This window comes from Papilio xuthus, unplaced genomic scaffold (assembly GCF_000836235.2).
Source record: "Papilio xuthus unplaced genomic scaffold, Pxut_1.1 DF829673.1, whole genome shotgun sequence".
NCBI classification, from domain to species: domain Eukaryota; kingdom Metazoa; phylum Arthropoda; class Insecta; order Lepidoptera; family Papilionidae; genus Papilio; species Papilio xuthus.
The window spans coordinates 1-121,610 of record NW_013528976.1 but is presented as its reverse complement, the minus strand read 5'-3'; the positions used below and the strand labels follow the sequence as shown (position 1 = coordinate 121,610).

Here is a 121,610-nt window from a genome sequence, read left to right as displayed (position 1 = left end):
GAATGTACGCTTGCACATATATTTCGATGTGACATCGTTGTGCACTTTGTAGTGAACAACTTAGACGGACGAGCATAGCAATGAATCTGTATCTCTGATAGTCAAATATTGTGATCTTATTTCGATATTCAATTGGTTAACTTTACATTCCGAACCGTTTTTAAAACATTCACGGCTGGGAACAACTGAAGGCCACGTTTTACAAATAACTATCATATGTAAACAGAGAAGACTGTTGCTATTTTTAGCAATCCATTACCTTCTATTTTAATTTTTTTATGTAAGGTAACACAATAATTTAAACAATACTTTCGTCTATCAATTACTGAAATGTTGTTTTTTTTTACACACTGGTTTTCTCTTTCCTTTTTTTTCCAGTTTATTTCCGTACTCACGGTTTTATCCTCGTCGCCAATGTATTTTGAATTCTGAATTTCTTTTGAATAGACTACTTCTGTTACCATTTTTCAAAATTTACTAAAAGTGTTCGTCGCGGATGACAGATATTAGGTAGATAAAACCAACATCAAATTTAAGTTTGCCATCATATATGCTAGTTTGGTCACGTGGCCTTACCGTTCGCCGCCGTTGGTACGTAAGGTCGGCGGTTCAAATTCCAAGCCACTATTTTTTTTTTATATTTAAACTTTTTAATTTTAATATCGAAGCACATGTAATTAAACTCTATCGCCGTAGTTATTAGATACTTTTTGATATTGCCTTGGACTAATGAGTTTGACCGTTAAAGTACTTTTCTATTTCAAACAAAAATGAAGGAGATAAAGCGATGCTATTGGCATGTAATTTGTTTATTACTCATGTTTGTTAAACTTGTACCTGTAAAAATAACACTTTTACTTTTACCTTTTACTGATACTGATTATATTTAAGAAACAAAGAAAAAAACTGAATGTCAATATCCAAACTACATCAAATTTTTGGTCGATTGCAATAAAAAAAATTGTCGAGCAAAATTTTGCATTAACAAATTTTTACTGGTTATGAAAAAATAACCCCGTGATTGATAAAATGATAAAAAAGTAGCCTGAGATTCGAACCGGTAAACTTACATATTACGGCAAACATACTAGAATACTGCGCCAAACTTGTATATATTGTGACAAGGCAAAATTTGATATTATTATAGTTATTACGTATGTGTCATATTCGGCGTGACAAACTTTTATATTTAAGCGTTATGACAGGAGAAGAAAAATATTGGGTTGCCCAGTAAGTTCGTGCCGCTTTATAAGGAAAATTGAAACCCTGTTCTCTTAAATTTTTGGAAACGTTTTTAAATTATATTGGTACGACTCTATACCTAAAACGTCTTTTATTTTTGGCTAAAATTTAAAAAAATAGTTTTTATCTCAACCAATGAAATGAAATTATTCACAATATAGAAATTTTTGTGACGTTTGATAATGGTGCAAATCCGAAAATGAATCCACTTCAGCTACAGTCTATTGTAAGCTTTATATCGAAAATCAGAACGAACTTTCCGGACAACCTATAATGTTAATACAAAGTGTCAAATGAATGTAACAGAAGTAGTTTATTCCAAATTGAATCACAGGTATAAAGAGATAGAGTTCAATTTTGTCAAATGTTACGATATTTTTGCACACCTTGATTGCTTCGTTACTTATGACGCTGTGGCTGCTACGATATTTATGGGCACCTTGCATGTACTCATATATTTGACGCTGTGTATGTACCGATGTATTTGAGCAGGGTGAATGTAATTATCAATTTGAACTTTTGTTGTACCGATATAATTGATTACTTTTGATGTACCTATATATTTGCATATCTTGTCTGTTACGATCTATATGACGCTGACTTTATGTAAAATTAAACAAAATAAAACAATGAAATATTTTAATATAACAAAATAATACTTAAAATTTCGTTTCAACAAATTTTTTAAGTGTAGGACTTCTGCCTACAATCAACATTTTTACTAAATAAGTTAATGGTCTATACAAAAATGTTGTTGCGGTACAAAAAAACACGAATATGTTGAATATAGTTTTGAGAATGCTGATTATTTGAGAATCTCGTTTGATATTTAGGAAATTAGTCTTACTTATAACAGTAGAAACACTTTTATTCTTCTTGAATTGTTGCACTTGTACGTTTTTGAAACATTTCGGTGGAGTATTATTATATGCATCCAAACAATACCATGATTTATATTTGTCCTTCAATTGATTCCTTTTGTTGATAATAGCATCTGTGCTCATGTCTATATAGTTTTTTATTTATTAATATATTAATTTAACTTTATTCCTCTTTTTATTTGTATACGAAAAATTTACTATCGTGTCTCATAATTGACAATGAGATTTGACATATTGCGTGACAGCTGACAGTGACATTTGTCTCTGGCTAGTTAATATTTTTAAAAACAATAAATACACCAAAAAGGCTATATACTCTTTGATTACAACTAAAGTTTGTTAAAAAGTAAAAAAAAACAACATTTTCTTTACAAAGGTTTTTAATACAAATGCAGCTTATTAAAATGCATAAACTTAAATATTTAAACTGTGCTGTTAGAAAATTATTTTTTTTTTCGTAAAAACAACGTAAATATATTTTTATGTTTTAATTATTGTTCTATTTGGTTTAAATAACATAACTTAAGAACTCCAATCGAATTTTACTGTTACTTACCTTACCTTTAATAGTTTTTATATCTTTTGATTAATATAGTTGCCGTATTTAAATCATATTTTCTTAAATATTTTTTTTTAACATAAGACTTAAAAATAAGAAAAAATGGAAGAATTTAAAAGTATTTTTTGTGACATTCACTAAATTAAAATTGTTTATAAATTGGGTTATTACTTATATTTTAAGTTTATAAAAAATCCCATATTGAGTTTAAAGTTTTAAAGCTAGCCGTAACATACAGGTTGTTCTTAAATTCAAATAAAATAAAATACATCTCTTAGTTAAATTATTATTATGTTTTGGTAATAATTTTTCAGATATATAAATAGATAGTGTTTACTACAAGTTTGACGTCTTTTTAGGAAACATTTAACTTTTACGACAAAAAAAAACCGAGGAAATTTACTCAAACAAAATAATCACATTTTTGCTCTGGATTACGCATAGATCTATACTTTTTTTTAATAAATCACAAATAAAAAAAAAGATAAGAAAGATTTTGTTCCATAAAAATCTTTACTACACTTCAAAATTAATACAAAAGATAACGAAGTCTTTGTCTTTTGAACCCATTTTATTAAATTCACAAAAAACAAGAATATTAGTTGCGTATTTTAGAATTCCCAGTGACCATAAGTCAAGCTAAATGATATCTCACTAGCGCCCCCATAACAAGGTCAAATGTCAAAAAATTACTTTCCAAATATGGCTGCTTAAGTTTACTTTATAAAAAGTTAAATATAGAGGCGTTTAAAATTGTCAGTTTCTTGTAACTTTAGTTAAGAACAGCCTTTTTATTGATATTTGGTTATTTATTTAAATTTTTAGGTTTAATATCTCATAGAATAGATGTTCGTTTCATGTTATTTTTAAGGTTATGTAGGTTTTTTTTTAATATTTTCTGTCAAAATAACTTACCGTATACAGGATGTTACATGTATAATATATATTTTTTTAATGTTTATATTTATTCAAACACAAGTGATGCGCTCGCGTATGACACGGAGGAGTCTTGATGGCTCATACATTGAGAAGATTGAGCGTATTTTAGAAATTTTAACGACATTTTTGATGAATTCGATTGACTTTGTAATTTTGATATGGCCTGTGAACAAAAAATATTATTAACTAGCTGTCGCCCGCGACTCCGTCCGCGTGGATATAAAAAAAATGCATGAATAAATAGTATCCTATGTCCGTCTCCATGCTCTAAGCTACCTCCTCAACAATTTTCAGACATATCGGTAAAGTCGTTCTTGAGTTATAAATAGTGTAACTAACACAACTTTCTTTTATATATATAGATATGAAAATATAAAGAATTGCAAGATATAAAAAAACATTACTTGAAGTAACACTCCAATGGGATGTCTACCACAAATCGTGTTCCCATACTTGTTGAGATAATCTGTGAAGGCGCGGGGATCCATCTTCTCTATTATGTTCATACCCTGTTGATATAGATTGAAGATATTTTAACGAAAACATCAAATAAATAGTTATATAAAGAAAAAAAACTTGAAAAGACCCGACTGACTCAGAGCCTCATCAAAGCAATCTATAACTTTATTTGCAACACTTTCTTATTTTACAATATACTCGAGAAAATCGAAAAAATCTCACACCCACAATATGTATTTTGTGCCAAAGTCATATAACGTAAAAACGTCGGATAAATGTACATATGTAACTCGAAAAAAATTAATACATGGCGAGATTCGAACCCAGGACCTGCAATTTACAAGTCAAATGCTTAACCTCAAAGCCACTTGAGTCAACTGGGCTATATATTGGTCTACCTAACTTACCCTTTGTCAGTCGGGTAAGAGACAGTAACCATATTTCACCTGTTTATCAAGCCATTCGATACTCTCGTAGATATGTCCCCTGGATGTATCTTTCCAGGTGTATCGGAAACGTGAGCCCCAATGACAGAAGTCAGATGATATCACAAACAAGTTCTGAGGATCCGCTAAATATGGGGCCAGGATTGACCCGTATCTAATGTATAGGAAAACAGTAAAAAAAATCTTAATCTTACTAATATTATAAATGCTGGTTTGAGATGTTAATTAGAAGGTATCTGTAAAACAGGTCATTGGATTTTGATTTTGCGTCCCGGAGGCCTATTTAGTCCTCTTTCCGTTCCCACCTTCTTCCTTATAAGGAAAGGATGGGAAGTGGAAGTGGACTTTCCGGATGAGAGCATCCATGCGAAGGGAAAATATTTTCTTTCTGTGCATCCTCTTCTTCGTCGATAAAGGTAGACAACGCATATGCAATTGCGTATGTCTATGAGCAAGTCGCTTCGCTATTTCAGCGATTGCAGGTGACCGCTCGCTCGTTTGCCACCTTATGATGTAAAAAAAAATGAAATTTGTCATAGATGTAGAACATAGTCTGGAAGAACACATAGACTACTTATTTTTTTTATTCCGCAGGTAGATTTTTAGCAAAACTTCAGACTACAATTGCCTATAATCTTACTAATATTATAAATAAGTTTAAATGAATAGTAGCTAAAATAATTAAATAGGTCTATATGCAATTTGACACTAAGATGTATCGTCTGGAATAACGCCTAGGGAAACTAGTCAGTTTATTTTATTATAAACGAAGTCGTATGCGATTGCTAGTATAGTAATACTCACTTGGCTTCTTTCTCTGGAGTTAAAGATCCAACTAAAATTGGTATAATAGTGAAACCGGTTTTATACCTTAAATATAAAAAAATACACTATTAGTTGTAATTAATAAACATACTGTGTAATAAGATTTTTTTTTTTACTTTTTTTACGATTAGATATTTTGTAACATCCTGTATCGTAGTGAACAGATTTTGACAAATGAGGTGTCATTCGATTCGTATTCTTACAGAGAGTGTCATAAAGGTATTTGTTAATATTATTTTGACGAATAGTTTACTTTTTGATAATAACTTACTCTTCCATAACCTTAGCGATGTAGGGTAGATGCATTTCTATAGAATGTTCATCTTCATCCGTCTGTACATCCATCCATTCAAACTGACGAGTTGCTTCCAGTTCCGAATATACTAAGTAAAAATTATTACCGATGTTACATGTTTTTTTTTTAGGAAAATTAGTTAATTTTTTACACTAACAGATGGCGCTGTTTTTAATTTTAATATGATTTTTTTTTAATTATACCAAGCAAGACATAAAACATGAAAATATAACATAAAATTAATACTAAAGTAGAATTTTTTATCATTCCTTTAATCTAGTATTAAAAACTTACAAAATAAAAAAAAAACGTTACAACTTACTAAGACAGATAGGGTAGGTGACATGAGTTCAAACTAGATTGCCTTGTGTCAAGATTATTTCTATACTAGTAAGTTAACAAAGTATCTTAATAACTTTACTATAACTTACTCTGTTTGTCTATTGTAAGATCGTAGAGGGGCGTCTGATATTTATCCAGAGAGGATAGAGCGCAGCCGCCCAACCTCACGTGATGCGAGGGGCCCAAAATGAAGATACGTTTACTGGAAATAAAAAAAAAACTGTATAAGCACACTGAGACTGTACTAATAATAAGTAGATTTCTTTTGTTCCAAGATTTCCTCGCAATCCATTTCTTCTTAGGCTTACCCTTACCGATGTATCCTGGATAAACGAGATACCTTTACAAGCTAGAGTCATTGTCAGGTCCCAACAAACAACCTCCATAAACAAGGAACTCTTTAGATAGAACCCTTAGGCTGTCGCTTAACCAGATACAATTATAAACTCCTTGTCTCGTGTGACTATTCTCTGTCAAGTGCCCATAAAGCAAGATACTGGTAAACCCTCTTCATTTTAAAAACAAAAAAGTTTGACCAAAAATGCACTTAAAATTAAAAAAAATAGTGATAATGAATATCAGTATTATAACTTACACTACAACCGGACTGACTTGTCTATACGCGTACGCTGCGCACGCGCCGCAGTAAGAGTAACCCGCGTGGCTGTAAGCATAAGTAAAATAATTTTTTACTCCAATAGATGGCGTTGTTCTAAATTAACATATTTTTCCTGTCAATAGATGGCGTTGTTACTAACTTTGAAAATTATTTACTTACGGTGCTATAATAGCTCTTGCTGGTCCATGTGTAAGATCAGCTTTGGACAACCAGAGGTCCAATTGCCTAGATAGCTCCGTACCTGAAAATGCTTTGATACTAAAAACTCGTGTAACATTTTTCTTAAAGCTAACTAGATAGAAATCTAGCAAATTTATTAAATTAAAATGTTGCAAATGCATTGCTTATATATCGGAGATGTACAGACAAATCTTACTAATATTATAAATGCAAGTTAGCTGTCGCCCGTGATACCCTTAGCGTGGATTTACAAAAGAACTTAATTAGTCTATGTGTTCTTCCAGACTATGTTCTACATCTATGACAAATTTAATTAAAATCCGTTGAGCCGAACTGGAGATATCTTATAACAAACATCTAAACATTTGCATTTATAATATTAGTAAGATTTATTTATTGTGTCCTGTTTTATCGTTAAAATATTTTTTTGGATTAACTTGTATCATCAAGTTAAGAGTTTTTTCTTGTTTAAATAGATGATAAAAACATGTCTGTTTGTAACGTCTTACATATAAAGGTAGATTATTTGGATATGTTTCTTATTTCTATTGAATATAACAAATAATTACACAGAAATTATTATCAAAGTAAGCAAAAGGTAAAATTTATAAAATAAATAAAATCAAACACATTTGTAAAGTTAACATTATATTTATCAAGAAAAAAAATCAAGAAATTATATTAAATTTACTTCAAATCAGCTACTGAAATTCTAGCCTAAAGAAAATCTAGTCATGTATGAATCTAGTCAGTACCTACACCATATATGTGAGTAAAGTCATGATTTTTAGTTTATTTTATAAAAGAGGGCAAACAAGCAATGGATAGCCTAAAATTATTTGATCCGACCCCCATGGAGATATGCGACACCAGAGGAACTGTAGATGTTTTTGAAGACCCCTAAGTCATAACTGCTTGGAAATGTTTTAAACTGGAATTTTAGTCTTGAAAACCTAAACTATTTAACAGTGGTAGGGCCCGCTTTAACATCTTTGTACGAATCGGTCCGGCTCGCCCGGTGAAATACCACGACCACACAGAAGACAGGCGTCAAGTGGAAGAAATTCCGCGTTTCGTCTGATGAGTGTGCGTCCCGGAGGCCTAATTTACTCCTCTTTCCCTTCCCACCCTTTTTCTTATAAGGAAAGGATGGGAAGTGGGAGTGGACTTTCCGGATGAGAGGATGCAAGGAAAGGGATGATAGTTTCTTTCTGTGCATCCTCTCCTCCGTTGATTAAAGGTAGGTAACGCATATGAAATTGCATATGTCTATGGGCAACGGTCACTTCGCTACTTCAGCGATTTCAGGTGGCCGCTCGCTCGTTTGCCACCTTATGATATAAAAAAAATATATATAAAAAACTTTAAATCCAATAATCGAATATCAATCATCACTATCTTCATTATCTAACAACTGGGCGATTCTTTCTGAAGCATCTTTTATCAAATTCTCGTTGAAATTAGGAAATTTTGTTTCAAACTGTAACCTCATACTTTCCAAATCAAATTTCTCTCGTTCCAAGTTATTCAAAGTACTTTGTGTCTTCTCATATTCTTTAAACTTATTTACATCTAAATTAGAATGTTTCTTTATCTCCGCTAATCCTTCAATTGCATCCGTAACAGCGTCCAATAATTGTTTATGTCCAGTTTCCTTGTCGTAACCGAAATCGACATTTTTCGTTTCCAATTTATCAAGTAATGTTTGTTCTGTACTCGCTAAGTTTTGTAATAATTCTTCGGCATTCGATTTCTGAGACATTTCATGGAACTGCGTGTAATCATTTGATTTTAAATCTGATAATCTGCAAAAATTAAATTAAATAAATCTGAATGTAAGACTATTCACATAAATTAGATACAAATTAATAATACTATTTGTTAATTAAAAAGCCAAAAAAATCCAACAGACTATACTAACATATATAAAAACGGCTAAACACTCACATATATTCATCCGGTAGCGGCACAGACTAGTTTCGAGCCCATCAAGGACCCTTCATCATGAGTGGGACTGGTATTATTTCGCGGACGCCGCCTGTTGCTCACTCACAGTGAAACTCCAAACTAGTTGGTGCCGCCAACAGGCGAATATATGTGAGTGTTTAGCCTAGTTTATGTCTCACGAAAGTTTGAATAATTAAATACCAACAGACTATACTGTTTTGAATTTGGATTCATATCTCACAAAACAAAATCAGGTTAGTTTAGCCTCAAGGATGTTCACAATAGGACTAACAAACATGAAAATAAATATATTCTTGAGTCAGGTAAAAGTAGCTAACATTTACAATACAGTCAAATCTGGATAAGCGAGAGTCCAAGAAAACACAATAATTTACCTTCCCACAGAGGTTACCAGGTAAATCTCACTTCTCGCTTATGGAGGTTCTCCACCGGAACTGGATAATGACTCACCTATATAGGTTTCTTGCTTACCAAGTCTCAACTGTATTTGCTTACAAAGTTAAGCTAATCAATTAAAGAACTTCACTGCTATGGTAATTATATTTTTCCACCGCAAGCAGAGAAAACTATATGTTTTAAGACAAGTGTCTCTGCAATTGATTTCTTTGGTTATAAATAATATACAAACCTTTGTTGTTCAACAATAAATGATATTTCCTTTAATCTTCTGCTTGTTTTATCTAATTGTTCCGTTGTTTTGTTAAATCGTTCAGCCAATTGACACATTTGAACATCCACTTCAGTTTCTTCTCGTTCAAATTTATCACGCACTAAACATTCTTCTAACATTGTACGCATGAATTTGCCGTAAGCTATTTGACGATATTGTTCTTCGAAATCTTGTAAATCATCAGCCTTGCAAATAGTAACATCAGCCGGGTTTAATTTGGTACATAACGTTGTGTTAAGTTTTGGTACAATTTTCTTTTTAGACGTAGTAATAGTTTTACGCACGGATGACGGTACTTGCGTTGTTTTAACAGGCTTTGATATAGGTAAAGCGAATGTTTTACGTTTATCCGACATTATTAAATTATTTCAACAAAATTATACGTATTTCGAATGTAGAAAATGTTAACAAAGATCCGTTGATTGACAACTGTTTGAAACGCTGTCATGGCGACGATCGTTTGCGTTCGGAAATCAATATTCTTTCACGATATTTGAAAATAACAAAAAAATATGAAAAAATACTTTCCGCATGATCATGAATTTTTAATTTAATGCTACAATAAGAGATAATACTTAATAAAGAGTAATTATTTAACTCAAAAAAAATAAAAATCACGCGCACTTTTGCTGTCAAGAACATCGTTTCCGAACGAACGTAACCTTTATATTTATAAAAAAAACGTAAGAAAAAAAATTAAAAACAATTTGATTTACAACAAATAATTATGAATTACACCTTTAGAACAACAAAATTCAATGTAATTGTTTGTAATTTACAAGCGAAATAAAAATAAACCCAACAAAGGGATCAAATATAAATACGTGAACAAAAATGTTTATCGTTTATATTACCAGGCACAGGTAGAATCAACAAACCGTATAAGTTTATTTTAATGCAATCGCATAAATTAAAATCACAGTTAGCAGGTATTTTACAAAAGACCTTTTAGAAAGGTCATTAACCTTTTAACATTGTCATCTTTATATGTAGACAAAGGTTTATAATTTTGAAAAGATTAATAAGCTATTAAAATTGCTTCGTATATCGAAGTTGCATTACTATTTAATAGGGAAATTATATATTTATTATAAAGGTAAAAAATAATGAAGTTGTAAATATACCATTCTCGGTGTACCAGCTACCAGCATGAGATGCATTGCGACACGACATTGTATTAAATCACTTATAGTTATTCAAGCTCCAATCAAATAGAAAAATAACATTCAAGAAATACTTTTAACAATAAAATACTTTTTAATGCAGCTTTGATTTGACGTTCACTTTTATGTATCAAAAACGCAACATATGTTAACACTTTACAGAGTATCCAATAACATCCAATCGAGCATTGTAAAAGGATAAAATAAAATTCTTTTCTCCGTTTTAAGTAACACCATACACTTTAATTAAGAATTTTAATCAGGAAATAGTTTTTTCAATAATTAATTCTTAAAGAACAATTTTAACTTTTCCAAAAACGATTATAATTTGTGTGTTTTTTAATTTTAATCTATGGTATGAAGTCACTTATTTGACATTCCTCGGATAATCTGTGAAACTTCTAAAAAAAAATATAAAAACAATTCAATTTTGTGCTGATTTGTAACATATTTAAGCATTCGATTTTTATTTAATTTGTTAAAGACGTATTAAGAGTATTGTGGTTTAAAGTATAAAATTATATTGTTAGCAATAGGGATTTTCAGATATTTATAATAAGTAATCTTACTGTGAATATTTTACAAAATTTCGTAATATTTGATTAAAATTGGTGGAAAATGTTGGTCTCATTATGTAAGTGTTAATTATTTTTAAATACCTATCATTTATTGCAGTATTATTGTCTAATATGTGACCTAGTTTTATTTCAACGTTTTTAATTCTTCATCATAAAGTTGCCCTTTTTTACGAAACCGGCACAACATGTACCGCTCTTCTATACCTATCGCGCGTCATTTGATTTCACTCTCTCCCATAATTTCTTCGTTCTTCTACCACCTTTGTAGCTATCAATTTTTTTCTATTAAAAATATCCAGCAAACTTAAACCGCAGAAACTTTTATACAATGACTATTATAAAATGTGATTATTCATTGTTATTCATCAAAATACACTTTATGTATTTTTATTATCTATTATATAGATAACAACATCAGTATCATATCCCATATCAGTAACCCAGAGGGGTAGGCAGAGTCTATAGACCTCCGTTTATTTTATAACTAACAGTCGCCAGCGACAACGTCGGCGCGGAATTGAAAAAAATCTTAATTCGCCTATGTATTTTCTAGACTATGTTCTATGCCAAATTTCAGAGAGATCCATGTAGCTGTTCTGGAGATACCTTCAAACAAACATACATCCAAATATTTGCATTTATAATATTAGTATGATAGTAATGTAAAGTAATTTTAAATATTGTAAAAGAAATTTTCAAATCGGTTCAGTACTTTTGGGGCCTATTCAATGCAAAGAATCAAAATAACCTTATCATATTGTATAGAAAAACAATTTTAATTCCAGGTCGGAGGAACTCAATAGTGATGCGTCTATCAGCCGCACTACACACGGAAACCGCACAGAAACCTAAAACTGCTATAGTTATGTTGAATATGGGTGGACCTCAAACTGTAGACGAGGTAAGTACTCGGGGGATGGTATGCAACATCATCAGCTCACTGTACATCCCCCGCTGAGGTACTCGGAGCCTGCCCTAAGTCAGGCGTAATGCATATTGAAGGAAAATACGCACTTTTAATAAGAAAAAGATCAATTTTGATAAGAAAAAGATTATTTTTGAAATTTAAGGTCAAAAATCTATTGCATTTGATATACTTTTATTTATATGAAACTAGCTGTCTCCAGCGCATCCATACGATATTTAAAAAAACTTAATTAGTAGCCTGTGTTCTATATGTATGTCAAATTTCATTAAAATCTGTTGAGCTGTTCTGGAGATACCTTCTAACATTCATCCAAACAGTTGCATTTATAATATAAAATAGTGATATTATTATTTCCGTACAACTTCTCACATGACCTAAACGGATGCTTGATGCTAAGGTTAAAACCTGTATATCTAGAAAGGTTATCTAAGTGTACTAACCTAATTTTTTTTAAAGATATCTTCTTTATATATATAATTCTTCTGTGTGTGTGTATGTCACTGAACTTCTCTCAAACGACTGGACCGATTTTGATGAAATTTTTTGTGTGTGTTCAAGGGGATCTGGGAATGGTTTAGTTTCACAATTTTGTCCGCTGGTCAATGTTTTTTTTAATTAATTTTTAATTTATTAGTAGTTGTTGATTTTGGAATGTTTTACATTGGATCCGACAGACGGCGCTACCATCGCAGTGTCAAATTGTCAGACAACGTCTGTCTGTCCGCTAGTCTTTATATATAATTCTTCTGTGCGTGTGTATGTCACTGAACTTCTCTCAAACGACTGGACCGATTTTGATAAAAATTTTTGTGTGTGTTCAAGGGGATCTGGGAATGGTTTAGATTCACAATTTTCATCAAATATTAACTTCATATTAATTTATTCAAATTAAAGACGTGTAGACAGGACGAACAGAACGTCTGTCGGGTCCGCTAGTTTTAGTATAAAAATCATAACATGTTATTCAAAAGACAATGTATGGAATTGAAAATAATAAAACATTGTAATAAAATCATACAAGGTCACTAAGGTCTTCTGGAATAAAAGAAAGTATCCTATAACATTCTCGTGTACGTCAGCTACCTTCCAGTCAAAGTCATGTCAAAATCTGTCCACATGTTTCCGAGATAACACTGAACATACATAGCCTTGCGGACAGATAAAGCATTTAAAAATTGGTTATTCATTTATCAGCAATACAAATACATAATGTGTATAAAATTTAAGACTCTAATTTTATTTGTATAGATTTGTATGTTAATTTCACAATTAGTTGTCGTACCCGGTTCCGTCTGCTCAAAATTTAAAACCCTTGTAGTGTAGATGTTCTACATCTGTGCCAAATATCATCAAGATCTGTTGAGCCGATCCGGAGATAAATTCTAACAAACATCCATCTAAACTTTTGATCTTATGTTATTAAAAATGTAAAAGTTTAAATGGATATCTCCGGAACGGCTGAATTAGATGAAATTTGGGATATATGTAGAACATAGTCTGGAAAAACATATATATTTTTTAACTCCGCCCGGACGTAGTCGCGGGCGACTGCTAGTATTTAATAACTGCTAGTACTGACAAATGACACAAATAAATTTCATAGTCAAATATACATACATGGTCAAATTTCGTTACATGAGAGAGAAGAAAGATATAAAACAATCTAAGAAAGAAAGAGAGGTATATATTTGTTGTTTTACTTTCAGGTGGGCGCTTATTTACATCGTATTATGACTGATCGTGATATGATCCAGTTACCCGTTCAGAGCAGATTAGGACCCTGGATAGCAAGTAGACGGACTGATGAAGTAAAGAAGAAATATATGGAAATTGGTGGAGGTTCACCTATATTGAAGTGGACTAATTTACAAGGTACATACTAACAGTGGGTTTCTGACTTCACAAACTCCATTTGATAGCGGTGAGAATATGTCTTATACAGATTTTTTGGTATTAGAAACCCATGGTAACTGAAATTGTAACGGCCAGTGTATTTAACAACTTTAAGTGAAATTAAAACCTCCGCAGCATAAGTTTCAGTCTGTTAAAATGAACACTAACTGTGGGTTTCTAATACCAAAAACTGTGTTCTTCTGACACCAAAAGCAGTTCTGGAGATACCTTTAAACATCTATCTAAGCTGACGCCCGCGTTTGAAAAAAGGCTTAATTAGTAGTATATGTGTTCTTCCAGACTATGATCTACATCTATGCCAAATTTCATCAAGATCCATGTAGACGTTCTGGAGATACCTCCATCCATCCACCCATCCAACTAAACCATATAATATTAGTAAGATAAGAAATAAGATGAAGAGCGTCAGTTGCTCAGGGGTCAAGCACTTGACTTGCAATCTGCGGGTCCTGTGTTCGAATCACGCCATATACCAATGAGTTTTTCGATTTCCGATTTACATATGTACATTTATACGACGTTCTTACGGTGAAGGAAAACATCGTGATGCTGCACATATCTGAGAAGAAATTCAAAGATATGTGTGAAGTCAACCAACCCGCACTTGGCCAGCGTAGTTGACTGTGGCCTAATCACCCTAACTTGAGCTCCTCGGTGGGGACGTATAGTGAGCTGATGATGATGAAGAAATAAGATTGATTTTAAAATAAATTATTCCAGGTAGCATGTTAACAAAAGCTCTAGACCAAATGCTTCCTGAATCAGCACCTCATAAACATTACGTCGCGTTTAGATATGTGCCACCCTTCACCGATGAGACATTTGAGCAATTGGAGAAGTAAGTTTTACAATTGGAGTACTAAACTTTACAGTTAGTTAATTTTTAAAAATGGAGATGTAAAATTCGAAATTGGAAAAGTATGTTTTACAATCGGAGATGTAAATTGTAAAATTAGAAAAATCATTTAACAGTTCTTGGAATATGCATTATTATAAGGGAGGGTTTTTTCCATCGATGGTGTTGTAAAATGATTAGTTTTTCATATACAAGAACTGAGTTTTTTGTTTTTTTTTTGGTTATTTACTAAAAAATCACTTTTATAGGGACGGTATTGAGAGGGCAGTGATATTTTCTCAATATCCTCAATACAGTTGTGCTACTACTGGCTCCAGTTTGAATGCTATTGCTGACTTTTATAGGAAAAGGTAAGTTTACTAATTAGTCCCCTCCCCTTCCCACATCTTTTGTTATAAGGTTAAGATGGATAAAGTAGATTTAGTATAGGACATATCCTCTTTCTAAGTATCTCCTCTGTCGATTTCTAACTTTTAAATTATATAATTTGGTTTTGTTACATCAATCTATATCAAATACTAGCTGTCGCCCGCGACTCCGTCCCCGTGGATATATAAAAAAACTTAATATATAGATAAGTTAAATAAAAAGCAACGCTTCAAGATATAAATTCGAAAAAAAAAATGAATAAATAGTATCCTATGTCCGTCTCCTGGCTCTAAGCTACCTCCTCAACAATTTTCAGGCATATCGGTACATCCGTTCTTGAGTTATAAATAGTGTAACTAACACCACTTTCTTTTATATATATAGATTTATCGATTAAAAACGTTTGTTGCTAATTTGTTAATATTTTACAATTTGTCTAGTAAGTTTATAAATTGTTGTATTCAGTCAAATGTCATACATCATCTCATTGTTCTTGTCCCAGGTTTCACACTTAATCATGTCACCCTTTCATTTCACCTCCTCCTAAGCCCTCCTCTACCTTATCCCCCTATTTATTACGTACTCTTATACCAAGAAAGGATAAATTTATTTCCAGACAAATACCACAAAATATAAAATTCAGTATGATTGAACGTTGGCCGACACATCCTTTATTAGCTAAAGTATTTACTGAAAGAATTAAAGAGAAATTAGAAAAATTCGATTCCAGTTTAAGGAATGATGTATTAATTATGTTTACAGCACATAGTTTACCTTTAAAAGTAAGTATATAAAAGAAAATTACGTCATTTATATAAAAAAAAAAAACTTTTGACAATATGACTACAATTGACTATTCAAAATAAAAATAAATAAAGATTTTGTCTTTACACAAATTGCATAATATTTATACATTACGCGGTATTTATAAACGTAGCCTATGTGTTCATCCAGACTATGTTCTATATCTATGACAAATTTTATCTAGATCTATGCAGTCGTTCTGTAAATACAATCTAACAAACATCCAAACATTCGCATTTATAATATTACTAGCTGTCCCCTGCGACTTCGTTGCGCGGTATTAAAAAAAATGTTAGTCTATGTGTTCATCCAGACTATGTTCTATATTTAGGACAAATTTCATCAAGATCCATGCAGCTGTTCTGGAGATATCTTCTAACATACATCCAAACTTTTTATAATAAAACTACGCTTTGTCATTAGTGGTCAAATATGGTCAAAGTTAGTCAATTATAGTCAATATTGGTAAACTATAGTAATTATTGACTACTGATTAAATATCATATTTAAATCCAAGGCGGTATCCCGTGGTGATACCTACCCTCACGAAGTGGCAGCAACTGTAGCTGCTACAATGAATGAGTTGAAACTACCCAATCCTCATCGTCTCGTGTGGCAATCGAAAGTTGGACCGTTGCCATGGTTACAGCCGTACACAGATGATGCTATCAAGGTAAGACTGGTGAGAGTAGTGACAGCATGTCGCAGCAGGTCTGCTCTGGCATAATACCACGACCACATGGAAGACAAGCCTCAAATTGAAGTCATTCCAATAGTCTGATGCAGGGGTGTCGGATATTTAAGTCCTCTTTCCCTTCACAATCTTTTCTTATAAGGTACGGATTGGAAGATTAAGTTTGACAGAGGAAAGGACGCATAGGAAGAGGAAATCTTTCTATCCTTCCCCTCTTCTGCTTAAAGAATGCAATGCATTTGTAAGGTTGTCAATGGGCTGTGGTCGCTTCGCTATTCCGGAGAATTAAACTTGTCGCTTGTTCGTTTGCCTCCTTATAATTGAAAAAAAACTTTCTTTTCCAACCCTTTTGAATCTTAGGAAATCAAGACATGGGAGGGGATGTTTTAGAAGTGGAAATTTCCTCTTACCGTGTGCCCTCTCAGTCTATTAACTTATAGCAGATGAGTCTGTGCTGCTTTAGAGAAATCATATGATTGTTTGTAACGTTCTATCTAAGGGTCTTGATAGACAGACGGACAACATAGTGACCCTTTAAGGGTTTTTATATAATATATAGGATGTCCCAAAAGGTTACGTACATAGGAAGGGGGATGATAGGGGTGGATTAACAAAGATTTTAAAGAAAATTAAAATTGCCCCAGAAGGTGTAAAATTTTTAAGTTTTTAAAAAACGCCATTTTTTTTAATACCCAGAGGAGAATTTTTCTGGTGACCCTTGTGACCACCCCTTTCATCCCCCTTCCTATGTACGTAACCTTTTGGGACACCCTGTATATAAGTAAAATTATTTTTCAGGCGTATTCTAAACAAGGAAGGAAGCATTTAATTTTAGTGCCAATTGCATTTGTCAATGAACATATAGAGACATTGCATGAATTGGATATTGAATATTGCGAGGAACTTGCTCATGAGGTGAGTTTGTATACAAGTTACTACTACTTTTACCACGACCACACAAAAGACAGGCGTCAAGTGGAAGTAATTCCGCGTTTCGTCTGATGAGTGTGCGTCCCGGAGGCCTAATTTAGTCCTCTTTCCCTTCGCACCCTTATTCTTATAAGGAAAGGATGGGAAGTAGAAATGGACATTCCGGATGAGAGGATGCATGGAAAGGGAAAATATTATCTTTCTGTGCATCCTCTCCTCCGTCGATTAAAAGTAGGCAACGCATATGCAATTGCGTATGTCTATGGGCAACGGTCACTTCGCTATTTCAGCGATATCAGATGGCCGCTCGCTCGTTTGCCACTTTTTATATAAAAAAAAAGTTGTCGCCCGCGAATCCCTACACGCGGAATTAAAAAACTTAGTAGCCTATATGTTCTTCCAGACTGTCCTACATCTGTGACAAATTTCAGCGAGATCCATGCAGCTGTTCTGAAGATCATTCTAACATACATCTAAACATTCGCATTTATAATATTAGTAAGATTTAGATTAATCTTAATTAATAATGCGAATGTTTAGATGTATGTTAGAATGATCTTCAGAACAGCTGCATGGATTTCGTAGAAATTTGTCACAGATGTAGAATAGTCTGGAAGAAAACAGCCTACTAAAATATTTTCATGCGAAACACACTTTCATAAGTCTATCTGGTAATAAAAGTATTTTCTTTCAGGCTGGTGTAATACAGATAGAAAGAGCATCAGCACCAAATGACCATCCAATATTCATTGCTGCTCTTGCGGATGTGGTCGCCAAGCATCTTACCAATGGTCCCAGGGTGTCGAAACAGTTCTTATCCAGGTATTTACTATGATTGACTATCATCAGGTCACTATACTCCACTGAGGGTCTCATCTACCCTAAGTGAGACTATGTGATAGTGAAGGCTGGTCCAGTGCAAGACTTCACACATTTGACTTTCTCAGATATGTGCAGCATCACGATGTTTTCCTTCACAGTAACAACATACGATAAATGTACATATGTAAAAATACATTGCTACATGACGGGATTTGACAGGACTTACAAGTCAACTGCTTAACCACTGAGCCACTGACGCTCTGGTGACTATGTTTGACTGTGATTGACTATGACTGACTATATAATTACTTATTGGGTTTGACTATGACTGAGTCATTGGTTAACTTTGACTACAATTGACCAAGTTTGACTATAATTTACTATTAATGACCATAAGTAATGATGAATCTTTATATCTTTATTTGACTGTAAAAATATCTTACTAATATAAATGCGAATGTTTAGATGTATGTTAGAAGATATCTCCAGAACAGCTGCATAGATCTTGATGAGATTTGACATATATGTAGAATATAGTCTGGAAGAACACATAGACTATTAAGTTTTTTTTTTATTTTGCGCTGACGACAGATAGTTGCAAAATGAATCCATAGACAAAATATAACTTTTTTTTATTTAGTGTCATGTGTCATAATTTCTCATTTCTATTGAATTCGATTATTTAATCAGATGTCAATAATTTATTTCAGATGCCCGCATTGTGTCAGTGAAAGATGTAAATCGTCTAAAGAATTCTTTAGGAAATTATGTTCGCAAAGTTCATTAAAAGATCAAACTTATGCTTGAAATTTTAATAAGAATCATATTCATTGTAAAAAAATAAATATATAAAAATTAAATATTTAAAAACTTTGGAATGTCACTTCTAGTAAACATTTTTATTTTTGGATATTTTGCAATGGATTTTTTTTTAACTGTAATTATTTTGTATAGGATTTTTAGTTGTAATTTAAAAAATAAGACTGGTCTTGTCTATGCTTTTTTTTTTGTTTGTGGCGGGTTTAAGCATTTAACTGTTTGCCTTTAAAACAGTATCTTCTATATTGGTTATTGTTTCTATAAAAAAATATACGAATAAAATGTTGTTGTTTTATTTAAATCTATATATAAAAGAAAGTGGTGTTAGTTACACTATTTATAACTGAAGAACGGCTTTACCGATATGACTGAAAATTGTTGAGGAGGTAGCTTAGAGCCAGGAGACGGACATAGGATACTATTTATTCCTTTTTTTTCGAATTTTATGCCTTGAAGAGCTGCTTTTTATTTAACTTAATAATATTATAAATGCGAATGTTTAGATGGATGTGATGTGGATAGATGGGTGTTTGAAGATATACCTAGAACGACTGAACGGATCTCGATTAAATTTGGCTTACGCATGGAACATAGTCTGGAAGAACACAAAGGCTATTAAGTTTTTTTATATATACAGCCCGAGTCGCGGGCGTCAGCTAGTAAGATATCTCGTGTAAATTTATTTAAACTTCGTATAATTGGTGACACTTTGGATGAATAACAATCGAATGACAGCTCACTTGTCAAAATCAGTTCACTCGTTTACAATACAGGTGTTACAAAACTCATGATCGAGCAAAAAGGTTTTAATGTTATATTTCGTTATCTATTCAAATAAATAAAATTGCAGTGTGTATGTTATATAGAGGAAAAAATGTATATTTCTTAATTTAATGTATTTGCGTTGCTTGTGATAAAGAGCAATTGTAAACATTTTTGTTTGTATGTCTGTTCGCAAGTTTGTGTATGTTCAGTGTTATCTCGGGAACGTGTGGACAGATTTTGACGGGATTTGGCAGGAAGGTAGCTGATGTACGCGGACGTGTTACTTTTTTAACTGCGCTTACGAAGTTGCGTTCTACTTCGTCAGTGAAGTGTTTTTAAGTTGGGTCTGTCCGTCCGAAAGTGTTTGTTCCGCGTTATTTCTGATGCGGTAGGCCCTATTGGGACAGGACTTTTGCTGCAGGTTAGTGGATGCATGACTGAGTAACATAGCCTTTTTTTGTGACTGAGTAGTCAATGTTTGACTTGACGAGGCATTTATAGCTTCACCGGGCTTGAGGTGGCCGAGCGCAGATGGCGCTTAGCCTAAATCTCGTTTAAGAGTAACAAGACTCGAGGGCTCAGGTGCCTCGGCTCGTGCTGTTACTTCGTTGTAGTTACCGGATTGGAAACATAGGCTTATGTTGTTTTTTTTACACCCTAAAGTTGCGAACAATGGCTAGTTATAAATACAATTTCACTTTCACAGGTCACGTATTTCCTTGCTCAACAGTCGGCCATTGACGACGCGTGCTAAATATAAAACTATAGGCTATTGACTATTATTTTATTACAAGGACATTTTAAGGTAAGTCTCCACTGTGGTAGCTATGTTTAAATCATCTCGGAACCGGGTTAAAGTTCATCCTACATACATCGAATATTCATCATCATCAGCTCACTATACGTCCCCACCGAGAGGCTCGGAGCCTTAACTAAGTTAGGGGTGACTAGGCCATAGTCAATCACGCTCGCCAAGTGCGGGTTGACTTCACACATATGTTTAAATTTCTTCTTTGATATGTGCAGCATCACGATGTTTTCCTTCACCGTAACAATATAGGATAAATGTACATATGTAAATCGAAAAAACACATTGGTACATGACAGGATTCGAACCCATGACCTGCAGATTGCAAGTCAAGTGCTTGACCACTGATCCACCGACGATCTATCACATCGAATAATACAATACCTTTTCAGTTGTTTTATAAAATGGAATAAATTTTACCCGCGTAAATTTTACATCTCTATAAATGGAGTGGCGACTACTTAGAAATGACAGCGTTTGGTTCGTTCCGATTTAAACGCGTCTGTCGATGTTACGTGACAGTTAAATCTTAACATTAGTTCGAATCGCCACCACTGTAACCAATACCATCAGCGCCAAAATGGCGAAAATCAAATAGGCACAAGATACTACGTCTTGTAGCCAGTCCATTTACAAATTTTAGCTATTTATCATTTTGCCTCTGGAACTCTGTAAAGGTATAATTTTTTTGTACACTCGACATTTTTCTCATAGTTAATATAAACTTTTTACTTTGTATAATAAATAGAATTTTTATTTCTTATTTAAAAATTACTTTTTACCATCCTTCATGTCAGTAGTCAGTTTGTTTCTCATAATTTAATTTTTAAATCTGTTTAGCATATTAGAAAATAGTCATTATTTATTTTGACACTTAAATTATTATATAAAACAGGCTTTTTAATGTTACAACTGAATTAGAAAACAAATATTTCTCAATTTATTTAAATAATTAATTATTCTTGGAATGCATTTGCACGTACTTAATTGTCATCTCTCCGCGATATTTTCCATCTCTTTCTAACAAATGGTAAGTAGCACAAGTTAGAAAGAGATAAATTTTTAATGGAAACAAAATGACCGTGAGTGCCTCAGCTGACGCAACCAGTGATGCCATATTGAAAAAAAATATCCGACTTTTAAGAAAGTCTATCAAAGTTAAATAATTTGTCATTAAAAATGAAAGTGATCAGAGTTTTTGTTTTTGTTGTATTTTCGTTTCCTTAAATGTAATTGATATCTCAATCAATTTAAAAAAGTGAGGAAAAATTGATAAGTAATTTATTGCGCTAGGAAGCCATCCTCTTTAAAAGTTTTAACATAAAATTAACAGTTTATAGTGCAAAGGTACACTACAAGTTAATAGGTCATTCTTTCTCAAAGTAAGGGGCAATGCTGATTCGCGGAGGATGTATAGAGGAAATAAGGTAAAATTTGCATAGAAGTCTACAAGAAAAAAGTTTAGTAACTCTTGATAAAAAGAAGACTTAATACGTAATATAACTTTCAGGCATGTGTACTGTTAAAAAAGGCATGGTGATTTATAAGGTAAATTCAGTATGTATTATGGCAACACGATTTGCTAACTTCAACACAATCGCTCGAAGTCTAAACAGCCAGTTTGATCTCGCTATGGCGTATGTTCGCATGTCTTTATGCGTTTATATAGTCACAAATTAAAATGTAAACAAATAATAATAGTTTATAAGTGAAATATCTCTTGTCAAAGACAAAATGTCGTATACCAGTGCTAGTTGTTTGTGGGTGTTTTTATTTGTTGTGTTGTTTATAAAGGAAATTAAATGCAATGCATTTGTGAATGAGTTATTATTAAGTGAACATCATCATGTACATTGTTCACACGAACATCCTAAAGAGGATCAAGTAAGTAAACCTTTTAATTTTTTTAATTTTACATTTTTAGGTTATGTTCAAAGCTAATATAGAATTTATCATAAAGTACGATGCACCAAGATAATTGTGTTTTATGCTTTCTAAACAGCAATGCAATCTAACTTTCAAGATTAAATAAATGAAAGCGAATTAATAAGATCAGTCTATTGTTTATGGTTGTCTAAACTAAACAATTACGTGTTGAGTAATTTTAGTAGGTAAATACAGATGACGTTACGTTCCAAAGAATAATAATAGAATTTATAATTTCACTAGAAATTTACTGGCCATTTATTGTAAATTGCAATAAAAAAAAAGAAATATACTTTTTATATGTAACCTACATATTTTTTTGCCTTTTTTAGTAAACAAAACTGTTTTTTTTTTAAAGAAATAAGAACGTATTTACATTATGAAATTATTATTATCTTAAAGTTTACTACTTATGCACCTTTGTAGGCATAGATTTAAGGAAAAAATAAAGCGTCCGGAGGTCCGTTCAGGTAAATTCCCTCAGTGTTATTTACGATACAAACTTGTATGTAAAGGTTTTATGTCTATGTATGGAGGTATTTTTATATTCGACAGTTTCACCCAAACATTCGCATTTATAATATTGGTAAGATACCTTCACTTTATTTCACTATTTTGACGAAACAACTAAAAGTGAAACATCTTAATAGTCGCCATATATGAAGTTTGATGTTCGATCGTCCATTAGTTTATTTAAGCCCTTACACAAGGTAAACCTTTCAAATAATCATCACGACACGGGTATCGCGTAAATTCCTCTCGCAATGAATTCTATTCAGTCAGTACCGGCATAACGAATTTGCTATTACACGAAACAGGTAGCGAGCGACTAACGTTGGCGATGACAGATAAGTCGACGACGCGTGTCAGTGAACAAAGCATGGCGTAAGTTGCTTAGCAACTAAAATTGGATTTTAGTCGACGACTTTGGATCAAAATGAAGGATATTTGAATAGTTTTGTTACGTCCCAATAGCGCCTATGATCTTGATAATTACGTACGCAACGTCCGATTTCAAGTGTGAAAGCGTGGTTGCGTAAATGCATCCATATATTCAATGGCCGATTGGTTTCTAAATAACTCACTTGTGTATAAAACAATTCGTATAAAATTTTTGTTTCAATTTCAAAGGAGATAAGTTTGAAAAGATAAAATGTGTATATTAGAGGAAGTTTGAAAGTAGCGCCAGTGATGGAGAAATTGAGGAGTAAAATATTAGCGTGGTTTGGACATGTTGTGCGGAGGGATGATGATATAAGCAAAAAAGTAATGAGATTGAATGTGGATGGCTACAAGAGTAGGGGAAGACCAAAAAAAAGTATGGAATGAGTGTGTGAAAGAGGATATGCGTAGGAAGGGGGTAGACTCTGATATGACGGTTGATAGAGATGTATGGAGGAGTACATATTGTGCCGATCCTCGATAGGGATAAGGGCAGGTTGATGATGAATTTCAAAGGAGATAAGTTAGTATTTTTAATACGATGACAAATAGTATAGTCTACCTTTTGAATATTTAAAGGGATCTTGATGAAATTTGATACATATGTAGAACATAGTTTGGAAGAACACAGAGGTTACTAATTTTTTTTTCTTCCGCGCTAACGTTCTCGACTGCAAGGCTATAAATCTATGGATAAAAACATATCGTCCTCTCTGTCATTCTCTTAAAGAAAATAGAGACAATATTATAACAATTATAACAGGAATGGAATCGTAACGAATACATTCGATTCATTTAATTGTGAATGCATAGTATATCCTTTAACGGTAATAATACGTTTTAAATTAAAAGAATTTTAAATATGCGTTGTTAATCCGTAAACGTCATTTTTACCGCGTTTACCACAGATGAAAAATCAATGACTCGTCATAGATTAGTCACACACTGTTTGTTATTAAAATCGTGTCACAGATTATAATATTTTTGTTTTTTATTCAGTACTAGCTGTCGCCCGCGGCTCAGTCCGCGTGGATATATAAAAAAAATAGTGTAGCCTATGTTCTATACGTATGCCAAATTTAATCGAGATCAGTTCAGCCGTTCTAGAGATATCTCCAAACACATCCATTCGCATTTATAATATTAGTAAGGTAAATCAAAAGCAGCACTTCAAGGTATAAATTCGAATAAAAAAAACGAATAAATAGTATCCTATGTCCGTCTCCTGGCTCTAAGCTACCTCCTTACCAATTTTCAGGCATATCGGTAAAGTCGTTCTTGAGTTATAAATAGTGTAACTAACACGACTTTCTTTTATATGAATAGATTTTTAATATTAATATTGGGTATGTATATCCCAGATTGTAATGTAAATCTGTCAAGACGTTCTGGAGTTATGTGGTAACCAGGACCGCGATCTGGGCATCTGTTTAGATGTTTGTTAGAACGACTGTATGGATCTCGCTGAAATTCGGCATAGATATAGAATATAGTCTAAAAGAACACATAGACTACTATTATAGTGTAGTTTCATTTATTTCTACCGGGCCAAGTAAGTCGGTCAGATTATATACGTTAACACGCGACTGTTAAGTCGAAATGAATCACTCGTTTACAATCTGCTACTTTTCCTAACAAGGTGCTATTAAGGCTGGTTTCCACTGTTCCATTGTTTTAATTTTTTTTATCTTTTTCCAAACTGTCATAATAATATATTTATTGATGTGTAGGAATATAGAGTCAAATTGTTGTAATGTGTAATGTACGGCTTAGCAGTGGAAATGCATATTAAGGCACTGCACAAGGCAACTTAAGTATTCGAAACCCGAACAGTATCGTCGCTAAGTAACTTACGCAATACATAAAGGTTCGTACACAGCGCGTGTCGCTGACATATCCATCTGTCGTCACCAGATAGTCGCTACATGTTTTTTTTTTAATTTTTTTTATAAGAGCTGGGGACAGACGAGCAGCGGCAACACCGTGGTGTGTTCATTGACGCCCATGGACATCTGCAATACCAAAGGAACCGCAGATGCGTTGCTGGCCTTTGAGATGGTGATACGCTCGCTACTTAAAGGACCCTAAGTCGTAGCAGTTTGTCAAGATTGTTTACAAAAAGTCTCTGAAACATTCAAGATGGCGGAGCACATTTATACAATTGCCATGTAGTCGCTATGCCAGTACTGACCGAATAGACTCGCGTCAGTTCAACGTTGTGTACGACGAGCCTTAAAGAGTATGATACACATCGGATGATCGCAGTCATCATCATCAGCTCACTATACGTCCCCACCGAGGGGATCGGAGCCTACCTTAAGTTTAGGGTGATTAGGCCATAGTCAACCACGCTGGCCAAGTGCGGGTTGACTTTACACATATCTTTGAATTTCTTCTCAGATATGTGCAGCATCACGATGTTTTCCTTCACCGTAAGAACGTCGGATAAATGTACATATGTAAATCGGAAATCGAAATATACATTGGTACATGGCGGGATTCGAACCCAGGACCTGTAGATTGCAAGTCAAGCGCTTGACCCCTGAGCCACCGACGTTCTCCACAGCGGCTGATCGCAGTATCACCGTGTAAACCAAACTTAAGACTGCCGTGTAGTTCGGAATACTATTATCTAATATTAAAAGCCTCTTCACACGCCTCTCTCTGTAAAATTCGCACAATCATCGTCACGTTAAAGTTATGTAACCTTAACTTTCATTATGTGAATTGCATACCAAAATATAGTATAATCGTTAATTTAATTTGGATGATGGTGGTGACTATGACTATCTACTTTATTTACTGTTGTTTTTTTTATATGATAAGGTGGTGGCAAACGAGCGAGCGGCCACCCGAAATCGCTGAAATAGCTAAGTGACCGTTGCCCATAGACATACGCAATCGCATATGTGTTGCCTACCTTTAATCGATGGAGGAGAGGATACACAGAAAGAAAATATCTTCCCTTTCCTTGCATCGTCTCATCCGGAAAGTCCACTTCCACTTTCCATCCTTTCCTTATAAAGATAAGGATGGCAAGGGAAAGAGGACTAAATTAGGCCTCCGGGACGCACACTCATCAGACGTAACGCGGAATTGCTTCCACTTCACGCCTGTATTCTGTGTGGTCGTGGTATTTCACTGAGCGAGCCGGGCCGATTCGTGCGGAGATGTTAAAGCGGGCTCTACCACTGTTAAAACTCGAGAACGGATTTATATTAACTTGGTCTTGTAATATTCGTGGAGGTCTAGGGAAGGTTTAAAGAGTGAGAAAAATTATAATAATTGCCGGGAAAATCATTTAGGATTTTTTTTTAATTCCGCGCAGACGGAGTTGCGGGCAACAGCTAGTTTTTAATGAAGTTATTTTATCCAAAAGTTGCTTTTGTAGACTTTTAAAGATAAATTATAATATGTAGGCTAAACATTTTAAAAACGATATACACTTTACGTGTCAACCAAACCGCACTTAGCCAGCGTGGTTGACTACGACCTAGTCACTCCTTTTTTTTTTCAGAGGGGAATGCTTTATGCATACTCCGCGCCCCGGGGGGGACGTGATAGTTATGTCGGATTCTCCTCCATAGCGGAGGCATACCCACTAAACCCCTCTGTTCCTCCAACGCATCGTGACGGGACCACGGGCACGCTTTCGCTCCGCGGCCCACGACCTAGTCACCCCTAACTTAGGGTAGGCTGAGCCTCTCAGTGGAGACTTATAATGAGCTGATGATGATTATAATGATATGACTTTGATTTGAATAATATTTATTTTGTAAAATATGATTATCTTTACCACGTCGCTTCATCTCAATTTTCACCAAAACAAATATAGCAATGGCCATGTTTGAAATTTGACGTCTGTTTACATAATTTAGGCATTCGATTGATACATTCAGTATTCACATGAGAACCTATGTAATACGGAAGTATATAATATAAAAACCATTATCTATCCATTAACGGTCAACAATTGCGTGATGTATACATAATGTCAATGTATTAGAAAACTTCTAACTACATGTTATGTAACGAAGTTCAACGCTAACATTATAAACTCAAAAATAAAACCTTACTAACTTACTAATTATATAAATTAGCTGTCGCCTGCGACTCCGTCCGCGTGGATATATAAAACTTAATTAGTGTAACCCATCCATCCATCTAAAGATTCGCATTTATAATATTAGTACGTAAAATAAAAAGGCATAAATTAAAAAAAAATGAATGAATAGTATCCTATGTTCGTTTCCTGGCTCTAAACTACCTCCTCACCAATTTTCAGGCATATCGGTAAAGCCGTTCTTGAGTTATAAATAGTGTAACTAACACCACTTTCTTTTATATATATATATATAAGATAAGAAGATAGATGAACTATACTCGGTCGAAGTCGGGGCGCGTTACTAGTTTATTCAAGTTCAAACTTTATCTATGTAGTCAGAAAACTCGACCCGAATGTTAATTTACTGCAATGATATCAAGGTTTGAATCCATTTGTTTAGGGTTGTCACAAAATAGTACAGTCAAAGAATTAAATTTAGTTCCCACTTAATTTTTTATATCGAACAGCATACCTGAGATATCTTAGTTCTTACTAATATAATAAATGCGAATGTTTAGATGGATGTTTATTAGAAGGTATCTCCAGAAGTTGCGTGGATCTGGTTGAAATTTGGCATAGATGTAGACCATAGTCTGGAAGAGCACGTAGGCTACTAATTAAGTTTTTATTTTAATTCCGCGTGAACGGAGTCTTTGGCGTTAGCTAGTTACTAATATTAAAAATGTTAATATTAAGATGAATGAATATTTGTTCAAAGGTATCTCCAGAATGGCTGCATGGATCTCGCTGAAATTTATATAGCTTGTAAAAACACATAGGCTACTTATTAAGTTTCTTTTAATTCCGCGCGGACGGAGTCAAGACAGTTAGTTAAGGTTATAATTTGGCACATACGTAAATGGGGCCATAAATTACGTGAGGTGTTTTTTTTTTATTTTCTGGCCCTCTCTCCCCCCCTTGTGAGATGTGAGATTTTTCAAAATGTTTATTTTCTTACGTAAAATACGATTAAAGGGACCAAAATAGTGTGTTTTTTTGTTTCAATCAGAAAAAAAATTGCTTGGTATTTGCCGAGACCCTCCCTCTCTCCAACGTAAGATTAGATGAGTTTTGATTCGCCCCACCCCCCTTAAACACCACATTACGTGAGGTAATTTATGGACGCCCTCAATGTTTTAAATATTATCTGACAGAAGTGCGATAGTAGCTCTTCTAACCGGGTCAGATTAGTATATTAACCTATAATTGTATTTTGACTTTGAGAAATGGGTAGGAAATTAACGTCCCTTAGTACGCGTCGTCAGCCCTAGTTTGGTAAAAGATTCAATGGCGCAGTAGATATTTAAATTTCAATTAATATTCTAAATATCTAGTCTATTGGTGTTTTATTACGTAATCTGTCATACGCCTGTAAGGCTGATTACAGACGACAACTTCGTCGACTCATACACGTGGATCACGCTTGCCCAAGGCATCAGTCAACAAGTGACAAACTGCCCTAAGAGTGTACATACGAACATTTCTCATTACTTGACATTTTATTTGGTGCATTCATTTGTTTTGGATATGTGGTAACTTTTACCTGAGCTTAGTCCGCGTGGAATTAAAAAAAAACTTAATAAGTAGCCTATGTGTTCTTCCAGACTATGTTCTAGAGATACCTTCTAACATACATCTAAACTATCGCGTTTATCTTACTTCATACTAATATTATAAATGCGAATGCTTGGATGGATTTGTGTTAGAAGCTATCTCCGGAACGGCACAACGGATCTTAACACGTTACCTACCAGAATGATTTTTCGAAAAACGATTTTTTTATTTTTATTTTGTCCAAAACCATTTGTATAGGGCCTTGCGGGTCACGCTGTATACAATTCGATTATAAAGCCACAGCGAGGTGTTGTATGGAAGTATGGCTTGTCGGACACATAGTACGACACGGCCTGGTTAAAACATTAGCTTGTCGGACATATAGTCCGACATGGCAGCTAACGTAATAATGAAATTTGACAGAGATGTAGAACACAGTCTGGAAGAACATAGACTACTAAGGTTTTTTTTTATTTTTGAACGGAGTTGCAGGGTAATTTTACTCTATGTATAGAGTTCAAGTTCAATAATATATTAGCTCATATCAAAATTACTCGAAACCCACACGAAATGTGGCATTTTTACTGGTCTTTATTAGTAATGAGATTCATGTCAGACAGGATACACCCATGCATTTCCTTTATGACACAATCCAGAAGCAATTATCTCCTCCAATGGTACCCACTCACTTAGGATTACCACACCATGTTTTACCATGTTTCTCTGAGACCATAATCTCTGTTTAAAACATATTTTCTTATATATTCGTAATATATTAGTAAGTTAAATAAAAAGCAGCTCTTCAAGGCATAAATTCGATAAAAAAAAAAATTAAAAAATGAATAAATAGTATGCCATGTCCGTCTCCTGACTCTAAGCTACCTCTTCGCCAATTTTCAGGCATATCGGTAAAGCCATTCTTGAGTTAAAAATAGTGTAACTAACACCACTTTCTTTTATATATATAGATGACGGCGATCCAATCTGGATGTTTAGATTTCTGTCCGATCAAACGCGCCATCAGACTCATTGTATGTAGTGTGCCCTTATTTAGTTGTATAAATCAAGGTCTATTACAATGAATTCTTTAATATTTTAACATTTTATCGAATCTATTATTCAGTAATGTTTTCTGTAGATCTTGTTAACTTTGCGTTGGACCTTCAAAGTTATTTAGGATGAATTAATGGATTATATTATTCATAAACTAGCTGAGCCCGCGACTTCGTTCGCGTGGTTGTCGGAAACACTATCGCGATTATATTTTGATTGCTTTTTCTTCGCTCCTATTGGTCGCAGCGTAAAATTATAAAATATATATAATAGCTTAAAACCTTTCTCTACAAATGAACTATGCAACATAAAAAGAAAGAAAATATTTTCCTTCCCATGCATCCTCTCTTCCGGAAAGCCCACTTCCACTTCCCATCCTTTCGTTATAAGAAAAAAGGTGGGAAGGGAAAGAGGACTAAATTAGGCCATCGTGACACACACTCATCAGACGAAACGCGGAATAGCTTCCTCTTCACGCCTGTCTTCTTTGTGGTCCTGGTATTTCACCGGGCGAGCGGGGCCAATTCGTGCGAGGATGTTAAAGCGGGCTCTTCCACTGTTAAAGCTGCACTTGAGACGTGTCTTCTGTGTGCTTGTGGTATTGCAGGTGAGGACAAACTCTACCACTGTAAAAAGTTGCTGCGATTGTCAATATGGTAGAGCAAACACAATTGTCACGAAGTCGCTATGTCTATGACAGAATAGACGACGCGCGTCGACGATTCAATGTTGTGTGTCGCGTGTAACGTGACTCTCGCGACGCAACCATACTTTAGTTAAGACGATTTACGTTAATTTGTATACGAAGAGCATTAGTATTAATTTTTTTTTATTTATAACCTGTTCTATTTATCAGATATCTATAAATTTACCTAAAAACAACCTCGTATCATTTTGACAAGGTTAATTTTACGTGTATACGGAAAAACACGTATTTATTTACAAGGTGACACGTGTTTTGTGTAATAAATATATTTAAATGTGTAAGTATAGCTAATTAATAACATATTTAATGTCGTCTAGAACATATAAATATGTCTGTTATGTATTCATCTAGAATATAAAATATCTTATTTCTTAGTAATATTATAAAATAGATGTCGATCGCGACTCCGTCCGCGTGGATATAATACTTAATTAGTGTAGCCCACCCATCTATCCACATCACATCCATCTAAACATTCGCATTTATATTAGTAAGTTAAATATAAAGCAGCTCTTCAAGGCATAAATTCAAGAAAATAATGAATAAATAGTATCCTATGCCCGTCTCCTGGCTCTAAGCTACCTCCTCAACAATTTTCAGGCATATCGGTAAAGCCGTTCTTGAATTATAAATAGTGTAACTAAGACGACTTTCTTTTATATATATAAGATAAAGCGAATGTTTGAATGTTTGTCAGAAGGTATCTCCAAAACGGCTCAACGAATCTTGATGAAATTTGTCATAGATGTAGAACATAATCTGGAAGAACATTAGACTATTTTTATAATGCCGCACGGATGGAGTCGCAGGTAAAAGCTAGTAATGTAAATAAAGTGATTTAAAGTAAAATTTATTATTTTAGTTACTACTTTTAGACATTTATTAATAACAATCCTTTGGCGCGAATGGCACGTTTTTATCAGAATGATTAGTGAGGGGACATAAACGACATTTTAGTAAGGGTAGTGTTGTGCCAGTACACCGGCAATGTATCGGATTTTCTTGCTAACTACTACTAAATTATATTAAAAGTGGTTGCAGTCTGTGTATCGTCCGCTGCAATACATTGATCTCACAGAACAAACACCTCAAGTAACAACTCATTACGACTACACTCTGATTAGTGTGTTGGGCCTAATTTTAGTCATTTTTCTCGTTGTCACACTATTCCTATAAGAAAGATGAAAAGAGGAGATGAATTTGGCTTAAGAGACGTAAACGGGTATATTCTTTCTGTGTTAGTCATTTGAGCTTTTTTATCGTAAAGTTCATCATCAACCTGCCCTTATACCTATCGACGGTCGCTACAGTATGTACTCCTCCATACATCTCTATCAGCTAAAATATCCGAGTCTACCCCCTTCTTACGCATATCCTCTTTCACATAGTCATTCCATACTTTTTTTTGGTCTAGTGCTACCTTTGTAGCACTACAGATTCAATCTCATTACTTTTTATATGTCCAAACCACGCTAATCTTTCACTCTTCAATTTCTCGATCACTGGCGCTACTTTCAAACTTCCTATAATATACACATTCTTAACTTTATCCTTTCTTGTCACACCACACATCTATCTTAGCATGTTTAAAACCAGTTTATATAATTAATGGATATACAATCATGTCGTAAGCTATGATAAGTATTTATACGTTAACATAGTAGTATTGCGTAGTCAAACAAGTTACATGTATGGGATAACAGCTTTTTATAAAACACAAGTGACTACCCAGATATGTTCTTTAGATGGCAAATGAGCGAGCGGCCACATGAAATCGCTGAAATAGCGAAGTGATTGCCCATAGACATACGCAAATGCATATGCGTTGCCTACCTTTAATCGACGGAGGAGTCGCACAGAGAGAATATTTTCCCTTTCCATGCATCCTCTCATCCGGAAAGTCCACTTCCATTTTCCATCCTTTCCTTATAAGAAAAAGGGTGGGAAGGGAAAGAGGACTATATTAGGCCTCCGGGACGCACACTCATCAGACTGTACGCGGAATTGTTTCCACTTGACGACTGTCTTCTTTGTGTGTCTTCTGTGTGCCAAAGATATTATTCCGGACTCTACCACTGTTAAAACATATCGTCATCCTTGTTATGTTTCAAACGGGTATTTAGGTCTCAGAAACTCACGGTTCGTGTCTAGTTATGTCATACGATAGCAAACTCACATACATGTCTAGTACTTTCACCTTTATAGTGTTTTTTGCTTGGGTTTGCGCAACATATGTCTTTGTTATCAAGTAATCAATTACATCTTACTAATATAAATGCGAATGTTTAGATGTATGTTTGATAGATATATAACAGTGGTAGAGCCCGCTTTAACATCTCGCGAATTGGCACGGATCGCCCGGTGAAATACCACGACCACACAGAAGTCAGGCCTGGCCTGGCCTGGCCAGGATGGGAAGTGGAAGTAGACTTTCCGGATGAGAGGATGCATGGAAAGGGAAAATATTTTCTTTCTGTGCATCCTCTCCTCCGTCGATTAAAGGTAGGCAACGTATATGCAATTCCGTATATCTATGGACTACGGTCACTTCGCTATTTCAACGATTTCAGGTGGCCGTTCGCTCGTTTGCCACCTTGTGATATAAACAAAAAAACTGATTTTAGTTTGCTTTGTATGACATAGCGCTGCGTCCATCCGCGCCTGCATGAAGACAAAGTAAATCCGTTTATTCCGTGCGTGCGTTGCTGGCCAATGTACGAGTACCTTAAGTTGCCTGTATTATTTGTACTCGTATGTAAATAAGGTAATTACACATTACATAGGAATTTATTCCGTGCGTTATTTACTTTTTTATTTATATATTTTTTTTTATAATAATTAAGCGCAGGTGTACACGTGAACAATGGATTGCAAAGCTATGCACTTAATAACTTAACCAAGGTTTTTGTTACGGTGTTATAAAGGTGTGTATACACCGGGGAAAATGTTAAAAGTAAAATAGATTTTAATATTACTAATGTTATAAATGCGAATGTTTGTATGAAGATATCTCCAGAACGGCTGAACAGATCTCGATAAAAATTGGCATACATATAGAACATAGTCTGGAAGAAAACATAGCCTGCTAATTAACTTTTTTATTAATCCGCGCGATCGGAGTCACAAACGACAGCTAGTGTTGAATAAATTGTCCGTGTCACAATGTTAGTTACCATACTGCTTTGAAACGGCTTAACAGATTTTTATGAAATATAATAATCATATACAATGAGATTGGAGAGACACATCGGCTACTATTTATTTTTGTAGTATGGACAGAGTTGCGGGCTACAGCTAGTATGATATAAAATTATACTCGACGTTAAAACTAAGTAATATACTGTCGAATTTAGATTAGCGAGTTTAAAGGAACGCGATGTTTTTGTGTGATCTGGTCAAAGTTGCAGGAGTATCCTGGATGCGGATACTACAGAACTGGTAATGGAAGTGATTTTTGGTGGAGGTGTTCAGTACAGAACAAGAAAATAAAAAAATGTTGGAAATGTTAGTTTAATTAGAAAAGAGGTAGATTATTAGTGCGACGATTGTGCGCGTGAGTGAATGGAACGAAAGAGTGAGTGCTTGAAGTTGAGTGAACGTCGCCCCCGCGCCGCTCGGCCAGGTGTCAAGTTTGGTGCAGACAGGAGGTATATGCTAAGTAGTGGGTTTACTTTGGCTGAACAAGTAAACAGAGTTAATAAATTACTTCTAGTCGAAATGATTTAATCCAGTGTGCGTTCACCTTTATCGTATCGTAAAGACCTTGATGGAAATTATGATATTTCGAGACTCTGTTACATTTCGCGCCTATTGTTCGATAGCTATGGATTTTCACAACGGCTTACTTCATTTGACCTTTAGTTTTGTCGCGATGTGAATATACATATTGTGGTGACAGTGTAGCAATATAAATGCGAATGTTTAGATGTATGATAGAAGATATCTCCAGAAGGGATGCATCGATCCTGATGAAATTTGACATAGATGTAGAACATCTGGAAGAAGACATAGGCTAATTAAGTCCCTTTTTAATTTCACACAGATGGAATAATATAGACTAGCTGCCGACTGTGACTCCGTCCGCACAGTATTAAACATAAACTTAGTAAGTAGCCTATGTGTTCTTCTAGACTATATTCTATATGTGTGCCAAATTTCAACGAGATCCAAGCAGCAGTTATGGAGATTTCTTCTAACAAACATACATTTAAACATACGCATTTATAATATTAGTAAGATGGCCGTCAGTTTGATGAATAATTGGAGAAAGTGAATGAAATATTAAATCAGTTCATTATCACTTTACTAATGCTAATATAACGTAAAACTATAACTATAACAGTTTGATTAAAAACGCCGCTATTTAACTATTCAAAGATGATCTACTTTTGGATGAACGTGAGATTTTCTTTTTAAAAAAAATCAAGAAGAAAGTATACTTGTATGCAAAATTTATAGCCGCTTGTGTTAGGTTAGCGTCTAATGGCCCACGTCGGACACACCGGACGCACAAAACGTATTTGCTTTTCCTTTCGATGCGGGTGTTCATACTAATATTATAAATGCGAATGTTTAGATGAATGGATGTTTGAAGGTGTGTCCAAAACGGCTTAACTTGACATGAAATTTGGCACAATTGTAGAACATGGTCTGGAAGAACACATAGGCTACTAATTACGTTTATACGCGGACGGAGTCTTAATCGACACCTAGTTTCTGTATATCCAATACAATATATGAATAGCATTTCATATATACATCTATATATATCAAAGAAAGTGTTAGTTACACTATTTATAACTCAAGAACGGCTTTACCGATATGCCTGAATATTGTTGAAGAGGTAGCTTAGAGCCAGGAGACGGACATAGGATACTATTTATTCTTTTTTTTTTCGAATTTATGCCTTGTAGAGCTGCTTTTTATTTAACTTACTAATATTATAAATGCGAATGTTTAGATGGATGTGATGTAGATGGATGGGTGGGCTACACTAATTAAGTTTTTTATATATCCACGCGGACGGAGTCGCGGGCGACAGCTAGTTTGAAGTTAAAATCCGTAACATCAAAGTAAACGCATGAAAGAACAAGAATGTCATTACATTTCGTAAGACGTTTGAAAAATGACAATATAAATGTGACAAGGGAGTTGACGTCATTATCCAACAGAGGGGTGACGGACCCTTTCTGGGAACCCCAGATCGATTCTCGACACCCCTAAAACTGAGGAATAATAACATCCAAACTTTACATCGGCTCGGAATTTAACACAAGACAGTAAAAGCTATCCATTGGCCCCTGTCGGACACAAGTCATGCACGGCCTGCAATTTTATTTTGCTTTGTATTTTTACACTAGTTGTGGCCTGCGACGCGATGTGAACCCAGACTATGTTCTACATCTATGATCAATTTCATCGAGATACATTTAGCCGTTCTGGATATACCTTATCAAACATCCAAACATTCGCATTTATAATATTTAACAGTGGTAGAGCCCGCTTTAACATCTTCGCACGAATTGTCCCAGCTCGCCCGGTGAAATACCACGACCACACAGAAGACAGGCGTGAAGTGGGAGCAATTCCGTGTTTTGTCTGATGAGTGTGCGTCCCGGAGGCCTAATTTAGTCCTCTTTCCTTTCCTACCCTTTTTCTCTAATAAGGAAAGGATGGGAAGTGGAAGTAGACATTCCGGATGAGAGGATGCATGGAAAGGGAATATATTTTCTTTCTGTGCATCCTCTCCTCCGTCGATTAAAGGTATACAACGCATTTGCAGTTGCGTATGTCTATGGGCAACGGTCACTTCGCTATTTCAGCGATTTCAGGTGACCGCTCGCTCGTTTGCCACATTCTGATATAAAAAAATATATATAAGTAAGATTTTAAATACTATTTATAACTTAATGAGTATGCTTGTTTTTTTTTTAAAAGACATGTTACTTCTTCACATGAGTGCTTAAGTTATTCAAAGTGTCAGTTGAAATTTAATACGGTTTGTGAATATGTATAAATAAACAATTAGTTACTTAGTTTCGGCCGTGGCCGTGACTTAAGTCAAGTTACGGTTAAGTTTTGTAAGTATTTTTTTTAATTTTTGTTATTTTATTATTTAAAAAAACGAGAGCGTCAGTGGCTCAGGGTTTTAAGTACTTGACTTGCAATCTGCAGGTCCTGGGTTCGAATCCCGCCATGTACCAATGTGTTTGTCGATTTACATATGTACATTTATCCGATATTCTTACGGTGAAGGAAAACATGGCCATGCTGCACAAATTCAAAGATATGTGTGAAATCTGCGCGGACGGAATCGCGGGCGATAGCTAGTAATATTATAAATGTGAATGTTTAGATGTATGTTTGTTAGATGGTATCTCCAGAACTGCTGCATAGATCTTGCTGAAATTTATCATAGATGTAGAACATAGTCTGGAAGAATACATAGCGTAGTAGTTTTTTTTATAATTCCGATTGAGCTAGTAATTAAAATAAACAAAAGGTCAAACATCTATTTAGTCAACAATCTTTAGATTGATTTAAAATTTAGATTAATCTGAATAATATCGGCTGTTTTATATTCGGTCGGCTATAACGAATGTCTTGTTATTTTTACCTTTTAGAAATACTAAAAGTGATTTCGAAATTTGGCAGAACTATTGAATTAGTTATTATAATTTGTTTTGGCAACGATGTAACCTTCGCGGTTGATTTAATGGGGATGCTGTGAAGTTTAATTAATTTTATTATTCACTAGCTGTCGCCCGCGACTCCGTTCCCGTGGATATATAAAAAACTTAATTATTGTAGCCTATGTGTTCTTTCAGATGTATACGTATGCCAAATTTAATCGAGATCCGTTCAGCCGTTCTAGATATCTTCAAACATCCATCCATCCATATCACATCTTATTTATTTGTATAAAAGAAAGTCGTGTTAGTTACACTGTTTATAACTCAAGAACGTCTTTACTGATATGCCTGAAAATTGTTGAGGAGGTAGCTTAGAGCCAGGAGACGGACATAGGATACTATTTATTCATTTTTTTCTTCAATCTATGCCTTGAAGAGATGCTTTTTATTTAACTTACTTTTATTATAAATGCGAATGTTTAGGTGTTTGAAGATATCTCTAGAACGGCTGAACGGATCTCGATTAAATTTGACATACGTATAGAACACACTCTGAAAGAACACATAGGCTACACTAATTAAGTTTTTATATATCCACGCGGACGGTATCGCGGGCGACATTAGTTATTAGTTCAAGTTCTTTGCGACAAAATGTCGATGACCGAATAAGCACAAAATACTACGCCTTATAGCCTGTCCATTGTATTCTATGTCATTCACATTAGATGCGAAACAATTTCGCAATACAGGGATCATTTCGTAAACCTGTTTTGAACCTTCACATTGAGAGAAACCTAAATATTAAATTAAACCTTATTAGCTTTGTGATAAGTATCATATTTGCTTGAAGTAACTCAGTACAGCACGATTACCGTGACTTTTGTATATTGCTGTCTCTGTTTTGTCAAACTGAGTGAAAGAGATGACGATATGTTTATACGCTTATGTTTGTTAGTTTGGAATATAATCTTAAATCCTTTGTGATAAGTGTCAAATTAGCTTGTATAAGAGTAATGCGTGCTTTTGTATATCTTTGTTATTATATTACTAGGTTTCTACCGCGACTCCGTCCGCGTGGAATTAAAAAAATAGTAAGTAGCTTAAGTGTTCGTCCAGACTATGTTTTACATGACAAATTTCATGGAAATCTGTTGAGCAGTTAAGGAGATACCTTCAAACAAACTACCACTTAAATTCTCGTATTTGTAATTAGAAATACTATGATTATCCAAGCATAACCGTGTAACAATAGTTAGTGCTAAAAACATAAACAATTCAATACTTTGCCCGCTACTTTAAGGTTAATGACATTCAAAATGTGCTTTAAGTTGCAAGTATACTTAAGTAATAAGTTTAAGGAACGATTCCACTAAAGGTCATTGACACTATAACTCTTAATTCGGCGAAATTTTTTGCAGAAAAAAAACTGTTTTTTTTTAGTAAAGTCATACTTAGGTAATTTTCTCTAAACTAGTATCTTCTTCTTGAGGTGCCTCTCCGACTAGCGAAGGTTGACGATCAGTTCTCCATATTTTCCTTTGTCTCTTGCGAGGCAAAAAAACTAATATAGTAGATTTTTTTAAATCATATTCGTAACACTGGACACCATCGAATTAAGGGTTAAAAGGCATTTCATCGCAATTTAATGTTTATATATCTTTTTACTTCTTACTAATATTATAAATGCGAATGTTTAGATGTATGTTAAAAGGTATCTGTAGAACGGTTACATAGATCTCACTGACATTTGACATACATATAGAACATAGTCTGGAAGAACATATAGACTACCTATGATTTAGAGAAGTGTACAGTTCCCTTGGGATATGTTTGATTAACATATTTGCTGAATAACTCCGCAACATTTCAACATATCTTATTGAAATCTGGCATACATATAGAACATAGTCTGAAAGAACACATCAGATACTTATCACTATTTCTTTTCTGCGCAGACGAAGTCACGGGCAACATCTAGTAGATGTTATAAAAGCGAATGTTTAGATGGATTGATTGATAGATGATTATCGTTGAAATTTGGCATAGATGTAGAACATAGTCTGGAAGAACACATAGACTACTTTAAGTTTTTACCGCGCGGATGGATTAGCTGGCGGCAGTTTATATATTATATGTTTATTTGACCATAACCTCACAATATATACCAGTGTAAACTTATTAATAAACATATACGGTTAGAAGATATGAATATTAATAGAAAGGTCGAGGTTGGAAGCAGGAAATTCCTGTATTGTGTAGGAAATAGATTTTATATTAACTTACTAGTATATCGTCGTAAATTATAACTAGAAACAAGTTATTTGTAGTCTATGTGTTCTTCCAGACTATGTTCTACATCTATGACAAATTTAAACGAGAGACGCAGCCGTTCTATAGATACCTTCTAACAAACATCCATCTAAACATTCGCATTTATAATATTAGTAAGAAGGTAAGAGATTCATCGAGATCAATGGAAGATCTGGAGATACTTTCTAACAAACAATCAAACATTCATCTTGGTAATATAATGGATAGATATTTGTTAGAAGGTATCTCCAGAACAGCTGAACGGATCTTGACGAAATTTGGTATAGATAAAGAACACATCATCATCAGCTCACTATACGAACCACCAAGTGCGGGTTGGTTGACTTCACACTTATCTTTAACTTTCTCAGATATGTGCAGGTTGCATCACGATGTGTTCCTTCACCGTAAGAACGTCGAATAAATGTACATATGTAAATCGGAAATCGAAATATACTCGTACATTGGTACATGGCGGAATTGGAACCCAGGACCTGCAGATTGCAAGTCAAGTGTCTGACCCCTGAGCCACCGACGCCCTTAGAGCACATTGGATTTTAATTGTGTTTTTTTAATTCCGCACCTATGAATTAGTGGGCGCGATTTGGCATATATGTAGAACATAGTCTGGAAGAACACATATTAAGTTTTTTATCTCCGCGCGGACGGAGTCTGCTAAAATTTTTAAACGATCTTTGATACGGTTTATTCGGAGCGTTTATTTGACCGTTCGTTTGTTTTATTACTTTCCCTCGTAGTTGATTGGGTCAATAATCGCTTGCCGAAATAGCAACAGAAAGTTAGTACCGTGAAATCTCTTCGATACGATATTGTCACTTGACATTGGTATGCTTCATTGAATCGATTGGTAAATAACAAAGAGCGTCAGTGGCTCAATGGTTAAGTATTTGTAAGTAGGTCCTTGGTTCGAATCATACTAATATTAGAGACGCGAATGTTTAGATGAATGTTTGTTTGAAAGTATATTCCTAACGGCTGCATGGATCTTGACGAAATTTGGTATAGATGTAGTACATAGTCTGGAAGAACACATAGGCTATTAAGATCTCGTTATGGTGAAGGAAAACATCGTGTGAAGTAAAGTCAGTGTGAAGTCTTGGACTGGGTCAGCATTCACTATCACATAGTCTCACTTAGGGTAGACTCTGAGACCCTCAGTGGAGACTTATAGTGAGGTGATGAGGTATCTTTGAATGCTAAGGCGTTTACAAACAAGTTTCTAAAGTTACTTTAATGTTTTTGCAGTTAACTTTACCATTAAACTGTGTAATTTCATCGTTTATGGTCTCGTCTCTCTTGTTAACTTAGGGTAGGCTTTGACCCCCTCAGTGGGGACGTATGGCTGATGATGAATTTCTTTTTTCATTTATTCTATTATCGTATGATAAGTCAGGTATTCTAAACCTTATAGGCTTAGAAATACGTTACGTAATGACCTTATGATCTCAACGAGTTTTCAAAGATATTTAAATTTCAAATGGAAACAAACTTTCATCGTATAGTCGAATCGAATTTGTTATTCGGTAACACGATATATGAGACTTGAATTTATTTATTCAAAACACTTTGACACAAGAAAACGTGAAAACACATCTGGTTTTAAGATGTCCAAATAGCGAAACGTTCCATAGACATCCGCAATTGCAGACCTTTAATCAACGGAGGAGAGGACCTAAAGAAAGAGAATGTTTCCCCTTGCTATTGTGTCACCTACATCAAATCCATTTTATTATCCTTTGTAAGGAAAGGAAAGAGATAGAGGATAAGCTTTAGGTGGCATGATGGCTGGCATTTTCGCGTAACTTTTTACCTCGCACAGCCGCGTTGTGGAAAACCCTGTCCTCAGCGGTATTTCCAAATAGTTACGACTTAGGGGCCTTCAAGAAAAGAGCGTACACCTTCCTTAAAGTCCGCCAACGCATCTGCGGTTCCTCCGGCGTTGCGGATGTCCATGGGTGTCGGATCAAAAAAAATTAGGCGATTCGGTGCTCGTTCCTATAAAAAAGGTTTCCCATACGCACACTCATCAGATTACGCGTTAAAGCGTAATAATAAGATTTGTTTTTTTGAAAGCATCGTACGATTACTAATGACTAATGTTTATACATCGGAGCATCGGTGGCTCAGCGGTCAAGCACTTGATTTGCGATCTGCAGGTCTTGGGTTCGAATCCCGCCATGTACCAATGTGTTTTTCGATTTCCTATTTACATATGTACATTTATCCGACGTTCTTACGGTGAAGGAAAACATCGTGATGATGCACATATCTGAGAAGTAATTCAATGATAGGCTCCGAGCCCCTCGGTAGGGACTTATAGTGAGCTGATAATTTTTTTAGGGTTCCGTACCTCATAGGAAAAAAACGGAACCAACCGGTTTTCCTTCACCGTAAGAACGTCAGATAAATGTACATATGTAAATCGGAAATGGAAAAACACATTGGTACATAGCGGGATTCGAACCCAGGACCTGCAGATTGCAACTCAAGTACTGAAACCCCTGAGCCACCGACGCTCTCAGTAGCTTTTGCTAATTTAGCGAAATAATCAGCCTACTACGTTAGCTTATAGACAGGCAAAGTTGTAATATATTGACGAATTCCTAACTGATTCTTTATATTTCCAAATAAACATTCATTCCAGTTATATAAATAAATATCGTAAACGTAAATATTTATAATAAACAAATAATATATCAATATGATTTATAAAACAATGGTTTAGTTAAGATAAACATTTTACATTTGTTTGAAATATATCATCGATTTATGGGCACTTACTTTCGTATGTTTTTAGGATGGTTAGCTGTTTTTAATATATCTTACTAATATAAATGCGAATGTTTAGATGTATGATAGTAGGTATGGAACAGTGGTAGAGTCCGCTTAAACATCTTCGCCCGGTGAAATACCACGACCACACAGAAGACAAGCGTCAAGTGGAAGCTATTCCGCGTTTCGTCTGATGAGTGTGCGTCCCGTTGGCCTAATTTAGTCCTCTTTCCCATCCCACCCTTTTTCTTATAAAGAAAGGATGGGAATTGGAAGTGGACTTTCCGGATGAGAGGATGCATGGAAAGGGAAAATATTTTCTTTCTGTGCATCCTCTTCTCCGTCGATTAAAGGTAGGCAACGTATATGCAATTGCGTATGTCTATGGGCAACGGTCACTTCGCTATTTCAGCGATTTCCGGTGGCCGCTCGCTCGTTTGCCACCTTATGATATAAAAAAAGGCTACTTATTAAATCTTTTAAAACGCACGGAGTCGCGGGCGATAGCTAGTTATATGTTGTTAATGTTTCTCAAAATGATTCTCTGATTGTTTGTAAAATAAGTATAAAGGCGTGACTTCAAGTCACGAATTATTAAGCTTTACTATAAAGAATTAAATTCGCTATCCATATAGAATTTATTTTCATAAACTTACTTTTCTGAGACGAAACTTTCAAAACATATCGCTATCTCTGTTTCGTCAAAGATAACGACAGAGATGACGATATGTTTTAAATATTGCATAAACCAAAGGTTATCGGATTAAAATATATAATATTCTAATCATTAGTTGGCACGTCGAATAGAGAAATATACTTTTTACACACGTGTCAACTCAAATACTAAATCCGGTTAAGTGTGAAAGTCATTTTATGACAACCTTTGACATGCCACAAGATGTTACGTGGATTATTTATGTTATATTATAATTAATTTATTTATTTATAACTGCCTATAGTCGGATAGTTACGGAGTGCCTGAATAGGCTATGTGTTCTGCCAGATTATGTTCTACATCTATGCCAAATTTCATCAAGATCCATGCAGCCGTTCTGGAGATACCTTCTAACAAACATCCACCTATTCTTACATTTGCATTTATAATATGTACTAGCTAATGCCCGCGAATCTGTCTGCGTGGAATTAAAATAAAACGCTATTAGTGGGCTATGTGTTCTTCCATACTATGTTATACCTTTCAACGAGATCCATGCAGCCGTTCCGAAGATATCTTTAAACAAATATCCATACATCCAAATATTCGCATTTATAATATTAGTAAAACTAGAGTGATAAAAGGACTCAAAGACTTTACCTTTCTATGTGGGGCTCCATTTTCCCCGATACAAAGTCTTCTCGTCTCTGTCCAGGACTTGGAGCTACCTTAGAAATTCTTGAACGTCACCTCGCCTAGTTTTTGACAACTTGTTCGTCTGAATCCATTCTTAAGTAAAGTAAGAGACTGATTTTCTGATTTTAAATATTAGGAGTTCAAAAAAGACTAATCGTTGCAAGAATCCAGTTTCTTAAGAACTATTTGTTAGGTTTACAAAGTTTATTTGTATAATATATTGATACATGGATATCATAGTCGTCCCATCACTAGCACGCAGACGTTCTAAAGGTCATGAACGTAATGTAAAGGTCGTTCTATGGTGCAACCGAGAATCTGTGCCCAATTCTATTGAAAGGTATGTTACATCTATTGTTTGTATTACAATATGCATTTAAAGTTGGTTTCTGAGTACAAAATCGTATAAAAATATCGTCATCTCCATCATTATGTTTGACAAAGCAGAGATAACATGATTTAAAGTGGGCTTTTTGTCTCGGAAATCCACAGTTAAATTTAGTAATACATAATACGAAATTTTAATAAATCGCCCGCGTGGTATTAAAAACGACTTAATTAGTAGTCTATGTGCTCTTCCAGACTATGTTCTATATGTATGCCAAATTTTAGCGAGAACCATGCAACCGTTCTGGAGATACCTTCTAAAACACATTCATCTAAACATTTGCATTTGTAAAATTACTAGCTGTCGCCCGCGACTTCGTTCGCGCGGTGTTAAAAAAACCTTAATAAGTAGCCTATGTGTTCTTCAAGACTATGTACTACATTTATACCAAATTTCAGCGAGATCCATGCAGCTGTTCTGCAGATACCTTCTAACATCCATCTAAACATTCGCATTTATAATATTAGTAAGATTCAACTAAACAGCGTCGGTGGCTCAGGGGTTTAAGTACTTGACTTGTAATATGCAGGTCCTGGGTTCGAATCCCGCCATGTACCAATGTGTTATTCGATTTTAGATTTACATATGCACATATATCCGACGTTACGTTGAAGGAAAACATCGTGATGCTGCACATATCTGAGAAAGTCAAAGATATGTGTGAAATCAACCCGCACTTGGCCTAGTCACCCTAACTTAGAGTAGGCTCCGAGCCCCTCAATGGGGACGTATAGTGAGCTGATGATGATGACGATTGAATATTGTTTTATTTAATATTAAACAATTTTCTTTTAACTTGAAATTCTAATTATTAGAATGGTTATAATCATGTTAAAACATGTTCCCAATCTTTCATATATTGACCACGTTTTTTCTTAGCTATTTTTATGATCCTTTTTACTAATGGATCGTTTTTCAAAGCATCTCTTATATCTGATTCATCTAATAACGTAACCATAGATATACTGTTATCCGTAACTGTTGTTGCTTCAGTAGTCTTAATGATATTAGCTTTATTATTTATAGTTTCTAGAATCTCATCAAATTCACTTTTACCTTGTCTTCCTGCGGTTTTTTCCTCTTTCAAATAGTCCACGAAATTCTCAACTACGTGCAATTGTTTTGCTATAACATTGAATAAATCTTTATAGTTTTCTTTTTTACTTTCTATACTACTAAATTCATTTGTATGCAAACAATCTTCACATGTGTCATTTAAAATTGGTAGCGTTACTAATGTTTCACGTCGTTTCATTTTGAAATTACCTAATGATTTCTTTGATTTGTTATCAGGTTTTTTTATTGTATCCATTTTGTTTATCATATCTCTTTCCAATTCTAATTTCATATTACGTAATTGTTTTAGTTCTGTTGATATTAGTTGCCTTTTTGTATCTGTTGAATCTGTTTCACTTCCTACTTCGTTACCTGTTAAGTCGTCTGAAATAAAAGATAAATAAAAACTCTATCTTCACCTATGGGTAGTGAACTGATGTCCAAAGTATGTCCAAGGTGTGGTCTAATTTTAGTCCTCTTTCCAAGGGATAGGAAGGTAAAGTGATTTTAACAAAGGAGATGCATTGGAAGGGAATATTTTAAAAGCGGTAGAGCCTCCAGGAATTGGCCTCGCCCAGTGCAATACCACGACCATACAGAAGATATAAGTGAAGTAGAAGCAATTCCGTGTTTGATCTGATGAGTTTGCCTTCCACCTTCTTTCCTATAAGGAAAGGATGGGAAGGTTAAGTGGATTATCCGGATGAAAGGATGCATAGGAAAGAAAAATATTTTATTTCTATGCATCCCCCATCGATTAATGGTTAGGTACGCATCTGCAATTATGGATGTCTATGGGCAAAGTTTGTTTTGATATTTTAGCGATTTAAAGTTGCCATATCCTCGTTACTTTGAACTAATAGAAATTAATTACCAAAAGGAGCTGATAATGAGTCGTTTTCTTCTTCCAACCAATCACTAGTTCCATCTCTGTCTTTCAAATAAGCTTTATTGTGATTATTGATTGCGTTAACAAGTTTTTGTATTCCGACCCATTCGTTCACAACTTCGGATGTTCCTGGAAAGTTACTGAAGGATACAATCATGTAAAATAGATTAACTAAAAGATTTGAAACCTTCTTGTTCTTGTTTGTTCTATTGATTTAAAATGTCCGTTGATGTACCACTGTTATAGCTATCTATAAAAAGCCTACGTGTTCTTCCAGACTATGTTTTTATGCAAGATTTAAGCGAGATCCATGCAGCCGTTCTGGAGATATCTTTTAACAAACATACATCTAAATATTCGCATTTATAATACATATTAGTAAGATGCTTAGTAAAAGCTAAATTTGAATGTTTACATGTATGTTTGTTAGAAGGTATCTCCAGTACGGCTGCATGGATCTCGATGAAATTTGGCATAGATGTAGAACATAGTCTGGAAGAACACATAGGCATTAAGTTTTTTAAATAACTCGCATACGGAGTCGTGGCCAACAGCTATAAATATCATAAATAGAAAACAATGATTTTTTTATATCATAAGGTGGCAAACGAGCGAGCGGTCACCTGAAATCGCTGATATAGCGAAGTGACCGTTGCCCATAGACATACGCAATTACATATGCGTTGCCTACCTTTAATCGACGGAGGAGAGGATGCACAGAAAGATAATATTTCTATGCATGCTCTCATCCGGAAAGTCCACTTACACTTCCCATCCTTTCCTTATAAGAAAAAGTTAGGGAAGGTAAAGAGGACTAAATTAGGCCTCAAGGACGCACACTCATCAGACTGTACGCGGAATTGCTTCCACTTGACGTCTGTCTTCTGTGTGGTCGTGGTATTTCACCGGGCGAGCCGGGCCGATTCGTGCGAAGATGTTAAAGCTCTACCACTGTTAGTATTATGAAATCTTAAAAAATACTAGAGCTGAAGATATTAAAAATAAAATAATAATACTTACGACACACTACAAGCGAAGATATAAAAAAAACAAAGGCTTTCCTCGACATTTTTATTGTATTTTTATTTACAATTGAAATTGATTTTGTTTTATATAATTTCGATATAAATATTATTATGTATAATATAGTTCAGTGGTTAAAGTTTTTAATTCGATGTATTCCGAGTTCGAAACTAAATTAAAAACTATCTTACTAATATTATAAATGCGAATGTTTTGATGTTTGTCAGAAGATATCTGCAGTACGACTGCATGGATCTCGCTGTAATTTGTCATAGATGTAGAACATAGTCTGGAGGAACACATAGACTACTTATTAAGTCTATGATATTAAATAAAATATTAAAAACGAATAATTAACTTAAATATATTATTAAAAGGAGTTCCTTTAGGTAAGGTTCCGAAGATACTGGCAGCGTTCCCCCTTTGAATAGCTATACTAATTCTTTGTCAGAGGTTGCTGCCAGCTCTTCGGTCTCCTGTGATGTCGATTTACTTTTTTGATGTTTCCTTAAAAAGCCTTAAAGTGATAGCGCTTATTAAGTTACATAATACTCATTAAGTTTTTTTTTAATCCCGCGGGGATGGAGTCACGAGCTACAGCTAGTAATAGTATAAATGCGAATGTTTAGATGAATGTTTGTTTGAAGGTATCTCCAGAACGGTTGCATGGATCTCGATAAAATTTGTCATACATATAAAACATAGTCTTTTCATGTTTGTTTTTTTAATTCCGCGCGGACGGAGTCGTGGGCGAAAAATGTTTAAATTTTTTGCGTATTGCTACTTATCATGTTTATATTAACAGTTTTGTTGTATGAAATCAGGAAGTTTTTTTTTCATTAATAAAATCAAATAAGTCACGTTTATTAAATTATATTGGTAGATATAAAAACGTAATTGATTTTTTAAATGCAAGTTATTGTGTGTTAATATTTGGCCTTTTATAATTAAGACTTCCTTGATCGCGACTCCGTCCGCGCGGAAAAAAAAAACATAATAAGTAATCTATGTGTTCTTCCAGACTATGTTCTATATGTATGACAAATTTCATCGTAATCCGTCAAGCGTCAATAGCCTAATGGTTAAGGGTACGGATTTCCGACCACGAGGTCGGGGTTTCGAATCCCGTAATTCTACTATTGTCGTAAACCATATCCTAACACAAGCATACAGCTTAGTTGGAATGATTAAAGAAATATTAGTAAATTTACAAAAAAAATCTGCTGATATTTAAAAAAAAACCATCGGGCACAACCACTGTTATTTATCAAAAAAAAATGTTTAATGTTAAAAATCAATTGCTGTTCGTTAGTCTCGCTAAAACTCGAGAACGGCTTAACGGATTTATCTTATCTTGGTCTCGAAATGATCGTGAAAGTCTAGGGAAGATTTAAAATGTGAGAAAAATTCGAATAATTGCCGGGAAAATCCTTAAGGAACGAAATATTTAAGATTCTTGTATTTCAGTCTCTAATCTCTTCTGTTATTTCCAGGTGGTCCGCGGGGTACATATAGAGCCAGCACACCTAGTTAAAAGAAGAAGTATAGACCAGCCACTTAGGATTAGTATATTTTATGACCACTCTGTATATAGGTGAGATATAGGATGTTTGATATATTTTGGTATTTAATGATATGTTAATTGGTTTATTTTGATATTTTTTTGGTATATTTTCAGATTAGAACCTGAGAAATTTGACATGATTAATGTAAGTGTTTAAATTATATGATTTATATCTAATATTATAAAGAAAAATAATTTATATTGATTTAATGGAACGTATAAACTCAAAGTAGTTTTTGAGTTTTTACAAACCGATTTGAAAAAAAAAATTGATGTTACAAAACTGCTTTTCTAATTTTCTTCTCATTTGACCAATAATTTTAAAACTAATCTACATATATCTAATTCTCTTTATATTTTGGTATTTAACGTATAAACTCAAAAACTACTAGACAGATTTTTTTATATCATAAGGTGGTAAAAAGAGCGAGCGGTCACCTGAAATCGCTGAAATAGCGAAGTGACCGTTGCCCATAGACATACGCAATTGCATATGCGTTGCCTACCTTTAATCGACGGAGGAGAGGATGCACAGAAAGAAAATATTTTCCCTTCCTATGCATCCTCTCAACCGGAAAGTCCACTTCCACTTCCCATCCTTTCTTTATAAGAAAAAGGGTGGGAAGGGAAAGAGGACTAGATTTCAAAATTATAATACTTTAGCTATTATTTTCTTAATTGGACGACTAACAGCATAGAATAAAAATAAATTTCATTGGGCCTATTTATTTGTAAGCAATAATAAACATTAGATTTTCAAACTTTTAAGTTTTTCCAAAATAATTAAACATTTTATTTTTATAATGTTATTATATTAATTAAAATTAACGATGTTTTTAATTATTAATCTTTTCTTTTATTTATATCTTTTCTTTTCTTTTATAGAATACAATATTACCTGAGGCGGTAAAGTTTTGGGAGCAAGCGTTGAAAGTACGAAAGACTGGTGGGCCGATAAAACTTAACAGGTAAGGTACAATGCGTTCACAATAACGTGACAACGTCCAAGCTATGACGTCACAGTTAAGCTAAAAGTTGCTTCTAGATGACTCTGACGCTCGTAATTAGGTTTATTTGTCTTAGTACATCTTACTAATATTATAAATGCGAATGTTTATGTGGATGTTTGTTAGAAGGTATCTTCAGAACTTATAGGCTACGTTTATTTTAGAAAAAAATCTTTTATTTTAGAAATATTATTATAACGTTTTATAAACTACCGCTTGACCACGATCCAAAGTATAAAGTAATAATGAGTAGTTAGCCAAATATAAAGGAATGTTGCAATATCCAATTACTTATTTCACGCGGACGAAGTCGCGGGCATACTATATAGTATTGTCTCTAACAACTCATCGAGATGTATACCATAGTTGCATTTTCAAATGAATTTTGCAAGCGTGATGTAGGATTTAAACGAACGCCATCTGTTGGCAGAGTATCGGTATTTCGTAACCGATCAGCTGGTTGCAGTTCGGGCAATAATGGTTTTTATATTTGCAACTATTCGTGCAGTAGATTAAAATAACGACAGGAATAAGACTGAAAGAGAAGAAATATGATTAGTACATATTTATTAAGTTCTAGTAAGTCCATATTAGACTGCTGATCCTTACTTCTTACTAATATCATAAATGCGAATGTTTAGATGGATGTTTATAAGAAAGTATCTCCAGAACGACTGCATGAATCTCGATGAAATTTGTCATAGATGTAGAACATAGTCTGGAAGAACACATAGATTACTAATTATATTTATTTAAGGTTCAGTACCTCAAAAGCGAAAAAACGGAACCCTTATAGGATCATTTTGTTGTCAGTCCGTCTGTCTGTCTTTATCTTAGGAATTCGTGAAGGTATCAAGCTGGAATTTAATACTGCGCGGAAGGAGTCTAGCGACAACTAGTTCTAGATATTCTAGAAGATAATACTTAAGGAGTCTTACCATAATACTAAGAAGATCATAGCCAATACGTGTGTAAATGCACCTACTTCTCTGACAACAAGAGAATGTACCCTCTGATTACAATGTGGGCATTGTAAAAGTTTCCTATCTGAACCTGGTCGTATGGTAGTTGTGGCATCTGTAACTAAATTATTGAGAACTATGTATCAGATCTTACTAAAATAAATGCGAATGTTTAGATGTATGTTAGAAGGTATCTCCAGAACAGCTGCAATGATCTCGATGGAATTTGACATCATCATTATCAGCTCACTATACGTTCCCACCGAGGGGCTCGGAGCCTACCGTAAGTTAAGGGTGATTAGGCCATAGTCAATCACGCTGGCCAAGTGCGGGTTGGTTGACTTCACACATATCTTTGAATTTCTTCTCAGATATGTGCAGGTTGCAAGGAAGGGTATTTGATGAATTAGGTGACGCATTCTCCATCTGTGCGTGTCCTTCGATGTAAGCAAGTAGGCAACGCATCTGCAATTGTGTGCATTGTGCAGCGGTCGCTTTGCCATTTTGAGTTTCTTTCTTTTTTGTTTTATAACATAAAACGAGCGAGCGGCCACCTAAAATCGGTGAAATAGCGAAGTGACCGTTGCCCATAGACATACGCAATGGCATACGCGCTGCCTACCTTTAATCGACGAAGGAGAGGATGCACAGAAATAAAATATGTTCCCTTCCCATGCACTCCCTCTCATCCGGAAAGTCCACTTCCACTTCACGGCTGTCTTCTGTGTGGTCGTGGTATTTCACCGGTCGAGCCGGGCCAATTCGTGCAAAGATGTTAAAGCGGGCTGTACCGCTGTGCAAATGGAAGCTTGTTTTCATTTACCCGTAGTAACAACTTCCGTTCTAGGTGGCGTTGATACGTTCACTCGATTACTTTGATTCACGTTGTCTATTTCAGTATACGCGGGTGGTGGTTCAGGGAACTCAGACACTGGTATTGGTCCTAAGGGAAACATGTCATCTGGTGTCTGACGACCGTAATATCCCGCTTCCTTGGACATTAGACCTGGTAGGTTAGGATTTGTGGATGTGCCGAATGTTGGTGATGTTGTATAGCCTGGAATATAACAATGATATGAATAGAAAGGTTATTAATATTTCTTGTCATAGAAATTATTTCCGTTCGCTCTTAACAAATCTACTTAACAATTTCTTCCTATTGCATTATTAATTTAGTGATCAGTATAGTTCTTAAATATTGTGTTGTGTGCAAGACAAGACATCTCTGCTAAAATATCATGCCTTAGAGACTTCGACCTCGAAAGGTAAAAAAGGAAACTCTTATGGGATCACTTTCTTGTCCGTCTGTCTGTCTGGCAAAACCCTTTTTTTAGTGTAGACTCCTCAACTATCTATTTACTATGAGAGTCCCTAAATATACTAAAAAGAGAAGTGTCTAGTAAACGATTAAATATTATTAACAGTTAGAGAGATGATGATAATGAACTCAAAGGTTGGCTTACCAGAGCTACTACCAGGTGAAGCAACGTATGATATGTTAGGTGGTACAGGTCTAGATGTTTGTTCACCTCTAGAAGGATTTCTAGAAGGTTCATCATCACTTTCATCACTCGTCACTCGCAGTTCAATTCTTCTATCTTTGAATGGATCGTAGAGAATTGTTTCCTGAAATATTGGCTGTCGTCATAAACTCGGAGGCTACGTAAGTTAGTGGTCACTAGGTCATGGTCTATGCTAGTCCAGTGTGAGTTGACTTAACATCATCTTATATGTCCCCACTGATGGGCTCGGACCCGCCATGAACCAATGTGTTTTTCAATTTCCGATTTACATATGTACATTTATCCAACATTCTTACGGTGAAGGAAAACATCGTGATGCACATATAAGAAGAAATTCAAAGATATGTGTGAAGTCAACCCGCACTTGGCCAGCGTGGTCGACTATGGCCTATTCACCCTTAACTTAGGGTAGACTCGGAGTCCCTCAGTGGGGACGTACAGTGAGCTCATGATGATTATGGGCTCGGAGCCTACTTAAGTTAGTGATCATTAGGCCATATTGCACTACTCTGGTCCAGTGTGGGTTGATTACACATACATCTTGAAATTCGAAATTTGAAAATGTTTGTGGAATTGAACCCCATAACGAGTAGATCCAGTCTTAACAATTCCAAGTTCCACGCCTTTTAAAATGTTGCTGGTTTTGATTTTCCCCTACTGTGAAATTTTTCCTTTGTCTTCTGATAAATCAAGGGTTCCTGGGCCGTTCTTAAAAATTACCTTACCTGTACAAAAGATCCTTCTCTTTGTTCATTCCTATTCCTGGGGCTCTCAACTACACTACTTCCTCCACTTTCCGGTACATCAATGTATACCACAGGATTATCTTCTGTTCTATTTCCATCTGATTCTGTAAAATCTTTAACAATTTCTTCAGTCTGGAAATGACATTCTAAAGTCAGTACACGTGTGTTTGGAGACTCCAGTCAGCTCTAAGTAAGACCAGGCCTCAGTCAATATTTCACCCATGGCCTTAACTAAGATTAGGCCGCAAGAAACAAGTCTCCCACGGCCCTAAGTAAGACCAGGCCACTGTCTACACAGCCTCCACTGCCCTTAGTAAGACCAGACCTCAGTCAACACGCACCCCACTGCACTAAGTAAAACAAGGCCTCAGTCAACACGCTCCCACTGCTTTAAGTAAGACTAGGCCTCAGTCAACACGCTCCCACTGCTCTAAGTAAGACTAGGCCTCAGTCAACAGTTACTCTTGTTTTTAAAATGATTCTTTGTTAGACTTACTCGTCTTTCATTTACATCACTGTCTCTGCTGGTTCCTGGTCGTTCATTCACTCCGCCGATAGCTCTTCGTGGTAAGTTCGTCCACCTACCAGCCGTTGTAGAGTCGATAGAAGGCACGTCTATGACTACAGGATTGACGTACGGGTAACCCTGGTAAGGACGATTTTGTGTTGCCATATTTATCTGGAATTAATTTAGAATTTTTATTTACAAATAGCAAATAGCCCGCGACACCGTCCGCGTGAAATGAAAAAAAAAACTTAATTAGTTCCCGGCGTTCGAATTTTTCTCACCTTTTATACCTTCCAAGATAAGATAAATCCGTTCAGCTGTTTTCGAGTTTTAGCGAGACTAACGAACAGCAATTGATTTTTTATATATAGAGATTATATATTTTTTTGGCACGTATGTAAGTTTGTTTTTATGTATGTGGATTGGACGAATGCATAATTCTTCTTCCCGGAGTTTTATTACATTGGTAAACGAGATGGAAAGATGTAGTAATAAAAGACATGAGCCAGGTCTCAGAAGATGTCATGGACAGAGCGAAGTGGAAGAGACGGATTGGCAAAGATGACCCCACCACCTTGTGGGATGCAAGCTAGGCACAGAGAAAGAGAGAGAGAGTATTCAGTGCCGGCGTTAGGGTAGGGCACGGGCGACCGACCAAGAAGCAGGATAAAAATGGTCTGCGAATGCATGGTAAAAAAAACGCTGTATAAATCACGTTCAGGGCCATGAAGCGCTAAAAATACTGACGCAATGTATTATACAAACTGCAGCTTTGTAAATTTATACAGCTAGATATACAAAAATTTCATGACAACAACAACAACTAGATAACAAACAACCGAGTGGCTCGGAGCCTACCCTAAGTTAAGGGTGATTAGGCCATAGTCAACCACGCTGGCCAAGTGCGGGTTGACTTCACACATTTGACTTTCTCAGATATGTGCAGCATCACGATGTTTTCCTTCACCGTAAGAACGTCGGATAAATGTACATATGTTAATCGGAAATGGAAAAACACATTGGTACATGACGGCATTCGAAACTAGGACCTGCAGATTGCAAGTCAAGTGCTTGCCACAATGCAAAATAATTATTTTTAATATTAACTACCTTTATTTGAAATTTCTGTCCATTCGTAAACCACAGACGACACTTTTAAATCATTTAAAATATAATTTCATTGCTTTTAATATAAATACGTAGTCACAGATTCACAATACATCGACACTGATGTTAACAGGATGGTATTTATCATACTTTTTCATGTTTGAAGTCTTTAGTACTGTAATAAAGCGTATCAGATATAAAATTATCTTTATGATAAGATTGTCTCCGGACATACTTATATGTTATCTACATATATGTTTATATGATAGGAAATTTGAATACGCAAAACAATCAGGAAAAATTCTTTCTTTTGTTTCATTCTTTAAATAGATGGCGCTGTTCAATTATTCAAACTTTCATGAGACATTACTAAACTGATATAAAAACGGCTAAACACTTACATATATTCGTCCGATGGCACCGACTAATTTCGAGCCCATCGGGAGCCCTTCATCAGGGTGAGTGGTACTGGTATTATTTCGCGGACGACGGGCCATGAATATACGTGAGTGTTTTGCCGTTTTTATATCAGTGTAGATGGCGTTGTTGTCAAAATTGTAAATAAACAACTGTTGCTCGCGACTCTGTCAGCGTGAAGAAACTGAATTAGTAACCTATGTGTTCCATACTGTGTTCTATATCTATGCCAAATTTTATCAAGTTCTTTCTGGAGATACATTCTATTAAACATCCATCTAAACATTCGCATTTATAAGTAATTTTAATCCTTTGGCTCGAATGGCGCGCTTTCATTACAAAGTTAAGTGTCAGAAATGAATAGTGAGGGAACATAGACGTTGACATTTTAGTAAGGCTAGTTGACATTTGTTGTGCCAGTACACCGGCACGCTGTCGGATTTTCTTCCTAACAGTAAGAAGTAAGATATCTATAATAATGTTTTTTTTTTTATATATTTTAATAAATATTTTAGTTCTCGCAGCTATTGTCATCAGGTCTCAGTAATTTGGTAAAAATTAACTTTCTGCACGCCTCTTCCGTGATGTAAAGGTTGGCAACGCATCTACAATTGCGGATCTATGGGTAGCAATTGCTCGTTTGCCACTTTATAATAAAAAACCCCTTTTTTTCGCAAACGCATCGGGACGGGGCCTTGGGCACGCTTTCGTTCTCCTCCGCGGCCAACGCTATTCAACGCCCTGGGCGGGTCGCCCAACTGCGCCCTAACCTATCGCCAACCCAGACAGGGTTCTTACTTTTGTATTCTTTGTTACAGAAAATGTCCTACCCGTCAAGTATTCATACGAGGTGGCAGATCACATTGTATAGACGCATGTAACGCTGAGACAATGTGCGGAGAGGTCAGGGTCCCGGAGTATCATCTGAATGTAAGTATCAACTCACTATCGTCACTTAGGGTCTCGGAGTCTACCCTAAGTTAGACTAGGTTAGTTTCCTCTGCATTTTCTACCGCATGTACCACGGGGAGTGCTCCAAAGAATTGTTTGGAACGATTCCTGTCGCCGAGTTCCGTCATCGGACGACACGATAGACCGCCAGATTCTATCAACATCATCTCGATGGCTGGCAATCCACAACCGTGCGGTTTGCGTAAAACTTCCTGCCTCGCACAGCAGCGTTTTGGAATGGTCTGTCCTCGGCGGTATTTCCAAACCGCTACGACTTAGGGTCCTTCAAGAAGCGAGCTTATGACTATCTCAAAGGCCGGCAACGCATCTGCGGTTCCTCTGGTATTGCTGCGTATAAATGTACATGTGTAGAGACTTGCGATTGACAGGGTGATGTTGGTAGAGTAATCCTACCCTTTTCCCTAAATAGAGTCGGTACATGTACACCTCCATACATCTCTATCAGTCGCCTTCTTACACATATCCTCTTTCACACAATACATACTTTCTTTGGTCTTCTACTTTTGTAGCCATTAAAATTGCATTATTTAAAAACGTTACTAAGCCGAATGTAATTAACGTAATTTTAAATAGCAGTTAGTTGCTAAATAATAGTCTAGACAGGGTTTGACCAAATTTTTATTAAACCCTTAGGAAATACGAGTATATTTAAAACTAACATCAGATCTTACTAATATTATAAATGCGAATGTTTAGATGTATGTTTGTTAGAAGGTATCTCCGGAACAGCTCAACGGATCATGATAAAATTTGTCATACATATAGAACATAGTCTGGAAGAACAAATAGGCTATTAATTCATTTTCATTTTAATTCTGAGCGGACGGAGTCGCGGGCGACAACTTTATAATAATTTAATGTTATTATTTGCGTTTCGAATTACGAACTGCGAGTCAATAGGCTCACGGCTCATCGACTCTTATAGTAAATCGCGATGAGCTGCTCAATGGAGTTGTTGAATCGCAACTCAATGGTCCAAGTCTGTTTGCTTTGAATCGGTTCAGAGTTGATTTACTTACTCTATATATATATATATAAAAGAAAGTCGTGTTAGTTACACTATTTATAACTCAAGAACGGCTTTACCGATATGCCTGAAAATTGTTGAGGAGGTAGCTTAGAGCCAGGAAACGGACATAGGATACTATTTATTCGTTTTTTTCGAATTTATGCCTTGAAGAGTTGCTTTTTAATTAACTTACTAATATTATAAATGCGAATGATTAGATGGATGTGATGTGGATGGATGGATGGGTGTTTGAAGATATCTCTAGAACGGCTGAACGGATCTCGATTAAATTTGGCATACGTATAGAATATAGTATGAAGGAACACATAGGCTACACTAAATAAGTTTTTTTTACTATATTCACGCGGACGGAGTCGCGGGAGACAGCTAGTTACGCATAAAATAAACAAACAAATTTAGTGTTTTTTTTATTAAATTATTCACTTAGTTTGTTTAAATTTGAATTCTATTATGAATAATAAAAATCGTAATTTTCATCTAAATAAGGTTGTTTAGATTTATCTTTCCTTCGATATTGTTTAGTTGTGTTAAGTTTTATTTTCAATGGCAACTCTTTGGTTGTTACGATATTTTTCTCGAAAAATTTATTATGTGTATTAAAAGTGATATTTGCTATCTGTGCTTTTATTTCTTTAGTGTCATTTTTATATTGTTTCAATTTTGAATCTAATATCTTTCTAAAATATAAATCTACGTTTACATTTTTCTCTTTATTCTCCTTGTCCATGGAATATTCACTGGATGATGATGTGTCTTGTACGGCTGTTATTTTAAATAGTTCTATAGGTCCACTGGTTGCTACAATTTCTTTTTTTATATATATAGAATTATCGTAATAATCTATAGCAGATATCGTTGTGTTTTCTGTACGTAATTTAGTTGATAATTCATGTTTTTTCTTTGTTACTTTAGGTTTATATTTCAATCTTTGTATTTTAGGTTCAAGACGATTGAAACTCTTCTCAAATCTTCTATCCATTTCTTGATCTGATGATAGATTTATTTTATTAAAATCGTTACCCTCTCTATCGGATATTGCACCTCGTGTAAACGTGTTGTAAATCTCGTTTTGTTTGAATATGTTAGCTGTTGGTAAGAAATCGAAATTTAAACCTTTTTTCCATTCGTATTTTGGTTTAATAGTTTTCTCTGGTGTTAAAATAAAATCGTAAGTATAATGATTTGATGTTTTCTTTGTAGATATTGTATTTTTATGTGTATGTTTCTCTTTAACTGATTTGTTTTGTCTTTTAGTAACATCTTTGACGACTTCCTTCATTTCTTGTACTCTTTGCATTGCTTCTTTTAATATAGATTCAACGTCTTCACTGGAATTTTTATTTGCTATGGGTATATCGAAATCTTCATTTGACACTTTGTTAATATCATTGTTAAGATTATTTTCCTCTGATATACTGAAGTTGTTAACGTTAGTCTGTACGAATAGTTTTCCGATTTGATCCGCAATTGTTTCTGATACGAACTGTCTCGCTATCTTCTTGATGTCTTCTAAATTTGCCGTCAATAGTACTAAAGAGGATACTTTGGTTGTTAGCAGTAGATGGATTCCTGTAACAAAGTTTGTGTTAGTCATCTCGGATTGTAACAGAATAAATGTAAAAGTAGCTATCGCCCGCTGGGCGCTGAATTAAAAGATTTTTATATCATAAGGTGGCAAACGAGCGAACGGCTACCTGAACGGCCTGTCTTCTGTGTGATCGTAGTATTTCACTGAGCGAGCCGGGACAATTCGTGCGGAGATGTTAAAGCGGTCTCTACCACTGAAAAATGATTAACTTAGTAGCCTATGTGTTCTTCCAGACTATGTTCTACATGTATGACAAATTTCCTTGAGATCTGTTCAGCCGTTCTGGAGATACCTTCATACATCCTATTTTATCTAAGATTTCGCATTCATAACATTAAGATTTAACTATGAGAACTCAGGTCATAAGTTGCAAGTCAATTACTCCGAGTTACAATATGGATGAAATTCGAAAGAACTTAGGAAATTTTTTGCCCACTGGTAACTCTTAAAACTTTTAAAACCATGGTCAATTAACTGGCATTTAATAAGATCCTTATGGGACTATACAAAGATCTTGTGGCGCTTAAATATTGACATGAGGGCGTTAGTGTGCTGTCATAATTTAATTTGACTTATGCCCTCCGGGTCAGGTAACTGGCAGAATTCTCTATGGTTGTTGCTATTGGAAGAAAAAAAGTTTGTCGATAGTTCATATGTCAAAAAAAAATAACAAAGGGCATGCAAAGAGCCTAAGCATTACATCAGAAATAGACGTGTGAATAAATTAAAAGCCATCTTGATTACAAAAACAATTGAGCGTAATTTATTCCGCTTTTGAAATGACACCTAAATAAGGCTGGTGATACACTAGTGTTCTTAGTTCGAAACGAACGTTCGTGAATTATTATTGAAGTCGACAGCAAATAATTATGTAACAAAGTGCTGATAAACGGCTGTATCTTTTGATTTCGTTGGCTTAGAAGTTTGATTTTTTCACAACACCAAAAGACAGTAGACTTGAGTATTTGATATAAATTCTAGCTTGATACTTTCACGCGTTCCTGAGAAAAAGTCCTAACAGATAGACGGACGGACTACAAAGTCATCCTATAAGGGTTCCGATTTTTTCCTTTGGAAATACGGAACCCTAAAAAGAGTTTTTAGTTGCTTCAACTTAATTAAAATTTAGTACAATTTTAAGCATATAAATTAGTAACTTAATTAACGTGCCCGCTTTAACATCTTCGCATGAAGTGTCCCGGCTCGCCCGGTGAAATACCACGACTACACGGAAGACAGGCGTCAAGTGGTAGGAATTCTGCGTACAGTCCGATGTGTGCGTCTCGGAGGCCTAATTTAGTCCTCTTTCTCTTCCCACTCTTTTTCTTGTAAGGAAAGGATGGGAAGTAGAAGTGGACTTTCCGGATGAGAGGATGCATGGGAAGGGAAAATATTTTCTTTCTGTGCATCCTCTATTCCGTCGATTAAAAGTAGGCAGCGCATATATAATTGCATATGTCTATGGGTAACGGTCACTTCGCTATTTCAGCGATTTCGGTTGGCCGCTCGCTCGTTTGCACTTTTTGATATAAAAAAAAATTAAATCGTTTCAGTCTAGTGTTTCAACACCTTTAGTGTTAGAAATTTGATCTTAAAAGCACGTGCTTCTAATTAATATCGCGTCTCATAACATGATTTGTGGTTTTCATGACGTCATAGCTCAGTGGCGACATCTAGATAACGAGGTATCAGTGACTCCTAAAGTGATCTTATGATTATTGCCCCATCTATTGACTGCATTGTAGGATCATTTTGTTGTTCGTCTGTTAAGCCCCTTTTTCAGGTACGGGTGGAGGTATCAAGCTGGAATTTATTGCCAAATGATTTACGTATGATTCTCTATATTTCTTGAAATCAATAGAATACAAAACATCATAAAATATTAGATATATATATATACTGCCTTAAATACAATAGCTAATATAGTACTCATAACCCTATTCAAAATATATGAAGCGTCGGTGGCTCAGGGGTCAGACACTTGACTTGCAATCTGCAGGTCCTGGATTCGAATCCCGCGATGTACCAATGTGTTTTTCCATTTATCCGACGTTCTTACGGTAAAGGAAAACATCGTGATGCTGCACATATCTGAGAAATTCAAAGATATGTGTGAAGTCAACCGACCCGCACTTGGCCAGCGTGGTTGACTATGGCCTAATCAACCCTAACTTAGTGTAGGCTCCGAGCCCCTCGGTGGGGACGTATAGTGAGCTGATGATGATGAACCCTATTCAATACCTAATCTTGTAAATTGATCTGAAGAGATAGCGTAATAATAGTTGTCGCCCGCGACTCCGTCCGCCCAGAATTGAAAAAAAAACTAAATTAGTCTATGTGTTTTTTAACAGTGGTAGAGCCCGCTTTAACATCTTCGCACGAATCGGCCCGGCTCGCCCGGTGAAATACCACGACCACACAGAAGACCGGCGTGAAGTGGAAGCAATTCCGCGTTTCGTCTGATGAGTGTGCGTCCCGGAGGCCAAAATTAGTCCTCTTTCCCTTCCCACCCTTTTTCTTATAAGGAAAGGATGGGAAGTGGTAGTGGACTTTCCGAATAAGAGGATGCATGGAAAGGGAAAATATTTTCTTTCTGTGCATCCTCTTCTCCGTCGATTAAAGGTAGGCAACGCATATGCAATTGCGTATGTCTATGGGCAACGGTCACTTCGCTGTTTTAGCGATTTTAGGTGGCCGCTCGCTCGTTTGCCACCTTGTGATATAAAAAAAAAAAATGTGTTCTTCCAGACTATGTTCATCTGTGCCAAATTTTCATCAAGATCTGTTAAACCGTTCTGGAGATATAAACAAACATCCATCTAGACATTCGCATTTGTAATATTATTAAGAGTGAGGTTTTTCATTACAATTATAAGAATTATTCAATAGCCTTTTAATTATGACTTCACTATGACTATGTGATAGTGAATGCTGGTCCAGTGCAAGACTTCACACATTTGTTTTTCTCAGATATGTCCAGCATCACAATTTCCTTCACAGTAACAACATACGATAAATGTACATACGCAACACATTGATACATGAACGGGATTTGATAAGACCTGCATATTAATTATAAAATTTCACATTTAACAGTGGTAGAGCCCGCTTTAACATCTTCGCAGGAATTGTCCTCGCTCAGTGAAATACCACGACCACACAGAAGACACGACTCAAATGGAAGCAATTCCAAGTACAGTCTGATGAGTGTCCTAATATAGTCCTCTTTCTCTTTCAAACCTTTTTCTTATAAGGGAAGGATGTGAAGTGGAAGTGGACTTTCCGGATGAGAGGATGCATGGAAAGGGAAAATGTTTTTTTTCTGTGCATCCTCTCCTCCGTCGATTAAAGGTATGCAATTGCGTATGTCTATGGGCAACGGTCACTTCGCTATTTCAGCGTTCAGGTGGCTGCTCGCTCGTTTGCCAACTTATGATATAAAAAAAATTTGAATATTCGTTTCTATTACTTACCAATAGCTAGAAATCCAGTTAATATCAACATTTCTACTACATATTGAAGTTAATACTAACAATTTTATTTATATTGCGAAATAAGATTTCAAATTTTATATTCGCCATTCAAATAATACGATTGTTTTTATGTGTTACGCTAATACAGCTATGTAGCATGCGACTCCGTATGGAATTAATAAAATAAGTAGTCTATGTGTTCTTCCAGACTATGTTCTATATGTATGACACATTTCATCAAGATCCGTACAGACATTCTGGAGATATCTTCTAACATTCTGAACATTCGCATCTTCTATATATATAAAAGAAAGTGGTGTTAGTTACGCTATTTATAACTCAAGAACGGCTTTACCGATATGCCTGAAAATTGTTGAGGAGGTAGCTTAGAGCCAGGAGACGGACGTAGAATACTATTTATTCATTTTTTTCGAATTTATGCCTTGAAGAACTGCTTTTTATTTAACGTACTTATATTATAAATGCGAATGTTTAGATGGATGTGATGTGGATGGATGGGTGGGCTACAGTAATTAAGTTTTTATATATCCACGCGGACGGAATCGCGGGCGACAGCTGGCTTTTAATATTAATACGATTAAAAACAATTCGTGTAACATAATGCTTTACTAAAATGACGTCATAGCTACAGTATAAAGTTAATTTTTAATAACAACAATCATTTTCCATTGGTGTGTGAGAGAGACAAAAGTCCTGTTTATTATATCGTCATCCCTCTCTGTATTTTATACAAAAGGTTTTTGGTATCAGAAACCAACAATGAAACATTAAAAACTAAACTAAAGATTTTCAACCTTTTTAGGGTTCCGTACCTCATAGGAAAAATACGGAACCCTTATAGGATCACTTTGTCCGTCCGTCTGTCAAGACCCTTTTTCTCAAATACTCCTGAAGTTATCAAGGTGGAATTTATATCAAATACTCAGGTTTGCGGTCGCTAGGTGCTGTGAAAAATTAAACTTTTAAACCAACGTAATCAAAAGATACAACCATATATGTCGCAAATTAAAGCAAATTTTCGACATTCGCAAGGGAACCAAAACCTACAGGGTACTTACCGTGAACCACACAGAAGACAGGCGTGAAGTGGAAGCGATTCCGCGTTTCGTCTGATGAGTGTGCGTCCCGGAGGCCTAATTTAGTCCTCTTACACTTCCCACCCATTTCCTTATCAGGAAAGGATGGGAAGTGGAAGTGGACTTTCCGGATGAGAGGATGCACAGAAAGAAAATATTTTTTTTCTGTGTATCCTTTCCTCCGTCGATTAAAGGTAGGCAACGCATGTGCAACTGCGTATGTCCATGGGCAACGGTCACTTCGCTGTTTCAGCGATTTCAGGTGGCCGCTCGCTCGTTTGCCACCTTATGATATAAAAAAAAAACTTAGAATCTTGAAATTTGGCACGAAGCAACATCGTAAAGCACAGATAGAAGAAAAATTGCGAAAACAGTAAATTTTTAGTTTTATCATATTTATTTTAAAATACTAATTTCGGGTAGCCACCATACTTTGGGAATGTACTAAACAAATCGTGAAGAATTTTTACAGTTTTACGGTGGCAACAAAACAGTGAAACCTAAGAGTCCAAGAGACCGAGATATTTCTCGCTTATAGAGGTTTCTCTTATGAGTTACTCGCCTTTAGTTCGTCAATCTGCACCGGACATTAACTCTTGCTTATACAGTTCAAAGGTATTTACAATTTCACGTTCTTTTTCCAGCCATGCTACGTCTGCAATAGTACTGGACATAACTGCAGAGCGTTGCCCACAAAATTAGAAGAGGATCTAGAACTGACTACAGAAACTAATAACAACGATACCACGGAATCAACAGGTAAATATTACATTTTGCGTCAGGAAAACCTAATTTTACTCCTAATTCCCACCCTTTTTCTTATAAGGAAAAGATGGGGAGTGGAAGTGGACTTTCCGGATGAGATGCATGGGAAGGGAAAATATTTTCTTTCTGTGCATCCTCTCCTCCGTAGATTAAAGGTAGGCAACGCATATGCAATTGCCTATGTCTATGGGTAACGATCGCTTCGCTGTTTCAGCGATTTCAGGTGACCGCTCGCTCGTTTGATACCTCTTAAAAAAAATCACAGTTTATTCTACGCCTCAATGGGAGACTCATTGGGGCATAGGATAAACGTTCAAAGGGAAACAAGCCATTATTCTAATACGTATAAACTTTATACCACTTTTTTAAGATATTGCTTAATCTAATAACTAAGAATATTAATGTGGCGAAGTTTATGAAGCTCAAATCAAGCCAGCAATTGTCTATGTGTTCTTCCAGACTATGTTCTACATCTATGTCTAATTTCATCAAGATACATGCAGCTGTTCTGGAGATATCTTCTAACATACATCTAAACATTCGCATTTATTACTAAGAAGTAAGATTTTGAATAATGAGTCACTATTACTAATATTAATTTTAATGTGTGGATGCCATCTAACTCCAGATGGATCTGAATGTAGGAACTGTTATGAAGAAAATCCGGCAGTATGTCGGTGTATCGCAACACTAGCCTTATTAAAATATCAACGTTTATGTCCTCTCACTACATCTGACACATGACTTTGTTACGAAAGTGCGCTTGCGTCAAATGATTCTAATTATTAATGTCTAAAAGAACATACCTTCTTCCATCTAATTTGTTACAAGGATGGAAAGGGGAAGTGGATTTGGCTTAAGTTTGACAAATGTAGGAGAAATAGGATTTGTTTTCGTCGTTTTAAGGTAGAAAATAATTTACAATGTTCACTTTACAGTTTTGGCTAATTCAAGTGGCTTGTTTTATAAAAATTGCTTATTATTTTATTTTAAAGTGCTGGAAGATGAAATAGAAGCGACTGGAGTAGAAGATACAGATTTCGTGCTATACGTAAGTGCTGTAGAGACGGAGAGATGTAGACGTGGCTTGACTGTTGCGTACGCTTCTCATTGTCAACAGGAATCTGCGTTGGACAGGTATGTACTGCTCACACTTATGAATTATATATATATATATATAAACTAGCGGACCCGACAGACGTTGTCTGACAATTTGACACTGCGATGGTAGCGCCGTCTGTCGGATCCAATGTAAAACATTCCAAAATCAACAACTACTAATAAATTAAAAATTAATTAAAAAAACATTGTCCAGCGGACAAAATTGTGAATCTAAACCATTCCCAGATCCCCTTGAACACACACAAAAAATTTCATCAAAATCGGTCCAGTCGTTTGAGAGAAGTTCAGTGACATACACACTCACAGAAGAATTATATATATAAAGATATCAGTCCTTTTCTTTATCTTATTTTTTATTGTGTTACTTCATACACTATAGTGTGTCTATTTAAGATATATTAGTTTGACAATTGACGTCTATAAAGTATAGAATTAATTTTGTATGAGGATTAATGTTGTACTTAATGGACACTTGTCATAGTGTTGGACCGTACGTGTGCGGACAACTGTGAAGTATCGAGAATCGCTCTTGTTATAAAATTAATCAAAGAAATGCATACTATAATTTAGGTATTTTATTACTTATTGAATTTATTACAGTTATTTGGTTATGTATAACACAATTAATTAAAATTAAATCTATTCTGTTGGTTTAATATCTTATTACTTTATGTAGTTATGAAGGATAAAGTAGAAATAGAAAGAAACAATTTTATTTATATTGTAAATCAAAAACAATCATGAAATTTTCGATTGCAAGTTCTATGAGAACAAACATAGAAAATCTATTAAATCTATATATATAAAAGAAAGTGGTGTTAGTTACACTATTTATAACTCAAGAACGACTTTACCGATATGCCTGAAAATTGGTGAGGAGGTAGCTTAGAGCCAGGAGACCGACATAGGATACTATTTATTCATTTTCGAATTTATGCCTTGAAGAATTGCTTTTTATTTAACTTACTAATATTATAAATGTTAAATGTTTAGATGGATTTGATGTGATGGGTGGATGGAGTCGCGGGCGACAGCTAGTTCCTAATATATTTTACTCATCCCATATCTAGTGAATAGTCAAACTAATATATCTTAAATAGACACACTGTATATATGATTTTGGAATTAAAAAGTGTTTTTTTATTTGACTATAGGCCGGTAGCGGGTCATGCTAATTTTTGTCCAGGAGAATTGTCAACGAATTATCGAGATCTTCCATCTGTTCTGTCAACAGTGAAACACGAAATGTTGCACGCTTTAGGTTTTAGTGTGTCTTTATTTGGATTTTATAGGTAAGTTTAACTGATATATAAACACGGCTAAGCACTTCATCAGGATGAGTGGTACTGGTATTATTTCGCGGACGCGGCCCGTCGCTCACTGTCGCCACCGGACGTATATACGTGAGTGTTTAGCCGTGTTTATATATCAGTTTAGTATAATGTCTCACGAAAGTTTGAATAATTTTATAGATAAGTTGTTACTTATATGATAATCAGCTCTAAGTACCCACTCAGTCTACACTAAGTGAGACTGTGATAGTGAATGCTGGTCCAGTGTAAGATTTCACACATTTGACTTTGTCAGATATGAGCATCATGATGTTTTCCTTCACACAAAAACAATAGTGCATGGCAACATCAGAACCCAGGACTTGCAGATTACATTTGCTTAACTCCTGAGCCACCGACGCTCAAATACTTAAATATAATATTTATTTCCAGAGATGACAATGGAGAACCGTTGACAGAAAGAAGACCAGACACTGGAGATCCACCTCTGGATGAAGAGTAAGTTACTAATATAAATGCGAATGTTTAGATGTTTGTTAGAAGGTATCTCCAGAACAGCTGCATAGATCATGATGAAATTTGTCATACATATAGAACATAGTCTGGAAGAACACATAGGCAAATATTATAAATAGAAAAGATCTGTTTGTTTGTGTTGGATAAACTCAAAAACTACTGAACTGATTTGAATAATTCATTCACTGTTAGGAAGCTACACTATCTCTTAGTGACATAGACTATATTACTAGACTGTAGCCTGCGGCTCTGTCCGTCTTAAGAAAAAAACTATGTGTTCTTTCATACTATGTTTTATATCAGTTGTTCCCAAACTTATTTTGTCTACTGCCCACTTTGATAATAATTTTTAGCGCCCCCTAATTTTCAAAATTTTAAAAACCACTATAACTTCAAATTAAACTAATTAATTATTGTGACATATATATGTATATTAACGGAGAATTGTAAAGGAAACGTTTTACTATAACCCGCAACTTGAGACCTGCAGCGTCCACAAGGGGACGTTATCTCACACTTTGGGAAAGACAGGTCTATATGTATGACAAATTTCATCAAGATCTATACAGCAGTTCTGGACATATCTTCTAACATACATCTAAACATTCGCATTTATAATATTTGTTTTTTTTTATTTACTTTATATTAAATTGTTTATTTATATTTCTAGATTACAGATTCACAAATGGTCATCCCGTGTAGTTAAAAACGTAACTCGTAGAAACTGGATGATAAGAGGTGGTTATATGTCGCGAACTTTTCACATGATTGTCACACCCAGAGTTGTTAAAGAGGTAAATATAAGATACTAGATGTCGCCCGCGACTCCGTATGCGTGGATATATAAAAAAAACTTAATTAGTGTAGCCTATGTGTTCCGTAATTTAATCGAGATCCGTTCAGCCGTTCTAGAGATGTCTTCAAAGATCCATCCATCCATCCACATCTAAACATACGCATTTATAATATTAGTAAGTTAAATAAAAAGCAGCTCTTCAAGGCATAAATTCGAAAATGAATAGTATCCTATGTCCGTCTCCTGGCTCTAAGCTACCTCCTCACCAATATTCAGACAAATCGGTAAAGCCGTTCTTGAATTATAAATAGTGTAACTAACACCACTTTCTTTTATATATATATAGATTCCTAAGTTTTCAAACTTACTTAAATCCTATTCCTCGTGTACTTTCTTATAGGTCTTATCGTGGGTTTCTGAGTCCAAAAACTCTTTTGTCGAAGATATTTTCGTCTCAGTAACCATATTTTTTTTATTATTCGAGTCTTAGTATGAAGATAATTTTTTTAGGTCCGTGAACACTTTAACTGTTCAGATCTGGAAGGTGCAGAATTAGAAGATCAAGGTGGAGATGGTACGGCTCTCACACATTGGGAGAAAAGAGTCTTTGAAGTAAGTATAACACATTTCTCATTTTTTTACATCCCCTAAGAGTGATAGACAATTTGACTAAGAATTGTAAAATCGCCGAAATAGCGAAACTACCGATGCCGATAAACAAAGCAGTATTTTTTTTATATATTGCCATAACGAGCGAGCAATCTGAAATCGCTGAAATAGCGAAGTGATTGCCCATAGACATACGCAATTGCATATGCGTTGTCTACATTTAATCGATGGAGGAGAGGATGCACAGAAAGAACATATTTTCCCTTTCCATACATCTTCTCATCCTGAAAGTCCACGTCCACTTTCCATCCTTTCCTTATAAGAAAAAGGGAAGGGAATGAGGAGTAAATAAGGCCTCCGGGACGCACACTCATCAAACGAAACGCGGAATTGCTTCCACTTGATGTCTTCTGTGTGGTCGTGGTATTTCACTGAGCGAGACCAATTCCTGCGAAGATGTTAAAGCGAGCTCTACCACTGTTAGGACACACAAGTAGACATAGAAAGAGAATATTCCCCTTCCTATCCTATGTTTATAAGAATAAATTCAGCTAGATACCTTCACGCGTTTTTGAAGAAAAGACAACAAAGTAATCCTATAAGGGATCCGTTTTTTTCCTATGAGGTACGAAACCTTAAAAAGGAAGGGAAACATGACTAAAGTTCCTTTTCATCAGATGGAACGCGGATACTTCCATATTAAATCCAAAGTCTTACCTAAGTCCTAATTAGTCTTGTTCTTCCTAGAACGAAGCAATGACTGGAACACATACACAGAATTCAGTATTCAGTCGTATCACATTAGCATTGATGGAGGATACTGGATGGTATCGCGCTGACTATACACACGCGAGCCCCCTACATTGGGGTAGGGGGTTGGGTTGCAGATTTGCGATGGCCTCCTGCAAACAATGGCTGAATACACAAAGGTTGAGGTATTTCATGAACGCTTGGGTGGTGGCTTCGGGCGTATATGTTTTTTTTTTAGTTATTTAGTGTGTCCTTGAAGAGATACCCCTTAAGGTCTCTTCTTGGTCTTTATTAGGAGATAAATTACTTAAGATAGGGGATCTAAGAATGAGACCTCCTATCCCTTAGGGGGTGTCTGTCTTAGTACTCTTAAATATAGATTTACACTCATAATCGCTAAATTCTCATTAAATAAGTTACTAATTCCACATGATACATTGATTTTCATAATGGTGGGGTTGTTCATCATCACCTACCTTAAGATAGAAGTGACTAGTTCATAGTCAACCACGCTGGACAAGTGCAAGACTTCACACATTTGACTTTCTCAGATATGTGCAGCATCACGATGTTTTTCTTCACTTTAACGTCGGATAAATGTACATATGTAAATCGGAAATGGAAAAACACATTGGTACATGGCGGGATTCGAACCCAGGACCTGCAGATTGCAACTCAAGTGCTTAACCCCTAAGCCACAGACTCTCAACGACTTGGGGTTGTTAGCGGGAAATAAATTTAAGGGATCACAATTTGAACTCATAATCAAAGGGGTTACTATAAGTATAATAATATGATTGTAATGGGTAAAATTTAACACATAAATTACAACACTCAGAAACCTTAATTGGGTAACTAAGAGCGTACATTAGTGTAGATTTCTCATACTAAAGAAAGTAAAGAAAATAATACTAACAAAGGGTATAGTTTAAAATGTGTATAACAAGGGTTAGCAATCTTTCGCGAGTTTGATCATTTTTATCGTTAGAATAATTACAGTCGAACTAGGATGAACGAGAACTAGAAACTAGATTTTGACTAGTGTCTTGCTAACAAAAGTCTAGTTGGGACCTGGGGGAGTCTAGTTGGGGTCTAGTCTAGGACCTGTCCTGACAGAATACGCGGAAAATCGGCTTAGAAACTTATGTATATAAACACTAGCGGACCCGACAGACGTTGTCCTGTCTACACGTCTTTAATTCGAATATTATTTAAAATTTGACACTGCGATGGTAGCGCCGTCTGTCGGATCCAATGTAAAACATTCCAAAATCAACAACTAATAATAAATTAAAAAATTAATTAAAAAACATTGTCCAGCGGACAAAATTGTGAATCTAAACCATTCCCAGATCCCCTTGAACACACACAAAAAATTTCATCAAAATCGGTCCAGTCGTTTGAGAGAAGTTCAGTGACATACACACTCACAGAAGAATTATATATATAAAGATGTAATAAAAATGATTTGGTCTCTTTGATTCTCCTTTATTCTGGTTGGACTGTATATGATTTCTTTGTAACTAACGTATATCTTTTTTTTTAAACAATTTGAAGCAATTCAACGGATAGTACTGAGTAAGTAATAAAAATATATGTTCTTTGGATTTTCCTTCTATATGTATATATATATTTACTGACATTATATGTTTAATTTACAAGCCTAAGTAATGGAACGGATATTGAAGAGTAAGTAAATCTTCAAAAAAAATTAATAATTTATATTTAAATTTTATCCATTTTGAAGAACTAAAGTAGATAAAGCTTAACATAGACCTTTTGAATTAATTATGTTAATTAATAAAATTAATAAATAAAAGGAAAAATATTAAACAAACAAACGTCAAATTATTGCCGCCATTTTATAGAAAATTTTGACATAAATTTACCTCTATATATGGACTGGCTATAGCAAGTAGAATTTTGTGCCAATTTGATTGTGCCATTTGACGCTGATGTTAGTAGTTTGTAGCCGCGCTGAGGATTAAACTAATAATATTGATAGAATTAAAAGAAATATAGATAGAATAACATAGAAATAATTAAAAAAAAGAAGAAATAGAATTTATATCGGAATGTAAAAGTAATTTCAAAACAATCGCCTGTCCATATATAAAGATCTTTTTCATATAAGCGATTCCTTCTCTTTCCTTGTATTCTAATTTGAACCTTATTGCTATAGACGTAAGAATCCAGCGCCGTTCTGCGAGAGAGTGAAAGGCGATCCATTAAGAACGGAATGTTCCCCAAAGAGAACTGCTGTGGTTCTCTGCAATTTGGTGCGACACGAGAATATATTGCCCAGAGCTTATCAGGTAACTATTTAGGAAGAAAATTCGACAGTGCCGGTGTATCGCAACACTAGCCTTATTAAAATATCAACGTTTATGTTCCCTCACTACATCTGACACAAGACTTTGTTACCAAAGTGCGCTTGCGTCAAATTATTCGAATTATTAATGTCTAAAACTCCATTTAGGGCAGTTGACTGACCCTAAGTGGGACTCAAAGTCAAGAATCTATATTCTTGAAAATATATCTGTGAGGCATTAAACTAAAACTATGTTCTATATGTATGACAAATTTCATCAAGATACGTTCAGCCGTTCTGGAGATATCTTCTAACATATATCTAAACATTCGCATTTATAATATTAGTAAGATATATAAGTTATTTTGTCTGTATGTTTGTGTGCGCTAATTTAAAAAACGGCTGAACCGATTTTAATGAGGTTTTCGCTAATCTATTGTGATAAAATTCACTTAAAATCTAGTGCTATATTTTACACAATCATCCTAGAATTATACCTAGATATAATTCAATCTTCCAGCACTTCGACCTCCTACCAAACGTGCCCCCAGGGGACGAAGCACACTACGGTGGGTCAGTGTCTCTGGCGGACTACTGCCCCTACCTGCAGGAGTTCACTTGGAGACACAAGAGTGTCCTCATACGAGGCAGCCGGTGTTCATACGAAGAGAATACACCAAGTAAGTTTACATTGATGGAAACATGTTTAAAAACATGTTATACCATACGATAAGTATTTCAGACTTATAGTCGAATTGTTCAAAAGTTACTACGAACTTACATTTGACTATATAAAAAATGGACTAGGCAAAGCCATTGTTGAACTTTGCCACGCACAAATCGAGGATACAAGAATTATTAGATTTTTTTTCGATTTTAACAAAAGACAATGGGCGTTTGAAAGATCCTGTCTCTTAAAAGTCAAAGTGACAAAGCTATGAACGGCATTTTGTTGCCATTTTAGGTTAAAGACAATATAGTAGGTATAATTTTTTTTTTATCTTTATTTTTTACGTTATTTTTCAGAGACTGATGTTAATTTCGCATTAGAAAATTACGGACCGCATTCAAAATGCTTCGACCATAGCGACAGAGTGTGGGAACAGAAATCATGTAGACAGGTAAGTTGAAAAACGCTTTTTTTTATTAAAACAACCAAAAAAAACTCATCTGAATCTACTTTATGACACTCTTTGTAAGAATACGAATCGAATGACACCTCACTTGTCAAAATCTGTTTAGGATATAGGATGTTATAAAAATACGATTTTTCTTTTTAATGTTTTCAGATAAGAGAATGGCAACACTGGGGCTCTGGTTGCTACAAATATAAATGTCAAAGTGGAAGATTACATATTGTGGTGAGTAAATAAAAAAAAATTCTTTTTTAATCTGATTTACCTTAAAGTCGGGCATTTTTTAACAATATTAACCCAAAGTCGGGCATTTTTTTAAACATTTTTACATTTTTTCACTCATTATTACTCAATCGGGCATAATTCAATCATCATTACTCACAGTCGGGCATTTTTTAAATATTTTTACTCATGGTCGGGCATTTTTCAATCATCATTACGCACAGTCGGGCATTTTTTTAATATTTATACTCATAGTCGGGCATTTTTTTAATATTTATACTCATAGTCGGGCATTTTTTTAATATTTATACTCATAATCGGGCATTTTTCAAACATTTTTACTCAAAGTCGGGCATTTTTCAATCATCATTACTCATAGTCGGGCATGTTTAAACATTTTTACTGACAATCGGATTACAATTTTCATGTAGGTGGGCAACTACTCGTATACATGCTACCACGCGGGGCAAGTGCTGCAAGTGAGGATCATGCAGCGCGGCTGGCTGCACCGTGGAGGTGTCGTCTGTCCACCATGCAGAGAGCTCTGCGCTGAAGAGTTTCAAGTCAGTTCACAGATCTACATTATTTGGTTGATAGGAGCTATCATACTTGAGGAATTAAAAAAGAGTTTAAGAAGAGATATCTTCTAACAAACATCCATACATCCATCCATTCACATCTTACTAATATTATTAATACGAATGTTTAGATGGATGGATATTTGAAGGTATCTTCAAAAGTAATAAACGGATTTTGATGAAATTTGTCATACATATAGAACATAGTCTGGAAGAACACATAGGTTACTTTTTTTTTAATTCTACGCAGACGGAGTCGCAGTTAACAGCTAGTTTATACTAGTAAGATTTGATGTGACTTATTATGTTTTCTTTATTTTTCAGTCTCGTGGTGAATACTGTAAAGGAGGTGAAGAAGCACCACCACCTAATTTGTACCCAAATGATTTGTTGGTCTGTAAATCTCCCGCGCTTTTGCCAGCCGCCATCTTGTTATTGTCCGCCATCTTGTGTGTCTACGTTATTTGATGTTTATGTGATTTATAAACGTTACCATTGTGAAAGTTGTTAGGACGAAATTTATCTGGCTCTTTAATAGTTCTGTTGTCACGTTCTGTCAGACGTGACAGTTTGACAAGGATCTTGTGACATTGAGTTATAGTGTCTGTTTAAGATAGGTTAGTTTGACAATTCACTAGATATGGGTTGAGTAAAATCTAGATTTTTAGAGAATTTCTTAGATTTTCGATGTTTTTTTTCGTAGAACTTTTAATGGAGAATCGGTGATTGATTAATTAGATATTTTATATGCGTCAGTTGTCAAACTAATCTTAAATAGACGTACTATAGTGAGGTTATTTGACATATACCCACCGGGTCAAATAAATTCGTCGTCCTATATTATATTCGACTGAAAATTGTTTAATTGGAAATTACGAGAAAATAACGATTAACTATAAATGTGTTCTCTCTTAAATTGTGTTAAAATTGACTTTGACATGTTTTTAAACATGTTTTTCGACAGTGAAAACTTATTTTTTTTGTGAATTAAGGACTTTGTACGTTTCTATTCTTGAATATAGCACTTATTACTAAGTGCTTAGAGTACAGTATTGAATGACAATACTAAGAGAGGCACTTTTTGTATGTAAATATCTTAATATAAATACGTCCGTGGAAATTTCAGCTTTATTTTAATGCTATTTAAGTTTATTTTTAAATATCATGTACTTATATTTTTTATTGTATTTTAAGAAGTGTTTTGCTACGGACCAATGAGGTGAGTCGTGTTCGCATTGCTGAAACATTCACAGAAACATGTTGGATTTGTCATGTCTATTGGATTATGTCTTTGGAATGTAATATTTGTTACGATATTGCCCTACTATGAGTCGGGCAGTTTTTTGCCCGACTCAAATTGCGAGAAATTTTGCACGAGGAAATTTTCTGGGACAAATAATTGCCCGACCCAATGTAAAATTGTTACGATAACTTTGCCCTACTTTAAGTCGGGCATTTTTTGCTAGTAATTTTGCTCGATGAAAAACTTTACACGTGAATTCACTGTCGCAAATAAAAATTGCCTGACCCAGTAATATAAAATTGTTACGGTAACTTTGCCCTACTTTAAGTCGGGCATTTTTTGCCCGATACAAATTTTGCACGATTAAATTATTTAAATGAGAATATTTTCTGGGACAAAAAAAAAATTGCCCGACCCAGTAATGTAAAATTGTCTCGATATTGCCCTACTATGAGTCGGGTATTTTTTTGCCCGACTCAAACTTTAAGAAATTTTGCTCGATAGAAAATTTGTCATATAAATATTTACCGCGACAAAGAAATTAAAAAAAAAATGCCCGACTTTGAAATTTACGTTTTTAGGCGCCATAATTATAAACAAAGTACCAGGATATCATAACATATGAAGAACAAAACTATTCAAAGGCAGAAGAAAAAAATATATCCATCTCTTTCACACACACGTAATATCTATCTATCTCTTTTATACCAAAAGCACGCGTTTGAAAGAATTGTTTGCGGCAATGCGAATTACGAATATAGTTAGTTATTTGAAATTAAAAATTAACCTTTTTTACTGAAGTGTTTGAGAACAAAATCATAATTAAAAGTAAGCTTCCAATTTGAAAAAAAAGAAACTATTCATCAAGACGATTCAAACTGTCTAAACTGGATGGATGGATGGAGGATGTAGAAGCTGCATCATCAGATCAGCTCCGTGTCATCATAATACTGTATTGTCACGTGATTTACACATTTATCTAACATTTTAAGCGTTTCTGACTTAGGGGTTAGTCACTTGACTTGCAATCTGCAGCTCCCGGGTTCGAATCCTGTCATGTATCAATGTGTTACATACGTACATTTATCGTATGTTGTTACGGTGAAGGAAAACATCGTGATGCTGCACATATCTGAGAAAGTCAAATGTGTGAAGTCTTGCACTGGACCAGCATTCACTATCACATAATCTCACTTAGAGTAGACTCTGAGTGGGGACTTAGAGCTGATGTATGTAACATTTCTACTCAATCTGTAACACGCAAGCGACAAGTTGACCTTTCATTTTTAACAAACATCGGGACATGACAAACTAAATGGCATATTGCCGTCTCTTTTATTGCCAAAGAGAATGAAAGAGACAATACATTGATATTCTGTAGAAAATGTCAAACACTTCAGTGAAATAAGCGATTAGTCAAAGTTAAATTTAACTTATACTTAAGTCTAACTCTTAAATGCCATAACTTAATTTATTTTTTTTCTATTTTGCACCTTATTCACGTAGTTTTATAACATATATAATGCAGTCAAGTTTGATTAATCGTGGGTTTCCGAGATGAAAATCTCCGTTTACGATATTATATCGAGATTTTAGAAACCAACTGAGGAAATTAACCCGAACAAAAGTACTTTAAGGGCATTTTTTTTTGCTTTTTGTGCTGCAGAATATATATAAATTTAAACTATAGTTAAACAAGGATATTTGACCGGATAAGACTTTACTATCGTGGTTAGTTATGTCAGAAAAAAAAACATTAAGAGACACAGAAAACAGATATGACAAGATTTTTTTTATATCTACCTGAAATCGTTTAAATTACGAAGTGACCGTTGCTTATAGACATACGCAATTGCATATGAGTTACCAACCTTTAATCGACGGAGAGGATGCACAGAAAGAAAATATTTTCTCTTCCCATCCATCTCATCTGGAAAGTCCACTTCCACTTGTCATCCTTTACTTATAAGAAAAAGGTTGGGAAGTGAAAGAGGAGTAAAATTAGACCTAAGGTACTAAACTCATCAGAGTGTAGTTGGAATAGCTTCTCACTTGTGTCGTGTCTTCTGTGTGCTCGTATTGCAGGCGAGGACAATTCCTGCGATGTTAAAGCTCGCTCTACCACTATTAAAAATGACTATAATTAACTTTTAATGTCATGTCTGTCAGATAACTTTGTCGGACTAATCTGGTGACAACATGTCATGTTATTGTGTTCGGGTTGTGTTTGTAAATATGTAAACTTAATTGTTTTATTTCGCAGGTGCTTAGTATGCTTTAATTTGTGATTATTTCATTCCTATTTAAAGAAATCGAATAAATAATATAATTATTGTTAATATATTTTTTTATTACAACCCCTAGATGTTTTTGCCTTACAATTGCATTTGGATTCATATTGTCATCCCTTTCATTACGTTATAGAAAAACAAAGATAGCGTCACTAATGTATAGTTCTTTTCAAATATCTAAGCGGCTCAAGGTAATCTGCGCTATACTAATATAATAAAGCGCAAAAACAACTTCCTACATCGCTCTTATCGCCTTATTAAGCCCTATATTTACGACTTGCTATAGTTTATTTATAAGCAATTACAATTAGGTGGTGAGTAATTTGAAGAAAATAGTTATGTTAGAAAGGGACAAAAATTGCAAGCCAATAGCAGCAAAGATTTTTGCCATGATAACTTCTAAGCTAATGACGATCTTCGTTTTCAACTGAGCATTTGAATTTTGACATATGAAATTAAAAATTTTACGCTATAATAAAACCAAGTTTTCCTGTAAAACAAAAATCAATGGAATTTCATGCGGATAAAGCCTAGCGGCTATTAACTTGCTGCGAATTGCTGTGTTGAATACAATATTAGGTGTGTTGGGATGTAGAGGAATGAGGACAGCACTGCGGGCATGATCTTGAGCTGCCGAGGTATTTGAAAAGTATTATACAGTACTACTCGTATGTGTTAACCTTTTCCATTTCAATTAAAGACATTAAATTAATTTTAATAACCGCATTTAATTTCGTGTTAATTTTCTGCTAAATCTTTACAACATTTTTATGAACTTTATCAAAACATTTTTGTCGAATATTGATTCAAAAATGAACACCTTTTACTTTTTCTTAGGTAAGTAAATATAAAGAAAAAAAAATACTGTGGAACCTGGACAAGCAAGCCCTCTCTCTAACCAGAGTTCTCGCTTAGAGAGATTTCTCTCTAACCTGAGTTTCTCGCTTATAAAGGTCTCATCCTAACCCGAGTTTCGCCTTCATCGAAAGTTCTTTCTAACCCAAGTTTCTCGCTTATTGAGGTTTCTCTCTAACCCGAGTTTCTCGCTTATAGAGGTTTCTCTCTAAGCCGAGTTTCTCGCTTATAGAGATTTCTTTCTAGCCTGAGTTTCTCGCTTATAGAGGTTTCTCTGTAAGCCGAGTTTCTCGTTTATAAAGATTTCTCTCTAACCCGAGTTTCTCGCTTATAGAGGTTTCTCTCTAAGCCGAGTTTCTCGCTTATAGGAGTATCTCTCTAACCCGAGTCTCTCGTTTATAGAGATTTCTCTCTAACCCGAGTTTCTTGCTTATCCAGATTCGTATTTAACAAGACATTTTTTACAGTATCCATTATATTAACCATGACAGAATCGTACGTTTACTTACAAGTTCGTAAAAATGGTAATCATTCTGATGTTGACGCATTAATACATAAAGTTATACCAAAGATAGATATAGAAAACTCTAGAAGGAAGATTAATCGTCGTATAAACACAAAGTCTAATCTAGAAGAACAATTAAAAGATCTAGAAAGTCTAGTCCTGGCTATACATACCGGTGTTAATGGTAATTTGGAACCGATTAAACCGAATGTAGCACGAAATATACAGAATTTTGTTAAAAATATAATTGAAAATGAAAATGTTAAAGCGTTATTTAGATCAAATAAAAGAAGTTATAATATAAGTAAGTATAATTGTAACATAATAGTTGTCGCCCGCGACTCCGTTCGCTTTTTTTTATATCATAAGGTGGTAACGAGCGAGCGAGCGGTCACCTGAAATCGCTGAAATAGCGAAGTGACCGTTGCCCATAGACATACGCAATTGCATATGCGTTGCTTACCTTTAATCAACGGAGGAGAGGATGCACAGAAAGAAAATATATTCCCTTTCATGCATCCTCTCATCCGGAAAGTCCACTTCCCATCCTTTCCTTATAAGAAAAAGGGTGGGAAGGGAAAGAGGACTAAATTAGGCCTCCGGGACAAAAACTAAATCAACTAAATTAGAAGACTATGTTCTACATCTATGCCAAATTTCAACGAGATCCATGAAGTTGTTCTTAAGATACTTTCTGACAAATATACGTAAATCCAAACATTCGCATTTATAATATTAGTAAGATTAAATATATTTTTTAACATTTTTTTTTTAATTTACTAAAATAATTAGTTAAAAACAAATTTATTGGATCTGTTTTTAGTCACGTAATAATATCAAAATTTGATAAAAGTAAAAGCTGGTAACATTTTAAAATAACTATATTTATTAACTGTCGGTGACTTATATATACATCTTACTAATATTATAAATGCGAATGTTTAGATGTATGTTAGAAGGTATCTCCAGAACGCAGGAACAGATCTTGATGAAATTTGTCATACATATAGAACATAGTCTGGAAGAACACATAGGATATATTAATTTTAGAATCGCGGGTGACAGTATTTTTTTTAGCCCTAAAATTCTAGTTTTTTTTTCTAGAACCCGAAATTGTACATTTTAAAAGTGACAAACCATCTCTTATGTTAGAGGTCAGTTTTGAATCAATAGTAAATGCGATAGACGAGATCTTAAGGTCCAAAAAGGTGAAAGACTACGCGGACACTTTGGGTCACAACGCCGCTATAATATATAGAACTCTATTAGACGAAAGCAGAAAACATGGAAAGACACAAAGAAAATCACTTTAAGAAAAAAAAATCTGAAAAAAAATCGAAAAAAAAATCTTTTTTTTTAAATAAAAGGAACCACATATTGTTTTTTTTTTAATCATTTTATGTACTTGTCTTATATATATCGAATTTATTATTATTTCTTATAACAATTGTTTAAAATTATAAAATAAAATTAACTAAACTAAAAGCTTCAAGCTTAATTTTTCTTAAAATAATTAATTTTCTTAGATACAGTAATAAAATGAGTTTTACTTTGCTTAAAAACTATTTATATACGTATAAAAAATGAATATTTAAAAAAAAATCTAATTTCAGAAAAAAACAAACATACTGAAAAATCTTACATCATAAAAAATATGCATATATCATATTACTAAAATTTTTAAATAAAACAAGACGAAAAAATCTTTTTTCGTATACATCACTATTCGATTATATCATTTTATAATTTCTATATTTAAATTCTGAACTAAAATATACAAAAAATAGTTAGATGACGATATGTCAAAATTTACAATCTGACGGTAACATACAGTTGAAACTGGTTAAGCGAGAAACCGTTTGTACAACAAACTGTTGATGACAAAGACTTAATTAACTACATGTCAAAATGGCAAATATAAATTGTCAAATTCCCAAATAAAAAATATATAATTGTCAAATAAACATAATTACCAAATTGCCAAATATAAATATAATTGGCAGTTGCCAAATATAAATATAATTGGCAATTGCCAAATAATAATATAATAACCAAAAATATAAATATAATTGAGAAATATAAATACAATTGGGGGCGTCCATAAATTAAGTAAGGTGTTTTATTTTTATTTTCTGCCCCTTCCTCCCCACCTGATGTGATGTCGTGAGATTTTATTCAACCCCCTCCCCCAAACCCCAACCTCACGTGAGATTTTTAAAAATGTGACTTTCTTACGTAAACGCGTTGGATTGTTATTATAAAAAGAAAAAAAATAGCGTGATATTTGCCAAGACCTTCCTCTCTCTAACGTAATTAGATGAGATTTGACTTGACCCCCTCCCCCCTTGAACACCTCACGTAATTTATGAATAATTGGCAATTGCCAATTATTAATATAATTGCCGAATAAATATAATTAAATCTCACCTGTTTATTGTAAAGTAAATATATCATCAGCACAATCTGTATAATTGTTACATATAGAACTATCTTTTACAAGTAATTCGTAAATATTTTCATGTTTCTTACCTTTTATATGTTCAATAATAATGTGATATTTATATGGTAATTCTGTATTACATGTCACACAGTTTAATATGTTTTCATTTATCTGCAAAAAAGAAATTAAATATAACTATAATATATACAGGGTGTCCCAAAATGTATAGCGACTTACTTCTATATATATAAAAGAAAGTGGTGTTAGTTACACTATTTATAACTCAAGAACGACTTTACCGATATGCCTGAAAATTGTTGAGGAGGTAGCTTAGAGCCAGGAGACGGACATAGGATACTATTTATTCATTTTTTTTCTTGAATTTATGCCTTGAAGAGCTGCTTTTCATTTAACTTACTAATAATAAGTTTTTTTTATATCCACGAGGACGGAGTCGCGGGCGACAGCTAGTATATATATAAAAATTAATTGCAGTTCGTTAGTCTCGCTAAAACTCGAGAACTGAACGGATTTATCATATCTTGGTCTCGAAATGTTTGTGGAGGTCTAGGGAAGATTTAAAAGGTGAGAAAAATTCTAATAATTGCCGGGAATTTCACCACGCGGACGGAGTCGCGGGCGACAGCAGGTTAATGTTAAAAAAATATGTTTAATTAAAAAAAAAACAATAAATAACATCTCACACGTCTAAATTGTTCCAAAGGTTTTGAGTACAAGGTCGAGTCCGTCTGTGTGCAAATAAAAAAAATAGTAGCCTATATCTTTAAGACTATGCCAAAATGGCGTTCTGGAGATACCTTCTAACAAACATACATCCTTAATCCAAACTCTACCATTTATAAAATACTAGTTATCGCCCGTGACTCCGTATACGTTGAATTAAAAAAAAACTAAGTAGTCTATGTGTTCTTCCAGACTATGTTCTATATGTATGAGAAATTTCATCAAGATTCATGCAGCTGTTCTGGAGATATCTTCTAACAAACATACATCTAAACATTCGCATTTATAATATTAGTAAGAGCTTACCTTTCTTATTAACGCTGGATTGAATTCATTTAAGAAATTATCTTCCAATTTTTCTAAATGACCACAATTATTCGAATGATTTGTCTGTTCGTATGTTTTCAAATCTTTTTGACACAAACAACATTTTATACCGGATTTAGTTTTGAAGAAACCATTCCAAGAATCCCAACTGATTTTCAAAACTCTACCATTATTTATAATAATTTTACTTTTCTTAGAGATTTCTTGGATATTTTTGGAGAATTCATAATAAATACCTATTTTTATTTTAGGCTCTATATATGTTGTGAATAAGATTTCTTTTTGCAAATCAATAGTAATTTGTTTTGTGCCATTTTTTACGTCTGTTTTTCTATTATTTTTGACGATTTTATGGCAAATATCTAATTGTTGTTTATGTATTGGCCATGTTATGTGAAGATTTACTTCTCTATATGTAAACATTATGTTACATAAGGAACAATGGTATGTATGTAGAATCTGTGAATATAAATATATTTTAAAATTGCCAGTTCTATATATAAATATATATTGCCATCTTTTTTTTCTCTTTGACAAAAAAGTGATAGAAATAGGTAGGCATATGCAATTGCGTATGTCTATGGGCAACGGTCACTTAAATATTTCAGCGATTTCAGGTGACCGCTTGCTCGTTTGTCACTAAAGTCGAAAAAATAGTTGCAAATTCGTGTGTTCAAGTGGGATCCAGTAATCTAGTGAGATTCCATTTTGCTGGATTGCAAATGTCCACAATATGAATTAAATTTTTTAAGTTAAAGTAAAGTACAAAAATAAAAAAATTATAATTTTGTTTTTTTTGCACCTTTTATAAGTAATTGAACTGGTTAAATAATCAGTCAGTTAATACTAAGCAAAAGATTTTAATAGAGTTTATATTATTGAAATCTATAGAAAAAAACTACAAAACTACGCGAGATCCATGGATCCCGCTGTAACTAAAACAATTGGAATCTCAACTTGGCTATAGGTTCGAATCCTAATTGAATACTATACAAAATAACAAGTAAAATTTCAAATAAATCTGTCGAAATTAAAAAAAAAATTGAAAAAGTGAAAAAAAAAAATTTTTTTTTGCAAAATTAAAAAAAAAATTGTCTAAAATAAAAAAAAAACTCACCTGTCTAAACAAATGTTTGTCATATTTCTCAAGATATTTATATTTCTTCATATTATCAATATGTTGTCGGCTATCTACATGGTGTTTCAATTTATTAAAATCAATATTTATTGAACACAAGACGCAATATTTATTTTTATTACCAGTTGGTACTAAACTATTGTATGACATCAGTGTTATTCTTGCGAATACATTTTTACGTTTTAAAAAAACTAATTCTTCAACATTAATATAAGTTTCATCGAAAATATCTTTTTCATCAACTATTTCAATGGAGTTTTCATCTTTTTTCATTAAAATTGATTCGTTTTTATCTTTTTCAATTGATTTTTTATCTTTTTTCATTAAAATTGATTCTTTTTTATCTGTTTCAATTGATTTTATATCTTTTTCCATTAAAATTGATTCTTTTTTATCTGTTTCCATTGATTTTTTATCTTTTTTCATTAAAATTGATCCCTTTTTATCTGTTTCAATTGATTTTTTATCTTTTTTCATTAAAATTGATACATTTTGATCTTTTTCAATTGATTTTTTATCTTTTTCCATTAAAATTGATTCGTTTTTATCTTTTTCAATTGAATTTTTATCTTTTTTAATTATAATTGAATCATTTTTCTCAGTTTCAATTACTTTTGGTACATTATTTAAATGTATTTTTTGATTATCAATTTGAAGTTCTTTATTTAATTCTTCAGGCGTGTGATTTTCGCTTGAATTTTCAATGTCCTTGATTATTTTCGTTGTTGGTGACAATATCATTATTTTATTTAATAATTTCACATGATTTTCTTCCATTATATGTGTATTTATTATATTAGGTTGAACAATAATATTACAAATAGCACAATGATAAGTATTTTTTATCTGAAAAAGAAAAATTAGTAGAATCAGAAACGAAAGAAATATGGCGTATGTAAGAGAAAAAAAAATTTTTTTTTTGCAAAAACCCTCTTTTGTTTCCTTTGTAATATTACAAAAAAATATTATCAAAAACTGTTCAGTGGTTTACCATGTATCAATATTTTTTTTGTTCGAAACTTGACAATATTTTTTTAAACCCTTATGTACATTTTGTATAGTATACCATACATACAACTTAATAAAAATATACGATCACTGTAGAATAGTTTTTAACTTATTTTTTTTTCAACACGTTAGCTGCCATGTCGGACTATATGACCGACAAGCTTATGTTTCAATCAGACCGTGTCGGACTATGTGTCCGACAAGCCATACTTCCATTCAACACCTCACTGTGACTTGTCGTACGCTTTTTAATCGAATTGTTGTATACAGCGTGATCCACAAGGCCCCATGTAGCTTATAAACACTTTTTTTCGTTTTCCGAAAAATCATTCTGGCGGCTAACGTGTTAACTTTGTTTTTTTGCTTTTCTTCAAGAAAAATAAATCTTGCCACAAGGGTTAAGGTTTATTCAATTAAAATTTACTTACCAATCTTATTAAATTACAGTTGTATGTCAACATAAAGGGACATCTGTTCATATTTTCTATATGAGAAACTTCTATAATATGTCTTTTAATATCTTCGCAATTTATAGCACAAATACAACAATAATTAGTAATTATCATATTATATGATAAAATAGATAAATTAAATTTAGCACAAAAAATATATAATTCTTTTATATCATTCTGTAAGGAAACTATATTATTTATAGTTTTTCCTTTATTTTCATGATTTTTTTCGATATTTTTTAAATCAGTTGTGTTTAATATATTTTTTTCTGTTAAATTTTTTATTTTTCTCTTTTGATGTCTCTTATTTATATGATCTTCTATATCTATTATTAATTGTAAATTATTACAATTCGCACAATGACATAGTCTATGGTCAACCTGGAAAAAATAATATTTATATTAAGCTTTGTCCCGATACTTCGTCTGTGTGGGATTAAAAAAGCAAATAAATTAGTTTTCCAAACTATTTTCTATATTTATGCTAAATTTAATCAAGATTCTAATTAATTTCGTTCATAAGAACAAACAAAATAAGTAAGCGAAATCGGTAAAGTTACTGTTAGGAAGAAAATCTGGAAATGTGTCAGTGTATTGACTCAACACTAGCCTTACTAATATGTCTACGTTTATGTTCCCTTACTAATCATTCTGACACTAGACTTTGTAACGAAAGCTTGCACCAAAGGATTGTAATTAATGTCTAAAAGTACCAAGATTTTTTACGTGAAAAAAGTACATCCTGTATTTTTCGATAAATTTTTTTTACCGTAGGCTATTATATCCTAAGTATGTGTTATTAATATATATTTAAACTAAGACATAAGCTAATAATTTACACATACTAAGACTAAACCAAACCAAAAAAAAATCTATTAAGATGTAACAACTGAGCAAAAAAATTTGAAAAAATGACCTCAAACATAATTCCTGAAATAAAAAAAAAATAAAAAATCACTCTCTTACCTTCCTTATCAAGAAATCACCATATTTTTTGAGAATTATACATTTTTCCAATTTGGAAAAATGTTCTTCGCTGACACAATGGTCGATTTTCAAACTAATATGACCATCATATTTGCAAACCATGCAATAATATTTATTCGATTTTAATGTCAAAACCATATGCCAAGAATCGAAGCGTACATTCATTTTTTTCCCATCAACTTCTATTTCAATAAATTTAGGTGTAATTTGAGGTTTTTTCGTCATTGACGCGTAAGAAAATGGATTATTTATCTCTTCCATATCTGATATACTTTCATCTGTACTTTCATGATCAGTATCTAGTTTATAAGCATCATAAAATCCACCAAAATCATTATCATTTCCATTATTTATGTTATTAATAGATTTAGCATCAAAATGATAGGAATCTTTATTTTCTTTATGTATATTTAAATCGTACATAATATCAGTCACTCTGTTTACAGCAAACAATAGTTTATCTTCGTGATATTTAGAAGCGAAATGTTCGTTAGATTTTTTCATATCGAAAATTTGGTTACATACACCACAGTGATAATTTTCTTTTAACTAGAAATTAAAAATATGATAAAAAAATAACGATTTTTGGTAGTTTAAAAAAAACCTCCTGAAAAACCCTAACATTTTTAATAACTACAGATCAAAATAGGAACCAAGAAACTATTCAGTCTATTGTTTAGTGAACGATTGAATATTTTTTACAATTTAATAGGTAACATTTGACACTTCATGGAAATTCCACAAAATAATCTTGTATCGGCGTGTGTACATTTTTTTTTGAAAAATTCACAATTTTTTTTTTCATATTTCAATTGCATATTTATAATAATATCAATTGAATGACGTTACAATGTTATATAAGTCTTTTTTTATTTTTAATATTAGGATGTATCAAAACAAACGAACAAAAAACATTTTTTTTTCTGTCTACTCTCACTTAGTACATGCTTGAGTAATCTTATACGTTAAACTAGCTGTCGCCCGCGATTCCGTTCTCGTGGATATATAAAGAAACATCACATCCATCTAAACATTCGCATTTATAATATAAGGAAGTTAAATAAAAAGAAGCTCTTCAAGGCATAAATTCGAAAAATAATAAAAAACAAACAATAAATAGTATCCTATGTCCGTCTCCTGGCTCTACAACTGGCTCTACCTTCTCACCAATTATCAGTCATATCGGTAAAGCCGTTCTTGAGTTATAAATAGTGTAACTAACACGACTTACGACGACGATATATATATAGTAGCTGTCGCCCGCGACTTCGTCCGCGCGGTTTTATAAAATAGATAGTAGCCGATTCTCAGAGCTACTCAATATGCTCACAAAATTTCATGAGAATCGGTCAAGCCGTTTCGGAGGAGTATGGGTACGAAAATTGTGAAACGAGAATTTTATATATAAGATATATATAGTCTTAGGGATAAATACAGATGTCACTTACCTTTCTAATAATACACAAATCATATCTACACAACGGCACATTACATTTCAAATTATTCAAATGCTCTTCATTATTTATGTGATCTTGGTAGTCCATTTCGAAATCAATCTCGCAAACACCACAATAACCCCTTCCATCGTCAAAACTCACTATCGTATGGTAATTTCGATCGGATAAATATACGTTCGAGTTTATAATCACACCGTTAGGCACTTTTTGTATACCTAAGGATAACGGTGTGCTAGATGAAGCTTCTGAAATAATAAAAAAAAAATATTTTTTTTTACAAAAAAAATTTAAGGACACATTTCCAACTTTGATCTTATTCAACTTTTTGTCTGGGCGTGAAAAACTAAAAAAAATCTCATTCATCCAAAATATTTTTTTTCTACTTGTACTGATTTTACAACTCACGGATACACGCCTAAAGTAACAGTTCGTAAACTTTGCGTCTAAAAAAAAAAACAAAAAAATATTTTTTCTTACCACTTTCTTCTGCTACATCTGTAGACATAGATGCATCCGCCATCTTAGAATCGCTTGTTTCGAAATTTAAATACGAGTTATCGTTAAATTGTTTCTCATTGAATATTTTTCCATTTATATCATATTTGTCATTAAAATTTATGTCGAGTAGTTTGTTATCTTCCTTGATAGAAATGTCCTTCGAATTTGATTTCTCAAAGGCAGAATTTTTATTATCTTCAATAACATCGTTATGGGATCCTGTATTCGACATTCTGAAAAATAAAAAAAAATGCGTAAAAAAATTTTTTTTTCTTAAAAAAAACTGGTATTTTCTTATGATGCCGAGGAATTTCAAGGTCACTGTTTAAAAACTAAAAATATTAGCTTAATTAGGTTATAGGATACAGTGGAAAAGACATACAAACAAAGCTAACACTAGAGAAACTTAAAAAAAAACTTTAAAAAATCCAATCTAAGAATTTAAAAAAAATCAAAAAATTCCAAAATAATCTTTTAGATGAGCATTTCTTTTAATTTTAAACAAAATGACAAAAAATTTAGTTTTATCAAAAAAATATTTTTTTTTATTTTGTGACAAAAATAAAAAAAAAAAATTTTGTCACAAATTCAAGTCAAAATATATGTATATTTTCTAAATAAAAATGTCTTCAATATTTGTAGCAATGAAATCCCACAATAAAACTTACCAAATACATCACAAATAATTAAAAAAAACTATAGTAGAACAATAAATTAAACCTCACATTTGAAATACTTTTAAATAACTGACAGTTAAAAACATTTTTTCATTTTTTATACACAATTCATTATTTATGTAATTAATTAATGGCCAGATTACACTTATTACTAAATAAATATAATAAAAAAATCAACAGATAGTTTTTAATAAGGCAAATATCATTATTCCAAAATGGCTGATGCAATAAAACAAAAAGTTAGCAAAAAAAAATTGTTAATAAAAACTTAACACCCTGTAACCCGATGCCCCAGAAAAAAACAAACACTCATAAAATTGTTTAGTCTGTGGTAGGTGATAACTCCGAGCCATTATTGTTATTCTGCCCGCTTCCCTTCATAGAGTTAACACATTCTTCCGAGCATCTCCATTAGCCATATTTAAATTCACATACACATATCTTTTTTCAAACAATACCTTTGTAACGATTTAATCTTATTCCTTATTATGAGTTCATCTCTTCAAACATATGCATAACTTTTTACTCATATTCTTCATCATTAGCAATTACTTTCAAACTTTACTTTCTTCTAGTGACATATTTATGTGTTTTATTCAGTTAATTTTTGGTAAGTTGGTTTAAATATATTTTTTTATATAATACCAACATAACTTTGGAAGTCAAAATTTGGTATGTATTATAAAACATGTTAAATTTTATTTATTTTACGTAACGTACGTATTGTTAGTTTCTAAGGCAAACTTATAAAGCATCTCTTAATATTAATTATTATTATTATTCTAGCAATTTTTTAACATTCAAGCTTTTGATACAAAATATCATGTAGTCTTAAGTTGGTTTGCACAATTGTAATACGATATTATAAAGTAAAATATACATACTCAAAATTGATGAAAACTGCATAAAATTTTGAAAGTGCGACGTACAACACGATTGCAATAACGCCAGTACAAAAATAAATGCAATTATCATAAACTACCGACATAATAAACAGAATATAATCCTATAAGAATTACTTTAAACGCAACGCATAGCAAATAAATAGCAAAGTTTTCGATGGCTTACTCGTATAAATGTTGAAAATTAACACAACAAAGATGAAAGAAACGGACGGCGGAATTCCCGAGCGAACACAAATGTAATGTTGCCAGCACCTCTATATTACTTTGTGCCGAAAATAATAACTGCGTCTTATTTTAATTTACCAACTTTCATTTGAAACATATTCAAACATAAAACCAAATATACTCTTTGCATAAATCTAACTAGGTTTGTTATTAGCATTAATTTTTTAATTGAAATAAAATAAAGAAAAACCTTTTAATAAGTACAAATAGTTATGCTTTTATGAATTCTTATTAAGTAAATGCAATTTCAAACTCTATTCCCTCTTAAAAACTGCTCAAAACAGGGGGCGAAGGTTGAACTGCGTCTTATTTTAATTTATCGACTTTCATATGTTCTAGTATTCAAACATAAAACCAAATATACTCTTTGCATAAATCTAACTAGGTTTGTTATTAGCATTAATTTTTTAATTAAAATAAAATTAAGAAAAAACCTTTTGAAAAGTACAAAGATTTATGCTTTTATGAATTCTTATTAAGTAAATGCAATTTCAAACTCTATTCCCTCTTAAAAACTGCTCAAAACAGGGGGCGAAGGCACTAGCAAGCATCAGAGTTACCAGTAGTAAAAATAATTAAAAAAAGGTTGTGTAAATTTTATTTTATTAAAAACTAATTTGAGCTTTTTTCTTTTGAGGTGATTTCGATGAAGAGTTTGGAGGTTCCAAGGAATTTTTAATATAAAACACCAAACATCAATAAATTATCTTAAGCTTTCAAATCAGAAAATCTCTGTGCAGATTTTAGAATCTGTAATATACGTCAGCATCAAATGTCAAATTTAGTCAACAACTTGTCGATAACAACAATATCAATGTCACTTGGACTTTGATGCACTTTAGCGGGCAAAAGTAAAACAAATCGAGTTCTTGGTGAAAAAAACTAGATACTGATTAATTAATTCATTATTTTACGGGTTAAGTTTTTGAAAAATGAAGAAGTGCCAAAGTTCATTTGATAAAATAATTGAGGAAATACCAGGTAAAAATCGTTTATAACTAAAGTGACTATAATTAAATCATTTCACATTTTACTCATACATATTGTCACCTCTTACATTCTCTTTGGTTAATAGATACAACAAACATTGAATATCCAAATGTTTTGTCTTCAAACTGCTTTTTTTTTTAAAAAAAACAAAAGTTAAAATTATAAAAATCAATTTTATCCAATAGAAGTTTCTTAATACAATAGATAGAATTTATATAAAAAATACATTAACAAAAACAACAAAATTATCTGGTTCAGTAGACATAAGCAGAACTTAAATATGGCTGTGCCCCCATCATTAATAAAAAACAATATTATGACTGTGTCACGGTAGACTACAGCTATAACATCTACATAAATGGGCATTGCCCACTGGAATACAACTACACAGAAGTCAGCCATGAAGTGGAAGTAATTTTACATACAGTCTTAGTGTGTGTACTTGTAGTTCTCATTCCTTTCACACTATTTCTTATGAAAGGAAAGAGGAAGGTGATTTGATGGTATCGGAGATGTATAGGAAGGTAAATTATCTCTTCCTGTGGGTCTCCACCGTTGTCTTCAATGTCTATGGGTAACACTTCACTGTTTCAACGAATTCAAATGGCCGCTTGCGCATTTGCCACCTTATAATTTAAAAAACATTACAGGTATAGCAGTGGATAATTTTGAAGGCCGACATTTGAATTCTCGTGCTTTTTTTCTGAGTCATTACCACATGGATCATATTCAAGGCTTAAATTCGTGCCAATTGGCAAATCACTTGAGAGAAACTAACGCTTTTATTTACACATCTGAAATTACTGCATCAATTATAAATCATGAAATGAAATGTTCTGATATTTTGAGATATGTGAAAGCGTTAGGACGAGGTGAGTTTGTTACAGTTTTTTATGCATGTAGTCAAGGATTTAAATATCCTACCCACTTCAATGATTCATATCATCATAATGCTTAAGTCAGTACACAACAAACTATGGCGACAGTTTTAGCTATGGGTATCTGTGAATAAAATCTCTGTTTTGTGAAAGGTTTTATACAGAGATGTTGTGTCAGAAACATGTCGATAGTGAACCTCCATCTAAGGTGTTAGGGGATGTCCCATACTACGTGACCCGTTGGGGTGGGGGAGCGGAGTCTTTAAAATTCTATGGTCAGTCACAGGAGCGGGGAGGGCTCAGGTTTTTGTGACGTAGGCGTTGCTTTCATAATACATTATTCACTAGTAATTTAAGTATGCATACAGTCTTGAAAAAACTTAGAAAAAACTAAAAAAATAAGTCACGTAGTATGGGTATGTTCCCTTACCTGGAGAGGAATATTTGAAAAAAAATTATAAGAATACTATTGGCTTGTAAAAAATAAATGAATATGAAAGTAGCAATAGTGTTCTTTTAAAGTATTATTTATTATACTTAAGTATTTTTATCCATGTTTTAATTGACTTCACAATATGGCGACTTTCCATCCACATTCTTATACATGAGTTTGAATCGTTTTTTAACAAGCTTTTGATATGCTTAACCACACTTATTTAAAAATATTAATAAAAAACAATTGATTATTATAAAAACTGAATATATATTACAGAAACTACATTAATTACTCTGCCCAGTATGCCAGAGATGGATTTAGAGGAATTGTTTGTAGAAGTTACATTGATTCCCGCAGGGCACTCATTTGGGTCCACGATGTTTTTATTCAAGACAACAGAAAAAACTGTCTTGTATACTGGTGATTTTAGGATAAGGTGATTGTTTTTTTTATTCAATATTAATAGGGTAGGCAACATAACGTCTTTGTTTGTTATAGGAAGGGGAATCTTTAAAAGTTAACCTTCCTTTGGAGTGGAAAGATAGATCTAAGTATAACTTGAGTCACTCACTCTTCGGCAGCTTTCCTTCAGTTCAACTAGTGAAAATCCTGGGATCTCCATTTTTTTAGCGCCCCTAAATATGGGGACTCATAGAATATATTTCCACTTTCTATTAGTACCCTCTACTATAGTGTGTCTATTTAAGATAGATTAGTTTGACAACTGACGCCTATAAAATATCTAATTAATTTTGTATGTAGATTAATGTTGTACTTAATGGACGGTTTTCATAGTGTCGGAGTGTACGCGTATTACGAACTATGAACTATCGAGAATCGGTCTTATGTTAATTTTAATTGAACAAAAAATACTAAAACTTACTTATTTCGTTACTTTTTGAATTTATAACAGATATTTAGCTATGTCTCGTGCTATTAACTAAAAAAAAACGTCAAAAACAGTTTTTTTTTGGTTGCCTAAAATCTCAATTTTTTTGGTTTAATTTTACCTATTAGTTTTGAGGAATAAAGTTGGCGAAGAAATTTTCGATTGCAAGTTCTATGAGAACATCCATCGAAAATCGATCATTTTCATAAACCGATTTTAATCAACCCATATCTAGTGAATTGTCAAACTAATCTATATCTTAAATAGACATACTGTAAGTCCATTTTGAAAGCAACCAATGTTATGTTTAGGATAAACGATATATCAAAATATGGTAACCTGCATAAAAACGATGATCCAATTCATATTGATGCTATGTATATCGATACGACATTTTTCAAAGAGAAATATGATGATTTTGCAAAAAGAACGGACACAGTTGATACTGTTATAGATGAGATCTCTAAATGGCTTAAGAAAGACAAAGAAAATGCAGTTTCTATATTTATGTACGCTAATTACACATTTGAATTCTTATTAAATAAAATATATCAAAAGTTAAATATGAAAGTTTATATAAATGACCATAAATGGGATTTTTACAGGTAAAAATGTTTTATATTATTTTATTTCAATACTAGCTGTCGCTCGGGACTCCGTCCGCGAGAAATGAAGAAAAACACTTAATAAGTTCCTAATAATTATTAGATTTTTTCTCACCTTTTAAGCCTTCTCTAGACCTCCACGAACATTACAAGACCAAGATAAGATAAATCCGTTCATCCAATCTCGAGTTTTAGAGAGACTAAGGAAAAAAAATCCCCGTTTTTGCAACATATCTCACTGACGCTTCGCTTCTATTGGTCGCAGCGTAATGTTATATAGCCTAAAGCCATCCTCTATAAATGGAATGGGTTGACCGACGACGTGTCGCCATCGCACACCGCTCGCTTCAACCAACTTCGTGCGGTTTAAGAAACGGAGCAATTTAGCGTCCTCGGAATTCTTTTCGGGGACACCGGGACTCGTAAGTAAAAGGGACAGTCCCGTTCATAACGAGACGTCTGGTCACGTTAGGCATAAGTCATGTTGAGTTTGCTATTGTTTGCATATGACGGACACGCGACAGCTAATCTATATCTATATACTAATATTATAAAAAGGAAAAGTTTGTTTGTTTAAACGCGCTAATCTCAGGAACTATTGGTCCCATTTGAAATTTTTTTTTTGGATAGTCCATTTATAGAGGCTGTACGGTATATAACATTACGCTGCGACCAATAGTTTTTTTTAATTACGTACGAACGGATTCGCGACATTTATAATATTATAAAGATTATATGTATTCTTCCAGCAAAATCCAACATCTTGTACCGAGTGTTACAAATGATCCTGAAGATTGTAGAATACATCTATGTAGAAGTAAATTTGAATTTAAAAATCATATAAATTGTATACCTTATGATTATTTTAAACAATATCTTCATATACATTTGACAGCTCAGAAATGGGACGGTTATAATATAAACGAATCACCAATAGTTAGAAGATCGAATACCTCATTTGATGCGTGTTTTTCAACGCATTGTTCTAGAAATGAGATACTGTATTTCGTTTCATATTTCAATCCGTCTAAAGTTGTTGGTTTCCCAAATGATTATGTGAAACCTGATGATGGAAGTGATGAGGAATTTGTTTTGACACCGAAACGTTCAATGAGAAAGAGACAGAACGATGTATCGGAAGAAAGTCTGAATAAAGTCAAAAATATATTATAAATATGCGTCCCGGAGACCTAATTTAGTCCTTACCCTTCCAACCTTTTTTCTCATAAGGAAAGGATGGGAAGTGGAAGTGGACTTTCCGGATGAGAGGATGCATGGAAAGAGAAAGAGTGGTAGAACCCGCTTTAACATCTTCGCACGAATTGGCCAGGTTCGCCCGGTGAAATACCACCACCACACAGAAAAAAGGCGTGAAGTGGAAGAAATTCCGCGTTTCGTCTGATGAGTGTGCGTCCCGGAGGCCTAATTTAGTCCTCTTTCCCTTCCCACCCTTTTCTTATTAGGGAAGGATGGGAAGTGGAAGTGGACTTTCCGGATCCTCTCATCCGGAAAGTCCACTTCCACTTCCCATTCTTTCATTATAAGAAAAAGGGTAGGAAGGAAAAAGACGTATAGTGAGCTGATGATGAAGAGGTCTTAGTTTCACAGAGGATAAATGTATTATTACAACAAGAAGGAAGAAAGAACAAATGTAAATGAAAAAAAGTTGCCATATATGTATTAGGGTTGCCAATTCGATGAAAAAATTCAAGCGATGTCAAAAACTGTTATATTTTTTAAAATGTCGAGAATTTCTTTTCCAGTCAGACTGGTATTGTTTGTCAAAATTTTAGGAATAATTAATTGGCAAGACTGTGATGAGACTGATAAAAAACCAAAGAAAGATACAGAAAGAAAGTTGTTGATTTAAAAACTTGTTTGACTCGGTGGGCATTAGTTAAAAAATAGTCATTGACGTTTAGTCGAAACTAATATTGTTTGCTTGCGGTTCGTACACACAACGTTGATGTGACGCGAGTCTGACACACACAGACGTGTCAACTGTGTTTGCTCCGCCATCTTGAATATTGCAGCCATTTTTTCGCGGCTATTTTGACAGATAGAAAGATCTATATGTTGCCAACGCATGCTTATGTATATTCTATGATATTGTTTTGTCCTTAGCGACTAAAATTAGGTTTCATAGATTTGAGTTGCCTAGTGTACAAAGTATGTTTTATATTGTTCAAAAACAATTAAAAATATATAATATTTTTAAGAAAACGCAGACATAGTCGTGAGTTTTCAACTAGTCTTAAGTATGGTGCTTATAATAATCTGAATAAAATGATTTGTAAGGGACTTTAAGTGTTGTTTTATTTAGTCCTAAGTCATATACTAAAGGTCCGTTTACATACAATGGGGCAGAGAATGGAGCAAATAAAATAAAGATTTATACTATTGTAACAATTTGATTATTAACATTAAAGACTTTTAAGTTAAGTCTTGATAAAAATACGTAAAAAGTAAAACTTAACTTATCGTGTTTATGTTTTTTTATACTGAATAAACCTGTGCTCGACCACAAACAGATACACATATCACATATGAGGGATTCTCTTCCGGATGGGAAGCATACGCACTAAACCCTTCTGTTCCTCCTACGCATCATGACGAGGCCACGGGTACGCTTGCGCTTTCGTCCGCGACCTCGCCTGCGTCAGCTGTCGAAGCAGTTCCCATTTTCGGGGAGGGCCTACCTTCAGCCTCAGGCGCTGGATCCCCCCGTATCCAGCGCCCTAGGGCTGTTGTGGGAGGCGAGGGCGGCGATATATTGCCGCTTTCGCCTCTCCACTCGTTTGCAGCGGTGCGGGTGCGCTAGGGGGTCGCCTTCGCGCTCCCCTTTCTGTGACTCCTTCTGCGAAATCCCCACTTCGCAAAAGGCGGCGACGGCTTCCCAGGACCTCTCACTTCCCAGCATAGCGTGTATAACACCAGGGAGTAAGAGGTCAGTCACCTATTAATCATACTCTTGAAGATACCCACGTATAACTTGGTGGAAACTATGATGTCAGCAACAAAAAATATGCTTTCCGCCACGGTCTGTGTAAACGGGCCTTAAAAGAACACTGACTAATTAACGTTAATTAGCTATAAAAGAAAACGATTAATTTTAAAGCTTCTGTTTGGATTTTGAAAGTAATTTCATTACCAAAACGATGGCTATAGTCGTTACCATCTTGTTGTTAAATTTAGTAATACGTAAGTTAAAAACCTAATAATATTAATTTTACTAAATATTAGCTGTCGCCCGTGACTCCGTCCGCGCGGAATTAACATAACAATTAGTAGCCTATGTGTTCTTCCAGACTACGACTATAGTATGGCAAATTTCATCGTAATCCATCCATCCATCCATCTAAACATTTGCATTTATAATATTAGTAAAATTAAAAAGCAAAACTGACGTGTGTGTATGCGTAGATGTATGAATGAGGATGCGAGAAAAGTTCCGTAGTCTCTGCCTACACCGATGGGTTACGGGCGCGAATTGTGTTGTTATGGACAGTATATGTTGTCCGAGCGGTATTAAAATAAAGATTAGTCTATGTGTTCTTCCAGACTATGTTCTACATCTATGACAAATTTCAGCGAGATCCATGCAGCAGTTCTAGTGATACCTTCTAACAAACATCCATCCATCTAAACTTTTGCATTTATAATATTAGTAATCTAGGCGTTCATTTGACATTTGTATAATAACATATTGCCGTCATATATAATCTAGTTTTTGGTTCTATTTCTAGATTGTCAAGCACAAACAAAGAAATATGTAGAAAGAATGTAAGTATATAAATAAATTAGAAAATACTAATAATATAAAGTCTTTCTTATATCTTAATTTACTTTGTTACATTTATAATTCTTTTTCAGCCCACCATCAAAATATTCAAACCCAAATTTCGTCAGGGATCGACTAAAAAGTATTTTTTTATTTACTTATTGTTCTACTAGCTGTCGCTCGCGACTCAGTCCGCGTGGAATTACTAAAACATAATAAGCCTGTGTGCTAGACTATGTTCTATATGTATGACAAATTTCATCTAGATCCGTTTAGCTGTACCGGAGATAGTTTCTAACAAACATCCATTTAAACATTCGCATTTATAATAATGTCTAGTACGAATATAAACTGTACAAGTTTACAATTATTCGGTGACTCTTTTTGACAGTGACATTTGACGTTTAATTTTGACATATAAAAGTGGAATTCTATGGTGTGTGCTTCTGCAGACATTACTATTTGGTCCAACATTCCTGAATCCAGTCCCATTGACACCCATCTTATAAATTTTAATTTCTTATTTGATATGAAAAATGCGTCAAACTGTCTTACAGCTCTAATCATACTATCATACTAATATTATAAATGCGAATGTTTGGATAGATGGATGTTTGTTTAAACGTATCTCCGGAACCCCTGAACGGAACAAACTAAAATTTGGGATAGATGTAGAACCATAGTCTGGATGAACACATAGACTACTTAATTCCGTACGGACGGAGTCGCGGTCGACAGTTGAGTTAATAATTGAGTAATTCTCACTCGTCTACTAAATACATTGTTCATTTCAGATATAATAATTAAGCCATTTGTTAATGAGACATGGCAAAATCGATTCGATAAACCCTTCCATCCAGCTTGGATGGATTACTGTGACCCATACCATTGTAATGATTATCATAAAACAGCCTGCGGATTGAATCGAAAAAGGATGAGATTCAAATGGTTTCAAAGTGGATGTCATATAGCTTTGAATAACTTATGCGCGGCGTATCGCGGAAATCTTAGTACGTATTGAGGTTATCTTTCTAAATAGGTTTTTTTTTTATAAATTAAGATTGAGTTGTGATAAGGTGTGCATCCCATGAGGTCTAGTTTTAATCCTTTAGGAAGGGAAAATATTCTCTTTCTGTGCATCCTCTCCTCCGTTGATTTAAGGTAGGCAATGCAGCAATTGCGTATGTCTATGGGCAATGGTCGCTTTTCTATTTCAGCGATTTCAGATGTCCGCTCGCTAGTTTGCTGTCTTATGATATAAAAAAGCGGTGGTAATGGTTTTATATCTCTAAAATAGTGACTTGACTGCCCATATATTGTAACAAGTATTTATAAATGCGACCTTTGATCGAAACAGGACGAACAGTAATAGGATATTTCCCCTTTTATAGGTTTCATTTTCCCGACAATTCTACTTCATCTTCCCATTTCTTATCAAAATTGTTCTTCTCGTCATTTGACGTCTGACTGATACAGAGACAGTGATATCAGCTATACGTCCCGACTGAGGTTCTTGGAGTCTACCGCAAGTTAGACTGGGTTTTAGTGAATTTCTGACCAAAATCATCATTTAAAACATATCGTTATCAATACAAGGACGTTTTATACAGAGATTTTCGTCTCAGAAACTAACCGTTAGTCAATTCATTTCAGAATACGATATGATAGAAGCAAAATTTTGTATTCATTACACGATATTTTTAAGATCTGGTTGTCCAGCCAGTTGTAGTGATGATGATATTAAACCAGTTTGTGCGGTCAGCAGTATTGATAATCATGTTGTTCTTTTTAAAAATATTTGCGCTTTAGACACAGCGAATTGTCGTCAAGGTGTCTTACAAGGTAAGTTGACATACTTACTAATATTATAGTGTAGAGCCCGCTTTAACATCTTCGCACGTATTGTCCCGACTCGCTCAGTGAAATACCACGACCACACAGAAGACAGGCGTCAAGTGGAAGCAATTCCGCGTTTCGTTTGATAAGTGTGCGTCCCGGAGGCCTAATTTAGTCATCTCCCTTCCCACCCTTTTTCTTATAAGGAAAGGATGGGAAGTGGAAGTGGACTTTCCGGATGAGAGGATGCATGGAAAGGGAAGATATTTTCTTTCTGTGCATCCTCTTCTCCGTGGATTAAAGGCAGGCAACGCATATGCAATTGCGTATGTCTATGGGCAACGGTCACTTCGCTATTTCAGCGATTTCAGGTGGCAGCTCGCTCGTTTGCCACCTTATGATATAAAAAAAAGACGGATGTTTGTTTGAAATCTCCGGAACGGGTGAACGGTTCTCATTTAAATTTGTCATAGATGTAGAACATAGTCTGCAATTACACATAGACTTATTTTTATTAATTCCGCCCGGATGAAGTCGCGGACAGCTAGCAACAGTTAATTTGGTGGCAACAGAGCCGCCAAGATATTTGAAAACATTTATACCACTTTTATAAGGAATTTGCGTTTTGTTTTTTATAAGATCGGATTACTATTTTTTTATTTTTTTTTATTTCAGAATACGAACGTGTACATATAAATATATGTGCTAATTACCTTTAAACCAAAAATATATAACGTCTCTGCAGTTTGTATATAAAAATATTCACATAAAAGTTATGTTATCCCAGTTTTTTTAATGTAAATATTTTCGATATTGTAAGCTCACGGTTGGTAGAAAGAATAAATAAAACCTATTCACAATTTTGTGTTTTATTATTAATAAAGAATTGAATTATCTACCGCCTAAAGTTCATCGTACACTAGGCAAAGTTGTAGTCGATGAGTGACTACGCAATTCATATTCGTCAAGTTTGTACTTTAGTCGACAAAAGTCGCTTGTATCCTGTGCAGCATCACGATGTTATCCTTTCAAGAACGTCGGAAATTAACCGGTATGACTATCCATACTAATATTATAAAGCGGACGAGTTTGTCTGTTTGTTTAAACGCGCTAATCTCAGGAACTACTGATCCGATTTCAAAAATACTTTTTTTGTTGGATAGCCCATTTATAGAGGAAGGCTTTATGATATATAACATCACGCTGCGACCAATAGGAGCGAAGCGTCAGTGAAAAATGTTGCAAAAACGGGGAAAATTATTTCCATTTGAGGACTTTTGTTACAGAACACATAGGCTATCAATTAAGTTTTTTTGGTGACAGCTAGTAAATTAATAATTTCAAACGGGTAAAGTCGTAGGCGTTAGCTACTACATCAATATTAAGGTAATTTTTATCGCAGTTTTGTTTTGAACATGATTTTGTTGATTAACGCTTGGATTAAAACTTTAATCCAACATCGTAGAAACCTAAACACAATGAAAATCTAACTTAACATGAAGACCTTCATTATTATTTTATTAAGTAAGTTTTGTTAATATACAATATTTAAAAATCAATATTTTTTTACTATTATAATACCTTTTTAATATAAGGTTGCAAATGAACAAGCGGTCACTTGAATTTCTTGAATAGCGAAGTGCACGCTATCTATAGACAATTCGCATTTGCTTTTATACATAAACTAATAAAGAAAGATTTCTTTTCAGTTGTCGTTACAATAAAATGTATCTCCAATAATCTTTTTTAATCATAAGGTGGTAAACAAGCGAGCGGCCACCTGAAATCGCTGAAATAGCGAAGTGACCGTTGCCCATAGACATACGCAATTGCATATGCGTTGCCTACCTTTAATCGACGGAGAGGATGCACAGAAAGAAAATATCTTCCCTTTCCATGCATCCTCTCATTCGGAAAATCCACTTCCACTTCCCATCCTTTCCTTATAAGAAAAAGACTGGGAAGAGAAAGAGGACTAAATTGGACCTAGAAACTGATCCAGTAATCACTGGCAGTTAAAAATTATTTCGTTTTTTATAATCTATTTCAGCTCTCATAAACAACGTCTTGAGCCCAACACCGTCGGTGAAAGAACGTATCGCAATACTGAAAAGTAAATTACTTAACGATGGACATGCATCTCACCCATCAATATTCAATTACTATGATGAAGCAAGTGACGATTATGAAAATCATGATTTCCTTATCGAGCCAATAACAAGAAATAGAGCAAATAAGAAGTATAAATTTAAAACTAAAACAACACAAATAACAAACGTAACAAAACAAAGTAATCCACAAGCGAAACGTCAAGGATTAAAACCTTTTTTAAAATCACAAGCGAATACAAAGAAAAAAGAGAAATTATTTCTTAATCCGATGGATATTTTCTATAGAAGGCTTATAGGGGAACAGTATAAAGACGAAAATTGGAGATGGACGTTATGCCAAGATATAATAACACCTTTTTTAACTGGTGTAAAGAAAGGTCCGATGGAAATGACTAAAATAGGAATTAAACATGCAATACCGGAAAGGTATTATTTTTAATTTAATATGGCATATTGCCTTCTTTTCGGCGCAAAAGACGATGCGCAGAAAGAGGATATTTCTCCTTCCCATCTTTCTAATATAATTGCTCAAGTTTAGATGGATAAATAAGAAGATATCTGCAGAACGATTGCATGGATAGTCTGGAAGAACACACTTCTATTTTTTTTTTGTAAATCGGGGCAAACGGAATTTCTGGCGACAGCTTGTTTTCTTTTTTTTTATAGGAGAAGGGGGCAAACGAGCATCGAATCGCCTAATAATATTTGATCCGACGCCCATGGACATCCGCAACGCCAGAGGAACCGCAGATGCGTTGCCGGCCTTTAAGGAAGGTGTACGCTCTTTTCTTGAAGGCCGTAGTCTTTTTTTAAAGTAGTAAATGTTTGGAAATACCGCTGAGGACAATGTATTCCACAACGCGGCTGTGCGAGGTAAAAAGTTACGCGAAAATCTCGTCGTTGTGGAATACCAGCCATCGAGATGGCTTACAAGAAAAGTATGGGAAGAGAACGTGGACTAAAATTAATCCACCGCCGCGCACTCTCATCAGACGAAACGTGGCATTGCTTCCACTTGACGGCTAAACGGAAAAATATTGTTGAATGCTCTAAGTAGTACTGTTAAAATGAGATAAACATATGAATTAATAACTGGAAGGAGTAATTAGGACTGTCGTTTGACATATATGTCTTTTGTTTTTGGTGTGTGGTTCCAATTCACTCGATTTTTTGTGTTTACTAAGTTTTATGTTTGATCTTTGACTCAATTTTTCGATAATAAGCAGATCAAACAGTTTTACACATAGCTTAAATTAATATAATCAATATCAACCTATTGTACTCCATCCATACATCTCTGTAAGCTGTCATATTTGAATTCCCTTCTTACGCACATCTTTCACACAATAAGGACATTCTTTAGTCTTACTCTACCTTTGTAGAAGTTAAAAAATTAATTTGTTTCAGAATGTTCCATTTATTAAGCATTAACATGAGCGCATACGCTAAAGAGGATGTGTTCGCGTTGATGTATCAGATAAGCAAGGTACAAATTCGACTCTACCAATGGGATGTAATGCCGATAAGGGTCTTGATAAATTTACTAGTAAAAGGTAATAAAAAAAATCAAGTAATATTATAGTTCTACTAGTCAAACCATTTCGTTTGATACCCATATTGAACAAAAATATGTGTATTTTGTAACGGCAATCTTAGATTTTTTTTTGTGGAAATACTAAATACGGCTCTATGTCATCAACCATCGTCATATAACAGTGGTAGAGCCCGCTTTAACATCTTCGCACGAATCAGCCCCGCTCGCCCGGTGAAATACCACGACCACACAGAAGACGGGCGAAGTGAAGTGGAAGCAATTCCGCGTTTCGTTTGATGAGTGTGCGTCCCGGAGGCCTAATTTAGTCCTCTTTCCCTTCCCATCCTTTTCTTTATAAGGAAAGAATGGGAAGTGGAAGTGGACTTTCCGGATGAGAGGATGCATGGAAAGGGAAGATATTTTCTTTCTGTGCATCCTCTCCTCCATTGATTAAAGGTAGGCAACGCATATGCAATTGCGTATGTCTATGGGCAATGGTCACTTCGCTATTTCAGCGATTTCAGGTGACCGCTCGCTCGTTTGCCACCTTATGATATAAAAAAAAACCTGCCCTTATCCCTATCGAGGGTCGGCACAGTATGTACTACGTCATACGTCTCTATCAGCCGTCATATCCGAGTCTACCCACTTCCTACGCATATCCTCTTTTACACAGTTATTCCATACTTTTAAATGCGGCTCTATGTATCCTTTGTTATCCTACATTCTATACCTCTCCAAACCTATAGAAACGCCAGAACGCAATTAACAGTTTGCATCTTACGAATATTATAAATGCGGAAGTTCAGAATGATGGATAGATGTTTGTTTGAAAATATCTCCGAAACGACTTAACGGATTTCGATGAAATATCGCATACATATAGAACATAATCTGGAAGAACACATAGACTACTTATTTAGTTTTAATCCGCACGTACAGAGCTGAGGGCTACAGCTTGTATCAAATAATTACAGGAAAGGCGCATACTTTTCGTAATTTAAAAGCAAGCATGAGAGAAATGTTTGAAAATTGGCATTTAGATTTTCGTAATTTGACGAAAATAATTGAACAAACTCGTATTATACGACCAGCTTGTACCGTAACATCGCAATATACAGGTAAATTAAATATCTATATTAATATTATAACCTAGAAATCATCTCCCAGTCTCCTGACTCATTTGGGGGCTAACCTAACCTATACCTTATTCCAGTCTTCACTCCCTTTTTGATCATGTCACTTTATATACCATATTTCAATATTTATAATAACTAAAGACCTTCGTACACAAGGCAACGTAAATTTTCAAAACTAATCTTTACTAATATTATAAAGCGGAAGAGTTTGTTTGTTTAAACGCGCAAATCTCAGGAACTACTGGTTCGATTTGAATTTTTTTTGTTGGATAGTCCATTTATAGAGGAAGGCTTTAGGCTATATAACATTACTGTGACCAATACTTATTTTTAATTCCGCGCGGACGGAGTCTCGGGCGACAGCTGGTAGAGTAGAGCGTTAGTACGTCATTGAACTTCATACACATAACCTTGAATATATGCGTCAATTGGCTCGTAGAAGCACCGCAGATACGGATTGAACGGGTTTCCTTTGTCTAAACGCGTGGATGGACGCAGCGGTATATCATGGAAAGTAAACTAAATATGTCGCAGGCCAATGGACGCATACTTTTAATCGTTGACGGGAGTCGTCTATTCGTTCAGTACAGACATAGCAACTATATGTCAACTGTACTTGCTCCGCCATATTGAGAATTACAGCGACTTATCTCGCGATGATATTGACAAACAGTTTTCTGTCTTTGGGAATGACAGATAGAAATGTCAAAACGCGCTGTCTACCTTTATGACATTTCAATGGGTGATTCGCTAATTTACTAAAATGGCCAGTATTAGAATATTTACGATGCCTTGGATTATTAGAGCTTGTAATTAAAATTTACTTTTTTAATACAGGTTCAACGAAAACTGCCAAAGTGTCAAGATATAAACAATTTACGACAACGCCAAATTCTTAGTTTCAGCCTGACCACTTTACAACTATTGTAAAAAATTTGTTACTGTGTGTTTCCAATAAATGTTCTATACGCGCCATTTTGTGACGTCATAGCTCTCAAATCCAATAAAAGTAGAGTAAACAAAACAGATATTGTTAAAGTAGTTTAATTTTTTTCTTTCAATCGATGTTTTTTTAAATCGATCACATTGAATTCATTTTATTTGAAACGCATAAAAAACAATAATAAAAAATATGGATTGTTTCAAAATGAAAAGCTACTATTTAATTTAGTTCCCCGTCTTTAATTTTTCCTTATGATCCTTCTGTCAAACGCTTGTATTTTTATTAACATTACTTAGGCCACAGATTATATAAAGAATAGACAACTTTTAATTCAGACCACAAAAGTCAGTAAAAAGGCTTCCCTTTGCCTTTTGAACAGATGAATTTCCTCAGTGTTTTAATCTATAATATAAAAATTAAGCTCTAAATGTGTTGGTAAGCGCATAACTCAACAACGCCTGGACCAATTTGGCCAATTCTTTTTTTTAAATGTTCGTTGAAGTTCAAAGATGGTTTTTAAGGCGTGAAAAATTCGAATAATGGAAACCCTCTAGGAACCTTTCTTTAATCACGCGACAGCTAGTTTACAATATAAAGGGACATTTCAAAAAATTATTTATGATTACACGTCAAACTTATATAACAACTAGTTGTCGACCGCGATTCCGTCTGCGTGAGATTAAAAAATTATTCTAACCGATTTTCAGACCTACTGAATATGCATATAAAATCGTATAAAAATCTGTCTAGCTGTACAAGAGGAATATGGTAACTAACATGGTGACACGAGAATTTTGTAAGTTAAGACTAGGATTTTATCCTAATTTCAGATTGAATAGAGAATAAAATAAAACTGGATATCCATAAATAATTTATATTTTAAATACTTTTCCTAATAAAGATTATATTTGTCTAACAGACAGACCATTAATTGGGTATTTCCTTACCTTTTTTATCTGCCTGTCAAACATTGGTCTGTAGTTGACGTGTGCAGATTTTTTTCCATTATCCATCAGATTATGAGCCGATATCTTTTTCAATCCTTTCTCGTTAAAGATATAAAAGTTAATTGGATTAATTTGATCCGTTTCTTTAGGTATTTTTAAAATTATTTGATCATTACCAAATATTTGCTTGCAAAACGTTAGGAGTAAAAGAATCGACATTTTGTTTGCAATAGTAATTGTTTTTTTTATGCCTTTTATATCAAATATATGAAATATTTTGTGGTTTGCCATTTTATTTAAATATAAAATAAAATAACTTTAAATCAAACTCAATATTTACACAAAGGAAATGTTCCGTTTACTCCTGCAAATTTTGAATAGCAATTCTTTCCATTAGTATTTTTGATCCTAACTAATCTACGACAGATAACCTATATTAAATGTTACATACAAGTCTAATCCAGAGTCGATTTCCCAAACCTTTTGTATTTTAAATGAAAAGATTAAGAAAAATTACCCTAAATCAAAGCATCCAGAGGAATTTTATAGCTTTACCTTTGTGCTTCAATATAGCTTTAATTTTCGTTTCGGAACAGTTCAAAATTAAATGCGTATGAATCGACGCCATTTTGTGACGTATTTCTTGAATTTATATAAACAAGTAGAGTTAACAAAAAAGAAATATTTAACATTATTTTTATCTTAATATCCTTCAATAAATAAAATACTAGTAATTTTTTATTTAAATTTGAAATACTATTCTAACGGTATATTGTTATTGGAAAATCTTACCACTAATATTAAAATGTCAATGTTAGGATGGATGTATGTTAGAAGATATTTTCAGAACGGTTGTATGGATCCCGTTGAAATTTTGCATAAATGTAGGCCATAGTCTGGAAGAACACATAGTCTACTAATTAAGTTTAATTTTAATAACGCGCGGACGGAGTCGCAGTCGTCAGCTAATATTAGAATAAATTTCTTATAGTGTCCAAATTTCTTGCTAAAATTTCATCTAAATCTATCCAGTGGTTAAGGAATGGATGGACAAACAAACATTAATTTTATTTATACAAATAATTTTATTTAAAGTTAAATAGCTTTCTGTTTCTTATTTATTCGAGATGGTGGTTTTCTTATAGTTTTTATAACTTCCCTTATTCTGTCTTTTTCTGGTATTGGTTCGGCAAAATCATATTTTTCTACCAAAGTTGGTGATACTTCGTAATTATATGGTGTAGTTTGTTTACGTTTCTTTTTAGATTTTATTATACGTGAGGATAATTCTTTACTGTTACCTTCATTTGGTTCTTTCTCTTGTATATCATCGTCTTCACCATCAACCCATAAATAACTTGTAATAGCTTTAACTACGTCGGATTCTTTGCTAAATTTTACTTTATCTTTTGTACCCTCAAAGTTACTTTTGATTCTTTTATCTTTTGCCTCTTTTATCTTTTCATCTTTTTCGGAATCATTGTTATCGTAATTCGTATTTAGTTTAATTTTTTCATAAATAACATCTGATGTGTTTGTTTTCTTATGAGTTTCTTTTGCTTTATTACTTAACTGTGGTGTTACGTGTTCTTTTCTTGTTTTTTTAATAAATCTAAATTTTCTTGTAGTTGTTGTTTTGGTTTTATCACGTTCAGTTATTTTGTTTTTTTCTTTTCTCTCATGTTTAATATCTTGAGTATTTTTCTCAGTAGAATCGAGTTTAGGTTGTAAAATTACGAATATCTCGTTACCTTTTACTTGTCTATTTCTAACACTGTTTTTTATTGTATAGCGAGGTCTTTTTAATTCATTTGGATTAAGTGTTGGCTTATTTTCTGGTTGTTTTCTTTTCAGAAGTATTTCTTTTACTTCATTATTGAAATTTTTAGCGTAATTTTTACCTTTCCAACGCTTATTTTGCAATTGTTCACTTTCCATTGATGTTTCCGTTGATTTTTTGATATTATCATATCTGTTATATTTAATGTTTGATTTTTTGTGATATTGTAGTTTCTTTTCTGTGTTACGAATGTTACCTTTTTGTGTATTAGATGTACGGTCAATGTTAAATTTGTTTCTTAAAAATTTCGTCACTAAATCATCAATAACTCTTTCTTTTATATGTTTTCCTAGTTGTTCTATGACATATCTATTAGCTTCTTCTATGATTTCTTCTTCGCTTTCTTCAGTTTCAGAGTTGCCAGTTTTAAATGATCTTCTTAAATTAATTGATTTGTAATCATCGAGATAATCGCTTTTGTCACTGGATACATCTTTTATACTCTGTTCGTTTGTAATCGATATTACCTTGCTTAGTATTTCTGCTACATTACCTTGGATTATTTTCTTCGCCATAACTCTAAAGTCACCTAAATTTGCTGTCAGTAGAATATAACTATTTATACATTTTGTTATAATAAAGATGCCGTCTGAAAATAAGAGATGAGAATAAGTTTCTATGCGAAATAAACTTCTATATATATGTATACGATTACTAAATACTATCTCTGTCAGACTAATATCTTAATGTTTGGTAAACATTTTTTTCTTTTTTTCTCTAAAGCATCTTAAGTATTATCAACTTCATAATTCAAACTCAAAAGTAAAACGATTTTTTAAATAGCCAACTATTTATTTACGCATTTAAATTTTGATATTATAATATAATATGGGTTTTACGTCTCATACGATACCTTAGGAGGTAGGGACTTCAAAGACAATATGTTTTTACGTTAAATTGTAAAACAAAATATTGTAAAATATAAAAAACTTACATATTAATGTTGGTGTAGATAATAAAATCATCTCTTATTTTCTTTTATTTATTGTTTTGATTATCATTTAGTAATTGCATAATGTTGTTCCACCGTCTATTTACTAAATACAAGAAAAAAAAACTAATTAAATATTATTAATTTTTTAATTACTTGACGAGGACGAAATTAGACAAACAGCTGAAGTGGATGATGACTTACAATAGAAGAGAGTGGCAAGCTTAAGTAGAAGTCTGCGGTAATATAATCACTAATCTGATGGGAATGACTAATATTATTTAATTACTAGCTGTCGCCCGCGACTCCGTCCGCGAGGATATATAAAAAAACTTAATTAGTGTAGCCTATGTGTTCTTTCAAACTATGTTCTATACGTATGCCAACTTTAATCGAGATCCGTTCAGCCGTTCTAGAGATATCTTCAAACACCCATCCATCCATCCAAATCACATCCATCTAAACATTCGCATTTATAATATTATTAAGTTAAATACAAAAGCAGCTCTTCAAGGCATAAATTCGAAAAAAATGAATAAACAGTATCCTATGTCCGTCTCCTGGCTCTAAGCTACCTCCTCAACAATTTTCAGGCATATCGGTAAGGCCATTCTTGAGTTATAAATAGTGTAACTAACACCACTTTCTTTTATATATATAGATTTATTTAACCTCTATAGACAGTTTAAAGTTTGTAAAATTACATAGAAATACTGTGATGTACATGTGAGCTTAACTCTAACAGAGTTCATGAGACAGAGATAATGTACAGTGGGTAGTATTATTATGTTATGTTTATGTTATTATTATACTTGTATGATTTATTTCAAGTTATAATGTACGCTTAAATCGCTAAATACAGATAAAAAATTAATAAAATAATTATTAATTTCAAAATTGTTTTGCTAACTGTACTTTTAATTTATGAGATAAGAGGCTCCTCGCAATATGTCGTAATATACGTTGTAAACTCAAATCTATGTATTAATTTAAAATTATATTTCTTACCTTTTGTATTTTTAGCATCATTTATGTTTAAATAAAACAAGATTAATTCAAAAAAATAATTATATACAATTAAAATTTAAAATATATATTTTTTTAAATTTCGATTATTCCTGAAGTGAAAACAAAAAGCCATGCAGTAGTCATTTCTTTGTTTTTTCAACGCAATGGATTTTAATCGAAATTATGTTATTGAATTTCGTTTTATGATTTAAACAATATAAGTTTTATTACTGCGACAAGCTTATCCAGGCCAGTTAGAGGCGTTCGTCGGTTAGTTCTGTCAGAAAATATATAAAACCTACATGGGCATTGAATGCCATATAATAAAAAAAACAATACAGTTAAAATTTAACAGTGGTAGAACCCGCTTTAACATCTTCGCACGAATCGGCCCGGCTCGCCCGGTGAAATACCACGACCACACAGAAGACAGGCGTAAAGTGGAAGCAATTCCGCGTTTCGTTTGATGAGTGTACGCCCCGGAGGCCTAATTTAGTCTTCTCTCCCTTCCCACCTTTTTTCTTATAAGGATAGGATGGGAAGTGAAAGTGGACTTTCCGGATGCGAGGATGCATGGAAAGGGAAGATATTTTCTTTTTGTGCATCCTCTCCTCCGACGATTAAAGGTAGGCAACGCATGCAATTGCGTATGTCTATGGGTAATCACTTCGCTATTTCAGCGATTTCAGGTAGACGCTCGCTCGTTTGCCACCTTATGATATAAGAAAAAACCATCGAAAATCGAAATAATTTTTAATAGATTTTACTCAAACCATATCTAGTGAATTGTCAAACCAATCTATCTTAGACACACGATTTTTTTAAATTAAATATAAGCAGATTTTTTTGTAAATTTACTAATATTTCTTTTACCATTCCAACTAAGCTCTATGCTCGTGCTAGGATATGATTTACGACAATAGTCGGATGACGGGATTCGAACGCCCGACCTCGTGATCGGAAATCCGTACCCTTAACCATTAGGCTATTGACGCTTAACATAACTATGCTTTTTATCACTATTTTTTTTTTAATTGTTTTTTTTTTTGGAAATTATATTTAAGTACGAATTACTAATAAAATGATGAAATATGAATAATATTTTTCGATCTTACCGATAGAAAAAGTTAAGTTTATGTTCGATCGATAATACACGAATAAAATGACAAAACACGAATAAAATGACATTTTCTAAAAATGATTCCTAGCTAGATCGATTTATCGCCCACGAAACCTCCTATATACTAAATTTTATGAAAATCGTTGGAGCCGATTCCGAGATTTCAATTATATATATATACAAGAATTGCTCATTTAAAGATATAAGATTGGGGGGCGTTAGTGAGCTATCAAAATCTAATTTGACTTATGTGTTCCTGGTAGACAAATAAAAAGATAAGATAATATGAGATCATTTATTTATAACTTAATATGACTTAAGTTGTACTTAGTCCAAAACATATTATATATGCTTTAAATTATCAAATGCCATTTCGTTAAACATGTCTCTATCTCTCTTCTGTTTTACGTCGTCCTTTTTAATCTTCTTTGTGGTTAATTCGATTTAGTATTGTTAACACTTCTTGCCACTCTGATGTTCTCAGGATAAAGTTCTGTGAATAATAAAATTAAATTCATAGGCGTCAGTTGTCAGCCAATAATATCTACAACGGGTACTTTCATGTTGAACGCAGTAAAAGCTTCCTTAATCAAGCTTCAAACTGTCCAAAAGTTTTCACTTATAGGACTTGAATGGATTCAAGTAATCATAAAAAAACAGTGCCATCTATTGACACAGATTAAACATTACAATTGAATGAAAACGCCATCTATCGGTAGAAAACTTTATGTTTATTGCTAGATGTCAGTCGCCGTTTGCGCGGAATTAAAAAACAAGTTAATAGTCTATGTGTTATTCCAGACTATGTTCTACATCTATGACAAATTTCAGCGAAATCTATGCAGCCGTTCTGGAGATACCTTCTAATATACATCTAAACCAGCCTTTCCGAAAGTGGGGGATATCGCCCCCTTGTGGGCGCTGCAGGTCTCAAGTTGCGGGTTATAGTAAAAGTTTCGTTTAGAATTCTCCGTTAATATACATATATAGGTCACAATAATTAATTTAATTTAATTTGAAGTTATAGTGGTTTTTAAATATGTGAAAATATGGGGGGCGCTAAAAAAATATTTATTCTCAAAGTGGACAGTAGAGTAGAGAAAATAAGTTTGAGAGCCACTGGTCTACACATTCGCATTTATAATGTTAGATTACCATATGCCAGCTCCCTGCCAAGACGTGGAGAAAAGTGTACTGTGCGTCCCAATCTCGGTGAGAAATATTCAGATCTGATATCAACTCGATCACGACCAGAACTGTTAAAAATAAAGCAATAAGACATTAAAATGAACAGATAAAAGGCAATAAACCAAAATCAACATAACTAGACTGTTTAGTTGGCCTCTCTCCCCGAATGGGAGCATACCCACTAAACCCCTCTGTTCCCTCATACCCATAATGTGGGACGCCACGGGATCGTGTTAACTAACCACCGCGACGCCCCACTGACCAGCCCGAGAATAGGGCTCCTCAATGCGCCCCCAATGAGTAGGTGGTCCTCAAAGACGACACCGTGCAATGCAGGTTCGGGATTCCCCGCCCTCCTGTTTAGTTGGCCTAGCACACAGATGGAAGGCGTGGAATGTAAGAAATTCCACTAGTCGTCTGATAAATGTGGTACCGGAGACCTAAATTAGTCCCTTGTCCCTTCCCTCACTTCTTATAAGTAAAGAATGGGTAGTAGAAGTGAATTTTCCGGATGAAATGCATGGGAAGGGAAAATATTCTCTTTCTGTGTCGCTCCTCCGTTGATTAAAGGTAGGCAACGCATCTGCAATTGCGTATGACTACGGGTTTAGCGCTTTGCTATTAAAAAAAAACATTACAATTTACGCAGAACTAGCTGTCGCCCGCGACTCCGTCCGCGCGGAATTAAAAAAACTATTGGTCGCAGCGTAATGTTATATAGCCTAAAGCCTTCCTCTATAAATGGACTATCCAACAAAAAAATAATTTTTCAAATCGGACCAGTAGTTCCTGAGATTAGCGCGTTTAAACAAACAAACTCTTCCGCTTTATAATATTAGTAAAGATTTAACACTACCGGGCATAAAGTACACTAAAATTGTCATACTAATTTTGACAATCGTCACATATTCTCTAAGCTAACTGTACTTTTCTTTGTTTCAAATTGTTTGTTTAATTTTCTTTCCAATATACAACTTACTACCTACTAGCCACTACATGCTACCGACGAGTCCTAGGATACTTTGGACATATTGCCCGGAGAAACCCCGACAATTTAGACAAATTGGTTGTGGTCGGAAAGATAGAGGGTAAAAGGTCACGGGGTCGATCACCTACTCGCTGGTCCGACCAAGTGCAGGCTATATTGGGACTTAATATCACGACTGCCCTGAGACAAGCCGAAGACAGGACGGCGTGGAGGCAGCTGGTCGACACGGCCGTTGAAGCGTACCAGGACAAGCACGACCTTCAGTAATGAAGAATACGAAGAAGAAGAAGAATACAACTTACATTTCTTGTTCAGGTGTCGTTGCAGAATCAGGAACTCGTCTACCAAGTCGTGGAGTGAACTCTACATTTTCGTAACCCCTTTTCTCTTCGTTCCTTTCCAAACTACGACCCAATTTAGGTGTGAAAATAACTTTCTTGATAACTAAAAGAAGTAATTTATTTTAACTATAATTTAATAAAGCGTCGGTGGCTCAGTGGTTAAGCACTTGACTTGCAATCTGCAGGTCCTGAGTTCGAATCCCGCCATGTACCAATGTGTTTTTCGATTTCCGATTCACATATGTACATTTATCCGACGTTCTTACGGTGAAGGAAAACATCGTGATGCAACCTGTGCACATATCTGAGAAGAAATTCAAAGATATGTGTGAAGTCAACCAACCCGCAGTTGGCCAGCGTGGTTGACTATGGCCTAATCACCCTTAACTTAGGGTACGATCCGAGCCCCTCGGTGGGGACGTATAGTAAGCTGACGATGATGACAAAATTACCTTTCTGCGGCTCGTCCACTTGAGATTCGTAAAACGGTAACTGATCGTAATAATACTTCAAGGTATCCGCTGCTTCCAATAATCGGAGGAACTTTTGGCTGGAATTTTTTAATATTTAAAAAACAATACTCACGTTCAAATATTTTGACGGAAAACTGACGATAGCAAACGAAACACAAGATGGTCAAACATCAAAATTATTAAACACTTTAAATAAGAAAAGCGCAAAATATAGACGAAGTAACTGTCGTCCGCGACTTCGTCCGCAAAGAATTGAAAACTTAAATAGTAGTCTATGTGTTCTTCCAGACTATGTTCTACATCTATGACAAATTTCAACAAGATCCGTTGAGGCGTTCTGGAGATATCTTCTAACAGACATACATCTAAACATTTGCATTTATATTATTTGTAAGAAGTAAGACGGGGAAGTCCTTATACCTAATACGATTTAATTTTTTGCTACCTTTAGCTTACACTGTAATATTTGACATGTACTAAAAATAGCCGGAATTTCACTCGAGTTAGAAAGTCGTAATAATGAGTCTTTTAACGCCATTGTTTTCTGTTTTCACAATTTTCACGAGCGTCGGTGAATCAGTTAAAGCACTTGTAATCTGCAGGTCCTGGGTTGGAATCCCGTCATGTACCAATGTGTTTTTTGATTTTCGATTTACACATGTACATTTATCCGACGTTCTTACAGTGAAGGAAAACATCGTGATGCTGCACATATCTAAGAAAGTCAAAGGTATATGTGAAGTCAACCCGCACTTGACCAGCGTGGTTGACTATGACCTTATTACCACTTAGGGTAGGCTCCGAGCCCCTCAATGGGGACGTATTCTTTCACAGTTGTTAAAGATAAGAAGGGGTTATAGAGTTACTTACCTGTTGTCTTCAGATGATAGAGCAAGCGATCTTTTACCAAGTCGAGGTCCAAACCATAGACCATTTCTATCGCTATGTGCACCTCTATCCAATGTTTCTTCCTGTAAAGAGAAATGTTAATTTTAAATTTCAAATAAACACCTTGACAAAAAACGTCAAATATCATGGCCGACTTTCGGGGTTAGAAAATAGTTTCGCTACAAAGCGAGTTAATAATTAAATTAGTATTAAATACTAGCTGTTGACCGCGAATCCGTTCGCGCGGAATTAAAAAAAACTAATTATTAGCCTATGTGTTCTTCCAGACTATGTTCTATATGTATGACAAATTTCAGCGAGATTCATTTAGCCGTTCTGGAGATAACTTCAAACAAATTTTTATTACAAGACCGATATCGAACTTCAAAAATGTATGGAACTGACGCGCAACAATCATGTGACTAACAGAAAGTTATTTTCAGTTTTATACGTATTATAATACTTTCTCAAATTTTCATCCCCTATTATTATTTTGCACCCTTGAGAGTAACATTTAACAAACATAGAATGTCATATTTATTTATATCAAACTGGCTGACGCCCGCGACTCCGTACGCGTGTATATATAAAAAAAACTTAATTAGTGTAGCCTATGTGTTCTTTCAGACTATGTTCTATACGTATGCCAAATTTAATCGAGATCCGTTCAGCCGTTTTAGAGATATCTTCAAACACCCATCCATCCATCCACATCACATCCATCTAAACATTCGCATTTATAATATTAGTAAGTTAAATAATAAGCAACTCTTCAAGGCATAAATTCGAAAAAAATGAATAAATAGTATCCTTTGTCCGTCTCCTGGCTCTAAGCTACCTCCTCACCAATTTTCAGTCATATCGGTAAAGACGTTATTGAGTTATAAATAGTGTAACTAACTCGACTTTCTTTTATATACATATGATTAACAGCCTAAAAAATAAGTTTTGAGCTTCTATCTGCCAAAATATTTCTATACAAATTTCCAACCCCCTTTTCACCCCCTTCCAACCTATTTTTCGCGTTAAAAAGTAGCCTATGTCCTACCCCAGGTTCCAGACTATCTATGTACCAAATTTCATTTAAATCTGTTCAGTAGTTTTTGCGTGAAAGCGAGACATAGAGACAGACATAGAGTTACTTTAGCATTTATAATATTACCAGCGGACCCGACAGACGTTGTCCTGTCTACAAGTCTTTAATTTGAATAAATTAATATGAAGTTAATATTTGATGAAAATTGTGTATCTAAACCATTCCCAAATCCCCTTGAACACACACAAAAAATTTCATCAAAATCGCTCCAGTCGTTTGAGAGAAGTTCAGTGACATACACACTCACAGAAGAATTATATATATAAGACTAGCGGACCCGACAGACGTTGACAATTTGACACTGCGATGGTAGCGCCGTCTGTCGGATCCAATGTAAAACATTCCAAAATCAACAACTACTAATAAATTAAAAAAATAATTAAAAAAACATTGTCCAGCGGACAAAATTGTGAATCTAAACCATTCCCAGATCCCCTTGAACACACACAAAAATTTCATCAAAATCGCTCCAGTCGTTTGAGAGAAGTTCAGTGACATGCACACTCACAGAAGAATTATATATAAAGACTAGCGGACCCGACAGACGTTGACAATTTGACAATGCGATGGTAGCGCCGTCTGTCGGATCCAATGTAAAACATTCCAAAATCAACAACTACTAATAAATTAAAAATTAATTAAAAAAACATTGTCCAGCGGAGAAAATTGTGAATCTAAACCATTCCCAGATCCCCTTGAACACACACAAAAATGTCATCAAAATCGCTCGAGTCGTTTGAGAGAAGTTCAGTGACATACACACTCACAGAAGAATTATATATATAAAGATTATAAAGGATTGAACACTACAGGAAAAGTGTGATGACGTAACGTATCAAAAACTTAATTTTAATATGACTAAACGAAAACTAAATATGATTTAAATAAACTATGACATTAAAATAAATGTGTCACCGAATTTCCCCATTCGTTTATATTGAAAACTATTACGTATTGTTTTCAATATAAACAAAACTGCATTAATATTTTTCGATACATTACATATATGAAAACGTCGCTGGCTCAGGGGTTTAAGCACTTGACTTGTAATGCAGGTCCTGGGTTCGAATCCTGCTATCTATCAATGTGTTACAGTGAAGGAAAACATCGTGATGCTGCATATATCTGCGAAGAATCAAACATATGTGTGAAGTTAATCCGCACTTGACCAGCGTGGTTGACTATGACCTAATCACTAACTTAGTGTAGGCTCCGAGCTCCTCAGTGGGGACATGAGCTAAACATAATGATGTTAATATGTAGAAAAAATAATTTGTTTGTTTTTATTGAATAGACTCAAAAACTATTAAACTGATTTGAAAAATACTTTCACTGTTGTGAAGCTTCACTATCTCCAATTGACATAGACTTTATTTATTGCTAGGTTTTTTTTAATTCCGCGCAGACGATGTCGCGGTTTAAAACCAGTACCTGGATGACCGACCTTTGCTCGGTATTTTTTTTTTTTAAATTGTGTTTTTTGGAAATTATATTTAAGTACGAATTAGTAATAAAATGATGAAATATGAATAATATTGTTCGATCTTACCGATAGAAAAAGTTAAGTTTATGTTTAAGTTGATTATCGATAAAACATGAATAAAATGACCTTTTTTTAAAAATAATTCCTAGCTAGATGGATTTATCGCCCCCGAAACCACCTATATACTACATTTTATGAAAATCTTTGGAACCGATTCCGAGATTCCAATGATATATATACAAGAATTGCTCATTTAAAGATATAAGATAACGCCTGCATGAATCTCGTAGAAATTTGTCATAGATGTAGAACATAGTCTGGAAGAACACATATACTACTAATTATATTTATTTTTAATTCCGCGTGGACAAAGTAGCGGGCAACAGCTATATCATGATCATGAGCATCAACTATAAGTCCCCACTGAAGATCTCAGCGTCTACCCTAAGTGAGACTATGTGACAGTGAATGCTAGTCCAGTGCAAGACTTCACACATATCTTTGAATTTCTCAGATACGTGCATCACGATGTTTTCCTTCACCATAACGTCGGATAAATCGAACACATTGGTATAGCGGGATTCGAACACAGGACTTGCATTACAAGTCAAGTGTCAAATCCCTGAGCTATTAACTAAAGTAACTTACCTTTATTTCTTCACACGATATTAACATTAAACTATACAAGATAAAAAGCGTTAAGCAGAGATAAAAATCTTTTACTATCGAAAACATTTTTATTTAAGTTCTTAAGAAAATCCCTTTTACCAATGTCTTGAATGTAACTGAAGAAAATCGGCTCTAGCTACCCTTTTATACTATTCTAAAAGTATGGAGGCGAATTTAATGAAAAGGGGAGATTGGGGTTTTACGTATCGTAACATTTTACTTAAAAAAAATAAATGCAATTGTTTATATGTTTGAAGATATCTCCAGAACAGCTTAACGGATCTTGCTGAAATTTATAATAGATGTAGAACATAGTCTGGTAGAACACATAGACTACTTATTAAGTTTTTTTTTTTCCGCGTGGACGGAAACACGGTTGATAGCTAGTTTAACTATGATTTATCAACACTTAACAATTAATGTAATGATTTAACTCCCAAACATTTATTCTTTTTTAAAGTTATAAATAACTATAAATTTCAGATCTCTTACATGTATAAGAATATTAGTATTTCTATTTCAAAGACTTTGAAAGGTCAAATCAGTTAGGTCGCAGAGTTTAAGTAGCTACCGCCCGCGACTCCGAACGCGCGAAATTAAAAAAAACTTAATTAGTGGCCTACGTGTTCTACATCTATGTCAATCTTCAGCGAGATCCATGAAGCTGTTCTAGGGATACCTTCAAATAAACCCATCTATATCACTCATAATATTAGCAAAATTATTTCCCATTTTAACTCTTCAAAAACAAGGAGGTATGTATTTTTCATCGATAACTCAGCCCCTTAGTTATCTAATTTTCATCATTCTTTATTCTAAAGATTATTTGGTCCTATTTTTTTAAACATTAAAAACTATTCTGTAGTTTTTGAGTTATCCAATATACCATGTTACCCTAACATACTCCTGCCTTTACAAATTAGTAGCAAATTGAAACAAATCGTCTGTAGGTAACGATTTCTGTACACCAGGGTGATCTGTCAACATAGAACTATTAATGGATTTTCCATTTATCTTATTACTAAGACTAATATAATTGTTTTTGCAAATACCAACATGTATATATTGACATTTAACAGTGGTAGAGCCCGCTTTAACATCTTCGCACGAATTGTCCCGGCTCGCCCGATGAAATACCACGACCATACAGAAGACACGCGTGAAGTGGAAGCAATTCCGCGTACAGTCTGATGAGTGTGCGTCCCGGAGGCCTAATTTAGTCCTCTCCCTTCCCACCCTTTTTCTTATAAGGAAAGAATGGGAAGTGTAAGTGAACTTTCCGGTTGAGAGGATGCATATGAAGGGAAAATATTTTCTTTCTGTGCATCCTCTCTTCCGTCGATTAAAGGTAGGCAACGCATATGCAATTGCGTATGTCTATGGGCAACGGTCACTTCTCTATTTCAGCGATTTCAGGTGATCGCTCGCTCGTTTGTCACGTAATGATATTAAAAAAGACAATCTGTTAGGATTCCATAACATATGAATTTTACGAAATTACTAATATTTTCTTACTTCTTACTAATATTATAAACGTGAATGTTTAGATGTATGTTTGTTAGAAGGTATCTCTAGAACGGTTGCATAGATTTCGCGGAAATTTGTCATAGATGTAGAACATAGTCTGGAAGAACACATAGGCTACTTATAAAGTTTTTTTTAATACCGTTCGGACAGAGTCGCTGGCGACAGCTTGTCTTACTAATATTTTAAATGCGAATATTTAGATGGATGTTAACTTGAAGATATCTCCAGAACAAATGAACGGATCTTGATGAAATTTATCATAGATGTATAACACAGTCTGCTAATTAAGTTTATTATAATATCGCGCGGAGTCGCGAGCTAAAGCTAGTTTAAAATCTTTTTAAACTCGTAAATATTTCTGTCAAAACACATTTTTTCTTGCATAATTACAAGTTAAAAAAAAATAGAAAAAAAGTCAAAAATAGTAACGGCTGCCACAAAGCCACGTCTTAGTATACATACATATACTTAGACGTGGCTTTGTTTGTCCTTAAATCGATACAAAGAATAATGGCTGAAAGGAATACACAGTTAAACAAACAACATTCCTATTGTAATGTTTTCCCCCAAAAGAAATTACGTGGTTAGATTCAATTACATTCTTAGTCAAAACAATTTAAGTTGTTTTGTATTTCAATGTATAAACTTTGACTATTTAAATAAAGGATCTGACAAGCCCGCGTATTACTTTAATCGAACGATGAGTTATAAACTTGCTTATCATACATTTATCTATATATAAAAATCAATTGCTGTTCGTTAGTCTCGCTAAAACTCGAGAACTAAACGGATTTCTCATATCTTGGTCTCGAAATGTTCGTGGAGGTATACGGAAGGTTTAAAAGGTGAGAAAAACGCGAATAATTGCGGGTAACTAATTAAGATTTTTTTCATTCCACGCGGACGGAGTCGCGGGCGATAGCTAAATGTAATAGCTATATTGTTGAAGGAGCGTCTGTCGATCAGTTGACATGTAATCTGAAGGTCTTGTATTTTAATTTACATATGTACATTTATCCGACGTTGCGGTGAAGGAAAACATCGCGATGCATATATCTGAGAAAGTCAAACATAAGAGTGAAGTCAACCCGCGCTTGAACAACATTCACTATCACATAGCCTCACTTAGGGTAGACTCTGAGACCCACATATAGTGTAATGATGATTATATCTATGCGTCTATTTAAGATATATTAGTTTGACAACTCTATCCATCCATCTAAACATTCACATTTATAATATAAGTAAGAAGTAAGATATAAAAAAGTTAATGTATGTTAAACAAAAAGAGTTGGATCTTTTAAATATGTTTCCTCGTATAGTTAATGTCCTGGCTGTACATCATAACCAGCTTATCGTTGAACTTTGGGACACGTGTAGTAGGAAATAAGTATTTATGTCTCTCATTTATCCTTAAACTAGCTATCGCCCTCGACTCCGTCCGCGCGATATGTGTGTTCTTCCAGTCACATGGCGGGATTCGAACCCAAGACATGCAGATTACAAGTCAAGTGCATTAACCCCTGAGCCACTGATGCCCTCAGTTCCGAAGATACCTTCAAACAACAATCATAGATTGATGGATGGGTGTTTGAAGATATCTCTAAAACGGCTGAACGGATCTCGATGAAATTTGGCATACGTATAGAACATAGTCTGAAAGAACACATAGGCTACACTAATTAAGTTTTTCATATATCCACGCGGACGGAGTCGCGGGCGACAGATAGTTTTAAATATATATAAAAGAAAGTGGTGTTAGTTACACTATTTATAACTCAAGAACGGCTTTACCGATATGCCTAAAAATTGGTGAGGAGGTAGCTTAGAGCCAGGAGACGGACATAGGGTACATAGTATTCGAATTTATGTCTTGAAGAGTTGCTTTTTATTTAACTTACTAATATTATAAATGTGAATGTTTAGATGGATGTGATGTGGATGGATGGATTGGTGGGCTACACTAATTAAGTTTAATATATCCACACGAATGGAGTCGCGGGCGACTGCTATTTTATAATATTAATGAGGACAAAATTGAAGTTACGAATTAAAATTTGACTCATAAGTAAACCACAATTACCTAAATCAAAATTAAACGTATTATTTTCCCTTATGAAAAGTATAAAACAAATGATAATAAAACATTTGCCACCATTTACAATATACCAGTGCGAAGTTCTCGAAATAATAACCGTATTAAAATTATCATCGTAAAAAAAGAAAAACGAACATAATAGTAATGAAGAAAATAATACTATTTCTATGTTTCACCGCAACTGTTTGTTCAGAACAATACTCAAATGAATTGTCAATTAATATCGCGACATTTTTAAATAAATTCGTTCAATTCAAGTTAAATATAAACAATAGGATAAACATGGAAAACATCGAAGATATGGGTAATAAAGGAAATAACGATTTAAATAATTTCGATGTTAAGAAGAGAGATGCCGAAAATATAATGGACAATTATAAAACTGTGGCAACAGCTCCTAATATATGTGCAAATCATGGTGATAT

The 121,610-nt window shown here is 34.2% G+C and overlaps 11 protein-coding genes and 2 long non-coding RNA genes across 14 annotated transcripts; 6 read left to right on the top strand and 7 right to left on the bottom strand.

Annotated features, from left to right (window-relative positions):
* Window positions 1–3,195: 3,195 nt before the first annotated feature.
* Window positions 3,196–10,722, bottom strand: LOC106114524 (protein MEMO1). Its single transcript, XM_013307774.1, has 9 exons — window positions 10,550–10,722; window positions 6,767–6,848; window positions 6,584–6,652; window positions 6,078–6,190; window positions 5,623–5,734; window positions 5,331–5,396; window positions 4,527–4,680; window positions 4,026–4,130; window positions 3,196–3,784 (listed from the first exon to the last, which is right to left on the bottom strand). The coding sequence occupies exons 1-9, from the start codon at window positions 10,596–10,598 to the stop codon at window positions 3,647–3,649; spliced, it is 888 nt and encodes a 295-aa protein (XP_013163228.1). The 5' UTR covers window positions 10,599–10,722; the 3' UTR covers window positions 3,196–3,646.
* LOC106114533 (uncharacterized) lies at window positions 8,089–9,885 on the bottom strand. Its single transcript, XM_013307785.1, has 2 exons — window positions 9,384–9,885; window positions 8,089–8,592 (listed from the first exon to the last, which is right to left on the bottom strand). Exons 1-2 carry the CDS (start codon window positions 9,779–9,781, stop codon window positions 8,172–8,174), a joined length of 819 nt encoding a protein of 272 aa, XP_013163239.1. The 5' UTR covers window positions 9,782–9,885; the 3' UTR covers window positions 8,089–8,171.
* A 289-nt stretch (window positions 10,723–11,011) lies between the features above and the next one.
* Window positions 11,012–19,348, top strand: FeCH (ferrochelatase, mitochondrial). Its single transcript, XM_013307304.1, has 10 exons — window positions 11,012–11,222; window positions 11,952–12,067; window positions 13,801–13,966; window positions 14,729–14,846; window positions 15,113–15,214; window positions 15,850–16,015; window positions 16,555–16,710; window positions 17,530–17,646; window positions 18,356–18,483; window positions 19,194–19,348. Exons 1-10 carry the CDS (start codon window positions 11,207–11,209, stop codon window positions 19,288–19,290), a joined length of 1,182 nt encoding a protein of 393 aa, XP_013162758.1. The 5' UTR covers window positions 11,012–11,206; the 3' UTR covers window positions 19,291–19,348.
* Window positions 19,349–22,485: 3,137 nt separating this feature from the next.
* On the top strand, window positions 22,486–75,993 carry Invadolysin (leishmanolysin-like peptidase, invadolysin). 2 transcript variants are annotated; one of them, XM_013307647.1, is made up of 18 exons: window positions 22,486–22,759; window positions 49,097–49,197; window positions 49,282–49,312; window positions 50,053–50,135; window positions 56,256–56,367; window positions 64,242–64,356; window positions 65,358–65,499; window positions 66,639–66,776; window positions 67,209–67,274; window positions 67,963–68,086; window positions 68,599–68,700; window positions 69,445–69,632; window positions 71,630–71,762; window positions 72,279–72,438; window positions 72,785–72,879; window positions 73,048–73,119; window positions 73,548–73,679; window positions 74,019–75,993. In XM_013307647.1, the coding sequence occupies exons 1-18, from the start codon at window positions 22,610–22,612 to the stop codon at window positions 74,160–74,162; spliced, it is 2,088 nt and encodes a 695-aa protein (XP_013163101.1). In that variant the 5' UTR covers window positions 22,486–22,609; the 3' UTR covers window positions 74,163–75,993. The 2 variants fall into 2 exon arrangements, with proteins under 2 accessions (XP_013163101.1, XP_013163109.1); XM_013307655.1 differs by having other exon boundaries at window positions 22,487–22,759; window positions 69,445–69,626.
* On the bottom strand, window positions 46,028–47,634 carry LOC106114449 (uncharacterized). Its single transcript, XR_001227724.1, has 3 exons — window positions 47,601–47,634; window positions 46,566–46,709; window positions 46,028–46,075 (listed from the first exon to the last, which is right to left on the bottom strand). It is a non-coding gene; the product is annotated as an uncharacterized LOC106114449 (long non-coding RNA).
* On the bottom strand, window positions 50,346–55,191 carry LOC106114441 (uncharacterized). Its single transcript, XM_013307668.1, has 7 exons — window positions 55,024–55,191; window positions 53,902–54,084; window positions 53,385–53,537; window positions 52,600–52,762; window positions 51,960–52,193; window positions 51,113–51,257; window positions 50,346–50,709 (listed from the first exon to the last, which is right to left on the bottom strand). Exons 2-7 carry the CDS (start codon window positions 54,076–54,078, stop codon window positions 50,580–50,582), a joined length of 1,002 nt encoding a protein of 333 aa, XP_013163122.1. The 5' UTR covers window positions 54,079–54,084; window positions 55,024–55,191; the 3' UTR covers window positions 50,346–50,579.
* A 1,989-nt stretch (window positions 75,994–77,982) lies between the features above and the next one.
* On the top strand, window positions 77,983–79,901 carry LOC106114249 (uncharacterized). The gene is made up of 3 exons (XM_013307374.1): window positions 77,983–78,065; window positions 78,551–78,892; window positions 79,693–79,901. Exons 1-3 carry the CDS (start codon window positions 77,999–78,001, stop codon window positions 79,899–79,901), a joined length of 618 nt encoding a protein of 205 aa, XP_013162828.1. The 5' UTR covers window positions 77,983–77,998.
* Window positions 79,902–80,613: 712 nt separating this feature from the next.
* On the bottom strand, window positions 80,614–83,484 carry LOC106114216 (uncharacterized). The gene is made up of 3 exons (XM_013307327.1): window positions 83,217–83,484; window positions 82,079–82,558; window positions 80,614–81,199 (listed from the first exon to the last, which is right to left on the bottom strand). Exons 1-3 carry the CDS (start codon window positions 83,385–83,387, stop codon window positions 81,020–81,022), a joined length of 831 nt encoding a protein of 276 aa, XP_013162781.1. The 5' UTR covers window positions 83,388–83,484; the 3' UTR covers window positions 80,614–81,019.
* A 6,910-nt stretch (window positions 83,485–90,394) lies between these two features.
* On the top strand, window positions 90,395–93,832 carry LOC106114474 (protein artemis). Its single transcript, XM_013307710.1, has 5 exons — window positions 90,395–90,427; window positions 91,087–91,308; window positions 92,027–92,186; window positions 92,951–93,244; window positions 93,378–93,832. The coding sequence occupies exons 2-5, from the start codon at window positions 91,155–91,157 to the stop codon at window positions 93,484–93,486; spliced, it is 717 nt and encodes a 238-aa protein (XP_013163164.1). The 5' UTR covers window positions 90,395–90,427; window positions 91,087–91,154; the 3' UTR covers window positions 93,487–93,832.
* A 3,125-nt stretch (window positions 93,833–96,957) lies between these two features.
* Window positions 96,958–99,565, top strand: LOC106114494 (uncharacterized). The gene is made up of 5 exons (XR_001227727.1): window positions 96,958–97,027; window positions 97,118–97,167; window positions 97,820–98,035; window positions 98,679–98,867; window positions 99,537–99,565. It is a non-coding gene; the product is annotated as an uncharacterized LOC106114494 (long non-coding RNA).
* Window positions 99,566–100,282: 717 nt separating this feature from the next.
* Window positions 100,283–104,666, top strand: LOC106114464 (uncharacterized). The gene is made up of 5 exons (XM_013307699.1): window positions 100,283–100,385; window positions 100,912–101,398; window positions 102,380–102,525; window positions 103,484–103,627; window positions 104,483–104,666. The coding sequence occupies exons 1-5, from the start codon at window positions 100,358–100,360 to the stop codon at window positions 104,542–104,544; spliced, it is 867 nt and encodes a 288-aa protein (XP_013163153.1). The 5' UTR covers window positions 100,283–100,357; the 3' UTR covers window positions 104,545–104,666.
* Window positions 104,667–105,893: 1,227 nt separating this feature from the next.
* On the bottom strand, window positions 105,894–108,407 carry LOC106113980 (uncharacterized). The gene is made up of 3 exons (XM_013307042.1): window positions 108,310–108,407; window positions 106,640–107,964; window positions 105,894–105,899 (listed from the first exon to the last, which is right to left on the bottom strand). The coding sequence occupies exons 1-3, from the start codon at window positions 108,338–108,340 to the stop codon at window positions 105,894–105,896; spliced, it is 1,362 nt and encodes a 453-aa protein (XP_013162496.1). The 5' UTR covers window positions 108,341–108,407.
* Window positions 108,408–110,716: 2,309 nt separating this feature from the next.
* Window positions 110,717–117,652, bottom strand: PBAN (pheromone biosynthesis activating neuropeptide). Its single transcript, XM_013307721.1, has 6 exons — window positions 117,540–117,652; window positions 114,295–114,395; window positions 113,404–113,501; window positions 112,913–113,054; window positions 111,590–111,690; window positions 110,717–110,927 (listed from the first exon to the last, which is right to left on the bottom strand). Exons 1-6 carry the CDS (start codon window positions 117,624–117,626, stop codon window positions 110,869–110,871), a joined length of 588 nt encoding a protein of 195 aa, XP_013163175.1. The 5' UTR covers window positions 117,627–117,652; the 3' UTR covers window positions 110,717–110,868.
* Between the last annotated feature and the right edge of the window lie 3,958 nt (window positions 117,653–121,610).

Coding starts and splice junctions, on each gene's coding strand:
- LOC106114533 (XM_013307785.1), bottom strand. CDS start 9,781: ATGTCGGATAAACGTAAAACATTCGCTTTACCTATATCAAAGCCTGTT. Junction 8,593..9,383: donor TTTATTGTTGAACAACAAAG/GTTTGTATATTA, acceptor TAATTTTTGCAG/ATTATCAGATTTAAAATCAA.
- LOC106114524 (XM_013307774.1), bottom strand. CDS start 10,598: ATGTCGTGTCGCAATGCATCTCATGCTGGTAGCTGGTACACCGAGAAT. Junction 6,849..10,549: donor TAGCTGGTACACCGAGAATG/GTATATTTACAA, acceptor AAGCATTTTCAG/GTACGGAGCTATCTAGGCAA. Junction 6,653..6,766: donor GCAAGAGCTATTATAGCACC/GTAAGTAAATAA, acceptor TTATGCTTACAG/CCACGCGGGTTACTCTTACT.
- FeCH (XM_013307304.1), top strand. Junction 14,847..15,112: donor ACATTTGAGCAATTGGAGAA/GTAAGTTTTACA, acceptor TCACTTTTATAG/GGACGGTATTGAGAGGGCAG. Junction 15,215..15,849: donor GCTGACTTTTATAGGAAAAG/GTAAGTTTACTA, acceptor ATTTATTTCCAG/ACAAATACCACAAAATATAA.
- Invadolysin (XM_013307647.1), top strand. CDS start 22,610: ATGTCGTATACCAGTGCTAGTTGTTTGTGGGTGTTTTTATTTGTTGTG. Junction 56,368..64,241: donor TCCCGGAGTATCATCTGAAT/GTAAGTATCAAC, acceptor TTCTTTTTCCAG/CCATGCTACGTCTGCAATAG. Junction 68,087..68,598: donor CACCCAGAGTTGTTAAAGAG/GTAAATATAAGA, acceptor TAATTTTTTTAG/GTCCGTGAACACTTTAACTG.
- LOC106114441 (XM_013307668.1), bottom strand. CDS start 54,078: ATGGCAACACAAAATCGTCCTTACCAGGGTTACCCGTACGTCAATCCT. Junction 52,763..53,384: donor GAGAAGGATCTTTTGTACAG/GTAAGGTAATTT, acceptor CCAATATTTCAG/GAAACAATTCTCTACGATCC. Junction 51,258..51,959: donor AACGGAAGTTGTTACTACGG/GTAAATGAAAAC, acceptor TCAATAATTTAG/TTACAGATGCCACAACTACC.
- LOC106114249 (XM_013307374.1), top strand. CDS start 77,999: ATGAACTTTATCAAAACATTTTTGTCGAATATTGATTCAAAAATGAAC. Junction 78,066..78,550: donor CACCTTTTACTTTTTCTTAG/GTAAGTAAATAT, acceptor CATTTTTTACAG/TATCCATTATATTAACCATG. Junction 78,893..79,692: donor TAAAAGAAGTTATAATATAA/GTAAGTATAATT, acceptor TTTTTTTTCTAG/AACCCGAAATTGTACATTTT.
- LOC106114216 (XM_013307327.1), bottom strand. CDS start 83,387: ATGTCATACAATAGTTTAGTACCAACTGGTAATAAAAATAAATATTGC. Junction 82,559..83,216: donor ACAAACATTTGTTTAGACAG/GTGAGTTTTTTT, acceptor TTATATTCACAG/ATTCTACATACATACCATTG. Junction 81,200..82,078: donor ATCCAGCGTTAATAAGAAAG/GTAAGCTCTTAC, acceptor TCTTTTTTGCAG/ATAAATGAAAACATATTAAA.
- LOC106114474 (XM_013307710.1), top strand. CDS start 91,155: ATGGATCATATTCAAGGCTTAAATTCGTGCCAATTGGCAAATCACTTG. Junction 91,309..92,026: donor TGTGAAAGCGTTAGGACGAG/GTGAGTTTGTTA, acceptor TATATATTACAG/AAACTACATTAATTACTCTG. Junction 93,245..93,377: donor CATAAATGGGATTTTTACAG/GTAAAAATGTTT, acceptor AGCCTTCTCTAG/ACCTCCACGAACATTACAAG.
- LOC106114464 (XM_013307699.1), top strand. CDS start 100,358: ATGAAGACCTTCATTATTATTTTATTAA. Junction 100,386..100,911: donor CTTCATTATTATTTTATTAA/GTAAGTTTTGTT, acceptor AATCTATTTCAG/CTCTCATAAACAACGTCTTG. Junction 102,526..103,483: donor GATAAATTTACTAGTAAAAG/GTAATAAAAAAA, acceptor AAATAATTACAG/GAAAGGCGCATACTTTTCGT.
- LOC106113980 (XM_013307042.1), bottom strand. CDS start 108,340: ATGATTTTATTATCTACACCAACATTAATAT. Junction 107,965..108,309: donor ATCTACACCAACATTAATAT/GTAAGTTTTTTA, acceptor TCTTATTTTCAG/ACGGCATCTTTATTATAACA.
- PBAN (XM_013307721.1), bottom strand. CDS start 117,626: ATGTTTTCGATAGTAAAAGATTTTTATCTCTGCTTAACGCTTTTTATC. Junction 111,691..112,912: donor ACGACACCTGAACAAGAAAT/GTAAGTTGTATT, acceptor TATTTTTAACAG/TTCTGGTCGTGATCGAGTTG. Junction 110,928..111,589: donor TGGCAGGGAGCTGGCATATG/GTAATCTAACAT, acceptor TATTATTCACAG/AACTTTATCCTGAGAACATC.